At 32.6% G+C, this 144,179-nt stretch overlaps 12 protein-coding genes, 1 long non-coding RNA gene and 2 pseudogenes across 17 annotated transcripts in view; 7 read left to right on the top strand and 8 right to left on the bottom strand.

The window, feature by feature from the left end:
- Window positions 1-367, bottom strand: part of LOC122602007 (auxin-responsive protein IAA31-like) — a 2,096-nt gene extending 1,729 nt beyond the window's left edge. The window contains exon 1 of the mRNA XM_043774744.1: window positions 1-367. This exon is cut by the window's left edge and continues 36 nt beyond it. Within this exon, the coding sequence (XP_043630679.1) occupies window positions 1-305 (305 nt within the window). The 5' untranslated portion in view covers window positions 306-367.
- A 27,469-nt stretch (window positions 368-27,836) lies between these two features.
- On the top strand, window positions 27,837-38,823 carry LOC122599864 (topless-related protein 4-like). Its single transcript, XM_043772459.1, has 26 exons — window positions 27,837-27,873; window positions 28,923-29,020; window positions 29,129-29,308; window positions 29,495-29,608; window positions 29,747-29,905; window positions 30,329-30,512; window positions 30,619-30,742; window positions 30,849-30,961; window positions 31,167-31,335; window positions 31,476-31,585; window positions 31,704-31,773; window positions 31,885-31,958; window positions 32,057-32,152; window positions 32,238-32,333; window positions 32,509-32,636; window positions 33,063-33,297; window positions 34,046-34,210; window positions 34,316-34,408; window positions 34,653-34,802; window positions 35,030-35,140; window positions 35,222-35,401; window positions 36,226-36,354; window positions 36,439-36,534; window positions 36,884-37,072; window positions 37,827-37,990; window positions 38,450-38,823. The coding sequence occupies exons 2-26, from the start codon at window positions 28,941-28,943 to the stop codon at window positions 38,652-38,654; spliced, it is 3,414 nt and encodes a 1,137-aa protein (XP_043628394.1). The 5' UTR covers window positions 27,837-27,873; window positions 28,923-28,940; the 3' UTR covers window positions 38,655-38,823.
- Window positions 38,824-40,245: 1,422 nt separating this feature from the next.
- LOC122599548 (F-box protein At5g03100-like) lies at window positions 40,246-43,747 on the top strand. Its single transcript, XM_043772072.1, has 3 exons — window positions 40,246-40,372; window positions 40,695-41,698; window positions 43,331-43,747. Exons 1-3 carry the CDS (start codon window positions 40,246-40,248, stop codon window positions 43,562-43,564), a joined length of 1,365 nt encoding a protein of 454 aa, XP_043628007.1. The 3' UTR covers window positions 43,565-43,747.
- Window positions 43,748-47,420: 3,673 nt separating this feature from the next.
- Window positions 47,421-56,043, top strand: LOC122599544 (methyl-CpG-binding domain-containing protein 10-like). Its single transcript, XM_043772068.1, has 3 exons — window positions 47,421-47,451; window positions 49,965-50,197; window positions 55,008-56,043. Exons 1-3 carry the CDS (start codon window positions 47,421-47,423, stop codon window positions 55,974-55,976), a joined length of 1,233 nt encoding a protein of 410 aa, XP_043628003.1. The 3' UTR covers window positions 55,977-56,043.
- A 755-nt stretch (window positions 56,044-56,798) lies between these two features.
- On the top strand, window positions 56,799-66,236 carry LOC122599543 (annotated as a pseudogene).
- On the bottom strand, window positions 60,264-61,594 carry LOC122599439. Of its 2 annotated transcripts, none has more exons than XM_043771952.1 (3): window positions 61,525-61,594; window positions 61,344-61,394; window positions 60,264-60,745 (listed from the first exon to the last, which is right to left on the bottom strand). In XM_043771952.1, exons 1-3 carry the CDS (start codon window positions 61,586-61,588, stop codon window positions 60,408-60,410), a joined length of 453 nt encoding a protein of 150 aa, XP_043627887.1. In that variant the 5' UTR covers window positions 61,589-61,594; the 3' UTR covers window positions 60,264-60,407. The 2 variants fall into 2 exon arrangements, with proteins under 2 accessions (XP_043627887.1, XP_043627886.1); XM_043771951.1 differs by having other exon boundaries at window positions 61,344-61,436; window positions 61,529-61,574.
- A 1,296-nt stretch (window positions 66,237-67,532) lies between the features above and the next one.
- LOC122599438 (WD repeat-containing protein 11-like) lies at window positions 67,533-81,169 on the bottom strand. 2 transcript variants are annotated; one of them, XM_043771948.1, is made up of 20 exons: window positions 80,023-81,169; window positions 78,590-79,085; window positions 77,543-77,630; window positions 77,253-77,449; window positions 76,579-76,715; window positions 75,758-75,824; window positions 74,547-74,682; window positions 73,601-73,715; window positions 73,199-73,274; window positions 72,933-73,115; window positions 72,620-72,780; window positions 72,325-72,427; window positions 71,774-71,978; window positions 71,387-71,673; window positions 70,484-70,605; window positions 70,183-70,327; window positions 69,973-70,065; window positions 69,342-69,415; window positions 69,023-69,076; window positions 67,533-68,136 (listed from the first exon to the last, which is right to left on the bottom strand). In XM_043771948.1, exons 1-20 carry the CDS (start codon window positions 81,066-81,068, stop codon window positions 67,839-67,841), a joined length of 4,083 nt encoding a protein of 1,360 aa, XP_043627883.1. In that variant the 5' UTR covers window positions 81,069-81,169; the 3' UTR covers window positions 67,533-67,838. The 2 variants fall into 2 exon arrangements, with proteins under 2 accessions (XP_043627883.1, XP_043627885.1); XM_043771950.1 differs by having other exon boundaries at window positions 77,253-77,434.
- Window positions 81,170-85,152: 3,983 nt separating this feature from the next.
- LOC122602176 lies at window positions 85,153-87,266 on the top strand. Of its 3 annotated transcripts, XR_006324172.1 has the most exons (4): window positions 85,153-85,558; window positions 85,645-85,707; window positions 85,817-86,232; window positions 86,577-87,266. It is a non-coding gene; the product is annotated as an uncharacterized LOC122602176 (long non-coding RNA). The 3 variants fall into 3 exon arrangements; XR_006324171.1 differs by having other exon boundaries at window positions 85,645-86,232; XR_006324173.1 differs by having other exon boundaries at window positions 85,153-85,563; window positions 85,645-86,232.
- A 7,784-nt stretch (window positions 87,267-95,050) lies between these two features.
- On the bottom strand, window positions 95,051-96,059 carry LOC122600858 (mavicyanin-like). The gene is made up of 2 exons (XM_043773632.1): window positions 95,859-96,059; window positions 95,051-95,648 (listed from the first exon to the last, which is right to left on the bottom strand). Exons 1-2 carry the CDS (start codon window positions 95,942-95,944, stop codon window positions 95,171-95,173), a joined length of 564 nt encoding a protein of 187 aa, XP_043629567.1. The 5' UTR covers window positions 95,945-96,059; the 3' UTR covers window positions 95,051-95,170.
- Window positions 96,060-105,889: 9,830 nt separating this feature from the next.
- On the bottom strand, window positions 105,890-107,033 carry LOC122600925 (mavicyanin-like). The gene is made up of 2 exons (XM_043773704.1): window positions 106,806-107,033; window positions 105,890-106,530 (listed from the first exon to the last, which is right to left on the bottom strand). The coding sequence occupies exons 1-2, from the start codon at window positions 106,889-106,891 to the stop codon at window positions 106,191-106,193; spliced, it is 426 nt and encodes a 141-aa protein (XP_043629639.1). The 5' UTR covers window positions 106,892-107,033; the 3' UTR covers window positions 105,890-106,190.
- Window positions 107,034-110,728: 3,695 nt separating this feature from the next.
- Window positions 110,729-113,249, top strand: LOC122599542 (annotated as a pseudogene).
- A 1,158-nt stretch (window positions 113,250-114,407) lies between these two features.
- Window positions 114,408-115,451, bottom strand: LOC122600474 (umecyanin-like). Its single transcript, XM_043773193.1, has 2 exons — window positions 115,249-115,451; window positions 114,408-114,973 (listed from the first exon to the last, which is right to left on the bottom strand). Exons 1-2 carry the CDS (start codon window positions 115,332-115,334, stop codon window positions 114,493-114,495), a joined length of 567 nt encoding a protein of 188 aa, XP_043629128.1. The 5' UTR covers window positions 115,335-115,451; the 3' UTR covers window positions 114,408-114,492.
- Window positions 115,452-128,493: 13,042 nt separating this feature from the next.
- LOC122600934 (cucumber peeling cupredoxin-like) lies at window positions 128,494-129,479 on the top strand. The gene has a single exon (XM_043773713.1). It carries the CDS (start codon window positions 128,565-128,567, stop codon window positions 129,231-129,233), a length of 669 nt encoding a protein of 222 aa, XP_043629648.1. The 5' UTR covers window positions 128,494-128,564; the 3' UTR covers window positions 129,234-129,479.
- A 454-nt stretch (window positions 129,480-129,933) lies between these two features.
- LOC122602178 lies at window positions 129,934-130,828 on the bottom strand. The gene is made up of 2 exons (XM_043774896.1): window positions 130,658-130,828; window positions 129,934-130,407 (listed from the first exon to the last, which is right to left on the bottom strand). The coding sequence occupies exons 1-2, from the start codon at window positions 130,789-130,791 to the stop codon at window positions 130,020-130,022; spliced, it is 522 nt and encodes a 173-aa protein (XP_043630831.1). The 5' UTR covers window positions 130,792-130,828; the 3' UTR covers window positions 129,934-130,019.
- Window positions 130,829-133,390: 2,562 nt separating this feature from the next.
- Window positions 133,391-135,543, bottom strand: LOC122599541 (calmodulin-binding receptor-like cytoplasmic kinase 3). Its single transcript, XM_043772067.1, has 3 exons — window positions 135,472-135,543; window positions 133,455-134,228; window positions 133,391-133,399 (listed from the first exon to the last, which is right to left on the bottom strand). The coding sequence occupies exons 1-3, from the start codon at window positions 135,541-135,543 to the stop codon at window positions 133,391-133,393; spliced, it is 855 nt and encodes a 284-aa protein (XP_043628002.1).
- Between the last annotated feature and the right edge of the window lie 8,636 nt (window positions 135,544-144,179).

Here is a 144,179-nt window from a genome sequence, read left to right as displayed (position 1 = left end):
TTATTCACATCTTCTTCTTCTTCTTCTTCTTTTTCATGATTGTTACTTTTGTTGCTAAACAATAGAGGAAGTGTTTCAAGTCTATGCATGCCATCTTCTTCTTCTTGATGATCACCTTCAACACAAAGCTTCCTCTTGTTCAAATAATCTTGCATTTTGATGTACTCAAACAATTTGTTTTCATGTACATTATTGTTATTATTATTATTATCATCATGGTTGTTTTTGTTAAGATCAAACTTTGTAAAACATGAAGAAGAAGAAGAAGATGATGAAGAGAGAGATAATGCTAGTTGGAGATCCATTTTTTTTTTCTTTGCAGACTTCAAATGAAAAGTGACAATAGCAACATTACTTTAAAAGGATTATTAATTTCAGCATGTTCTGTCATAAACCATTTTGTCTGTCTGAATATATGCATAGATTGTATGTGTGTGTGAGAGAGTTGAAACAAGTGTATCTTGGAGTTGGATTATGTCTCACACACATATAATGAATAATGTGAATATGTGTGAGAGATAAAGTGGTGGGAGATGAGGGAAGGCATTTGGTTATTTCACGGATATCATGCAATGTACCAACATTTTTTAAGTGAGTTCCAAGTAATTATTAATTTTATAGATTTTATTAACTTTGTCTATGGGAGTCAAATTAAAAGAGCTACCAAGTCAAGTACTCATCTAGTAGTTGCTAGCAAATTAAGAGACCATACATATAGTACATTGCATATATATCAACTATCAATAATAACATCGGCATAAGTTAGGTATGAGAAGCTCAAATGTAGACATTTTTACTTCTACCATAGGATATATAACAAGATCATTTCTGGAATGGATTGGGCTAAAACTAAGAGAGATATAATGAACATGTGTGAAATGTGTTTGTATTTTTATTTTTATATATACATTCAAAACATATATGAAGCTATTATATCTAATGAAGTGTTTTATCTATTACTCGTAATTTTTTCGCCATTCACAATAAAAATGTTTTTATTTTTTATATTTAAATAATGTCTCTTACTACTTACAATCAACCACAGGGTCCAACAACCATAAAAACTAGTCGTCTATGTCAAGCTTTTATACTACTATATATTGAAGATCTTAAAACGATAACCCTATCATATATAGTCGATGATGTACCATAAGATTGAGGCTTCTTAAGTATATACAAACATACTCTGCAGAGCCGACTTAACCTTTTTAGTGGTATTAGGGGCAAGGGTGTAGTGCCAAATCTTTGGCAAATTGGCAAATTTTCAATCAATCACACGACGCCACGTGGTTTTGCCAAATCCTTGCCAATGCTTGCCAAAGTAGGTGGTGTAGTGCAATAAAACTAGCCAATTCTTGCCACAAAAAAAAGACAAAGAAGAAAAAAACAAAAAAAGGAGTATATTTGTACTAGCCAAAACTTGTCAATCCTTGGTTACCATCGGCCATAATCTGCCGATGTCACTTGTCAAACTTGCCAATTAAACTTGTCAAATCACATGCTATAGGCTTGCCAAACTTGCCAATTAAACTTGTCAAACTTGCCAATTAAACTTGTCAACCTTACCAAAACTTGCCAAAAAAACTTGCCGATGACTACACCTTTGCCCCTTAATCAATATAATTTTGGAGGCCATACATAATAAAATTATATTTAAAACTGTGAATTTTCACTACATCATATAAATAATAATAATAAAAATAAAAAGTCATACACAAATACACAATGGGTAAAGAATAAAAACATCTTCTATTTACAAAGGGTCTAAATTGATAAAATCAATAACATACTGGCGTGAATGAAATTTAGATATTACATTAGGACATTAAATAATAACTAGACTTATACTCGCACAATGTGTCAGTGGTGAAAGTAGTGATGGCGGAGGTGGTGGTGGTGACGGTGGTGAGGGCGGCAACGGGGACGACGATGGAATAGCGGTGGGGCGACGATGATGGTGAATGTAAAAGTAATTGATGCTAAAGGTGGCAGTGTAGTTATTTTAAATATTGAAAGACCTATATTGTAAATTATTTTATTAAGGGTATTATAGGTATATTAGACTGGGATGTTTAAATGAGTGAATAAAAGAAAAAGGTATTTTTAATTTTTCAAAGATAGAAAGTTTAAGAAAAAAAAAAAGTTTTTTGTCTTATTAGATATAGATAAAGTACAACTTTACATTTTTGGTCGTCTTCAACACTTCTTCGTTCCTTCACTAAAACAAGATCTGAGTTTATTAATTTTCTTCTATTTTGACTTCAATAATCAACCTATAAATATAAGATACTTAGTTTATTAATCAAAAACATAGTGTACTCTAACAAAATCGTCAAAAAGTAAAATACCCAAGCTTGAAAAGATAGAAAATTTAAACGATCGTCTAATCTATGTATATTGTAAAGCCGACCTTGCACCCATGCTTCTGAATATGCGTAAAACAAATTGGATCACCAAATGCAAATATTTTAGTTGATATAAAACAATTTAGTTTTTGGCCCAAAGAAAATTTGAGAGAAAATGATTTCGATAAGATCCGTTAAAATTGATTCAGCTTAACTATGAGTTATAGTCAAGTTGGATCAGTTTTAGAAAATACCTATCCATATAAATATATAATACCGTGTTCCAAAAAGGGCGTACATAAGTTCAATGAATTTGACCACTCTCTAGTTATTAAGGCCCATTAATTAGCTAGTATCATAGATTTTAATTTTTTATGTTAAATTATGTTCTCTAATTTGTTTTGTGAGCAGGTTAATCTCAAAATACGAGTTATTTTTGTAGCCTCGAAATGAATACTGCATGTCTGAATAGAATGATATTGTTTACCTTTTAGCACTGATGTAAAATGATGTAAAATGAAAGCCTTGTTTGGTGACAAGATATTATTGGTGACAAGATAAATAATTAAATTGTGTGCATTTAGCACTGATGTAAAATGAAAGCCTTGTTTGGTGGAATCACTTGAATTCATAATTTTGTGAACTTACAATTGTAGGTGCTCAAAGCTATATGTCTAGCTACTATCTGAAATGATCTCATTTATTTTACACAGTCACAACATCAGATAGAAATGACCAAAGTTTGGTTCGAGTAAGAAAGGGTCGTTAGATTAGTCAGGGGTAAAATAATTAAACTATTTGATTTAATAACTAAAATAAAATATATACATGAATGAATGCAATTAACTTTGCTAACTAAAAACTTGGTGAACAAATAAATGAAAAAATAAATGTATAACAACCACCAAGTTTGCAATTTATAATTAATGATTAATCCTTCTAACCAAATAGCTTAATAATCCTCCTAACTATGAGATGATAACATGTGGAAAAATCAGGGGGCAAGATTAAAAAAGAGAATTAGTGGATACCACATGTCACTTTCTTAATGTATTGAGAGGATTATTAGGATATTTGGTTAGAAGGATTTATCATTTTTCATTATTAATTTGGTAACTTTTATTTATGTAGATGCAAGTTCAATTAACAAGCTTTACGCACTCTTCTACATCAGCATGTTTTTAAACTTCACTTTCCTTTTATGTGTTTTATCTATATATCTTTAGTAATATTAAGTAGCACATAACCGCGCTATGCGGCGTTGGTCGTACAGGCGACAATGTGGTAATGAGGCAACCGTTGGTGGTATATGAGATGTCGAGTGCGTATATAATTGATTTAAAAGATTAATGATTGATAGTGTAACTCAATCACGCATCGATGTTAAGAGGGTAGTGTAGGTAAAAATATTTTAAGGGGTGTTAAGTGAAACTATTACAGATTTTTACACTTTCAAAAATAAAATGTTATTCTTTTTATAATATAGTATAGATTTGTACTCATTTAGTCTTTTATAAAACAAATCACCCTTCTCCTATTTTTTAACTTTCAGCCTTTGAAATACGTAAATTACTATTTCCTTTTTATTCACCAACTATCTCAACGTAATATACTTATCTATATCTATATCTATACTTCTTTATAAAACAAAGCACCCCATCCCTATTTTTTAACTTTTAGCCTTTGAAATACCTAAATTACCTATCTCTTTTAATTTAAATATCTCCACCTAATATAACTATAATACCCTTAATGAAATTAATACTTTATATTACTCTCATTAAACCAATTACTTTTCCACATCGCTACCCCGCCACTGTCACCGCCACCAATGCCATCTGTCGTCGCCGTTGCCATGACTTACCGTTTTCGTCGCATGAAGCGGTTACCTTCTACTCAATTATTAAAGCAGTAGCCTATGTATAACAAGGTGTACATAACTACGTACAGCAAAAGATATTATATGGTACGTGTAATCATGAATGTTTATAAAATCTAAAGGTTAAATTTCCAAGTTTTTTAAAAAAAAATTTCACTTGATTGTAGGGACATCGGTTTGACCTGCATTACAAAATACAAACAATTTTTTGTTTGATTTATAATTAACTTATTCTTCCGACTAGTTTGTATTTTATCAAATGACCACTAATTAGGCATCGTCTATGTGATAAATAACAAGAAATTGTTTTATAAAATTTGGAAGATATTTTAAGTCCCCTTTTTGAGCAAACAAAGGGTGCTATCAGTTGGTCTATTTTGTTAGTCTTTGCCTTTGTTATTTTATTTTCAAATTATTTACATAACAAAACAAAAAAAAAAAAGTGAGAGTTGGCCGGGTCGACAAGAGCTCCTTCTTAATCAATCCCTCGTCCCCAATCCGTACCTTGCTTTGATCCCACATCTTGGACCCACATAAAACCAATGTTTTCTACATTAGATTAAAAGCTTGTTCAGCAGGGCTTTACTCCGCTTGTGAGGTTGGTTTAATTTGATTGTCTGCCATGTATTATTGATGAAGAAAACCAATTGTTACACAAAACTGGTAGGATGTTATTAAATAAAAGAGAAAATAAAAATAAAAAAATACAACAATCATCTCACATTTACAGCATCTAAAAAAGAGTTGAAAGAGGCTAATGCTCACGAGAGTCATTATGTAAGAATAGCAGCAGCACAAGATAGAAAAAAACAAAAAGTACAATCTAGTTTTTAATCAAAATGCTACAAAATTGATAAAAACACTATTTAGTAAATATTATTATTATTATAAAAAACACCATTTTAATAAATATTTTTTAAACTACACCATTTTAATAAATAATTTTTTCAAGTACACCATTTCGGGTAAAGTTAATTCCCAAAGTAGTGTAGTTAAAAAAAAATATTTACCTAAATTGTGTAGTTTTAAAAATATTTACCAAAATGGTGTTTTTTTAAATAATATTTACCGGAGTAAATTACACTTTTCGTCCATGAAGTTGATACGTTTTTCACTTTTCGTCCCTTAACTGAAAAAATTACAATTTTAACCTTAAAGTTTCAGCCGTTAAGTCGGACACGTGCAAAACACGTGAGGGACTGAAACTGCAAAAAATGACAAGTTCAGGGACGAAAACTGAAATTTACTTTTATGTTGTCATCATCTTCATCTTCTCCAGTTGATTTTCGTCGGAAAATTCGCCGGAAAACTTAAAATGCCAATATCTCACTCGTTTTGTCGAATTAGACCACGAAACCACCACCGAACTTCTCAAAATTAATTTTCGCACGAATCCTAACAAAAAAAAAATCTTAAAATGCCGATATTTCATGAAATGTAAATGAAAAGCATCGTAAATGAAATTGGAACCAAGACCCAGTTAACCAAAAAAATCAACAAACTAGCATGGAACTTGTACGAACTGACAACTTTGAGTGCGAATAACTTATACCCGAAACGAGATCCAATGAATCGGTTGTCACACCTGAATTCTTTGTACCTCAATCTACTAATCTAACTATTGTAACAACTTAATAACCTTAACGATTGACCAGTAAACTATATCGAAAACCTTACGATGAAACTAATATCGAACTAAATCGCCAAAAATGAAAGGTAACGAATCGCTATGAAAATTAACACAATACTAGATGAATCAATAGTAAACTTGTAACAACTTTCAGAATGAGATTTCGACGTAAGGATTTCACGAACAACGGATTTAAAGTTTTTATACAAAATATAGAACAAGAGCTATAATCAACCAAATGATGAACTGTAAATTGCTTTGAACTTCTATTACATAAACTAAGAATCAAGTGACGATGATCAGAATTTTTGATCTGAAATATTTGAGTTGCAGGGGCTTGTCAGGCCTCCTGGTCCTTTCGTCCCTCTTTGCTCTTTCTTTATATATATTTCTAATTTTTCGATCTTATGCCTTTGCCTCATTGACAAAAAGCGAACCCACATGAAGGTCTCTCCCCATTTTGTACTTTTCTTTTTTGGTGCAGAGCTTATAGAATATTAAATGAGACACACCATTGGTGTCTTAGTGAGGAGCACGTACACCTAATCCAACATGGACTTATTTGCGAAAACAGAAATATTGCATTAATGGAACAAGCTAAATCGTACAGAAATATTGCTCAAAATCCATGTTATGGGTATTTTGAGTTTTTCGGCAAATGTTGAATCTGAAATCTTTTGATTAAGATTCGTGCGGAAGTTAATTTTGAGAAGTTTGATGGTGGTTTCGTGGTCTAATTCGACAAAACGAGTGAGATATCGGCATTTTAAGTTTTCCGGCGAATTTTCCGACGAAAGTCATCCGGAGAAGATGAAGATGATGACAACAGAGAAGTAAATCTCAGTTTTCGTCCCTGAACTTGTCATTTTTTGCAGTTTCAGTCTCTCACGTGTGTTGCACGTGTCCGACTTAACGGCTGAAACTTAACGACGTTTGGCGAGGGACGATGATTGAAAAAATCTGCCAACTTTAAGGTCAAAATTGTAATTTTTCACTTAAGGGACAAAAAGTGAAAAACGTGTCAACTTTAGGGACGAAAAGTGTAATTTACTCTATTTACTAAAATGGTGTTTTTATCTACTTTGTAACATTTTGACCAAAAACTAAATTGTATTATCAACTCTACTAAACTATTAAAACGTAAAAACTTAAAACCAAACTCTACTAAATTCTTAGTTTTATTCAAATCGTGATATAAAAACACACTAATCCGTATGTGATGTTATTGTATATATCAAAACTATAGTCATTCAAATATTGTAGATTTCTTCTTCCTAGAGTTAAGCTAACAACTCCTTAGTGATGGAAGAATTCCACATGACTGGGAAAATTTCAAATTTGGAGAACACACATTCCTTTTATTTCTTATTTAAGAGTGAATTAATCAATTTATGATAATACAGTTCTCCAATATTCTTCATCTAATTTATATCACAGGTAAGTTCTTTTTCTTAAATCAATGAAATTACTCAATATAATTTATTTGGTCTATCCAAATAGTAATTCTTATTTCATCTTTTGATTTACATCCAACTAAAAATTCTATATCCTAACTCAAGAATATTTCTCGGTTATATGAGAATGTTTTATTTTTGTGTAAAAACTAACTAAATTACAGGTTAAGGTTATAAGGTGGTTGATCTCTTCACCTTTCTTTATCTTTCAGTCAAAATTTTACTTGTTAATGATTTAAATTTCAAGATAGAAAAATATAAGTTAGCAACATCAATGATGAATAGTTTATTTGATGTAAAGAAAAAATAGGATTTATGTATATAATCAATAGGAGTATCATTAGATCGGTAATTACAATTTTATGTTGTTAAAAAGAATTACCATTTTGAGTTTTAATATAAAACAAGTGCAATTTAGTTTTTAGTCAAAATGCTATAAAATTGATAAAAACACTATTTTAGTAAATATTATTATAAAAAACACTATTTTAATAAATATTTTTTAAACTATACCATTTTGATAAATAAAATTTTCATATACACCAATTTGGGTATTACACATTATCACACCCATTCGACCACCTCTAATCAGGGTCATCTCTGACAATGACAAAATAAATTGGGCCGAAGCAAAATTAAACAATAGACCCATAACGTGTTTGATTTTTCTATTACATCTTTATGACTTTATTGATCAAATTTTTACTTCTTGTGCTTTTAAATATTTTGTTTGAGCTTAAAAGAATGAATATCATCTCAGACATACGTGTAATTTAAGAGTAGGAGTAGATTAGAATGTCATTATAAAAGAATAAATAGGGATTTTTTTAGAGTTCTAAGTTTCATCTCAGGCATGCTTGTAATTTAGGAGTAGAAGTAAATTAGAATTTCATTCTAAAAAAAATAAATATCATAAAACCGAAAGCTACAAAAACCTAAGTTTTTTTGGGCCCCTATAAAAATTGTGCTTAGAATTCTGCCCCCTTTAACGCCCTCGTAATTTATCAAAACTAATACTCCGTAGATAGAATATAACTCTAAGTTAAAAGTGACCGATAGATTAAAATATTTAAAAAAAAAAAAATCAATTTTAGTTTTTTTATATTTGATATTTGAAGGAATTTCACAAAAAATTAAACATAACCCGTCCATCACATGAGTCCGAATTCCTATCTAATTACAGTTACTGTTAATCAAATGATAATCATTGATAGGCTTATGGAAGGAGTTTGGTTAAAAATACATATTTGTGAAAGTTATCTCCTCAAACTATAAACACCATAATCATCTCGCATTTTGTGTTTTTTTTAAAGAAAATAAAGACAGAATTGATCACCACCGTCATAGCATCATTTTGTACTAAAATAAATCTTCATCTCAACAATCTTGATATATTGATAAAATAAAAAATAAAAAAAAAAACCCCATAGGATCATGGTCTAAGAATGTTTAAGTTAGTTTAAGAATCTCCTTCTCATTGACAACGAATTCAACGAACGCTGCCATTGAAGTATGTAAAAGCACCATAGTTCATGTTTGTAAAAACATGCATTAAATTGCATAAGGTTGTTGAAAAATCAAATTTCAAGTTTCCTAATTAACAAAGTCCAAAGTCTTCACAAAATGTACTATAGTACTTTGATTACTTCAATCCTTCATCCATTGATTTAATTTCATTTTCGATGAGATTAATAATCTTAAAACTAACTTCAACAATCTTTATCAAAATCAATGGTTATTTGAGTTTTGATCAATATATCAAGATTCTTAACTATGATGATTTATATTTAAAAATAATGATGATATGATGATGGTGGTAAAGTCTAAGGGTATTCAAAATTATTATTTGTATCTGAACACGTTATCCAAAAATCTAGAAATCTGATTTGACTTTTGATCCGAAAAATCAGATAATTCTGATCGAAAAAACCTACTTTTAAAAAAAGTTACAATATGCTTTTTTAGAATCGAAATTATCCAAAAATCAATTTTCAATATCCAAAAATTTCCCTAAGTATCCGAAAATATTTCTTTTTGTTTTAAATTGTAGGAGTTTTCGGACATCCTCATTATACGAAATTTCATATATGTGTTCGGTTAAGGAAATTTGAAATATCCGATTTTAACCACCCTAGTAAATCTTTTTTTTTTTCCTTTTTTTAGGGAATGATTTTTATAGTTTGAGGTGTAAAATTCACAAATATTGTAATTTCAACCAACTCCTTTCACAGGCCCCATCGGCGACTATCAACAATTAGCTAGGATCGGACACGTATGATACATGGGTTATGTTTTTTCTAAAATATGAAAAAACCAAAGTTGAGTTTATTTTTTATATCGATTTTTTTAACTTAAATATAATTCTACTACAGTTTATTTATGAAATAACTCAATTATGAGTAGATTTGATAACAAAGACAACACGATCTTACCAAAACGAACAACCACCACATAATAAAAGTTGCATTAAATGTTTAGTATAGATTATACTGGAGTTTTTCATTTTTTGGTTTTTTTTTAAAGGGTTTTAGGCTCAAATCTTGCAACATGCAAATATGGTGAGTGATCTTAGCAATGCTATGTGTCTGTTTGGCAAGGGACTTTTAAGGGCTTTTAGGAGCTTAAAAGCCCCGAGCTTTTAAATATAAGCTCATTAGCCCTGTTTGGAAACACATTCGAATTTAAAAGCCCCAGCCCCAAAAAGCTCCTAAAAGCCCTGAAAGGTCTTTAAAATAAAAACTCGTAGGAAAAGAGTTGAAAAAAAAGCCCCAGCCCCTAGCCCCAACCTCAAGCTCCAGCCCCAAGCCCTTAACTACAGTCCCAGCTCCAAGCTTTTGTGCCAAACATACCCTATATCTATCTACATATTGGAGAGCAAACCCCTTAGGATATTGTCAAGATTCAAACCCGACGTTGCACATCAAAGTTTAAAATGTTAGTCATTTATCTGTTCTGCCTTTCAAAAACAAATTATGCTTAGATTGTTATTACATGTGTGGAAGGTTGTATTTTGGACTCGATGCATAGATATTAGAAAATGGTTATATTCAATGTGCAAATCATTGATTCATGTAATAATGTATTAAGTGTAGCCCCACGACTATTAAAAAAAAAAACGTAGCCCCAAAAACTATGTTTATCATTTCCCAATATTTATATAATAACTTAATATATTTATCATTTACATACTAATACTAATCCTATATATTAATCATTAATTATTAAGGTTACGTAAAATTAAAGTATTTAAATTTAAACATATATTTGTCATATTTATTGCCTGAACTTATTTTTTTTTATATAGATATAATGTATAGATTAGTTCACGTATAAAAAAAAGTTCATTAGTGACAATTAAAATTTGGTCACTAATAACCTTATTTAGTTACCATTTAGAAAAAGTGGTCACTGAATTTAGTCATTATACAAAGTTAGTGGCCAAAAACTAACATTTTTTGTCTCTAAACAAAATTAGTGACGCACCTTTCATGACAAAAAATGACCACTTAAAATTTGGTAATTAACCACAATAGTAATCAAATTTTGATTGTGAGTGACCAAAATTTGGTCATTATGATAAATTAGTGACCAAATGTTTTTCTTCATTAATAAACATTTTTCTTACGGTGATTTACTAGTCCACCTGATCATCTCCACTTTCCCATAGGAGGAAACCATGATAAGTAAAAAAAAGCTCCGCCAGCATAACATGAAACCCCAATTTTTTTTGTGATATGTGGAACTTGAACCTATAGCATCCTGATTAGTGAAGTCACTAGGTACTTGATGAGCGGCCGAAAACGTGTCATAAAACATTAATTGATTCAAGAATAAAAAAAATGAGGAAAATGAAATGCAATACAAAAAATGAAAGCAAACTGAAAAACATCACACTAAATATTAGGTATGGGTGAAATGTATTCACCCCACCCATGGCAAGTAATAAGTGATGACCGAGGAGGTATAAACGATGAGATTGGAAAATTGAAAACTTTTATGAATTATGTGATTTTTGAAACCGAATTTTGTTGGTTTGAAAAAGGCTTAAAATATCGATTTCAAAAAGGAAAAACTAAAAATATGCAAATGACAATTAAACGAGAAGATAATTACACAAATATCAATATTTAATAAACATGTTTATGTGGGCGTATGTAACTCTTTTGCAATGACAGTGGTTGATTAAGGTATAACGATAAAAACCCAATTTGTAACTCAAAGGTGTTAATATTGAAGGATGGATAAAATGATTGGTGGGTTTTGTTGGATAAAATGATTGAAGATGATGGCAAATTATGATGGATGGAAGTAGGGTTTTTTATAGGTTTATTTTAGAAAGAATTTGTGATTAGGTGAGAAATAAGATATTCATGTGATATGGAATTGGAAAATGATAATTGGGAGGAGATTTCAAGAGGATGAATTTTGTCTCTTTGGGCCGCTTGGCGCTCACAGTACTAAAAGTCACAGGGTCTACCAAAATGAATTGGAATGGGCTCCTGAGCTTTCCCGGGCTCGGTTAAGAAAGAAAAGTAGAAAAGCCATACAAAAATCTATTCTTGCATATGGATCCAATTAACGATAACTAAACTCCATACGGTCAAAGAAAACTAGAAAAGTCAGGCAAAAGGAAAATGGGCATATGGCAAGATAGATTATTACTTAATCAAAAGTGCTAAAAAGTACACTTTTAAAAATATAGTTAACATTCATAAAAAAATTTACAGTCATTAGATGAGGTAGATGTCGCAGTTTTACCTATTTACTTATGAATAGGTAGACAACAATTATTTTCTATCTCAAACGTCAAACTAAACAGTCTATCCGAAGCAATGGGTCGAACGTGTTACGTACAAGTCACCCAAAGTCGACGAATACCTATATGCTTCTAAATCGCCTTTGATTCAAAAGTTTGGTCTATTCGTTGTAGTAACTACATAGGTTTTATTAACAATATCGTAATTTGCTTACATTATTCGAATTTGTCAGGATAGGTCCTATGCATCTAGAGTGATCAAAAACCAAAAATGCTAGATTCGCAGTAAAAGTTACGAAGATTCAGAGATCCATGTATAACGTTTACAGCAATATCAATTACTAAAGTTGTAAGAAGATTTTGCATAAACTAAAAAGTGGCGTCAAAGGGTGAAGAAGGAAATACCATAGTATGCTAAAAATTGTAATTATCATTCAACCATAACCTTTTATATGTATTTAACAGCTACAATTATATTATTTCATTACCTATAGAGTGCATAAAATTAAATAATATTATTTCATACATAAAATGCTTAAATGAAATATGGAAAAAATCTCAATAAATACGCTCATCAAACACTCACATGACCAAAACTCTCAAAATAATCAGAATACTGAAATGGTCAGAACAATCAAAATGGTTAAATCACTCAAATGTTCAAAATTCACAAAATGGTCAACTCGTAAAGTTGGTCAACATTAATCAAACCTCGTAAACCCGGAGACTCAGCTCGTCGACACTTCTGGAACATCTACTTGCTTTATTTGTGTATTTGTGAACTATGGCTATTAGATTTGTTTGACTTATCTGTGTGAGCTTACCTTTGTGATACTCTATGGCTAGTAGACTAAACTACTGTCATTACAAGAAAAATATAGATTAGTGACGACTTTGTTTACTGACGACTAAAATTTGGTCACTAATAACTTTATTTAGTTATCATTAAGAAAAAGTGTTCACTAAATTTGGTTACTAAACAAAATTAGTGGCCGAAAAATAACATTTTTTGGTCTCTAAACAAAATTAGGACAAAAACTGACCACTTAAAATTTGGTCACTAATTTATCATAATGACCAAATTTTCGTCACTAATTTTGTTTAGAGACCAAATTTTGGTCATTATGATAGATTAGTGACCAAAATTTTGAGTGGTCACTTTTCGTCACTAATTTTGTTTAGAGACCAAAAAATGTCATTTTTTTCCACTAATTTTGTTTAGTGGCCAAATTTAGTGAACATTTTTTTTAATGGTAACTAAATAAGATTATTAGTGACCAAATTTTAGTCGTCACTAAATAAAGTCGTCAATAATCAACATTTTTTTTGTAATGTGTATGAAATGTTATTGTTACTTTGATGTTGTGTGATACATCGTGTTCAATTATAGCCAGATTAAGTATAAGTGCCCTCATGTGTGTATGCGGTTCTAGCCAAGTTAACCGTAAGTGCCCTCATTATATGCGATTTTAGCCCGGTTAACCATAAGTACCCTCATTTTGTGAAATCTCGGTATTTATCATAAGTCTACAACTGATCTTTTGGTGTGTTCAACTATACATAGTAACTAAGTTTACAATAAGCTAGTCTTTAGCCAACTATTTTCTATATGGATCTTTTTAGTATTTATTGCAGCACAAACTATTACATGGATATTTTAAATTACTATTTACTGAAATAGTACCTGGACTATCCACTATATTACTGGTTTCATACCTATAACTTTAAAATTACTCTCATCGTACCCCAACTTATCAATTCTCCACTCGGACGATACCTGACCTGACGGGCGTCAGTTTGACCATTAAGTTGGGTATGACTACCGTAAATTTTAAAGTTTTAGGTATGAAACCAGTAACATGGTGGATAGTCCAGATATCATTTATATTATTATTATTATTATTATTATTATTATTATTATTATTATTATTATTATTATTATTATGGTTGTTGTTGTTGTTTTTTTAATTACACAAAGTATATTGATTTTTTTTTGTAAATATTTATATTTATTTTATAAAAGAATACTTTATTTTTATTAAAAAAAATTATTGTAAATATTTAATTTTTTATTAAAAACTATTAATATTTCAAAAACTATTATTTATAAAATTTATTTTTTAATAAAATAAAATTTTCTTTTATAAAAGATCATTTTTAGTACAAAGTTTTTATTTTTATAAAAAATATTTTTCAATCTTCTTTTTTAAAGGGGTGAACCGGAAATCATAATTTCTTGTATTGCATTAGTACATGTACAACTACTATGTAAGGTTTGAATCAACTCAAAACAGATTTAATCAACTCCATGTGGTGGTATCCATTCAAGACTTCACGTTCATTTATCAATGCTTTACATGAAATTAATGTACAGCTTCCGATTTACTTATTTTTTTTAAATAACAAAAAAATAAATATGAAATAAATAAAATCATCATGGATCTATAATTTGATTGATTAATAGTTTTTAATAAAAAAAACTAAATATTTACAATATTTTTTATAAAAATAAAGTATTGTTTTATAAAATAAAAGTAAATATTTACAAAAAAAATATCAATGTACTTTTTAAAATTATTTATTCCTAAATAATACTTTGTGTAATTAAAACAACAACAACCACCATAATAATAATAATAATAATAATAATAATAATAATAATAATAATAATAATAATAATAATAATAATAATGGTTAATTATATAAATAACACCTGGACTATCCACTATATTACTGGTTTCATACCTAAAACTTTAAAATTTACTGTAGTCATACCCCAACTTAACGGCCACACTGACGCCCGTCAGGTCAGGTATCGTCCGTGTGGAGAATTGATAAGTTGGGGTATGATGAGAGTAATTTTAAAGTTATAGGTATGAAATCAGTAATATGGTAGATAGTCTAGGTACCATTTCAATAAATAACCCTAATTAATATGCATGCATCTTTTGAGTAACTATTGCCACACAAACTAGTTACAAAACTACTAACTCATCAACCATTGAGTTAACATTTTTAAGTATTTTTTCACGTAGACGTCACCTGAGTACCATGCTTTAGAGACAGGAAGCTAATTATGGATACGATGTCTTGGATTCTTATCCCATTTCAGGGATTTATATTGTGTAAAGTGATTAATGGCAACACTTTTCTAGTTTTCTCAAATGTATGTGATTCATATAGTTCTCCTATATAAAGTCCATGTGCGATAGCTATATATATATCTTTTCTCTAAATAAAACTGAAGTCCATACAAAAAATATAGCTAAAAAAAATCTGACTTGACACTATAAAGCCCCTTTAATTAATTAATCTGATTAAAAAAATTCATTTAATGATGTCATCCCTTTGACTAATTAAAAAATATTTTAAATTAAATTAATTAAATCTGCTCATATTCACAAAAATGTATCATGTAAAAATCTTAGATTTAAAGAAACCCCATCTTCGTATACACAAACATATATTAAACTAAATCCATCAAACCCCAATTTCAATCCCAGTTTCATAGCATATTAAAAATCCATGTAGCCTAACTTTCAACCTCAATTTAATTAAATCCATGAAACCCCAATTTCATAAATTTGATTCCCCATTTTCACTAACCCACAAAATTTTAGGCGTACGACAACACAAACACATAATATGTTTATGTGATGTTGATGGTTCTCAAAGTTTATACATTGATTGTCCAATATTTTGAATCTAGGTTAGTTTGTTTTTATTTTCTTATATTTTTTTTTGTTAATTACTAACCATTTAAATTGAGAGTCTCATCCGAAAATTGATTATTTGATAATAGTGATCAATATTTTGATTTGTTTATATATATAACAATAAATAATAATCAGAATTTAAATTTGAATGTTTAGGTCAAATAATCACGTCTTCAAAGAAGTTGTGAATTGATGATATTCTGAGGATTATTCAATAAAGTATATATTGGTTTAATATAAGGTTCTTATTGGGGATAATCAAAGAGTTTGAATCAAGGTTATATTCGTTATGTTTTGAAATAATAAATGATCATTGATGTTCATCATGTTGTGTGTTGTCTATTTCTTTTAATTGTGTATTGCTTTCATACAAGAAATGCAGTTCTAGAAAGTAACTAGGACCCTACATATTATACATGCAGTTATATTCGATGAGCCTATTGATTGCTCTTATCTCTTATATGCAAGGTTGTAAAACTTTCCCGAGTCAGCTGAGTTTCTAAAATAAACTCCTGACTCCCCATCTCCCCGAGTCGAGTCCGAGTCACGAGTTCTCCAACTTTGATACGGACAAGATGATGATGAAGCGTGATCTTATCAACTAATCTAACGTTTAATTTTCAAGTTTGAATTATTATGTTGATGTTTTTAAACAATTATGTTTAAATTTGAAGTTTGGAATATATTTTTAAAGTTTTATTACATATAATTTCAAAAATACTTATGTTTCCATATAAAATTCCAATCCGAGTTCTCCCCGAGTTGAGTCCGATTCTCTAAAAACTCCTGACTCCCGCCCTTACCGAGTCGAGTCCGAATCACGAGTTCTCCAACCTTGCTTATATGTATGATATAATTTTGCTTGCCAATCTCATTGGAAAATTAAATAACACATCGGAGTAAAAGTAGCACCATTGCATAAACCATACTCAGACAGTCAGACCAATAAAGTTAACAATGTATGTATTTATTTTTTTTTTAATAATGGGGCCTCTTTAGTTTCAGTATTAGAGAGACACTCCCATGTGTAATGTTCCATTTACTCGGTACTTATTTACTTTGGTTATGCATATGTCTTAGTGGTTTGAAACTACTATTGTGATTGAGCATTATGTCATATTAAAAAGTTGGGCCGTTTTTAAGGATTGTTTGTGTATTGATTGTTTTCAAATTGGATCTATATTATGTAGGAATTATAAGTTTTTTTGTTATTAAATATATTAAATGACTACTTATTATGTAGTTAATTGTGTTGTATCGTTTACATATAATGTTTACATACCATTATCTTTACTATAATTAGTTTTCATAATATATATTACCCGGGTAATCACCCATGTCCTTAAGCTAGTATATATGAGGAAAGTTATTTTTAGTACAAGGGTTTAAAAAAGTACAAAAAGTACAAGGTATTTCTTCCTTCTTCCTTCCATCTCCGACCACCACCACCATGATCATCTCCGACCACCACCATGATCCTCCGATGACGGCGACCATCTCCGACGAGAGTTACACATGTGTAACTAACTTACACATGTGTAAGTACAACTTTTTTTAAGCATTTTAGGGTCTAAAAATTCTAGGTTTTTTCCTTCGCGAGACAACCACCACCAGCTACCATCATCTCCGACCACCCCAACCACGGCGCCGGCGCCGGCATCAAGGGCTTCGCCCGTACCGTAGCAAACCGTCACCATCTCTTGGATCGCCACCCATCAAATCCATACGATTCCCATATGCGTCCCTTGACGGTCAGCTTAGAACGGATGAGGGCCTCTGGCCCGTACCGTATCCACTCGAAAACGAACCTGATTCTCGCCGGAAAATTAACTTACACATGTGTAAGTTGTAGTTACACATGTGTAAGTCTCGCCAGAGATGGTCGCCGTCGCCGGAGAATCATGGTGGTGGTCGGAGATGATCATGGTGGTGGTGGTGGTGGTCGGAGATGGAAGGAACAAACATGTGTAAGTTAACTTAGACATGTACTTTTTGTACTTTTTTAAATGCTTGTACTATAAATAAGCCACCCATATATATATATATATATATATATATAGTGTAATTATTGTGAGAACAAAAAGTATGTCGAGAACTGTAAAAACTAATCTAAACCATTAGATTATCTTAACCAAAGCTAGGTTAACAATAACTATAGTGGCATTTATGTAAATAAATTGATCTATTTAAAGTTTTAAACATGTACATATACGACTGAAAGGGTATTATAGGAACACAAAAATCAGGCCCGTGCCATGAATTTTGGGTGCCCAGCTCGATAATATATTAATGGTGCCTATTAAACGTCAAAATTTGTCATTAACGACTGAAGTATAGTAAGTATATATAAAAAGGTATCAAAACAACCATAAGAATAATATCGTTTGAAAATATAAAATAACTATAGCAAAATTTTCTAACTTATTTTTAAATGCATCAAAATTTAAGTTTTGATAATTAATACCATAAGTTGTTTAAGTCTCACATAAAAAAATTAATCAAAGTATATAAATCAATATATATGTTTGAACAATGAACACTTCCAGTTTGCGTATCTACTCTTTGCGACTATCTGCATATATTAACATAAAAAAATATAGGATGAGATTATTATGTATGGTATAATAATAAAACAATATTATAATTCATAAAATATTGATGGACTAGTGGACTTTAATATATAAGATAACAACAACATCTTTTGTCTATAGATATATCTTTAGCAGCAAAATTAATTTAATATATCAATATATAGAGTGACTAAGTGACGTATTGTATACAAAATTTGGTGCCTCTTACTTTTTGGTACCCTGCTCAATTGAACCTTTCGCACTTGCCCAAGACCAGGCCCGACAAAAACGAGATATACAATACATTTATCTAAAACAAAATATATCATATTTTTGATTCTAGGTACCCATTTCATTAAAACATGCCGTGAAACTTTCAAAAGTTCTTTTCATCAATCCAATTCAAATTAATATAGTAATTAATGAATTCTATTGTATTTCTTTGTGATTGAATAACGCAATCTCATGTTGATATGCCGTCACATGTGTGTGACATAGTGTAGTCGGAATATCGCCACCAAAAGTACACATTATATGAACTTCTAGTGATTGTACGAGGAAAAATAAGATAACATCGGTAGGGTTTTTATTTGTTTTTTTGAGTATTGTGTATAAGTGTTTTAGGTGGCGATAGTATGTTTGGTTTAGTGTACACATGCATGTTATGTCTGCGTGAACTACATGTGTTTGCGAATTTCGTATGTGAGGATGGGATATGGGAGCATGTGTCGTTTGGTGTACACATATGGGTTTGTGTGGTACAAATGTGTATGATTAATTACGTATGAGGTTCGGCATGTATCATGAGTCTTCTAGGTGCATACTAAACATATGTGTTATATGCCTATTTACGCATGAGTTGGAAATTTATCATGTATGTTTTGTTTTAGAATAAACATTGAATCAAGAAAGTTAGAGAACGGACCAAAGTGGGCAAACCGAGTCTGCTGGTTACACCTGTAGGAGAAATTGACGAAAGGGATACACAAAGATAGGTTTAGAAACGGATTTGGACAAATAAGAACTATTAAAATATTTGTCTTAATCGTTCAAGAGGTGATTGAAAACAGTTTCAAGAAATACCCAAAGATAGGTTTAGAAACGGTTAAACGATCGGTCAAATGCACATTGGAAAGTGCAAGAGGAACAAGGGAAATCACCGTTACGCATAAAGAATGTGGTTGAATGGATGAACATAAAACCGAAATTAAAAGAAAGTCATAGTACGTGGAACATAAACATTGGTCTTTTTATCTATATTATATTATAAAGCAAATTCACTTTACAACTCTAAACATTCAATTCAACATATATATATATATATATATATATATATATATATATATATATATATATATTAATGTATAATGTACCATACATCAATGCATACAATTTTCTCTCTCCTCCATAAATCATTTTATTCCTCTAATTCTTTCAAAATCTTTTATCTCAAAAACCGTACATCGATAAATTATAAAAATTATATGGGTGTTCTTACAGTTTCATGCTCTTTCATTAGAGATCTCATTCGATATACTTTTGACGAATTTTTAAATCCGAGTGTGGAGCCCATACGACTAAAGCATTTGACTATGACACTCTATGACATATAACCTCCTATGACCTATCACACTTTATGACCTATCGCCCTTATCATTTTACTGCCGCAACGCGTGGGTACTTGTTCTCATATAACAACATCTGGATGGAAAAAATTAGTGACTAAAATAAAAATTAAGTTAATGTACTCCTATTAGGTGATAACTGCGGGAGAGAATGGGGGAGTAATTCATGGAGTTTTAATTTGCAATTTATAATGAATCTAATCTTATTTATAAAATTAACATACTAACCTTAAATTTTTTAGTTAAATATTAGTTTTCGTTGGTTCTCATTTTATCTTTTGACTATATATATATATATATTTCATTTTTGTATTTTACGTTTTTGTCACTGGCTGGTGGGGTGTGATATATAAATTTATTATCAATCATATCAATAAATTTTATTAAAAATTGTTTTAAACAAAATATTCACATCCAAAAACATTTCACTTGTACATTTAGATCGTAATATGAATGTAAAAGTATAACCATATTCGACTGTTTATTCACAACAATAATATGTTAATGTCTAATATCCCTAACTTCACTGCCATGCATGGCATGAGTATCTTAAATCAAATGAATAGTAACTTAAAATTTGAAATTTTCAACATTTTTTTATTTATATCATTTTTGTATTTAATTAACTTAATTATTTCTACATGAGTAAATTACGTGGATAGTACTTGAAGTATGCCCCATATTCACAACAATAATATGTTAACGTCTATTATCTCTAGCCCCAACTTTTGAAGTTTCAATCGGACTATACTATAAAAATTATCAACTTTTAAAAATTATATCAATCATACCTATGGGGTATGGTGTATGGTCCTAGAGGAAAAGTGCAAGTTTCGGTATCATCATAGTGGAACATAGAGAGTAATCATGGATATACTTCAGGTACTATTATTTTTAATTTACTCTTTCTATATTTATATTTAAATATTTTAAAATAAATAACAAACACATGTTAATTATATACATGTGTTTTAGACAATTCAAAATGGTAGACAAAGCTATCTATGTGTCACCTCTCGTGAAATATCTTAACTAAAAATTACAAATACTTTAAAAATAAATATGTATCGCCGCACATATTGCTGGTGCAATTTCTAAATATAATTCTATTACTATTAGCTTAAAATATAATAGTATTTTTATACATACATAATAATAATGATTATATATATATATATGAAAAAAGTGAATGTGTGAGACAACATCACCTGACTTGGGTGTGATCTCCCATCACATCAACATTTTTTAATCAATTTTACACAAAAAAAACAAAAAAGTATCAAAATAATATTAAAAAAATTTAATGTGTGAGGGATCACACCCGAGTTGGTTGGTGTGGTCTAGGGGTGTTGATGAGTCGGGTTATTTGGATTTCGGGTTATATGGGTCGGGTTATTCGAGTTTGAGCCATACAAAATGTGACCCATAAACCGAACCGAATAAAGATTTGGGTTTTGGGTTTTGGGTTTCGGGTTAAATGGTTCGGGTTAGTTCGGGTTGGGTTTTGGGTTAAACCGAAATTAACCAATTGAAAAGGTTTTGAAACAACTACAAAAACTTTCACTGTGAAAAATAGGGTTCGTTGCCCATTTACATGTACAATACCGTATTTTAGCTACATAACAATTCCAACATATGAGTAGTGAAGTACATCATCATAAGATAGTAATGCATTATAGTCCAAAAGAATGTTTCTTCTTGTATTTCCAAATCCAATTCTTATATATCCTGTTATAGTGAAGAGTCACTCTAAATTTTTATATATCATGTTATAGTGATTAGTCACTCTAAATTTGAAATACAAACAGTTTTTGTTTCCAATTTTTCAATAACAAATAACATAATATTAGACATAATTTATATATATTGAAAGATGTACTGGAGAAACAAAATTACAATTGTCAACTTTCGTTAGTATTCTAGTAACCATGACAAAATTTAATCGGGTTAAACCAAAATAAAGTTTTATCACCTACAACCCAAACCGATTAAGTTTATATGGGTATGGTTAACCAAATAACTAACCCAAAACCCAAATAACCCAACCCGTATAACCCAAACCCATTTGGTTTGGGTCGGGTTAAATGGATTTGGTTATTTTCAACACCCTTAGTGTGGTCCCACACATTCACTTCTCCCTGTATATGCACCAAAGTAAAGCAGAAATGGCAAAACATTTTGAGGCTTTTATTGTTGCATAAGGTGGTTTTGGCACCCTAGATAGGCTGATTGCAGTGATTTCATGTGATTTCATGGGTTTCACTCAGCATTTAAGGTAAGCGGGGTGGTTTGTTGAATGTTGATGGATACTATGACTTCTTCTTTTTATTCCTTCAAAAAGCATCCGAGGAAGGGTTCATCGAAGAGTGTGCTCGTCACATACTTATGCTGGCTCCAACGTTCAAGGCTTTGGTTCAGAAACCGGAGAGACATGGGGAAATAAAGCAACATCTTGGGAACGCTAACTAGATAAGATATGTTTTTTCTTCTTTTGTTTTTCTTTTTTCTGATGAAGGGATTAGAATCTTGATGTGAAAGGGTTAATCTTTTGTACATTATTGAAGATGTAATGACTAGAAAAACAAATTGACTAAGCCCTTCACAAAGGATTTCTAATCCCTTCATCAACAAAAATATAAACGAAAAAAGAAAACACCTATCTCATCTAGTAATTGTTCCCAAACTGTTGCTTCATTTCCCATATCCATCTAATTTCTGAACCAAAGGCTTAGCTGTTGGATCAGAATGTGACAAACACCCTCTCTGATGAACCCTTCCTATGCTTTTTCAAGGAATGAAATGGGGAAGTCGCAGTACCCATCCATATTCATTAAACCAACCGGCTTATCATGAATGCATGAGTTGAACACTTGAACTCACTCCAAGCATCTCGTCAAAGGTGCCAAAACCACAAGATCGATAAAGCAATAAAAGCGTCAGAGTGCTTTTGCCATTTCTACTTTCCTTTGGTGCACGTCTTCCACTACTTTTGCTTCTCCTACCGTATCACCAGTTCAAATCATGATAGACTTTCTAAACTGTTTTGTTTAGAAGGTTCGATTGTCAATATATATGAAAATATAGGTTTACTATTTGTTGAATCTACTTAACACTTAGTGTCCACTACCATCACTAATCTAAATATTGTCTTTTTGCTTCTTGATATAAAAAACTTAACTTCATTTATATAAAAAAAAAAAAAAAAGCCAAGTGTTAGAGGTGGCATGCACATGTTTGGTTTTTATTATTTTAAATTGTTAGATAATCTAACAAACACCAACACTAACTATTTGTTCTTGTTACAACACGATTATGATGTAACAATTAACAAATATTCATAGTCATGATTAAAAGCATATAGATATTTGTTAAGTGCATGCTGAAACAGTAATGAAAGGCAAAACTAAACAATTAAAAGAGTAAAAATTTGTCATTAAAGCCAACAAATTAAGTCTTAATAACCAGCATCGTGAGAGTGTTGGATTTGATAATAACCAGCTGCATGATGTCCCAAATCATCAACTGATGATACATCTTTAGTACCATCAACAAAGTCTTATATGAACTATTAAGAGAGTGAATGATGGCTTTTATAGACCGTAAGGATTTGAGTTTAAGTTTTATTGGCCAAGGTACTTAATCCGACACCGATTAATTAATGTGTGCGTAATTGGAATCCCCGAGTGTTTGGAAGATTAAGGTTTAATTTTTTTCTTTTTAGATTTAATTGTCATGGTTATTAGATTTGCTTCCTAAGATAATGTCTTAATTCTTATCGATCTTTAGAAAGGACATCTCTTAACCATTTAATTAAGCATGCCCTTCGTAGATGCATTTTGTATAAACAGTATACGTTGGTGGTGGGGGGTGGGGGGGGGGGGGGGGGGTGATTGGGGTGTTTAATATTTGACATTTGTTGCAACAAGCTAATCAGTCGCCGTTTGAGCGCTTACTCCAAGAGACGAGTGTCAGCCATCTGGTTCACTAGTGGTGTGGTCCTTGCTAACAAGTGAGCCATTTGTTCTTGCCAAACATGATCGAATTTCTCAGCGTTTTCCTCTAATTGGGTTATCAGCGTTTTCCATCAGCTCCAATAGCCACCAGAACACTACAAGTAGCAGTAGCAATACGGGCGGAGGTTCAATTATCACACTGGTTTAGGTTCATTGCATTAATTGCATCAATGGACTCGGGGAAAAGTCAAAAGAGGTCGTCACAAAATATATACAAGATACTATCAACAGAATTGTAGCAGTCTTGAATAACCTGAAAGAGTAAGGAATGTACAGGAGTCTGCGGTTTAACCAACAAGAGGATGACGCAAGATGGATGACTCCTTATACTGATCAACTGGATGGCAGCTCTCTTGGTTCCAACTACATATGAGTAGCTACTCTTAGTTTCAATAAGTTTTCTGCCTCAGATCACTTTGTTTACAATAACTTTTGGGTCTACCATAAACTAATTAGTCTTATCTTGCAAACTTTTGTTTAACAATGACTCTTGTCTAGTTATGATTTATTTTCTTTCTATTATGGTTGCACTATTGTGCATTTTTATAAAAAAAGTAATCTATTCAACTCCAGATTACATGAACACAAAATACCTAATAAATATAGTGCATATGACTAGTATATATCAAATATATGCTTTATTTATGGTTTGTTAAATTTAAAAAGGTGTCTTAGATGGAAAAGTCTCTATCTTGTCTTGTCTTGAAATAAAGAGAACCAAATAAAATAATTGATGAGAGAAGAATACACTAATAAATAATTCTAATTTATCATGCGATACGAAAATTTGAATGACGATAAATTGGATATTAAATGGTATAGTAGTATTCGATTAACAAGCCAATTACCCCACATATGTTCTGGTTCACCATGGCCCGATGTACTTTTCACTCGTTAGTGTCTTGAAATTAAATACTCCGTATTGTTTTAACCCTTTTTACATTAAGAGTTGGATTTCTTCATGACTGATACTCTATTCGGTACCAAAAATAAAAGGATGTGATTAGATTAGCATAAGGAAGGGTAGAATCTTGGTTGCGGGATAACAGTTTTCAAATCAGTCTCATTTGACATTTCAGAGGGGTTTCCTCTACATTTCATAATTTTCACCAATCATAACTTTATTCTTACTTTTAGTCATTTTAATACTTGGAAGAGAGAAGGGAAGGGAGAGGGGTTTAATAAGCTTTTGGATACTTGGACTTGATTCCGGAAAACCCGGATTGAGATATATATATATATATATATATATATATATATATATAAACATAAGTATTTTTGAAATTATAGGTATTAGAACTTTACAAATTTACTAGAAACTTCAAAGTTAAACATAATTGTTTAAAATCAATAATATAATACTTTAAATCTTGAAAAAAAATCTTGAAAACTAAACATAATATTAGTTGGTAGTAACCTACAAGATTTTCACCAAGATTTCTATCAAGTTTCAATTGAGATTTGTGTGCGTGTGTGGGCGTGGGTGTTGAAATTCCTCATCCAAGTCAAGATTTTCACTAGTCAAGATTTTAACTAGTAACCTTGTAAAAAAAAATCTTGAAAATCTTGAATTCCTCATCCCAAGTCAAGAATTTCACTAGTAACTTACAAGATTTCTATCAAGTTTCAATTGAGATTTAGTGCATGTGTGGGTGTGGGTGTCGAAATTCACAAAATGGGAAAGGAAAGAAAATTGTGATTATAAATTATCTCTAGTTAATATCTTCAATTGAGGTATAAGATTCGTGTATTGTATTAATTTAGTTATTAGAATTAGGGTTCTTCCTATTTAGTAATTGGGGGTTTTTGATTAGATTGACTTTTGGGGTGGTATTATTGTTGCTAATTCCATAGTAAACTCCATTATTATGTTTGACTCATATTTTATTGTTATTTGAATTGGTGGAATTGTTATAACCAATATAATGGTATGAATTGAATTGTGAAAATGATGAGATGATGTGATTGAAATTGGAAATGATGAAAATATGATTCAAGCCAAACATAATAATAGGTTGTGGAATTTGGGATGGGTTAAACTTGATGGACATTGATAATTGGTCTTATGAATCATGAATTGATGATTGATGACTTATTGATAGAAGACATCTTGTGTTTTGAAATTACGAAAATTTGTCTAAGGTGAGTACTATGTGTATTTGTTGTAAGTCGCGGAGTCTTAGGCTCTTTTGCTCGATGTGTGGGCAATAAGTCATGGATGACGATTCATGGGCTTATTGTCATATAAGGATCCTTATATTTGGTTTGTTAATTATGTCATGATATTGTATTGTTGAATGCATATGGTGCTCACTAAGCAAAAGCTTACGTTTCTAGTTATTATTCTTTTTATAGGAAGTTCTAAGGGTGGGAACAAGTGATAAAGTGCTAGAGGTTGAAGTTGAAGTGCTTGTTTTGAAGGTATTGCCCATTTCGTGTAAAATGTCATTTTTTTTTGCTAAAAACCTAGATGAACGTATCCCTTGTTAAACTCATGATTCTTGGTATATGTTTTGTATGTGTTTTGGCATATGGGTTTTATGCATAATTGTACTTTAAAGTTAGTTAGTTGTTTATTGTAAACGAATGTCAAAGTGGTGTTTGAATGGTTTGATAAAATGGGTTAATGACCTATTTCTTTGCAAAACTTACATTTTGAACAAATGGAAGTCCTTGGAATATTTAGTTAACTGTTTATGTTATTATTGAATCAGTATTTGTATTGGGAAAATTTACAACAGAGTCGGAATGTTGAAAAACGTCAAAAGGGGTGTTTTCGGAGTACAACAGAGAGCATAACCTCTGTGTCTCAGAGCACGAACTCTGTGACACAGAGCACTACTCTTGCAGATTGCAAAGGTCGTGCTCTACTGTCTTCAAACCTTAATTTTTCCCGAGTCATTGTTTGACCTTTTTAGGTCCTGAAACTTGTATACTAGTCTATTTACATCATTTTAAGAACATTAAGAGTGTCTTTTCTTGATTTGGAACATTTTAATTTTTCATGAAAAATTTCTGTATTTTTTATAAGTATAGAACATCTAAAAATGTTTTCTCACACTATTGGTCTATTTTGGTTTGGGATGTTTCAAAAAATATACGTTAAAAACAATACTCTACATAAGAAATAATATTCTGTATTTATGTAGTTTTTGAATTTTAACCGGTTCATGTTAATAATATTTCTCTACCGTTAAAGAAAAGAGAAAAAGGCAAGAAACGATACTTTAATACGGAGTATAAGAAAAAACTTTTGCTATTTATAATTTTCGAAAGAAAGGGTTTCAAATGGTTTGAAAAAGTAGGAAATTTTGAGAAAGTGGGTAGGGCCTCCCATAAAATATAAGCCATCAATACATCCACATCCCTGAATTATGAAGTCGTCTACACTACACTCTACCTCCAAAAAATCAAAAGGAAAGATCCTTTTCAAAACTAGCCTCGAAAAGCGTGCCAAATAAAAATACTTATAAATTCAAAAAATAAAAAATAAACTCCAATAACCTGAACAACTTATCAAGTGACCACGAAATTACTTATCAATTGGTCTTTATAAGTAAAAGGCCTTATCAAATCCCGAACATTTCACGTGCTTTCCCTATCATCTCGTACTACACACACACACACACACACTTCCGAGTAGTATTTAATGGTTTTTTCTTGGCTTCACACCAAACACAAACCACCCCCCTCTTCTTTCTTTCTCTAGAAAAATAAAAGTAAAAATAAATAAATTAGGTGAAAAGCTTAAAATTTTTTGATTTCATTTTGATGATATGCAAATTTGATCATCAGTAATAATAATAATAATAATAATAATAATAATAATAATTTTAATTTTACTGTCTCAAGACCCTACCTACGATCTCTTCTTCATTTCTAGAGGTAACTATATATACATATAAATTTATTTATTTAATTTTCTTTTTAACTTTCTTTTAATGAATTATACACATCTAGTTTTGATTATATATATATATGTATATATATAAAAAGTAAGCACCCAATGCCCCACGGGTTTGGGACGTCTTACTCGACGGTATAGAGAGGCTGCTTTCGGGTTCCATCTAAGATAGAAAATGACCTACAATATTGGCATGAGGATAGAAGTCATAGAACCCTTACCTCTCTCTCTCTCTCCTGAGGCTAGGGTGTTAACCAATCCAAATATATAATTATATTTGTATCTAGTGGTTGATATTTTTCTGTTACATGAAGATATTTAGGGGTTTTTAATTTTATGAAATGATCGATCTGTGAGGTTTTTTTTCTTTTGGCTGGTGTTGCCTTTCAATTTTGTGAATTTTTATATTTATGTAATTTAATATATGTATTTTAGTTAGCAAGGGAGCCTTATTTTGAGAACCCATCTTTTTGTAAGAACCGTAAGAACTCCTAATATTTTTATTGGATCATATTTTTTTTTTGTTCATTCACATGTGAAACGTTATAAAAAAATATGTTGCAGAATAAATTTTTTTTCAAAACCTTACATATAGCCGTTTGTCACATGTGAACAAATTCATTCACAAGTTCATAAAAAGCTACTTTGAAGGTTTCATAAAAAGGTTTCTTCTACAACATACCTTTTTATATCATTTCACATGTGAATGAGTAAAAAAAACATGTGAACAAGTATATTATCTAAGAGTTCTTATGGTTCTTAAAAAAAAAATGGTTCTCAAAATAAGGAAACTCTTAGTATATATATATATATGGGAAAAGTGAATATAAGGCTGAACCCCCCACATACAAATTTTTTAATATTTTTTGATTAATGAATAAATGCTTGGGCCCACGAATTTTATGGAGAAAAAACAATATGCGAGTGTTCCACACCTAAGCTTAGGTACCTAACAGCCTTATATTCCCATCCCCTATATATATATATATATATATAAAGATACCATAGCATGGTGTAAATTTGGTTGCAGGATTAATAGGGTGAAGAAATGTCATCTCTAAGCAGAGAGCTAGTGTTTTTAATACTTCAATTTCTAGATGAAGAGAAGTTTAAAGACTCTGTTCATAGGTAACCTTTTTTATATGTTTATTATTTTTTGTAAAATTTTTTTATTTTTTCAGATTTTGACAAAATGGAAAATTTTTGTTTTGATTGATTGTTTATTTTGATGTGGAGGTTGGAGCATGAGTCAGGTTTTTTCTTCAATATGCGTTATTTTGAAGAAATGGTGATGAACGGTAAATGGGATGATGTGGAAAAATATCTCTCTGGATTTACAAAGGTTGAGGACAATCGATACTCAATGAAAATCTTTTTTGAGATACGGAAGCAGAAGTACTTGGAAGCGTTAGACAAGTATGTGATAATATATGTTTTAGTCGTGTAAGCGTGTTCATTTGCACGTGTTTTTATGTTATATCGAATTAATAATGGTGTTAAATGTGTTCATATATACTATTGTATTATAAATTTGAATGATGATGGAATTTGTATGGAATTTGAAGTTTGTATCTAGGATCTTATGTTGTGATAAAATTTTAGGAAGGATCGTGCTAAAGGCGTTGAAATTCTAGTGAAGGACTTGAAAGTGTTTTCCGCTTTTAATGAAGATCTTTTTAAAGAAATAACTCAGCTTTTGACTCTAGAGAACTTCAGGTGTGTAATGTTTTGTCGCCTTTCGTGATGTTTATTACTCAATTTATATGCATTCATTGTTTTTGATGTTTATTATTCAATCTATATATGCATTTATAGTATAAAATTGTATCTCTTGATATATATTTATGCATACAGGGACAATGAACAATTATCAAAATATGGAGACACCAATTCTGCTAGGGGTATAATGTTGGGCGAGCTTAAGAAATTGATTGAGGCAAATCCTTTGTTTCGTGATAAGTTAAATTTTCCGAGCTTGAAGAATTCAAGACTTCGAACACTTGTTAACCAAAGGTTTGTCCCTTGTTGTTATGTAGCTTTGACTTAGACTCTTATATATAGGTCCAAGTTATTCTAGGACCAATGCTTATTTTAGGACCATTAGGACCAAATCTTAATCATTCATTTTTCACCATCTCCGACCACCACCATGATCATCTCTTACCACCACCATGATCCTCCGGCGACGGCGACCACCGCCACCGCGACTTACACATGTGTAAGTTGTATTACACATGTGTAAGTCGCGGTGGCGTTGGTCGCCGTCGCCGGAGGATCATGGTGGTGGTCGGTGATGATGATGATGATGTGTAAGTTACAATTTCTACATGGTCCTAATGGTCCTAAAATAAGGAGTGGTCCTAAAATAACCCACCCCATATATATATATATATATAGTTTCAGCATTTGATTTTGATATTTATTTGTGGATTGTAGTCTGAACTGGCAACACCAGCTTTGTAAAAACCCGAAGCCGAACCCGGACATAAAAACGCTTTTCATTGATCATTCTTGTGGACAGTCACAGTCGAATGGTGCGCGAGCCCCGTCTCTTGTAACTAACCCATTAATGGGTTCTGTACCGAAGCCTCCAGGATTTCCGCTTCTTGGTGCTCATGGTGTAAGTGGGATTAGCCTACTATGTTAAAGTCATTTAAATATGTAATCTTTAAAACTAAGCTCTCTAACTGTTTTTACTTTATTTTTTGTAAAATTTGTATCTGAAGCCTTTTCAGTCTGCACCCCCACCTATGCCATTAACTCTTGCTGGTTGGATGGGAAATCCGACCGCAATGCCTCATCTATCGTCTACTGCTGGTCCTATTGATTTCGCTCAACCTAATAATGCTGGTACATATATTCTGGCTTGATATTAAAGTTAGTATCCTATATAAAAGTACCGAGTACGACCCTTCTGAATATATTTGGTTGTTTCTTGTTTGCATTCACATTAAAGCTTTGCTAAAGCCACCTTGGACTCCTCCAACCAATAATCCAGCTCTAGACTATCAAACAGCTGACTCTGAACATGTGTTGAAGAGAACGAGGACATTTGGCATATCTGATGAAGTATGGCATATTCTGCCGGTTTTTCTCTGTTTTGGATTAAAGTTCACATAACTCATATTCTATTATTACCTGAACATGTTTGTAATCCCATCTGTAAATTTGAATGTTTGATGCTCAAATTAAATCTATTAAATTTGTTTTTTTTTCTTCCAAAAACCTATTCGTAAAACATCAGTTTGTTTTTCTCATTCAATGATTGTTGCAGGTGAATCACATGCCTGTTAATATGTTACCTGTTGGTTATATGGGTCAAAGTCATGGTCAAAGCTCGTACTCATCTGATGATTTGCCTAAGACTGTATGGACGACCGTAAGTCAGGGATCAACAGTCAAAAGTATGGATTTCCACCCACTTCAGCAAGTTCTGCTTCTCGGTCAGTTCACGTGTACTGTGTATTCTGGATATTAATTTATCAAGTTTCTGATCTTCTCTTATTTATGCTTTCCTGAATTTTCATCGCTTGAAATATATAGTTATATGTGATTTGTCTTTACTTGAATTGACCAATGTTAGCTGGATTGAGCAATGGAGATATCATGATATGGGAGCTCGGTAGCAGGGAGAAAATTGCTCACAAGAATTTTAAGGTCTGGGATCTTAGTGCTTGTTCAATGCCTTTGCAGGTTCGTACCTTTGTGGTGTATATATATAATGAACAACATTTCAATCATAAACCATATAGTTTATAGTTATACATGCACTGAAAGTCATCTTCACCTTTTGACTTCATGTTCATAATAGGCATCTTTGGCCAACAACAATACCGCATCAATTAATCGTGTAACATGGAGTCCTGATGGAACATTGTTTGGTAATAAATCTTATTTTCGTGTATTACTTTAATTTTTAGATTAGTAAATATTTTCTTACTGTAACCGATAAAATTGAGCTTGAAACTTGTTTGACACTACCAAATAAATAGGTGTTGCATACTCAAAGCACATTGTGCAGATATACTCTTATCACGGGGGTGATGATCTTCGAAACCACTTAGAGGTTTGTGTATGCTTACCTGTAATTTAAGTGGGGACATCTGATCTTGTTTTACTGAATGTATTTGATTCCTATGAGCCACATTTTTATCAATTGTATAGATTGAGGCTCATGTTGGCAGTGTTAATGACATTGCTTTCTCTTATCCAAACAAACAACTCTGCATTGTGACATGCGGAGAGGATAGATCGATAAAGGTTTGTTTTCTACCAGTGTTGTTTTCGAAAGGATTATACACGTTTGCATTATTTATGCTACGTATAACATAAAACTTTTTTACAGGTGTGGGATGCAGTAACAGGCACAAAACAGTATAGGTTTGAGGGTCATGATGCCCCTGTTTATTCTGTTTGTCCACATTTTAAAGAAAATATCCAGGTAATAATTAATCTCTTGAAGTGACAAACAACAGATTAGTATGAAAGTTCTAGAATACAAGTCATGAATTGAATACTATGCGGGTTTGCTGTCCAAAATCCAAATGTGCTATATTTATTTCGATACATTGAGTACCAGATGCTAATTGGTTTATCTTATTTTTTTGGTCTACCAGTTTATCTTCTCAGCAGCAACTGATGGGAAAATAAAGGCATGGCTGTATGATAACATGGGTTCAAGAGTGGACTATGATGCACCGGGTCATTCACCCACCACTATGGCTTATAGCGCCGATGGAACAAGGTATAACATTCCCTATGCTTTCTTTTCGCTCGCTTGATTTTATGCTTTTTAATCTCTGTATGAGGTTTTTTTAACCCATTTTTCTATGAATGGGTTCATATAGTCTATGTTTTATCTCGAACTAGTTAAATAAAAAAGTTAGTTCAAGAGGAATTGTCAGGCTGAAAGTTAAAAGTGCATTTTAAATGTACTAAATCTGCTAAAAATCATCTTACTATATGTATATAAATATAAATTAGTATTAAAAATCATATTCTTAGCCAATCACAACCGGACCCGAAATAAATGTACCCTATATGCATGCTATCCCATCTTGCCGGTTAAATAAATGTACCCTATATGCATGCTATCCATTTTTTTAGCCAACTTCAAGATATGTTCTGGCCTTTTGACTTTTACTGAAATAACTATCTGCATAATTAATAGGTTGTTCTCATGTGGAACAAATAAAGAAGGAGATTCATACCTTGTTGAATGGAATGAAAGTGAAGGAGCAGTGAAACGCACATATAATGGGCTTGGAAAACGATCTGTTGATTTTGTGCAGTTTGATACTACCAAGAACCGTTTTCTAGCTACAGGTGATGAGTTTTTGATCAAATTTTGGGATGTGGACAATGTTAACTTATTGACAACTACTGATGCTGATGGTGGTTTGCCGGTACTAATCTGATACTATCATCTACATTTATCCTCTCTACTGTATGTTTGTGACTTTACGTAAGGGTCCAAAATGGGTAATTTGTTGGTACGGGTCTAAACAGGCTGATCTGAGACGTCAAGTATTTTCAGTAACTAATTGGTAGGTCAAAGTTTTACAAAAGTATATTATATCATTAAGGATTTCCTATATGAAATACCACCCTACTTTTTTTTTGTGTGTTTTATGTACATTGTACATTTAAAATTTGTCGCTTACATACCATCTTGTAACCCGAAAGATTGTTACGAGGATAATTAGACACATTTCAGCCTCACTAACTATCTATGTTTGGATTTTCTAAACACTATGCAACTGCGCTTTAGAGAATCCTCACATCAATATCGAACGTTTACACTTTACAAGCTAAATAATGTCATATCAGATTCAACTGAACAAGATTTTGCCTTCCTTTTCCAGATTTTGGGTTATAGGATGGTGTAAGTGACAAGTAGGTTGCTACTTTAGAGTAAAAAAAGCCCTTTCAATGATTATCTGATTTCTAGTAAGTAATTATTTAACTATTTAAGAGGTTTTGATGCACTTAAAGTTCACTTTAGATGACTTTGGACCTGTCCCTTTGAAGCAAGTGTTGTTTCTACCTGTTTGACACCTTAGAGATAAAAGGTTACCCTGATTGACTAATTAATAAATGTGTCAAAATTGCCACATATACTTAACTGATTTCTGGTTCCTGATGTGTCTGCAGGCTTCTCCTTGTATAAGATTCAACAAAGAAGGGACTCTGATGGCTGTTTCAACAAATGAAAATGGCATAAAAATTCTTGCTAACCAGGATGGAATTAGGTTACTAAGAACTATGGAGAATCGGCCTTTTGACGCTTCTAGGATTGCATCCGCATCTGCTGTGAAGGTAAATAGTCTATTATGTGCTATTCAAAAAACAAATGGTCTCTTATGCCTTTGTCTGTTATGTAATTTTATTGTGTCTTACTGAATCGGTATACATGTATAATAGACCCCCATGATGTGCATGTTTGGTGCTGCTAATACACCCGTGGGATCAAGTATCATGGATAGAGTTACACCAATGCCCTCTATGGTGGTGATGGTGAGCATTTCTTTTGTATTTGTGGCATTATCACTATGATAGATGTTTAGTTTGGATGGGAGTGCAATGGAACTAGACCTGACAGACTTGAAATGCGAGATATAAAGATTTATGGGGTCAATAACTAAACTTATCTAATAGGCTTAGTTTGGAAATGATTGACGTAGAAACTGATCCGTGATCTTTTTTTTACTACAGTCTTTGTTCATGATTTTAATAGTTTCTTATTGGGGTGTGCCTGTAGAATGCTGAAAATCGGACCCCAATAGATGTAAAACAGAGAATTACAGATGAATCTGTGGAAAAATCTAGAGTATGGGAGTTAACGGAAATCACAAACCCAGCACAGTGCCGCTTCTTAAGGCTTCCTGACAAGACAGCTTCATCAATACGGGTATTCCTACATTTCACTTCTTTTTAGCGGCACTGCTATGATCTTGAAGCATATCTCCGAACATTTGCATTTATCATCATCATAATTATTACTCAGTACATTTTGTCATCCATTGATATTTCTACTTGAATACAATACAACATTGGTAAGATCCATGTAGCTAGTCTTTACCTATTAGGTAAGTTTGGTTATTGACTCCATTCATTTCTCCCCATTTGATGCTACAGATTTCAAGTTTAGTATACACAAATTCTGGATCTGCCATATTAGCGCTAGAGGCCAATGCTGTTCATAAATTATGGAAATGGCAACGAAATGATCTTAATTCAACTGCGAAGGTATTAATCTATGATAACACCTGAATTCTGTCATTATGCTAAACCTTGGTTTGTTCTTGAAGAATTCATGCCTTTTTTTAGGCTACTGCTAAATTTAAACCTCGGCTATGGCAACCAACAAGTGGTATACTAATGACCAATGATATCAGTGATACAAGACCTGAAGATTCCATTTCGTGCTTTGCATTGTCAAAGAATGACTCCTACATTATGTCTGCCTCAGGCGGGAAGATCTCTTTGTTTAATATGATGTCGTTTAAGGTTAGATGGTTTTTGTTTTTATAAAATGAAAACATTTCCAAACTTGCTTATTGGATTAGAAATGGGTCAATTTGGACTCCGTGTGTTAATCCTTTTGTTTTGTTTTGGTGAAACAACATATCCAGATGGGCTAAAACTGAATAGCTTAAGAATTTATGGGTGAAAACCGTCTGGATGGGGTTATGTTGAAATGCTAGGACTTTGGTGTTCTTTTTCTTAAAATCTTATCAATAATTAAATTCCCACATAAGTAAATATGATTATGATAGCTAGACTTTCACAGTAATAATCTATATTTTGGAATCTATTATTTAAGAGAGGTTATAGGCATAAAATAATAATTAATGTAACGATTAACATGAATGTCAAAAGAAAATGAAAAAGTCAGAGGGTCACCTGGCACAACCTCTCGTTGTAAGAGGGATTCCCTTGACCCGTTACTCAACTAGTCAATTGTGCCAATATTAGTATCTTACGTGAATTAAAATGCTATTTGCATCCACTTTCTCATTGACTTGCAGACATATTGAATTCTTTTCGGTCAACATCTAATACAATGTCCATGCTCTAAAATGGAATTTTATTTTCTTATCTTTGTTGGGTTGTGGGACTCTCTAGACACAAAATATAGTAATCAATGATGCAGATTGGCACTAATATCTATTCGCATGAACATATCTCTGATTTCTGATTAATTATATTTATGGTAATCTAATTTGACAAACACTAGATGCTTTTTCCCTTGTTGGCTTAGATATTCCTATCTAATGCCGCTTTCTTGTTTACCTTGATACATCTACTAATTGCTTTCTCTATGCGCACAGACTATGACTACATTCATGTCCCCACCTCCTGCAGCAACCTTTTTGGCATTCCATCCACAAGATAACAACGTTATTGCGATAGGCATGGAGGATTCTTCTATCCAAATATATAATGTTCGAGTAGATAAGGTTGTTCCGTCACTCTTATTTAACTATCACTCTTGAGTTGGTTTCTTTAATTCATGTGGTGATGTTTGTTTTGTATTTGAGCAGCTCAAAACAAAGCTTTTGGGTCATCATAAACGGATTACAGGTCTGGCCTTCTCTAATGTACTGAACGTTCTAGTATCTTCAGGGGCTGATTCTCAGGTAAAAGAAAGGGGATGGCTATTTAATTAGTTTAAGTGGAGGTCAGGAGTGGGTTATATTGATATCTATTATCATCATTTTAAAATGGGAAGTGATTCGTATAAAAGACTAATTGATTTGTACAAAACAATCACTTCTTTTTTGACAACTTTATCTCACTATTTTTTGCTGACCCTTTGGTTGATCTGTTTGACCCGACAATGCATTTGACCTGTTTTTCAAGCTAGTATATTACTTTACTTACCTGTTTGACCGGATAGAGAGATAAACATCAGCTAGATCGATATTCATTCTCATGTAAGTGGGTCCAAGTTGCCACCTCACTATATGACAAAATGTTTGCATGCAGCTCTGTGTTTGGAACACAAATGGATGGGAAAAGCAAACAAGTAAACAGTTGCAAATCCCAGCAGGACGTGTGTCCTCTCTCCTTGCTGATACCCGTGTGCAGTTTCACCAGGATAAGACACATTTGCTTGCCATCCATGAGACTCAGATAGCTGTTTATGAAGCACCTAATCTGGAATCCCCAAAACAGGTCTGTTTATACGTCTTCGGGCACATTACCATCATTGTATTACATTATGGTGTATTTTTTCTAGCTTGAACTTGAAATAGTATAAAAATGCCATTCTTTGAGGTTTTTCCACGAGCATGCAAATTCTAGGTTTTAGGTACCTTGTGATGGATTTATATCTTTTTATAAGATCCTGGGAAATCTGATAACAAATTTTTTCAAGTTAAAGGTGTGTTTGGATTTGCATTTTGAAACTGGTTATCTGATTGCCCCAAGTAGTTGTAACAATTGGTGTAGTTTCAAATGTTTGAATAAACTCTTACACATTTAGCTTTTCATCTAGGGGTCAAATAGGCATTTTTATATCAGCTGCAAAATTCGGATTCTTAGAACGTATTTTCATTTTGATATTATATCTGGTAATTTCTATCTATTAATTTATGAAGTAATCAGAAGTTATTATAACCAGGGTGACAACCTTTTACCAAAGTAATCAAAAGTTTTGAAAAAAAAGTGCCAAGTTCCCCTTTTTCTGATCACCTGATTATTACACTCCAAACAGTTGAAACACATTTTTACCACCCATTTTATTACAGCTTCTTATCTTAGTCTAATAACTGAAAATATCACATATTCATTTTCAAATTGCACTTCCAAACACCTTGTTACTGCAATTTATATTTCAGTCCCTAAATTTTTGGAAGTTTCTTCTGTATTAATTATAATTTAGTCATGATTTATGACCTAAGTTTGTCATCTATGTTTCTATAAATAGTGGTTTCCTCCAGAGGCAAGTGGCTTGATCACCCATGCTACTTATTCGTGTGATGGCCAATTGATATTTGTTGCTTTTAAAGAAGGAAGTGTTGGTATTCTTACTGGATCAACACTCAGGTTACAATGCCGGATCAGTTTATCTGCATATTTGCCAATCACACAGTGAGTATCTCTTTTTGTAGATATCTTGCGATACATATTTATATGTTTGAACCCCTGTACTGCTGAGTATGATAACTTATATTATTCAAAACCATATGGCCAAGCTAATAATCTAATCAAGAGATGAAGAATAATGTCGGGTTGCTTACATGTTAAAATTAATTTTGTATGAGTGGCTGGATTGACCCAAAACACTTTCTGTTGTTATACTTGCATAGATTGCTATGTATGACCAAATTAGTCTAATCTTTTGCACAAATCTATTTACATGTCTGTATACTTATTTGCTTTAGAAGTACACTCTAGGCAACTTTGGTTCCATATGTCCCATTTCATTTTCAGATTTTTTTTTTCTAATTGGCACATTTGACCTGAGTTCAACCAACTTGGAGGTAAACATCCTGAGTTCCACACTATTTACTTCTACTCGTATCTAATAGCATTTGTCAAATTTTGCAGTCCAGGGGTGGAACTATTTGTCATTGCCGCACATCCATTTGAACCTGATCAGTTTGCATTGGGACTTAGTGATGGTGGTGTTTGTGTTTTCGAGCCATCAGAGTCAGAAGGGAAATGGGGCACGTCACCTCCACTAGAAAATGATGCTGGACCAAGCAGTGCAGCTGCTGGTTCGGCAACCACAAATGATCAAGCCCTGAAGTAAACTGATCATGGAAATATGCAAAAGTAGGTACAGTAGTGTAGAGGATAGTCCAGTTTAAGTTAGTGAGGTGCAACGTTAACACAATTATTAAAACGAATATCTAATACATGAAGATTCAGCTGTAGGAAGAGTTTTTCTTCATCTTGTAAATTTTGTGAACCCGCAAAAAAAGGGGTTGTTTATATATATATATATATATATATAATTAGTAACTATTGAAGGCTATTTTAAAGTTTTTTTCTTTTTCTTATTCTTTTATATTCTGGTAGCCTTTCTCCCTTTCAAGTTTCTCCTAGTGTTCATATGAAAAGTAAAAAATGATTTTACAGTATAACCATGTTACTGTAATACTCATTTTTTTTTTCATGGTGCTACAGCCTGTATACTTGTCTCTTTGATGTTGTTAAACTTCTCAAAATCTAAGTCTACCATAGTAAAAATCCACATGATCATCTAAAACTCTTTTGAGCTCAAATAATCTACGAAAGCTACTACCCCACTATCTGCTCATATTCAATCGTATGTTAACTTCAAATTTTACAATAACTTAATTCTCTCTTTTTTGCCATGTGAAATGGATGTCTAAGACGATCATGTATGTGTTATTGTGAATGATATGTTCGTAGTTTGATCGAGGGTTTAAGCACTAGATTAACGTATTTTTACAAATGAACACAATATGTTTGAACTTTTTCTAAATACGTCCCGACTCTGAAATGATATTTTTGGGACTGTAATTTGTTGCATTAAGCTATCCGTATCGATTACAGACTTTTCTTCCCACTAACAGCCTAATTAGCATGCTATGTCAAATGTTCATTTATCCTTCCCACAATTACTTTTTACCAACAACAATCACATATAATCATATATTTATCTTTTTTACAAACAACCATAAATTTTCTCTATTACAAATGACCACGATTTTCTACTCTTTCCAAATCATTTACATATCTCCCCACAAACACGCAACGATAGATGTTCATCACTTCATTGCCCACAACATTACGCTCTCCATTAAAGAAAAAATTGTAAGTAAAGTAAGCACCAAATGGCGTCTTTCACGACTTTGGGTCTTAATATCTCGACGATGTATGAGGGATTTAAAATGTAGACAGTCTTACCCTTAAAACAACGATGTAAAGAGACTGTTTTCAAGTTTATTTAAAAGGAAAATGATCCGTATTGCAGATTTTACCTAAGTTTAGGTACTGCCACATTAAAAAAAGTTTAGGTACTGCCACATTAAAAAAAGTTACAGATTAAACCTTTGAATTTGATAAACATACATAACCTTTGAATTTTACATAACCCCCCCCCCTTCTCTGAATTTTAAATAATCCCTCTGTTTTACTTAAGATAGATCATGTTTTATCTAACCTTTCTCCTTATTTAAACAAAATGACCCAACCTTGTAAAACATGAAAACCAAGCCAAAGATCAAAAGTATTAACCATTTGACCAACTAATGCATGTTTTTGGGAATGGTATGTGTGTACTTTGTGAAGTTTGTATAGAGTTGGTGGATCATTTGTTTTGTGGTTGTGAAGTGGTAAATATGATCTGGAACTTTGTTAGTAGTTGGTGTAAGATGACCTTGTTTTTCATCTTCACAGTCAAGGATTTGGTTGAGATACACGAAAATGTTGGAATTGGAAAGAAGGAAAGGAAGACCCTTAATAGGTATCATTATGGTGACATGTTTGTGTATTTGGAAAGTAAGGAATGAAAAAAGATTCACAGGCTCATCTACAACGATCGAGAAAATTGTGCAAGATATTAGGTCCCTAACTCCCTATCCTTACTATAGTATAAAAATAGAAAATAGAAAGAAAACATTAGTCGGTCAAATTGGTATAATTTTAACATTACGTAAATGTTGTAAGTAAGTTGTAACTTATTGTATCACCGTACATTGCGAATGAAATTTACCGTTAAAAAAAAAAATTAACCATTTATCTAATTTTTTTTTATATATAATTAAAGTAACACTATAGAGATATGTAAAAATAATTGGGAATAGAGTCTTATTTTCACCAGAGAAAAGGAAACCAACGGCTGTTGCCATGGAGAATGTGAAAGTAAAAGAAAAAGGAGACGATCAACCTCCAAAACGGATCAGAACCCAAAAATCAGAAGAAGGAGAAGAAGAGGAAGAAGATCGAATAAGTGCCTTACCTGATTGTTTAATCATTGACATCCTTTCTCGTTTAGACAACACAAAAGAGGCCATACAAACAGGTACTCTTTCCAAACGTTGGCAACATGTTTGGCCTTCTGTTCCTTGTCTTATTTTTGAAGATTTTGATTTTATAAGATACAAACGGTTACCCGATTTCTATCTTGCTGTTGATAAAACCCTAACCCAATGCCAATCAAACAATCTCGATAAATTCGAAGTCTTTGCCACTTATGATAAAAGATTTAAATCCAATGTCAGCAGTTGGATTCATTTTGTTACTAGTCGTAACGTCCAACACCTTGACATTTTTTTAGTGTATGAGGGTTATCCAAAAGATCCATTTGTCTTGAGAGATGACTCGTTTTTCGTCAATTCCCATTTTACCCGTCTTGATTTAGGAGGCTGCTTATTTAGTCCTGTGAAGCCCATTAGTTGGAATAACCTTACCCACTTAACTATTTCAAATGTGGAAATATACCAAGATTCGATTGCAAAGATACTATCCGGGAGTCCGTTATTGGACACTTTGATGTTGAACTTTTGTTATGGTTATTCGTTCCTCGATATTACTTCCAAGAGTGTTAAAAGCTTCCAAGTATCAGGGTACGAAGTTTTTGACGAAAAAGTTGTGGTGGAAATCAATGCTCCTTATATTTCATCACTAAAAATCACGACTGATTTGTACTTGTGGAAGATTTTGTTGCGAGATGTGTCTTCTTTAGTCAAAGCTGACTTAGATTATCACATGTGGAAAAATGATGGGAAACCTGCTCGTAAAAAATATCAAGATGAGATGCTTAATACCCTTATACTAAACCTTCGCCACGTCAAAGAGCTTAACATTGGGATTCCCTGTTATGAGGTAAATGTTTGTTTTCTTTGTGCATAATGTGTGGTTGTAAACATTATTGGTCAATTGTTATTATGCCACTCAAGTGTTTTACCTTTTTCATATATAGTTGATTATTGTCAAATTGGATATTGCTGCTACAAGCACAAAAATGCAGTTGTTCAGGTGTGTGAATATTGCTACTTAGAAGGAATTTTAGATCAAGATAATTAACTGATTGAAGCAACAGATTGTGTACGGGTTTTGCAATAATCTTTTCTGATTTGTTGTGATATTAAAACAATCTAAACAGATCATTGCGACATCTTGTCAAAATAATCCGCTCCCAAGAACTCCTATATAGAGTCAGGCCCCTGATCCCTCTTAAAAGTGTTCACTCTTAAAAATTTTGTTAGTTAATTGTTGATATGACATAGTAGGATGTTCGATTCTTGAGTTGGCGAAGAATGTTTAATTATATATATCTTTTGTTGTCAGTCCTTTGGGTTGTGGTTTTAAGTTTAGGGGAGACCCTTTTCTGTTGCTCTTGTATTATTTTGCTCTTGATATCATTACTTGCTTTTCAAAAGAATCTATATACTTCTTGATTTTATATAATCTGTTCATGTTATGTCCAATTAAGCAGGGGCGGAGCCAGGATTTATGATTGACGGGGGCCGGATGACATAAGATATTGTCGAGATATTGTCATAAACTCATAACATTTTTAACAATTTCAATAACTTATTTATATTTAACTGTAAAATTATATATAATATATTAAAACTTAAAAAGCAAAGGGTGGTATTAGAGATTTTTGAGAAACTAAGAGGTTGTAAAAGGAAATTGTAAATAAAAGCTACTGAAATTAGACATTTGGACCCACCACACCCACCAATCTAAATTCACCTTCGTCTTCAACATCTCACTTTCTGACTTCCGGCCGACACAATGTCTGACTTCCACCCTTTTCTTTTAATAACTCTAGTTTTGATCATTTTTTGATTCCTTAGAAGGGGCTATATAAACATCAAGAAATCTTTGGCTGGAGTATTAGAAATCGATATTATTTGCGGCTATTGGGGGAGGCTAGGCACCCCCTAGCCCCCCCCAATAGGGCTAGGGTGTCTTCAGGTGTGCATCTGTCTTCAGGTGTCCATGTAAACAGGATGAAAATTCATCTGTCTACAACCTTTTCTGTTGCTCTCATATAAGTTTGTTCTTGATATTATTGCTTCGTTTTTAAAAAAAATTATATACTTGATTATAATACTTTATATAATCTGTTCATGTTATGTCCAATTAAGTATTGTATATATGCCTTGACCCCATTGGAAAATTTGTTTGCATAGGTTTAGACCTCCATGTATAAAGGATGGATGTATTTTTTTTCTTCCTCTGTTGTTCTCGGGTGTCTCCTTGTTTAACAACTGATTATTATTATTGTTATTTTTGTTAATGTGGAAATACCTTAATTATTAGGATAACAAAAAGCACGTGTGTCAAACTAAGCCATTCTCACAAATGCTCAACCTGAACTCATTTTAGCGTCTTAATTTCTTATCCAACCCATCCATCTAGCCACAACTTTATTTAATCCATATATGGCATCTGACCTTTCCTTTTTCTTTTACTGTGTTCTCATTGATATTTTCTCATTGGTAGGCTCTCGCTCGTTTGGAAGTTAAAGGTTTCATTTTTCCATCGAACTTGAAGGGTGTGGATACAACTTCACATTTATACAGTTTATCTCATTCAAAGGCGCTAGTTGATTGCCATGATAGTGGCTCATCTGATAGCGATGCATATGATAGTGATGCATCTGATAGCGATGCATATGATAGTGACTCAGTTGAAAGTGGAGATTCAGAGGAACCCCTGCTTGAAGAGGTTAATTGATTGATGGCACTTTGCATTCTTGTTTAAACTTGAAATGGAGCTTTGAATTTTTGTTACTCCCCAATTTCGTTTAGGAAATTATAAATTATGAACTTGGTTGAAATTTTTCTGTTATGTTCTCGTGTGATTCTGTATATCAGCTTTTAGTTATCAAATTCCACTTCCATAACCTGGTCATGGATGCGCTCTTACTGCTATATTTGAATCCTTATACTTTATACACTCGACATTCAGGTGAAACTTTGCTTGAGAATACTGCCACAGTCACCACTTGTTTTTAAAACCATTTGAATGAGATATGCCATTAAATGAGGGAGTGTAAAAAGTGAGTTGTAATTAATGACTAAATAATAAATAATGAACAGATTGTGCACAAGTAATTAAACATATTACATATATGATCGACTTGAATTTCCGCAAATAGGAGATGGAGAATTTAAGTTATTGTAAAAATTGACGATAAGAAAAAGTATCATCTCAAGTTCTCAACTACATGCATTTTCCTAACTGCAACAACAAATCTCACGGAACAAAAAAAATGCCATAAATACTGATGCCTGTTAAGAGAAGACTTTAATCCTATGACAGATTATAAATATGTGATACATTAGATGGACTTGTTTAAAAGAGAGTATACACTAGCTGCTTGACCTCACAGACCCTCCACATGACAGCCATTCTGGATCACCTTCTTGTAAACACCATCAAAAGTAACATTTTTCCCCTCACTGCCACTAATTTTCTGAGTCTTTGGAATTGGTGTTTGCTTTGGATCATGGGCTTCTCGTTGGTTGTCTTCATCGTTTTCATGACCATCAACTGTGTTCCCTTCGTTCATATCTGAGCGGGCTACTTTCGGGATTTCAAACTCCTCCTTGACTTCAACAGGCTTGGCTTCTTTGACATCCGCTCTCATCTCTTTTATCATCAACCGCAACCTTCTCAGTTTTCTCAGGTTCATTTGTTCATTTCTCAGTCTCTTCCGAAAATTTCCATCTTTCTCCTCTCGTTTCTCAATATGTTTCTCAGCCAATTCATCTTCTTTCATTTTGACATCTATGTCAGTGATTGCTTCAGGGAGCCCTTGTTCGCTGTATTATCCTCCTTTAAACTTAAAAGACTTTCTGGCCGTTTCTTTGGGGACTCTGTCTCTGATGGCGGAGGAGGTGATTTCACCTTCTCCCTTATTCTGGTTGACACCCTCGGAATGTCACCCTACCCAAAATTAGCAAGTAAATGGTTATGGAAAAAGTCAATATGATACAAGTGTTTGTACAATGAAATCTTCAGCAACCGCACTTAGCCAGTGTCTAAAGTGTGATTTCAAGTGATTATTGAGATGTTTAAAGTCTTTGAGTAGCATGTTGTGTGGTTCTCAAACTTTGATTGGTTTTACCCAAATTAATCGAAATCAAAATTAGAATCACATGTTGCCAAAAATTTGATACAGATTTTCAGCTTAAACACACATACAAGAAGTAACTTATGTATATAGATTAAACAAAATTTCTTCAAGAAAATTGGATATCTTTCGTGGGGTTCTAAGAATGAGCTTATTTTACTGTAAACAAACAAAAATGTCAATTTAGAAATATCAAAAGTCACTCGCATATATCAAACTTGTATATAAATTAACCAAAATTTCTTCAACGCCGCAACTTTAAAAACTCAACAAAAATCAAACTTTGGTCATACTTAACAACACCAAAACCATATCACAATAATAAACACTTTACTGAAAAAACAAACAATAATAAAAAAGAAATAAAACACACTAAAGTTTGTGCTTAGAAAGTATTGAAATGAATAAATAAAAAGAGGGGAGAGCAAGAACCATTTTCTTCCAGCCAGTATATATATCTAAAAACTATGATGATTATGAAATTAGCTATGAGAAGATCTATTAATAAGATTAAAATTAGAGTTTATACTGTAGAAGCACTAAAGGAAAAACATGAGTATCAAACCAAGGGTACACAGTAAAAACTCTTTTGTACTCAACTACGTTCATATGAACACTTGGAGAACCTTCAAAAGGGAAACAAGCTACCACAATATAGAAGAATAAGAGATAAAATGCACTTAACATAGCCTCCACCTGTTCCCAATTTTACACATAGAAAACAACCCCTTTTTTGCGCGTTCTTAACATGAACACCATGAAGAAAAAGTCTTCCTACGCGTGAATCTAATGCTAACAGCAGCATCATACATAGATATTTGGTTTAATTTTAGTACTGCACTTACACGAACTTATAGCAGACTATCCTCTTTTGCAAATTTCCATAATGAGTTTACAGTTTACTTGACTACTTCAGTGATTGATCATTTGTAATAGCTGCACCAAAGTAAAAAGCCCTCGTTCCTCTGATGAGTCATAAGTATCATGGCAATCAACTAGCGCCTTTGAATGAGCTTCACTGTATAAATGTGAAGTTACATCCACACCCTTCAAGTTTGATGGAAAATTGAAACCTCTAACTTCCAAACGAGCAAGAACCTACCAATGAGAAATATCAATCAGAACACAGCAAAAAAATAAGAAACATAAGATGCCTATATAGATTAAATATAGTTGTGGCAAGATGGTTGGGTTGGGTAAGAATGTAAGATTAAATATCTGCGTCTGTCCAGGACTCCAGGTGTCCATGTAAAGAGGATGAATGTACATTTTTCTTCTCTTTTTTTTTTGGGTGTCTCTTTTGTTTAACATTTGATTATTGTAATTATTGTTAATGTGTAAAGAGCTTAAATCGTCAGGATAAATAAAAAGCTCGTGTGTCAACCTACGCCATTCTGACACACTAGAACTTATATTAATTAACATCTTACATTCTTATTTAACCCAACCATCTTGCCACAATTTATTTTTCTCGGCATATCATTTTACTCCTACTTACATTTTTTTGGAACAGTACTCCGACTTACATTTCTTATTTCTTTTGTTGTAATCTGATTGATAGTTTTCATTGGTAGGTTCTTGCTCGTTTGGAAGTTAGAGGTTTCAATTTACCATAGAACTTGAAGGGTGTGGATGCACCTTTATACCGTTATTTTCATTCAAGGGCGCTAGGTGATTGCAATGATAATGCATGACTCATTTGATAGTGATGCATCTAAAAGTGACTCAACTGTAAGTGGAGATTCAGAGGAACCATTGCTTGAAGAGGTTAATTGATTGATGGCACTTTGAATTCTTGTTTAAACTTGACATCAAACTTTAAATTTTTGTTACTCCCTAATTTCATTTAGGAAATTACAAATTATGAAGTTTTGATATTGTTTGTTATGTTCTTTGTTTGTGTCATTTTTCATATCAGCTTTTAGTTATCAAATTCCACTCTCATAACCTGATCTTCCATGCATTGCCTGTAGTTATATTTGAATCTTTATAGCTTTGTTTGTCATTTTTCATATCAGCTTTTACAACCTTGATGTTTGGTTATAGATTATTTTTTATAGTAATGTTGTCGAAAATCAGATAGGCAACTGACTGAGGGGTGTAAAAAGTGAGTTGTAATGACTAGATAATTAAAAAGCACAGATTGCGCACAAGTAATAGTAACGTAACTCCCAACACTGCATTCCACATGTAACTCTCAACACCGTATTCCATGAGTTTTTGGTTCTACCTAAGGTAGAAAACTACTTTTGCTATACTTATGTAGAGTGATATGTATGATTACAGAACATCTCTTTGAAAATTTTAATCTATTCTTTTGCAGAAAACTATTTGCATGGTTATATACTTGTAACTAAACATGTTGGGTTCCACACTAGTTACTTTCACCAAGCAGTGCAACCGCTGGTGCAGCAAGCACAAATGATCAAGCAATGAAGTAATTGTAAACTGATTATGGAAATATGCAAAAGATCCAGGTACACTGGTACAGTAGTGTAGAGGATATATAGTTCGCTATAAGTTAGTGTAGACGCAACACTAAAATTAAGCCAAATACTTATGCATGATGTTGCTGTTAGCATTAGATTCAGGTGTAGGAAGATTTTTTCTTCGTGGTGTAAATTTTAAGAACCCGCAAAAGGGGCTGTTTTTTATGTATAAAATTGGGAACAATTGAAGGCTATGTCTTTTTTATCTCTTCTATATTCTGGTAGCTGTTTCCCTATTGAAGGTTCTCCAAGTGTTCATATGAACTTAAGTTGTGCATAAATAAGTTTATTTTTACGGTATACCCTTGTTAGATACTCGTATTTTCTTTTAGTGCTTCTACAATATAAACTCTAATTCTAATCTTATTAATAGTTTTTTTTCTTGGCTAATTTCATATTCATCATAGTTTATATTTGAATTTGAATTGTAGGCTTACTAGCTAGTTGCATTAGGATTTTATATTTGCGTAGTTCATCTGTATTGTTTAGACTTTTGTATGTATCATTCAGACTCTTTTTTTTTTTTTTTTTTTATGGAATATCAATTTTGTCACAGTCAACATATTGTTTAACGTATGTGTTGAAAGTTGTCGGAAGTGTATTTAGAATCCTTAATACCTTGTAAATCGTTTTATTTAGGATTAACTAGACTTATGGTCCTTGATTAATAGCTCAATGGTTAAAATACCATCCTCTTATACATGAGGTCTAGAGTTTAAGCTTTAGGGAGTACATAAGGAAGCCCCTCTATGAGGCTTGGCTTTGGTATACCCATGTCAAGTCTGAGGAGGACAAGGTTTACCTTTATTGATCGTCGTGCCTTCAAGCGGATTAGTAGGGGGTTTTCCCCCATCGGGTATTTGAAATAGGCAATTCTATTTCGAGGGAGCTCTCCGGCATGAACCCGATTAAGACAAAGTATGCTAGACCTTCCGTTGTCGAATCGCGCCACGAAGTTTCCAGTAAAATTCACTTTAAAGAAAAAAAAAACAAAAAAAAAAACTAGACTTATGCACTAATGTTCAAATTTTGTGTGTATTTTATCAGTTCTTCACTAATGTTCCAACTAAATTAAACCCCGTAACTCAAAATTAAAAACTATTAATTTATTTTAATGTCAAAAATAAAAAAAAAAGGGTTATTTATTTACCTTAAAATCTTGGGGTGTTAAATTAAAATTTAAATATAGAACACTCACGTACTAACTTTTTGATATTTATTGTATATTAGATAAATGATTGGGCCCCATATCTTTTATGAATTATAAAATTAAAAATCTGTGAGGTTTTATACTCAAACTCTAAGTATCTTATATATACATATGCCTTATCCTCTTAAAATAAGATTCTTTTAAAATGACGACTTTGTTTGGATATGCATTTGAAAAAAAAAACCCTTAAAAACTTCTAAAAGTATTGAAAGGTCTTGGGGTGTCGCTATCCATAAGGTGGAGAAATGGATGACGCCTCTCCTCCTCAATTTTTGTCGGTATATTATCCGCTATTCATTGACGTTTCAACTAATTAACCACGTAACTCGTAATTAAAAATTAAGAAAAAATATTTTAATGTCAAAACTACAAAAAAAGTTTAATTTATTTACCTTAAAATCTTGAGGTTTACATTAAGCTTAATTATAAAACCTCTCACAAACTAAACTTTTAATATCAATTGTATAATTGATAAACGATTAGGCTCCCATTTTTTTTTATGGATTGAAAAATCAAAATGTGTGAGATTTTCTATTCTCTTAAAATGGCTACATTGTTTAAATAGTGAATCTTGACCATTGATTTTAAATCAATGGTTGAGATTATCCAACTTTAACCCTTAAGTTAAGAGTAACTTGAGGAGATCTCAACCCGTTTAAATATGCATTTGACATAGAAACCCACAACCCTAAAAAGCCTTTAAAAATATCAAAAGGTATTAATATGGAATTTTATTCTACTCCTTAATAAAGTAAAAGTTTTTTTTTTTTTTTTTTTTTCTGTCTTTGAATTATTGGAAACACCCTTGACATTTCATAATACCAAAAATACCCTTTTCCCCAAATCCTGTAGAATCCTCACCATCAGCATATCCATCGCAACGCATAAATACCATACTCGTATAATAAATATTGAAATACAAACTCTAGCTCCTAAACCCGTCTCTAAACTTCAACTCTAAACTCCTAATCTCAACGTTTGAGCTCCAAACTTTTGTTTCAAACATATACCAACACCCGTACCGTATTCATGTGTTTTCAACACATAACCCGTATGATTTTTTTTAAAAAAAATTATTTTTTTCTGAAATGTGTTCTTGTTAAAATTCAAAAAATTAAAAATTAAAAACCACATCAAGAAATGAGAGAGAGAGAAAAAAAAAAAAAATACTAATAGTGGTTTTGGGTTTTTAAAGGTACATTTGTAAACAAGGGAAAAGAAATTATACACTACACACCACATAACTCACTTCTACCACTGTCACAATCATTCATATTTATATTTACTAAAAATAAAAAGACACAATAATAAAATGTTTTTCATTCTCCTCGTCTTCATCCTCCTCGTTACTCCTTCCCCCCGCCATTTTCGATTCTGATTTATCCACGGGTAGTACCTTTCCATTTTTTTTATCCGCGTTGCAAGCGATTGAAGATACGGCAACCTCTAGCTCTACCGAAAACCTGCCTTCTAAAAAATCTGCAGAAAATGGGAAAATATCTGCTGATGCACCTTCTGGTTGGAACAAAATGGTTCTTTCTGTCCCCTCTTTTTTTATTTATTGATTTACATTTTACTACTACTTTTTAATCACAAACTTTATTGTGTTTTTTTATTTTATATTTTTTTTCCAGTGAAATGTTTAGTTTTGGTTTTGGGTGCTGTTTATTTTGACTAAAGTTTGATTTTTTTTGGGTTCCATATGTTCGGGTTTTGAAGAATTATTGGTTAAATCTATACAATATTTACATATATTGTATGTATATGTATATACCAGTTTGATATATTTGAGTGACTTTTGATATTTCTAGGTACAGTTTGATATATAAATATATAATTTTGCTAAATTATGAAATTTTTTAGTGATAAATTTGGTCTAATTTTGATAGGGTTTGAAATTAGGGTTCTGGGTGTGTTTCAATTTTGATAAAGTTTGTTTTTTTAGGGATAATCTGTATATTTTAGATGGATTTTGAAAGTTAAGATTTTGAGTATTATTTTATAAAAAAAAAAAAATGGTTTTATCTTGTCTTGTAATGTGGTGCTGTTTTAGCAGACTTGGCATGGCACTCCAGTTTGATTTCAGTGTGTTTCTTTTATCTTCTACTTGCATACTTTGTGAATTGAAGTTCTGTTCGTATATTAATATATTGCTGGAGTTTGAGTTTTTGGGTATAAATTGTAAGGTAGATATAGTGTTTGCTGCCACCGGTTTGGGTGACTGTGAAGATTGTTATATTTCAATCCGCTTTTACAAGCACATAGCTGCATTACATGTGCAACCAGCTTTTATAGCAGAGTAATTATTCTTTGGATCTAAGAATTTTAAGCTTGATAAGGATGTTCATAAAATTTAGGCGTTATTAGTCATAATGGTGGATAATTTGTTGGATGTTAAATGTCCAAAGGTTCCACCTTTGAAACTAGATTAGTTGTTTATATTGATCTGGAACGTGGGTTTAATGAGTTAAGTAAGACATTAAACCAGCATTCTCTTTTTCCATAAGGTTTATAATCAAAGTGTTTGTATATTTGGTCAGTAAGAGTCCTTTATATGGCATTCTTGATGTTTAGCAAGCTTAATTTTGGAGAGGGAGCGATAGCTAGAGAACCATAATTAACTCCCGCAGTAAGACTGGTGCTTGAACTAAAACAAGACCTAAGGTAGTGTTTGTATGTGTCTTTAAACTGGAAATCTGTTTCAAATTTTATGCAGCATGCCATTCTAATTTTCATTTCGATTATTTTGGGTCAAACCAATCAAAGTTTGATAAGCACACAACTAGCTACTGAAGACATTATTAACGAGATAAATGCAAAGTTACCCCGTATTTCCCAACTTCATAACATCTCAATAATCACTTTGAAGACACACATTTAGACACCCGCTAAGTGCACTTTGCTGAAGACTTCATTGTACAAACACTTGTATCATATTGACCTTTTTCTTAATCATTTTACTTGCAATTTTTGGGTATGGTAACGTTATGGTAAGTTTTCCCGAAATGCCCTTACCGAGGGCCAATCTTCTGGTTTAAGATACATTTTCTTATTAACTTCATTAATAATAAGCTGTGTCTAAGCTCTATGAAGTTAGATATTCGAAAGAGTTAAGTTATATGACTTAAGGTAATAACTTAAGTTTTGGTATGTACTATGTAGGGACATTAGACGAGATTAATCAAGGTCAAATCCTAATATGAGGTGAGTAATTTAAAGTTGCATGCATTCCCAATAGGGGATCCTTATCTGAATTTAGCTTGCTACCTCTGATTTTTATTGTTAGAGAAGATTTGAACATTATGGACATGAGATTTAACGTGGTATCTCACACTAAACTGTGCGAAGTAATCCACAGGGGATTGAGGTTTTCTTATTGATTTTCCACACAAATACATGTACAAGAGATAAGAGATATATATAGGCTACAATAAGGGTTTAACAAAACTTGCTCTCCAAGTTTAGATTTAACAGAATCGGGCCTAACAAAAGAGGCCAGCTGCCAGGCCTAAACAAACAAGGCCTCCTGCCTTTAAAATCTGCTGTAGCTTTATGTGGGCCGTAGACAACAATAACCCAACAATCTCCTACTTGGTGTCTTCTGACCTTGAACCGCACCATCTTCAATCTCTTTAGTACATCTATATTGAGAACTAAGTCTTGTTCTTTAATGCGTCCTATTTACCCCCTGGCCTCCTTTTCTAGATAACCTGAAGACCCGTTAAAGCTCCCACTGAGCTTCAACCCATCAGTCACGACAATCTTTGCCCCTGACTCGTTCTCTACCGGCTCCCACCGAAATGAATTGCTGGATTCTGAGAAATCCCGAGAACAAACACTCTCCTTTAAAGCAGATAATAAACTGGAGAGACTCTAGCAGCTTGAATACTGGTTCACTTAAGCACAAAACAATGCTCCCACTGTCATAAAAACCCTGACTGGTTTCTCTGAACCTTTCCTAGCACGTTCAACCTGAATCTGACTTGACCTGACCTGTAGCTCTGGGTTTGCCATCTGCAAAGCACACCTTTTTCTGCCCACGAGATTCTGTGAACCGGATTTTGTTTTCTTCAAGATTGGGATGGTCACTCCCTCAGACGGTATAGACGGTATACTGACCATATAAAGTGAACTTTGCTTACCTCGAGCCACGACTAGATTTCCTTTGAGAACCTGCCCGTTTCCAAACTTACCCTCATGCCCCTGTCCAATTGCATGATAAAACTGACTGCTTTTTCAGACTTGGAAGAACCTCGACATCCTTCAAAGTCCATGAACGGACTGCAGTCTTCAAACCTATGTCACCTTGCTCGTCATATCAAGAACTTCATCATTCGCCAGTCTTACCTTTCCAAAATCCAACTTTCAAATTCCGTATTGCTTCACTGCTGTGGGTAGCGTTAAATGAAGCACTGAAATCCATGACCCAGGAATCCACACTACTCTCTACTCTGCAATTAACACCTTGTCTGAGCTGTAGTCTTCTGTAGTGTTCAGTACTTCAGTTCTTTGTTATTTTCTAGACATTGATTTCTAAAATGGCCCAACCTCTTCTGATCATGCTTGTTCAAAGAAGCATCTCCACCGACCAAGAAAACAAGCATATCATGTTTTCTTTTACCTTGCTAAACAAGACAACCCAAAACCACCTGCTTTGACGGATGCTTACTGCCCGTCTTTCATGCAACAAGGCAGTCCCCCTCTTATCATGAACAAGCCAATCAAGGCCCGCAAAGTGAAAATTTTGATTTGATCCTATCTACCCAGAAATTCTTTCTCAACAACCACCAACCAAATAATAAAGAAACAGCAATTGAGCCTCCTGCTTCTGTCCCTTTCTGTTCTAGCTATGCGTGACCTAGTTCAAAGCCTCTGGCTTGATGAATTCTGCTTATTCTGCTCCGGTTGGATTAACTTATGCCTCAAGAACAAGCTGTCTTGCTTTTCCATTCTTATACTAGGCACAAAAGAAAGAACAAAATGTGGTTTGAAGGTACCTGATCAAAACAGTCCCGCAAAAAACAGCTACAAACAGACTTGAACACCCTCAAAGTCTCCGTTTTTCTGCTGTAAACACACTCCCGAAACTGCCCCTGCTGTCCTGGAACCTAGTACTTCCTTCGGGCTAATTCAAGAACCCCCCAAAAACCCCAATCTGCCAAATTAAGCCCTAATTCGCCCAGTTAAACCCTAATCTGCCAAAATCAGACCTGATCAGACTTAATTCTGCCTAAATTAGACCTAACTGAGGTTGTTCAAGGTGACGGCGACGGCTGTAGTGGCTGGTTTTGGCCGGAACCCTAAACTGGGTGACGGCTGTGGTGGCTGGACTTGCTGCAACCCTAATCTGGGTGACAGCCGGGTGAATGTGTGATCTCTATGCAACCTAGCTCTAGATACCACTTGTTAGGAAAAACACATACACAAGAACCAGATAAAAACAAGGAAGGACACGAGATTTAACATGGTATCTCACACTAAACTGTGTGAAGTAATTCACGGGGAAAGAGGTTTTCTTATTGATTTTCCACACAAACACATGTACAAGAGATAAGAGATATATATTTAACAAAACTTGCTCTCCAAGTTTAGACTTAACAGAATCGGGCCTAATAAAAGAGGCCAGCTGCCAGGCCTAAACAAACAAGGCCTCCTGCCTTTAGAATCTGCTGTAGCTTTATGTGGGCAGTAGACAACAGTACCCCAACAGCCGGGACATCCAATGAGTTGTCTTAAAGAGTTACTGCATTAGAATTGCTCGAGTTTAATTGTTTTCATGATTGTAGCATGGTTTTTGTGTGTTCTGCTATGTTATGTTTCTTTAATAGTGTTATACAATGATGATACTCAATCCCATAAGTATGAGGTGTATGGGGAGAGAATATGTAGACCGTCATACCAAAACCAAAAGATTAATAATTATAGCTTCATGTATATATCCATATTCACAAAGAACCGTATATTCTTACGTTTCTCTAATACCCATACATTAATCTGATGCCCCCAGACCCACAAACTAGACAACGGTCATCTTTTTTACACTACTAACTGAAAAGATCTTGTTATTCTAATTGGATCGTAGGCTTACTAGTTGAATTAGGACTTTATCTTTGCGTGATTCGTTTGTATTAGTTCCTTAACTAATTTGTTGTATGTTTCTTTTGGCTTAATATTTTATGATATTAACCTTCTTACTATTAACACATTTTTTAACATTTGTGTCGAAAGTTGTCAGAAATGTTTTTACAATCTGTAATACCCTATAAATCGGTTTATTTATAAAAATTAGATTATTATCTCTTTTTTTATAACATTTAACAAATTAATAATTTACATGTGTAGTTTCTGCCAAATGAAGAAGGGAACCCAAAAAAGAATGAAATTATGTTCACAGCCCCTACAGGGGAAGAGATCAGGAACCATAGGCAGCTAGAGCAGTATCTAAAAGCACACCCAGGTGGTCCTAAACTCTCAGAATTTGATTGGGGAAGTGGTAAAACCCTGAGACGGTCAACAAGAATCAGTGAGAAAATGAAATCAACTCCACATTCAGAGACAGAGCCCCCAAAAAAAGGGGCAAGAATGTCTTTAAGCTCAAAGAATGGTAATATAGAGAACCAAGAGCTCCCTGAAGCAGTCACCGACATAGATGTCAAAGTGAAGAAAGATGGAAAGGTGCAGAAAGACGATGAGAAACGAGAGGAAAATGAGACTGTGGGGAATGAACCCGGGAGAACTGAGAAGGATATGGTGCATGATAAAAGAGATGAGCCCAAAGCACATGGCAAAGAAGCCAAGCCTGTTGAAGAAGACAAGATGTGTGAGATCCTGAAAGTATCCCACTCAAATATAAATGAAGAGAATACAGCTGATGGTCGCGAAAGCGATGAAGACAACCAAGAATTCAGTGGTTCGAGCAATTCTTCAAAACGGAAGTCGGGAGAGTATGAATCGGCTAGCAACGATATCATTCCCGACATGAATGAAGATCTCATTCCTTCGTTTGAATCTGCTAAAAAAGGGAAAAAGAAGCAAAGGACAACCTTCTCGTCGGTCTCCAGTGTTGCGGCTGCCATTAGTGCCTACAAACAAATGAAAACACAATGGTTGGATGCAAAACGCAAGACGGATAAGTTGGTGGCAACTTTGATGGAGACAAAAATCGAGGCGACAAAGTCCAAAACCCTAAGACGGGATTTGAGGTTTTTTATGGAACCGCATGATCACATCACCAATCCTGCTACGTTGCAATTCATTCTTGGTCGAAAACGTGAACTAGCGATCAAACACGGATGGCCTTGCAATTTTTAAAACTTATAGTTTCACTTGTTTTTTTTAAAACTTATGTTCCCTTACCTTTTTTTCATTTGATTGAGATATTATGTTTTTATTTCTATATTGTTTGAGATTTTATGTATTAAGAATATATTTTTTAAAAAAAAATTGTTTTAGAAATTTGGGTACCACTTCCATTCCATTTGTTTCATCTATTAAGGGTTCTATCTTTATGTTTTAAAATAAAACTAGATCATGGCTGTTAAATTAGGAATTATAGTTGCTAATGAATTTGAAAAACAACTTGAAAAAAGTAATTTTATAAGTGGAAAGAAGAGAATCTAAACGTGAAATGAAATGATAAATCCTGCTAACCAAATAACCTAATAATCTTCTTTAAACATTAAAAAAGTGACATGTGGTATTCACTAATTTTCTTTCCTAATTTTTTTATATGTCATCGTCTTATACTTAGAAGGTATATTAGGCTATTTGGTTTGAAAGAATAATCGTTTCCCGTCCCATTTACATTTTCTTTCTTCCCAGTTATAAAATTACTTTTTTCAACTTCATTTTCAGTTGTTTTTCAAATTCATTAGCAACTATACTTCCTAATGTAACAACCATGATCTAATTGAACAGATGTGTTTGTTTTCATTTGTTGGCATATTTTTTCGGGAAAGGATTTCTTAAAGTTATTTAAGTAAATCTCAACTTTCGATTTAAAATTAAAGGTTAAAATTAAAAGATATATTTAATCATTTTAAATCAAAGGATAAGATCACTCTAACTCTCTAACTTGATACTAGTAACTTTAGGGATCTTTTCCATGTTTTTTCTTACACTTGTCAAATTTATTCATGTCAGAAAAGAAAAAAAAAAAATTTCATTGTTCCAAAAAGTAATTTTACTCCAGACTGCCACTGTGACGAAATCCCGCCATCTTTGATTCTCCTCCTACTTTTGCCATCACCCATCTGACTACCATTACATATCACTGTGACGAAATACTGTTCCTCGATCAGCTGCAGAAAAAGAAGATGATGATGTCTAAGAAGACAACACTTTTATTAGGCTGCTCCTGCTCTTTCATCATCAAAAGTTTCAAAGGTAAATCCATCACCAACCCACTTTTACTCTCCTCCTTTTGCTCCACCCATTCTTCTTCTTCTTCTTCAAGTTATTATCATCATGAGGATGAGCTTTCTCCTCCTAAATCTATATATCAGAAAGTTAACAAATTAGAAGATGCCCTCCACCTGTTTGATGAAATGTCACACAGAAACCCTCTTCCTTCTGTTATTTATTTCACTCAGTTGTTGAATTCTGTCACCAAAATGAAACATTTTTCACATTCCATTAATCTCTTTAATCAAATGTGTGCAATCGGCGTTCCTGTTAATTACTACACTGTGAATATTGCCATCAAGAGTTGTTGTCATATGCGTCGAACCAATGACGGTTTCGCACTTTTAGGCCTTTGCTTTAGACGAGGTATTATACCGACTGTGGTCACATTCAGCACACTCTTAGACGGACTTATCTTAGAAGATAGGATTATTGAGGCCGAGATATTCTTCAAGAAGCTCATCAAACAGAAACTTTGTGAACCTAATGTTTTTACGTATAACACAATGATTAAAGGCCTTTGCAAGTTCGGTGATAATGTTACTTCCCTTTCTTTGCTTAGGCTAATGGATCAAAAAGGTTGCAGACCCGATGTTGTTTCATATAACACCATCATTGATAGTCTTTGCAAGGATCAGATGATCGATGATGCCTTCAAGCTTTTTAAAGAGATGATTTTTGAAAAACGCATCTCACCGACTATCATCACATATAACACTTTGATTTCTGGCCTTTGTAACTTAGGTCGTTGGGAGGAGGTGTATAAGATACTAAAAGAAATGGAGGATTATAGGATCTCTCCAAATGTTAATACCTACACTATATTTGTTGATGCATTATGTAAGGAAGGCAAAACGGAAGAAGCGGAAAGTGTTATCAACATCATGGTTGAGAAACGTAAGAAGCCTGACATAGTAACATACAATTCACTTATCGATGGTTACTGTTTGAGAGGTGAAATGACCAAAGCAAAGACTGTATTTGATGCCATGGTGTTAAAAGGTATACTTCCTAATGTTGTTAGCTACAGCTGTTTGTTAAATGGGTATTGCAAGAAGTCGATGATAGATGAGGCCTTGCATATGTTTAGTGAAATGACGAGACAGGACCTGAAACCTAATGTAGTCACTTACAACACCATGATACAAGGATTGTTTAGGGCCGGACGTTGTGGAGATGCACGCAAATTCTTTGATGAGATGCGAGCACAAGGACAGATCCCAGATGATATCACTTATAGAATAATTTTAGACGGTCTCAGCAACAACCATCTATTAGAAGATGCACTTTCTTTGTTCAAGTTGATGAGTAATAGCAAGCTAAATTCAGATGTTACTGTGTACAACATCCTTATTGATGGTGCAAGCAAATGCGGGAAGCACGGGATTGCAAGAAATCTTTTCAAAGAATTGGTCGTCAAAGGTTTGCAACCTAATGTTAGGACTTATAATGTGATGATTAGTGGTCTATGTTGTGAAGGCTTATTGAATGATGCAAAGCAGTTATTTCTCAAAATGGACGGGAATGGTTGCCCACCGAATGATGTTACTTACCGCCTTCTTATCCAAGGATATCTAAAAAATCAGCACCATGATGATGTCGAAATGCTATTACATGAAATGGATCGAAAAGGTTTCTCACTTGATACTTCAACTATATCACTGTTAATTAATGCGATCGCCACTGGCTCATTACAAAACACTATGCTTATGTTGATACGTAAACTTGTGCCAAAGGAATTGCTGCAGGAGGCCCCCAGTTTTGCCTAGTAGTTTGTTTGCAGAGAAAATGAATAAGTGATTGCGGGTCTTTAGTTTTTGACTTGTTATGTGGATTGAGAATTGCATACGTTGTAAAGTAGTGCCAAAAGCAGTTTTTTTCCCTAGCCCCTAGTTTGTTGCAGTACCAACAAAAAAGTAGGAAATGAATACACTTTTTGAGGATGTGGGATATATGTGTAAGGTCATTAGATTATTTCTGATATTATGTATAATTAATTCACGATTGTAGCGTGTTTGCATTTGTCGTCGTTAAATGTCGATTAATTCTATGGATACCAGTTGTTCCCCCTTGTTTTTTTATTGTTCCATAATGTTTTATATCTTCTCCACTTTATGAGCTGGAATATTTTGATATGTATGTTTCATTGTTCTAAACATAAAGGGGAGTTTGAAGAAGATGGAGTTGCAGACATTCTGCTAAAGTTTTGGCGGCTGAGGAACTGGCCCAGCTACATCTAAGGTAACGTTAGTACCACCACGCCTTGATAAGGTTGAAGAGTGTTCCTCAAACCATGCTGCTTGCATGTATTAAGAAAGATGTTATGAAGTATTTACAAGAAAGAGAGGTTTTTCTTGGAACTATGGCTTGTCTCAAAATATTAGGCACGAACTTATGTTTCGCAATCCATCTTGAAAATGGATTTTGCAAAAACAGCAACTGCATTTTATTCAAAGTTAATTTAATATATATTATAGCCTTCTTTTGCATTTGCAAGAAGGGATCTGAGCATTATGAAAGTTTGATTTTACATTTTAGAGGAGGCAGGCAATGAATAGCTTTGGGCTCAAATCTTCAAATCGACAAATCTACGCCCTTTCTGAACACAAGAGTCAACTTAGAACTTACCATCAAAAAGGGAAAAAAAAAAAAAAATAAAAAGGTTATGACACGAAACATAAATACTCCTGCACTTAAAATATTTATATCGACAATTACAGCAATACAAGGAAATAAATTGGAGACCAGAAACTTACACATAGGTGCTGGATCATCAGCTGATAAACTGATTTCATCATTACCCAATTCTCTAATAAAAAGTCCCAACAATCAAAATTGGTTACAACTTACAAACACCCAAATTTGATCATTTAACAAATGTCCAACATGTAAAACGATACCTATTTCACATCCATACTTCAACCTTCTCTTCACAATATGCATGTCTTCCTTTTACGGAAATTAAGTTAGACGTTCTATTTCATCTTAGCTACAAACATATATAAAAATAGATATTCCATCACTGATAAACTATTATTTTTTCACAGTATGACGATCATTCTATATAATCAATCAGCATTTCATATAAACTAGAAATTGTCTACTGTTAGTCATAGATGATAACAATATGACGTCAGAATAACTACTCGAAAGATATAATAAAATCATTAGAATAACAAATCAAAAAACAAAAAATAATAATTAATAGGATAATGATAAATATGCCTAATAATGTGCCTAATACATTTAAATTTTGACACATGGATTCCACATATTTAACCTAGCCAAACTGCTACAGTATTTAACCTAGCCACTCAGCCGATCAACACACGTCCGAATCTACCTCCTAGATAAAAACGAGTCTAAGCATTTGTACCAAACTAATGTGAAATATATGTCTTCTAGTTTGAAAATGGTTGAGAGTCCATGCACAAGTGGACTAGTTTTTTGGCGGAACTGTCCGTATAATTCACCAACGGCTATTACGTCTTCGTTTTCTGGGTTGAATCCAGGTAAAATAAGCAACTTTTCTTTGATTGAAGGATCAGAATCTTTGTCGGCATCTAGGTTTTCAAGAAATTCAGCATGGATTTCTCGACAGGCAATAATAAACATTGCAGCTGTATCAGGTTGCTGAGCCTCTCGGAGTGCTGCCAGTGCATCTTGTAATGAAACGGCTGCTAAGATCCATGTTAAAAACATATCTCACAAATAGAAAACCAGAGGTGGCAAAATGGCTGATGGGTAAGGGTCCCGGGTAGACATAAACATCTTCTTTTTATGGGTTTCAGCATGTGTTTGCCATAAACCTTTTTTTTTATATAAGCACTAATTACTAAAATTACTCATAAAGCAAAGACTAGACACATAAGTAGAAAGGTGACTCGTATCACAATCAAATGACATGTTCAGCCCATCTATTATCCAAAACCAATTGGTTAAATGAAACTGCAAAAATGTGCACACAAGTAATGCACATAAAGATTCCATGAGAAAAACAAATCGACATATATGGTCATACTATTTTGCTTACTTCTTTAGCCCCCTCTCTTCAAATACTCAAATAAAGAAAATGAATGGAGAAATCCTTTATTTGATAGATTGGTTAACCTCTACTTTGAATTGTTATCTATTATATTTGAAATTCATCGGGGTAACCTTTACCCAAAAAAGAAAAGAAATGGAGATGATATGGAACACAAACACACTGGATTACAGTGTGAAGCTACAAAGAATCAAATAAGTGATTGTTAGAAGTTAAAGGAAGCTGCAAACCTGAGATGCTTCTAACCTTGCAGCATCTGTCCAGTATCCTGCCTCTTGTAGCTGAATAGAAAAAGCAGATTAAATGAATTATTTCATGTTCATCTGCATCATTAAAGTATCAATTTTCAACACCCATGGTATCTCCCATTTTCAATTCAATAAATTCAATATCTTGGTTGATTTCGTTTACCCACAAATCTGAAACATGTCATCATCTTGTGATTTTTGTTTGACCATTGTTGTCCAGCCCCCATCCACAAAAAAAGAACACCTCTTAGTTTACTTCCCTTTTATTTGTTGTGGAAAAGTTTGTGGGTATATTTTTAGCCCCGTTAAGTCCATTATTTGACCGTTATCGACCCAGACCTTTAAATCTACCCTGAAACCCCTTTAACGTAACGGCAGACCCCCGTTACCGTTATAACGGCCGTTAAACCCGTTATTTACAACACTGCTTAGAAGATAGGATTCTTGAGGCAGAAATCTTTTTCAAGAAACTAATCAAACAGAAACTCTGTGAACCCAATGTTGTTATGTACTCCACAATGATCAAAGGCCTTTGCAAATTCGGGGATAATGTTACTGCTCTTTCTTTACTTAGGCTAATGGATCAAAAAGGTTGTAGATATTTAACTACTTTATAACTGTGTTTATTATGACTTTCTGATGTCTCTCAATAAAGGAACATGAATATTATATATAGAAGTAAAAATTACACTTAAGCTATAGAAAATATTAGGAATTAAAATCCTAGCACAATAAGATAATATTAGAATAATGCAGTTCTTTAAGCTACAGATAGTTGACGCTTTTTACAATAATCAGTTTCCTTACTTGAACTTGCCACATGCTCTTCTGATTTGTTTCAATATTGAAACAATCTAAACAGATCATTGCGACTTCTTGTCAAAATAATCGGCTCCCAAGAACTCCTATTTAAAGTCAGGGACAGAGCCATACTTATGTGAGTGGGGCTAGCTGATCCCACTTACAAGTGTTCACCCTTTATTTTGTTAGATGATGTTGATGTGACTTAGTACTTAGTAGGATGTTCGGTTCTTGAGTTGGCAAAGAATGTCTAATTTTATATACTCTACTCTTTGTCGTTAGTCCTAAGTCCTTTGGGTTGTGGTTGTTTCTTTAGCTTGCAGAAGCTTAGGGGAGACCCTATCTGTTGCTCTGATATAATTTTGTTCTTGAAATTATTACTTGCTTTTCAAAAGAATCTATATACTTCATTTTCTATAATCGTGTCCAATGAAGCATTGTATATATGTCATGACCCTTTAGAAAGCTTGTCTGCACCTGTCGAGTTGTCCATGTATAGAGGATGGATGTTTTTTTCTTTTTTTCTTTTTAACTTTTGTTCTTGGGTGCCCCTTTTGGTTTAACAATTGATTATTATTGTTGTAAATTTGTAATTATTGTTAATGTCTATATAGCTTATATTATTAGGATAGAAAAAGCACGCGTCGCATTCTAAGCATCTCACATTCTTACCCAACCCACCCATCTTGCAACAAATTTATTTAATCCATATAGGCATCTTACAATTCTTATTTCTTTTGCTGTGTTTTGATTGATATTTTTCATTGGCAGGTTTTCTCTCGTTTGGAAGTTAAAGGTTTCATTTTTCCATCGAACTTGAAGGGTGTAGATGTTACTTCACATTATTACAGTTTTTGTCATTCATGGGCGCTTGATTATTGCTATGACAATGAGTCATCTGATGGTAACTCATCTGATAGTGATACATCTGATGGTGGCTCAACTGAAAGTGGAGATTTGGAGGAACTAGTTCTTGAAGAGGTTAATTGATTGACGGTACTTCGAATTCTTGTTTAAACTTGAGATGGAACTCTAAAATTTTGTTACTCACCAATTTCATTTCGGAAATCACAAATTCTGAAGCTGTTTAATATTTTTGCTATGTTCTTTTGTTTGTGTCATATTTTATATCAGCTTTTAGTTATCAAATTCCACTTTCATAACATGATCATCCATGCACTCCTACTTCTATATATGAATCGTTGTAGCCTCATTGACTTGACATTGCCGCACATCCATCTGAACCTGGTCGGTTTGCTTGGGACTTAGTGATTGCTGTGTTTTGTGTTTGTGTTCTTGATCCATTAGAGTCCTCTATAACTTAGTGTAGGCACGACACTAATATTAAAGCGAATATTTATACATGATGTTTCTGTTAGCGTTAGATTCAGGTGTAAGAAGAGTTTTTCTTCATCGTGTAATTTATATGGACCTGCAAAAGGGTTACCATTGAAGGCTATGTTGGGTTTCTTCTTTTTATATCTTATTCTTCAAATCTTCTGTTAGTTTGTTTCCCTTTCAAGTTTCTCTTAAGTGTTTATATATACTTGCTTGAGTAAAAAATATTGTTTACCATATAACCTTGTTACTTTGATCTCATTTTTTTTCTGTGATTCTACAAACATATTAAATGTGATTTGGTAACCAGTTGATTGTGGGATCTCGTGGTTATCGGTTGGATTCGTTCTTTGAAAGTAAGATGTATGTTTGAATACATGTGACGGATACATCCACGGATACAAATTTGATAACCAATATCTATGATGTTCAGTGAATGATATGTTCGTAGTTCAATAAGTGTTTAAGCAATAGAAAGACGTACTTTTAGAAATGTACACATTTGCTTACTTTTTTTTATTGATAAACATCCCTATCAAACTTTTTTATTGACAAACACACTTGGGTAAGATAAATACGGGTCACAACAAGTCATGTCGAGTCCAAAAGGTCCAAAATAAAAACACATGACACCCAACTACCACCAACTAGATAAAAACACATCTGCTGCTGGTTTCTGTTTCTTCTTTATTTACTTTACAAAAATAAAGTGAGGAAATTTGGGCAATGATGTATATAAAGCACTTTTAAACTCTTCCATCAAAAAGTTCAAAGGTAAGCCCATGACAAACACTTATTTATACCTATAAGGATGACCTTTCTCCTCCCTCTACTAAATCTATATATCAAAAAGTTACAAATTAGAAGATGCCCTCCACCTGTTCGATGAAATGTCACACAGACACCCTTTCCCATCTGTTATTTATTTTAATCAGCTGTTAAATTCCATCACCAGAATGAAACATTTTTCACATTCTATTCATCTCTTTAATCAAATGTGTGCAATTGGTGTTCCTGTTAGTGTCTATACCATCAATATTTCTATCAAGTGTTGTTGTGAGTTGCGTCGAACCAATGACGGTTTTGCACTCTTGGGATGTTGCTTTAGACGAGGTATTGTACCTGATGTGTACACTTTTAATACACTCCTAGATGGACTCGTTTTAGAAGATAGGATTCTTGAGGCTGAGAGCTTTTTCAAGAAACTAATCAAACAGAAACTCTGTGAACCTGATGTTGTTATGTACACCACAATGATTAAGGGCCTTTGCAAATTCAGGGATAATGTTACTGCTCTTTCTTTACTTAGGCTATTGTTGTTTCATATAACACCATCATTGATGGTCTTTGCAAGGATCAAATGATTGATGATGCCTTTAAGCTATTTAAAGAGATGGTCCTTCAAAAACGCATCCCGCCAACTGTCATCACATATAACACTTTGATTTCTGGTCTATGTAAATTAAGTCAGTAGGATGAGGTGTATAAGTTACTGAAAGAGTTGGAGGAATATAGAATCTCTCCAGATGTGCAAACCTTTAACATATTAGTTGATGCATTATGCAAAGAAGGTAATGCGAAAGAAGCCTATCAATGTCATGGTTGAGAAAGGTAAGGAGCCGAACATAGTAACTTACAGCTCACTTATCGACGGTTATTGTTTGCGAGGTGAAATGACTAAAGCAAAGGCTGTGTTTGATGCCATGGTATTTAAAGGTATCCTCCCGGATGTTATTACTTACAACAATTTGTTAAATGGGTATTGCAAGAAGTTGATGATAGATGAGGAAGGCTCTGAAACCCGATGTAGTAACTTACAGCACCATGATACAAGGACTGTTTAAGGTTGGTCGTTGTGGAGATGCACGCAAACTCTTTGATGAGATGGGAGCACAGGGTCAAACTCCAGATGAATTGACTTATGGAATAATTCTAGAGGGTCTCAGCAACAACCATCTATTTGAAGACGCACTTTCTTTGTTCAAGTTGATGGGCAATAGCAAGCTAAATTCAGATGTTGTTGTGTACAATATCCTTATTGATGGTGCAAGCAAATGCGGCAAGCATGAAATTGCAAAAGAACTTTTCCAAAACTTGGCAATGAAAGGTTTGCAACCTAATGTTCAGACATATAATGTGATGATTAGTGGCTTATGTCGCGCAGGCTTATTGGAGGATGCAAAGCAGTTGTTTCATAAAATGGACGGGAGTGGTTGCCCACCGGATAATGTTACTTACTGCCTTCTTATCCAAGGATATCTGAAAAATCAGCACCATGATGATGTCGAAATGCTATTACATGTAATGGATGAAAAAGGTTTCTCACTTGATACTTCGACTATATCACTGTTAATTAATGTGATCGCCATTGGCTCATTACATAACACTATGCTTATGTTGATACGTAAACTAGTGCCAAAGGAATTGCTGTAGGAGGCCCCCCAGTTTTGCCTAGCCTAGTAGTTTGTTTGCATTGCCTAGCCTAGTAGTTTGTTTGCAGAGAATAAATAAGTGATTGAGGGGCTTGAGTTTTTGACTTTTTATGTGGATTCAGAGTTGTTTACGTTGTATGTAAACTAGTGCCAAAAACAATTATTTTGTCTAGCCCCTAGTTTGTTGCGGTACCAACAAAAAGTAGAAGATGAGTACACCTTTTGAGGGTGGGATATATGTGTAAGGTCATTGGACTATTTCTGATATTATGTATAATGAATTCATGACTGTAGCGTGTTTGCATTTGTCGTTGTTAAAAGTTGATAAATTCCATGGATACCAGTCCCCCCTTTTTTTTTGTTCCATGATGTTTATATGTTCTCCACTATATGACTGCAAATATTTGGATGTGTATGATGTCATTGTTCTAAACATAAAGGGGAGTTTGAAGAAGATGAATTTGCAGACATTCTTAAAGTTTTGGCAGCTGAGAAACTGGCACGGCTGTGTGTAAGTTAAGGTTAGTACCACCATGCCTCGAAGAGGCTGGAGTGTTCCACAAACTTTATAAACTGATACATCTCTGTGCCTGCTAAATGTGCATGGCATATAGGTGCCGCTATATTATATACAACAGAAACAAAAACACCAGTTAATAACAAAAGGGGACAGGAAAAAGCAGGTTTGCCTAACTTGAATTACAACTGATCACTTTAAATAATATTATCGTAAATGACATTACATCGACATAAAATAGAGTGGACCAGAAAAGACGTTATGAATTATTTACATGAAAGAGAGGTTGTTCTTGGAACTAATATGGCTTGTCTCAAAATATTAGGCACAAAGTTTATGTTTTGCAATAAATCTTAAAAATGGATTTGCAAAGACAGCAACTGCATTTTGTTCAAAAATCAATTTACAAAATATATTTTAACCATCTTTTACATCTTAGAGGCAGTCAGGCAGGCAATGAATGGCTTTGGGCTCAAATCTTCAAATCGACAACGCCCATTTTGAACACGAGTAAACTTAGAACTTACCAACAGAAAGGAAAATAAAAATGGTTATGGCACGAAACATAAATACTAAAATATTTATATTGACAATTACAGCATATACAAGGAAATAAATTGGAGACTAAAAACTTACACATAGGAGTTTAGGACTAAGAGCGCACAAGCTCCTGGCGATCATCAGCTGATAAACCGATTTCATCATACCCATTACCCAATTCTCTAATATGAAGTCCGAACAATCAAAATTGGTTACAAACACCCCAAATTTCATCATTTAACAAATGTCAAACGTGTAGAAAGAAAATACCTATTTCACATCTATACTTCAACCTTCTCTTCACAATATGCACGTCTTCCTTTTACGGACATTAAGTTAGATGTTCTATTTCAGCTAAGCTAAAAACATATATAAAAATAGATATTCCATCACTGATAAACTATCATCTTTTCACAACATGACAATCATTCCATATAATCAATCAGCATTTCATATAAACTAGAAAAGGTCTACTGTTAGTCGTAGATGATAACAATATGACGTCAGAATAACTACTAGAAAGACTTTTATATACTAAAATCATTAGAATAAAATATAATATTAAGATATCACAAGCTCAAACTGCCACAGTATTTAACCTAGACAAAAACGAGTCTAAGCATTTGTACGATACAAGTTCCCAAAATCTTTAACTTACATTATCCAATATGACCAAAATTGGTTCCTCTAACCCTTATACAGACCACAACAATGGTCAATTATAAAGTAATCCCAGATATACATATAACAAGTTCAACTACGCCTTTTTCCCACTTCAATATCAACTTGTACCTAGCCTTAATTACAGTAAGTTCAGATTTTGAGTCAACTAATTTGAATATATGTCTTCTAGTCTGAAAATGGTTGAGAATCCATGCACAAGTGGACAAGTTTTTGTTGGAACTGTCCGTATAATTCACCAACGGCTATTACGTCTTCGTTTTCTGGGTTCAATCCAGGTAAAATAAGCAACTTTTCTTTGATTGAAAGATCAGAATCTTTGTCGGCATCTAGGTTTTCAAGAAATTCAGCATGGATTTCCCGACAGGCAATAATGAACATTGCAGCTGTATCAGGTTGCTGAGCCTCTCGGAGTGCTGCCAGTGCATCTTGTAATGAACCGGCTGCTATGTACAAAACCAGGGCTCTGCATTGAAAATCATGTCCCAGATCCATGTTACAAACATATCTAACAAATAGAAAACCAGAGGTGGCAAAATGGTAGATGGGTAAGGGCCATGTGTAGATTTGTAAAAAAGATTTATTGGGGTTCAAGTGTTCAACAAGTTCTGCTATAAAGCTTATCTTTTATGAATAACGAGAGTAAGTACCCGCGCGTTGCGGCGGTGAGATGGTGGGGGTGATAGCTTGGTCAGAGAGTGTGATAGTCAAATGCCTACGGCCTCCGCCCTCAGATTTAAAAATTCGTCGAAAGTATATCGAATGACATCTCTAATGAAAGAGCATGATATTTTAAGAACACCCATACAATTTTTATAATTTATCGACGTATGATTTTTGAGATAAAAGATTTTGAATGAATTGGAGGAATAAATGATTTATGGGGGTGAGAGAAAAAAGATGGTTGGTTGAGATTTGAGGAGAGAGAAAGGGTATTATGGTTATTTTAGATAAATATAGAATAGATGAGAAGGGTAATTTGGGGATGTACTTAAAATCAATATTGAAAATTTCAATTCAATGTTGAAAATCTGGAAGGAATCTGCATTATAATATAGTATAGATAATTAGTGTAAAGTATGATGAATGAACTAAACTATTGTTTTTTTTAGAAGATGATTTTACAGGTTATAAGCACTAATTACTAAAATTTCATTGTGGTTGACTTTCTATGGTTGGATACATTGATTTTTAAGATAACATTTTGTCACCTTTTATTGATTCCAGATAAAGCAAAACCTGAATCAATTCATTTCCTTAATAAATGGATGGAATTATAACTCACAAAGCAAAGACTAGGCAAGTAGAAATGGTGACTCGTATCACAATCAAATGAAAAGAATTGACGATACCTCCAGATGTTATGTTCAGCACGAAGGACATGTTCAGCCCATCTATGTAATACCCTGAAAAACAACAATGCGTAAGAGAACATCTATTATCTAAAACCTTTGGTTAAGAAAGTTCGAACCACCAAACAGGTCAATTCACTAAATGAAACACAAAAATGTGCATGCAATTTGTACAGCTCGACGAAAGTGTGAACATAAAGATTCCATGAGAAAATGAAAGTAAAAGAACTACATATATTGTGCTTCTTTATCCTCCTCTCTTCAAATACTCGAATAAAGAAAATGAATTGAGATGATATGGTTAAAGGCAGCTGCAAACCTTGCATAATCAGTTCCTTTTAAATGAGTTGCTGCCAACGTTGCAGCATCTGTCCAGTATCCTGCATCTTGTAGCTGAATTGAAAAAGTGGATTAAGTAAATTATTTCATGTTCTTGTGCACCATAAAAGTATCAATTTTCAATAAGCAAAAACCAGACCTATGTACAGATTCTATGATTGTTCACGTAAGGTCCTTTGATACATTAATTTATGGAGACTCAAAGTCAAAACTCAAGGGCAATGAAGCTCGCTCGGTACTGTCCTATTCATATATGACGGGTAGAGGTGGCAATATCGGCAGATTGGGTAATGGGCAATATTCAAAATAGCATTGTTGCAACTATAATTTAAATTTTAAAGCACTTTGGATGACTTTCAACGCATTTGACCTGTTACCCATCTAGCCTTTTATCTTTGTTTGACCCATTTCAGATCAAACACAACCCAGATTAACCCTTTCATAAGTCAGCCAGTCAATATTGCCAACTCTAAAAACAGTTACATCAGTGAATCCTGTGAAATTGCAATTACTTGTAGAGGTGTAGGGTTCTGAGAAATCTATAATTAGCAGAAAGTCAGAACAAAATCTTGTTTTATACTAGTTAAATTTCGCGAGTGACAGAACACCACCTGCGAACAAGCTTCTTGATACCTCCCAACAGCGCATAGGAGATGGGTACCAGACAATGACCTATCGGTCTCTACCATATTTGCTGCAACCACCTGTAACAAAAAAAAAAAATCCAGACAAAAAATTTTAATAAAAAATTTTAATAATTAGAGTGTAGCACAAAATGATGTTTTAACGTGAATAGGAAAAATATGTTGAAACATGATCACCTTTACTGCTAGTTCATTAAGGGATTTTGACACTGCAGATGAAAGAGCAACGGCACGCAAAGCATTTGGATAGAAGTACGGGCTCTCTGGAGGAGTAGAAAGCATTAAACTGACAGCAGCTTCCAGGTTACCAATTGACACAAGCCTGATTATCATCGACATAAAAATAAGAAGCAGATTATCTTACAACTTATGAAAAATATGTAAATATGAATCAGAGGAATTGACAACACAGCAAAAGCAAAGCAGGAACATAGGCCTGCGAACATGGTGACAAGTAGATTGAGGGAATTACACTTACTCATGCACACGGTTCTGAATAGCCTCTTCATCCTCCAACTTTTCATGCCAGGTTATACGTTCACTAGCACCCTCCCACAACTCTTCTTGTTCAAAAGCCATCAACTTTAGTTCACCATCACTCTGGTGAAATAGAAGCTATTATTAATTTCGCGTATTATCTATTTCCGTTTTTTATTATTTCACATTATCAGAGTTTACACTTATAGGAGTAAAAACCTAAGTAAGAAATATCCAATGGGGATTTCTTAAGTTGATAGTTAAAGATATTGATCCTCATTGCGAATATTAAGAATCAAATAATCAGTATTATACCAGCAACAACATAACCAATTAAATTTACTTACCATTCTTTTTAGTATATTCTAGAAAGATAAAGTAAGTAAAAATCAACCAAAATATTCTGTAAATTCTGTCAGAAAAAAGAAACATAAAAGAAAAAAATAATAGAATGTCATTTTTTTTCTCATTCAATCTATTAGCTTTAAGAAAAGATGGACATATCATACACTCAAGTAGTTGATTATCTGCTCATAACAACTTCAAACAACATAAGCATATCCAAAGTTCCTAACACTATCTCTTACAACACTTTTTCTAACAACTGATAATTGCATATCACACAATCAAACTCAAATTCAAACACCACCTAATGGGAATGAAATCAAATATAAGTATTCTATAACTAATCATAAATATTGTCAGGGAAAACCTAGGTTATATTTAGAAATACGTGTCAAATCATCCACAGAACCCATGAGTACAATAGAGAAACAACTAAAAAATGAATTATAACTCATTGTGAGAAACAGAGCATACAAAAATTCATACGAGTATATCACATTATTTTCTCTTAGTGGCAATTACTTTGCTGGTCATAATAAAAAAGAAACAAAAAGCTTACCACCGTGTTCTTTTTACTTGAGCCAGTCCCTGATTTTCCTTTAGAGGATATCCTACTAAGCAATGACACGTCATCAGTTTCTGAAGAAGATGATTTTATTGTGGGTTTTTGCTGAGACTTGTTAGCCAGATTGTTCATTAAATGCTTAAGTGCGCGAGGCAATTGCAGCCAAAAGTAAGCCTCTGACGTTTCACCAAATATTGCAGCAGCGAAAGAGAATCTTGCAAATGAACCTTTATCAAGTATAGCGGCATACTGTCGCACCCTCTCATCATCAAGTATGCAACCTGATTTAACCAGATATAAAATATGGAAATGAAAAGATATTAACCACATTTATCCACACATATACCAAAATAGACTTCATGCCATAAACCAAGAACCTACCTTCTCTCTGGTAAGGCTCTAATACCTTAAGAAGCAACTCTGGCACAACGGAGTCACCAATAGTTGGTATATCGATTAAATAACTACGAAGATCTCCTACAGATGATGCACTTTTTGATAGCTGAGAATTATCTTTATTGGTAATCATACTGTATGTGTTAAACCATGAAGACTTAACACCACATTGCAAGATCAGCCGCAGTGCCTGTAGATCAGACAATGGATGAAAAGGTTCATTTAAGTGGAAATGCCAAATAAATCTTCTAACTTTGAACTGCTATAGAGTAACAAATGTGTATTGACTCGGAAAATTCATTTTCCATTCTATACATAGTGTTTTTGACATGTCAGAAGAACCTAACACACAGGGTGTCTAAGTAGCATTCAAAATCGTTGTACTTGTCCCTATAAAAGAAGAAAAAAATCAAAAAGTATTTGTCTGCTTTATATCTGGAAACAATTTTAGTCAAGCATCGTGGCATTATCAATTGCTTCAAGGCTGGAGTAAAAAAGTGAAGTTCATTTACAGAATATATTGAAGTCAACATTACCAAGGCATGTGCTGTAGGAAGTAATATAGGAGAGCACAAAGGCATTGGCCGAAATCGTTCTTTCATAGGTCCAGACTGGGCTTCGTAACCAATTCTTTTGTCACTGTAGAGAAGGATTAGATATTTAATTGATCATGAACGATAGCAAATTGTAAAAGTCAGCAACCAATCAATACAAGCTTATTATCAGTACTTTTTGTTTTTATCTTATATAAATAGAACTTATAAATTTAAGCATTGTTTTACGAGTTGAATAAAGTTGTCGAAAAAGCTAAAAAATATTTATCACACATACATGTTAACCTCAATAAGTCGAAAGCTACTATCGGCTCCAGTAATACACAATACTAATGGATCACTTTTATCAGTTCGCACAGGCAACCAATCGAGTTCAAGAACAAGGGTTCCGGGAAACTGAGGCTGTAGTAGGGAGTTGGCTAATGGATCTGGTGAATCCTGGACACACAAAATTATAGTTAAATTAATCTTCTTTTTCAGTTTATATTTACTTTTTTCCCTTTTTGTCCTCTCCATGCAAATATACAATCATATTTTGACCAAATTAATAATTATAGACATAAAAGAATCAAGTCATGCCACTCGCTTACAAGATCAAATACCGAAAATGTATTGTCATTAAACAATACAGCAATACGTCCACGGCTACGATCTCCAGGAACAACAGGTGAAAACTTAATTCTGCGAATGCCTTCCCGGTGAGTGTTGAAAGAGGAGGATTGTCCAGTTGTAACATCCCACCACCGTATATTCCCTGACCTGTCCCCCATGACCTGACATGTAAATCAATCAAGGTAGAGTTGATGAGACGGAAAGCAGAAAACTCAATAAACAAGAGAATGTAGAATGTACTCACCACATGAGGCAAACGATAAGCCATAGCTCTGACTGGTCCATCAGAAGAAACAAGTGAAGAAGTAGGCCACTTTGGTCTGCAGAGAAATAAATATCTCTCATGAACTTATGTAAACTCAGTTCGCATTTTGTAATCCAATAAAACTCCACAAAACTAGAAATGCCATGAAAATGATAGAAAAAAAAAGATTGAAAAGAGAAAATCAAATTGTGTTATGGTTTCAGATAGAAAAGGAACAATAATGGCCAAGAAAACTAAATCTAAACTGGAAAAAGTTAAATTGCTTGTGTTTTTGGACAAAGACTTTGAAGATTCCAGTAATCGCCAACCACCAGAAAATCATAGAAATAATTCAAGATGACATCAGATAATGAGTGTGTTGTTTTTGGTAAAGATTAGTACTTGAAGTCTCGAATCCTTCGCCCGTGAACTTCAAACACCCCTAGAGCACCATTTACCAAGGCAAATGCAAAACTCTCAGAAAATTCTTCTTGCGATCCATCTGGACTCACTGTCTCTGCAAAAAAAATGATAGATAATGCTCTTGAGAATAACTAGCATACAAGAATGATAGTAGGAGCAGGAATAATTTGTAAAACCTTACAACTTGAAAAGGCTAATAGCTGGGTAGTCATATGATACATGACATTTTGATGAGCCTCTGACCGTCTATAATACAAAATAATAGCTTAATGATATTTTAGGGGCCAAAAGTGAGATACGGCTTGATGCCATTACACCAAAGTATGTAAGTGTTTTTGGAAGTAAAGAATGATAATCATTTAAAGATTCAGAAATGTGGAATCATGTAGGCTGAGATCATTATGTTACATCTTTATGGAACTAGAAGTAAAGCACATGTCAAGGGGTGAATATAAGACGATGGAGCCCACCATAACTTTGGAATCAGATTCGATGTCATCCACTTGGATGCCCTTATCAGAACATAGGTTGAACCCATCTCTGAGAGCTCCGCTGAATCTAGCTGGGGTTTGCGGTGGTAGAGGGACTGGATCGGAAAAAAGAGTGATTCAAGTTTCATGAATTCTTTGGTTACATAATCTCAACTCTCAAGGCTAAGAAACCCATGTTCATTGAATTAAGTAAAATGTAATAACAAAGTGTGATATTGTGATGCTTGTAGCCTAATCAGTCAACTAAGTTAATAAACATATTTTTCTTATACATTATACCATAAATCTTTCAACAGGTGAGGCTTAACTGTGGAAACCTCATTGATAGTATTTTGGCATAAATCTAGGCTAATGGGTTGTGTCTAGAATGCTGTAAGTGAGAAGTGTCATGGTAATGGTAAAGATAAAGATAGTGCCAATGCTATTAAACTCACTAGAGTCTGCCTGGGATACCATCCCATCTGGTGGCACAGAAGCATCAGTTTGCTTGGATGTTCCTGTCTGTGATGGGCGTGGAACAGTAGGAAGAGTCCATTCCAGTACTGTAAACGGAAGAGCTAAAGACCTAAGCTGCAGAAAAGAAAACATTATGATTGTTGTCTATATACGTATGTATTGATGTATATGTACGTATGTATGTGTATATGTTATGAATAAGTGTGTGTCATGAAATTATTTAGATTGGGTCGCATTTTCAGGCATGCAGAAACCACCAAACTTGCATTTGATGGATTGGTGCATATACTGCATAGAATCCACATCGACTAGTGGAGTTCAAAGGTGTGAAAAAGAAAATCATGATAGATTGCAACATATATGTGTTGGCGTTATGTTGTCTTAGGCCCACTAAAGGCTATTAATTTATAGACTTCCAGGATAATCTAAAGGCAGCAGGCCTTAGTTAATTAGGGCAGCAGGCCAGGTTCTGTTTTGAGCTGACTTGGGGAGCAAGTTTAGCAACCCTAATTGTAGCCTATATAGCATATAATCTCTTATCTCTTTTACATGTAATTTGGGTTGAGGGATTCAATAAAGAAAAACCAGTTGCCCCCCGTGGATATGCTCACACAGTTTAGTGTGAGATACCACATTAAATCTTGGTGTTACTTGTCTTTTCTTTTCTGTTTAAATTCCAGATTCATGTGTGTGTTTTATATCAGAACCTGTAACTTTGTTCCTAACAATATGGTGAGCTATGGAAGGCATAACAGAAGTAAATGTATAGTAGGCATACCGCATATCCGAGTAACTATGAAGCTTCTTTGAAACATTAGTAGCATGCACTTGATAAACATACATAATTCAGAAAACAAATATGGCAAACCTGATTACCTAATCTCTTATGGCAAACATACATAAATGAAGTATCCGTTCAAACAAAATCAGCTAAAGACCCTTTCTTCACTTTAATTAGAATGTACCAACTTATATGAGTATTTTTATATGCTCTATCAATATACAAAGGACTTTAGCATCATATTAGCATGCAATCATTCGGCAAACCTAGTACAAGCAGCTCTATTGTAATGGTAAGCTAGCAAAGAAATATACAACCCACAACGAACAACACCCCCAAACATACTGATAACATGATACTGCTAAAAAGTACTAGATATAATGAAAGCCTGAAATCCATTTCGTTTACCATGATTGGAGTCTTTGTCATCGCCCAAACCTCAACAGGTGCATCACGAAACAATATCAATAGATACCTACAAAATACATCAAGAATGTATCATTTCAACTTTTCACAAGAATGCAGTTACTAATTGTATACACCGCTTTCTTACATTGTATTTACAAATGGAGCTGATATAAGGCCATCTTACTACGGAAAATGGTAATTAAGTTCTATAGGCAGGGCAAAGTGCAAAGATAAAAGAAACCTAAATGAAATGATCTTGATATAAGTCATATAACAATGTCATATGGTGAAGGACAGGACATCAATGATACAGCCTATTTAGAATAAAGACCTCGAGATGTCTATACAAAACTTCTCTTACCAAACAAAAAAATCTGTTTCTGTTCTAAATATTTGTTTCTGTTTGTTGTGTGATAGTCCTCAAAAAAATCATATATGGGCACAAACTGACAATGCACCTTATGAGATGAAGGTATTCTGAGAACTAGGGTATGAGTATCTGCAAGTGTGCACACTCAAACAACAAGACCACAATCATCAGAGGTATATATTCTACATTGCAATTAAGTGATGAAGGTATTCTGAGAACTAGGGTATGAGTATCTGCAAGTGTGCACACTCACACAACAAGACCACAATCATCAGAGGAATATATTCTACATTGCAATTAAGTCTAATGAGGAGAGAGGAGAAACATCATCTAAATGTTTTGGCAGTCCAGCTAGATTCACGATATACCTAACAAAATGAACTTTATTTGTGGCATGCTGTGTATTGAGAATCCATATAAAAAAATAAGCAAAGTAGTCAGCTTAATGAACCTTCCGGAAGACGAAGCCCGCAGAGCTCTTATGGGTGTTCGCTCTGGTTTCTGTAAGACCCTAAATGTTCGATTAAGGCCAGTCCGGAGATTAGTCACGACAAGCCTATTAGTATATCCACCAGTCTTCTCATTTCCCTGGGTTTGCAAAGCGACAGTTATGTGTTATTCCAGTTTGAGAAGGCAAATGAGTGTGGTCAGTGTTAGATGCATACTAGCTAAGCAATCATAAAAACAGCAAACAATGTGTAAATACTAGGAGGAAAAGGAATCTTCAAATGCTTAAATAAAGGAATTTTATAAAAAATAAAAATCTATTGACCAATAGGAGCCTTCAATTTTACCTAAAAACCTCCCACCCATAATTAATAGCTCTTATTTCTATCTGCATAACCAATGTACATACCTGATATTCAAAATTTTCACCAACACCTTAAAATCATGAAAAGAAATCAACGATATTTTTAAATTTTCCACCAACATCGTCAAACTCATGAGGAGAAATTACAGTAGTTCAAAATTATCACCAACGGTAAACTCATGCAAAAAACTTAACGATCTTTACTTCATAAATAACAATTTAAAATACAACACTACTTAAACTTACTGATACCAAAAGCTATTGGTATAAAAGCAAACAATGACAAATTTTGATACATTTAGTTTGTTCCTCACCTGATTGTATGAGAATGAGACCAGTCTTGAATTTCCTAGCCACCTTAATCCTCTTACAACACTATCATGGATAGAAAAACTTGCAGCAACAGCATTTGCAGAAACATCAACAATTTCAACTGACCCACTCTGAGTTCCCAGAGCAACTAGTGGAACAGCTGCAGCAGGATGGTTTCCTCCTCCTTCACATGTAATACCTTAATATTTAGTTAATGAACTTATCATTTAGAATCATCAAGAACTCTGATGTGGTGATATGGATATAGATGAGTCACAGAGACAGAACTCACGTGCCAAAGTAGCAGTTAAAGAAGGGGATGGTACAGCTAACATAGTCACCGCTGAGGAAAGAAGATGCAGCTGGCCAACTAGACTGAACTGCATGAAGAAATTACTGGTAAGAAAGCATTGATACAGAATTTGATCAATGAACGGCAAGAAATAAAGTGGAAGCTAGAGATTTTTCTAGTCACATTTTACAAGCTGACTAAAGATTATTATAGTATATCTCTGCAATAGGACACAAACTTAGAATCAATGGATAGGCCAGTCTAACTAGGTACACTCTGAGCACAATCATGAATAAGATGTAAAATATCTAGTAAGTAGACTATCAAAATCAATGGATAGGCCAGCCTAAATGGTCTTTTCTTTTCTCTAAGCATTATATGAACACAATTGAAATCCACCAACTTCATTTATGATCTACAATGCCCTTGAACCTTCTCACCCCTCGGGGGTATGTGGGCTAATCAAACATATAAATGGATGTGTCATATAGAATAGAACCATAAAATTAGTAAAATCAACCATAATTTTATCCTCCACATGAAAGTTATATTTAGGGTGCTTTTATATCACCCAACCACAAACTGTGGTCATTAAAGATAGACGCCTCCAAATTATGATGTCTTCTAAGTCAATAACCAGCCTAATATGAAACACCCAAGTGTGGATATGAGGACACACAACAAGGCACCATGATCTCTTTCTTTGAACCAGAGTTAATGAGCATAGAAGCTCCAAATTGATCATGACTATTATTTAAAAATTTCAATAACTGCCCAGTCATCAACAGGTGTATTTAATCCAATGTAGCTTCAAAATTGAAATTTATAATCCCGTATCATAGCATGTCAGATTTAGAACTAATGTGGTTTACAAGGTGCACTGATGCGCTTATAGTATTTTGATCCTCGTACTAACACAGGGAAAGGAAGAACCCTAGATTTGACCTTACTATGGAAATAACCTCCTTGAACCATAATATTGAGCTTATAATGAGAGAAAGCAATATAATATATGAATTTGCTTGTCAGGAATGTTTGAGTATCAACCTTAAGTACAAGATCATCCTGGTTCCATTTGGAGGCTGATGAACGACCCTTTTTTATATTCTCCTTATCGGTTTGTTTAACCACATCCTTCACAGGATCAAGGGAAGAATCCACTCCATCAGCAGTTGTATCTAGAGCTGGAACATTACTGCTATCTGCAACAACGCCAACATCTGCTGCATCTTTTTGATTCTCTGTTGGGCCCTCAGCAGTCAGAAGCCAATTCCATATTTTTCCATCATCAGTAATGGATAACACATGTGTTTTAGAAATTACTTGAAATTCATCACAAAAGTCAAAAGGATTGTCAAAGTCCATATCAACTTCCGTGTCAGGCGTTGAAGAATGATGTCCATCAGAAAGAAGCTTACGAACATTTTGAAGGGTGGAATCTGATCGAGAGATGACAACTGCAAGAACTGAGGGAGAAGGGACAGGCGTACCAAGTGAAGGCATCAATTCTTCCATCATGCACATTACGTGGACCTGCTCTCCTCTATGGTAATATGCAAATAAGTATATCTCATCATATTGAATATATAACTTAGATATCTAACTATAAACACACACAAGCAATTACTGATAAGACCTCCATTATAGTAGAGAACAAACATTATTCTACAAATCAGGAACGCAGAATATCCGAGTAAAAATAAGGCAGCATGCATCCACATCTATAGCATACCTAATCTTTTGTGTTAGTGGTTTAAGTAGGCAGATCAATTGACTACTTCTAGTGAAAACAAATTCAATTCAAGTATCTTAAAAAAATAAGAAAAAGACATAGATGAGAGAATATATCTGACTGCACCGACAACATCAAATTTTCTCAAGATTTTCTCATCTTTAGCCATTTAATAACTTCCTTCAAACTTCAGGGAAGTTCAATTCAACTTTATAAAGAGAGTTCAAGGGGAGTAGATGCACATTAGTTTATCTTCTATTCTGAACATTGTAAATGGAATGTAGTAATAACTTCTAAAGTTTTAAAAGCTAATGGACATCAATATAAGATAAAAGCAGTTCAAAAGTCCTAACGAGGGTCTCATCTAAAGTATAACGAGATACAATATGGATACTGAATTACTAGGGCTTTTAATCAATTGTGTGTGGTTCACCTAAAAAGTTAGGGCTTTTCTATGTTTGTTGCATATTTTAAAACCCTGCGCATATCCTAAATCCGTTATATGATCACAAAAAATAAACATCCTGAGCCCACTACGCAGCAAAGTCTAATGTGATAAAATATGCCTTCCAAATATCTTGCAGGTTCCACATATGTGGTGACAATTCATATAAACATATTCTAATTCACGATGCAATAATGAAACTTATAGCAGTTATAACAAACCATGTGCATATAATAAAAGGCGAGAAAGAAACAATTATACATACATAAATACATTTTGAATTAAGAAAAGAATTTCACTCACTCCTTTCGCCGCCAAGCGCTAAGCCGTCCATCAAAATGAGCACAATAAACAGCCTCCAAGCTCGGATCCGGCAACACATCCATAAACTTTCCACAACCTCTCGGCAAACCTCCTCGCCACAGCACCTTCCCATATTGCAAGTCAAACACAACCAATTCCCTAGGAAATGTCACATACAATATATTTTTCCAATGCGGCGAGAACGCTACTTTCGCCACGTAATTCGGATACAACGCAGCCGCAGGCGTATCGCCAGAACTCACAGCACCGTCTCGTTCAAGCTTACTCAATTCCGACGAATCCGTCGGAATCTGAAGCTCGCGCAAAACGACGTCGGATTCGGAACTATCGCCGTGTACTTTAACCGATAACAAAAATCCTTTCAAACCTACAACAACAAAATGACGCGAATCAAACGGATCACGTTGTACGGACGAGAAAACCTCCGGAGCGACGTCGTATTTGAAGAAACAACGGCCAGTAACAGAAGTTTGAAAAAGCGAAAGCAAAGAGGATCCGGTAATCGCGGCAATGATCCACGAATCGGATCCGGATCCAGATCCGGTTCGGATCCAGCTCAAATCCTGAACACCTAATTTAGAAACCGGATCCGTATGAAGGAAAATAACAGGTGAAATTAAAACCGATTTTGTAGCGATGACACGTGGATCAATTATACAAATCCGGCCTTGACGATCGCCAGCAGCTAAAAGCAAATGAGAGTGAGAAGAAGTTGGATCATGTGAGAGAAGGTCCATACGAAGAGAAGTAGGGCACCATCGTACGGATGTAATGTAAGGAGAAAGAGATGATGAAGGAGGAGAAGGAATAGGATGTACGGAAATCAGTTGCATTGACCGTGAGTCAACGATGGCGACGGAACTGCCGGCGGCGTAAGCGAGGAGATTAGTGGTGGATAGAAGGTCGGCGGAACCGAAGTTGTTGCGAGAAGGTGGGCCCGGGAGCATGAAGTTGTTGTTGGAGATTGTTGTGGTGGTGGTTGTGGTGGTTTGTGGCGGTGGTGATTGGAGTGATGATGATGACATTGTTCGCCGGTGAAGTGATTTTGGATTGGACTGTAGTCTAAGTTAACATTTGTATTTTTTTTGTGTGTGTTTTTTTACAGGTTTATGTCAAAATGATGATGATGCTGATGATGGCAAGTGACTGAAAAGTTGTCTGTTACCACTATCTTTTTGTAATAAGTGAAACGAGTTGATAACCACTCCTTTGTAAAAAAAAGAATTAAGGCTTCACTATTCACACATTTTTTATTTCATTTCACATTAGTTAACAACACATATAATCCCTCACATTAATTTTAATCATTCAAATTTTTTTGATAATATTTTGTATAATATAAATATTAATTCATATAATTATTATTTATCATATAATTTGAATGATAATAATTTTTTCATGTTATATATCGGTAACTTCCAACTACTCTACATTAGTAATATTTAATTCTTGTAATTTTTTTTTTACTATAGGTGTTCTACGTCTAAATACACCAAATAATCTTGAACTACTACATTGCCAAAGATAAAACCTTTGGTCTTTACTGACATGAATTTGTGTAACTTATCTTCATTTCACATATTGGTAATGTCCAACTATTGTACGTGATGATATTAAATTTTTGAAAAAATGTCACAAATGATCCCTGTAGTTTGTCATATTCGCATTTTGTCTCTTGTGTTATTTTGTTGCCAGAAGCCCCTGGCACTAACATTGGTTAGTTTTAGCTGTTAAATGCCTCATGTGCAATGCACGTGAGGGTATATTGGTCTTTTGGAGTCTATCATTTCTCACATCTCTATCAATCTTCAAGCAACATCATCAATAATCCAGATAATCATCATAATCTCATATCCCATCACCCAAAATTTTAACTTTTAATAATCCAAATACAATCTAATAATTCTATACAAAACAATAATTAGAAAATCACTAGATTGGTTATATGCATACCACAAGCCTAACAAATTCTATACCAATCACCATTGGAAAAATCTGTCCTGTTCACCACATATAATACTCGCTACAAATTTGTAGATTCCCAAATATAACACAAAAAAACTCATTTCATCCAATGATCCAAAGCATGTAACTAACACATAAAACCTCTATCTTTCTTAATCCCATCATCAACCCGTCATCACATCCATCAAAGGAAAAAGGAAAGAAAATGTGTCGCTGCCAGCCTGCCACCAATGGTCGGACCTGGTAACCCGGATCCACCACAATCGCTAGAATGAAACATCGATTTATTGTGATTGAGTATGATGAAACGAATGAATCAAGAAGATTCACTCACTTCTGTTTGCTGAAGAAACACAAATCTACAAAAATAAAACCACAATATATACTAGCCGGTGACTCTTTGATCTATATACGAAAGAAAAAGAGAGAAAGAAGAAAAAGAGAGAAAGAACAGAAAAGGCTTTTTCCGGCGGATGGGTTTTGGCAGAAACAAGTTGGGGGTGTAACATAAAAAGTTGTTTAAAAGATTTCACAAAGTGCGAATATAATAATTACTATATGAAATATGAAGGGGGTGTATTGGCAGAAACAAGTGTAATGTGGGAAATGGGTTTGTGAATATAACATCACCGAAGGCAACATGGAGGCTGTATAAGGCGTTTCACCATCAAAATTGGGAGGTTTTAACTCTCAAAAATATACGAAAAGTTTCTAATGCTAGATTGTAGGTTTGTTTGCTTTCTTCAATTCACAACATTATTATTATTATTATTGTTATTATTATTATTATTATTATTATTATTATTATTATTATTATTATTATTATTTAGGATGTATGATTATGAAGATGATGATGATGGAAGATTGATAGAGATGAGTGAAAGGTTATACTCCAAAAGACCAATATACCCTCATGTGCAATAGCATTGCACATGAGACATTTAACGGCTAAATTTAACAGAAGTTAATGTCAGGGGTTTTCTAGCAACGAAAACGAAAAGGACAGGAACCAGTTACAACGAAAAAAAAATAGAGAAGGCAAAATGCGAATATGACTAACCACATGGATTATTTGTAACATTTTCTCTAAGTTTTTTGAACTATCTTCTCATCACATATTTGGTGATGTCTAACTATTTTATATTAATGATATTAAATTTTTGTAACTATCTTGACATCACAATTCACATATTAGTAATGTCTAACTACTCTACACTAACAGATTAAGTTTCTATAAGTATCTTCATATCACGTATTAATGATGTCCAGCTATTCCACATTATATCTTTGTCTCTACATAAGATCACCAATTCACTTCTTTCAATTTCTTATCACCGTACATAAACATCACACCACCACCAAGACCACCACCAACTACCATTACCACCACATATAGTTGAAAACGTCTACCCGATCATCATCATCATCATCCAAGACATTGCTCGTATTCTTCTTCATCCTTATATCTTTTTTTAGATATAGGATATTGTTCATGATAATGATAAAGAATGTTTATACTTTTATTATTTAACAAAGTCTATGTTTGTTTTGTAGGTTTTTCTCCTCTGAAATACAGAAAAGTTGTTTTGTTCAAGTCTTTTTTAGATATGTGACTTTGAAAAAAATTATGTTCACTATTACCTTTAAAAAGTTAATTTTAAGTTAAATTGTAATTTACTTTTTATTTTAGTAAACAAATTATAAGTTATTAATGAAAACGTATATTCTCGATAATAGTTAGTTAAAGTGTGTCAAATAAATGTCTTTCTATTAAATTGATGTGTTTGCCTACTAATTTAATGAAAATATATATACTTTGTATAAGTAATTACTAATTGGGATGTTGGACAATTTGACTGTATCTATTTCCTTTAAGTTAACTAGTAGTATATACGCATACAAAGTCATTGAATCCATCTAGTCTATCTCATTCCAATTTCACTAATCGTCTCTTTAATTTCATTATTTTACTTTTGTGTTTGTTTTAACAAAATTCTCATTTTCTCCAACTCAGTTTAATAATAATCTAGTTGGTTATATTAAGCCAATAATATCATCTATTCAACCATAGAACTAACAAAACATAGAAATAAATTTAACACTAATTTATAGGGTTAACTAAGATAGGGACCATTTTGTATTTTACTTCATTATAGAATATACCTTAAATATGGTAGAACTTCTAAAGTAAAATGTATTATATATTTTTTATAACCTTTTAAAAATGGTGTATGAGCTTTTTAACGAGCATATAAATAAAAGATATCTATTCATTTTGTGACATTCGATTTTGTTGGAAAAATTATGAAAAGTGAGATAAAGCAAAAGAACGTTGAAAAATGAAATGGTTAAGATATTGTCACGGAATTTCATATTTCAGACTCCACATATAACGCGGGGATACAATTATCGTTTTTACATGTGCTTTTTAAAGGCAATAGCATAAACACAAAAGAGTAAATGTTTTTACTTTCGTATTAATAATTTCATAAACCATATTGTTTTAACACTCCCCCCAACCATGTTTTAATGTTGCCACTCCAAAGTATATGTCTTTTTTCGGGTTGTTTATAGTTCATATGCAGGTTATTCAAGCCCCCAAAGAAACAAAAAAATGCAACAAAACGAATTTAAAAAAATTATCAAATATATGGGAAACAACGTTTTACAAATATATTGCTAAAAAGATACATCAAAACAAAATAAAAAAACATTATTGAAAAAGAGAGGTTAGAAAACTAAAAAAGTACAAAAGATATCTATAAGAACACAAAATGTTATTAAGAAAAAACAATAGGAAAAACAAAATATCATATCTAAACCAAAAGTAAAACAAAAGGTTATAAAAAAAAAAAAAATTTAAACTCAAAAAGTTTTATATAAGAACAAAGAAAAGAAAAGTGACCAAGATTTATATATACATTTCATCAAATATAAAATTGTAAAGTATATAAATTGTGGAGGAGGCAATATGTAGATTCTAGAAATTTTCGATACTTCTATACTATCTATATCTATACTACATATATAAGCAAAGTGCCCCATCCCCTTTCAACTATTCTATCTTTAAATTATCTAAATTACCCTCAATAATTACACTACCTCTACACATCTTATCACTGATGTTCCAAATTTACCCTTCAAACAAAATGCGTACACACAAAACCTAAAACACACATAATGAATCAACAAAAACACACACATGTATTATTTTTCTCTCGGTGACTCCAGCCGCCAACTACCACCGGATTTGTATCCGGTGTCATAGCCACAACCATCGCCGCCGGTTTCACCACAGTCAATATGGGGTCTCTGGATCCAGCGGCTTCATCACCACCAAATACCACCGCCGGATTCATCACAACTATCAAGATCACCACCGACTGTTTCCGGCCATCATCTCACTCATATCCGATGGTTCAGATCAATAGCTTGTCGTATCACTTCCGTTTCTAAGGATCTGGAAATTGGCAGTTACCACCACTTGCCACCATCATTTTATCAGGGAGATCCAAATCAATTTCAATTGCCACCACCATGCATCTTTTAGGTCTGGTAAATTATCACGTAAGACTTTTTTAGGCATATATAGATTTCTTTAATTGATTTATTTACTTCGTTTTGTTTAAATTATAGATCTGGGGTAACCACTAGTAATCGCCAAAACCACCGCCTCCTTTAACCGCCCTCCGTGAATAAGTAAGTTATAGTTATTATATGAAAAAAGATTTAATTCACCCAACAATCTTTATATGGTTATTGATATTACAGTTTTTCCTTTGGATATTATCATCGTTTGTGAAAGCAGATGTTATCATCTGTTGTTATTGGCAGTGTTTAGCATATATTGGATTTCAAAGCGGATATCATCAGCGCTTGTAGTTTTAGCATTATTGACGTATGCTTTATAATAATTTTCTAACCCTAACAAATCACACTAAGGTGCATATTCTTTCAAACACACTACTCTATCACATAAAATACACACACACACACACACCACCATTTCCACCTCTGTGTCCCACCAGCAATCACCTCGATTGGAAAAATGGTGGAAGCAGTCGTCGCCGCCATCACCACTCCCCTTACCGCCATTCAACGCCATCCACTAACACCGCAAGTTACCTCCCGCACAAACACCTATGTCAGTAATGAAAGGGGCACCAACACATCTAATCAAGAGAACTCATCATCAGAAACTATAATGTGTAAAAAATTTATTCGGTAATTCCCCTTTTTTATTTCAAATACTTTTACTATTATATTTATGAATGAACATAAACAGTTATAGTTTTCTTTTCTGGGTAGCATAAAGTCTGACTGGGAGTTTAAATGGATGGATTTGGGACACTACTTTGACTGGTTTTTTTTAATCAAATTTGGTAGAAAAACAAAAGCAACAGTTTGCTAAAATCGAATAAAGATCACGATGTATGTTCTTTACTGTATATCCGGGTTAAGTATTTGTTGGATCAGGTTTAATCCAATATTGTAAATTAATCTGTTTTACATGAATACCATCAACTTTAATCAACAACTTTGGTAATGATTTTTTCCTAATATTACAGCCTTCAATTGAGATAGCTTATGATATCAAGAAATTCTTATGGACACAAGCTATGGAGCTACACCAGTTTGTCTTGATGACTTGCTCATAAAGAATTCTTGGTATTTATTTGTTTTATTAATTGTGTTTGTATTTATCGGTTATTATTCATGACTGAGTTGTAGTTTAAGTAATATCGTTTTAGACTCTTGGACCCATGCTCCATGAAGGACTTATAATTTAACTTTGATATACTTTCATGTGTACCAAAGTTAGTGTTGTCATCCCATTTTCATGGACCACACTTAGTTACCAAGTGTATGTTATTAGTAGTTTTACATTCATATGGAGGACTCTTCATTATATAAGAGCTTTTACATATTGTTTTTAACTTCTATTATTTCAATATACATGGTAATGAGCAAGACTATGGTCGTGTAGTGGATGCTTATATGCTCTCAAAATCATGCTCAGGAAAAGTTTAACTTGGGATACAAGCATGGGCAGGCCAAGGATTTCCTTTGGATCTTCATCTTGCCAAACTTTGCTTAACTACTACTCATTTGCAAATTTGGAAATAATTTTTTTATATCATAACAATTGTTTTATTTTGCATATCCATCCCGTATTTGTAGCAATCTATTTAAATGCTAATGCATGTGTCCCAAGTTAGCATGTGTCAAATGGTTGTTAACAGCAGTCGCATGACATATGACAAATGGTTGTTTGTTAGTCGTAAAAATTTCATTTTATAAAAGGTTATGTATCTTAGTATTTATCATTGATTGTTTTAAATGTTTGTGTGATTAGTTACTTTACAATTGGTGACAGAGGTAGTGTCGTCAACCTATATATGGTATGTTGAATTGTTGATGGTGAACAACTATGCTTTGACAATGCATTTAAAATAAAGCTCAATCAAGCAGCTCGACGAAAGTTTTTTTTTATTTTATTATAATCTTTAAACATATTGATAAGGGATGGTTAATGTAGAGGACAATGATTTCAGTTTAATTTTTACAATCGATTAAAGTTATTAGGCACATTGCATGGGTATTTCTATTCTATACGACCCTTATGTTTTGTTCATGATTCACGCAACCAAGTTGGCCATATTTAACTACCCTTTCTACTAAAGATACCGCTGTAATGCGCGGGTACCCTTCTAGTAAAGAGAAAAAAAAACATTTCATCAAATATAAATTGCAAAGTATATAAATTATGGAGGAGGAAATATGTAGATTCAAGAAATTTAAAAGGAAAAAAAAATTCAAACAAAAGGAGAAGTAAGAGTAGAACCAAAGACCTTTCCAAATGAAAGTAAGGTCTTGACCACTAAACCAATTTTGATTTAATGTTTGTATTTGCTATATGTTATATTTATATTACAAAAACATGTAAAGATAAATATTCACATCCATATGTCTTAATAAAGGAAACAATACTTAGAAAATTTATAAACATGATTAATAAGGCCTCCTCCACACTCTTTCTCACTTATTCCTCGCCGTTAGATCACTTATTTCTTACATCTCAATCTCATGACACATTATTTTCAACGATACATTTTCTTCATTTTTCCTTATATTTTCATCAATGTTTTATTATTTTTAATTAAATAAAACATACAAATATAAATTACACATTATATATATACACTAAAAACTAAAGTTGGAATGTGAGGGGGAGTTACTGTAGCTAAAAGTATTCCCCCTTTAGCATAAGGTACAAGCCTTTAAAGCATCCAACATAATTAACGGACTTAATGACGGTTAGGTAACAGACTTAACGATTGTTAGGTGACGGACTTAACGACCCTTATTTTCTTTTTTTACTACATAACTTTTACTTTTTAAACTTTCCACCAATTTTTTTTTTTTACATTTCCCTTTTTACCTTTCGTCACATAGCTCTTGCTTTTTAAATTTTCAACATACTAACTTTGTTTTTAGATATAAAGTTTATTAACTTTTGTACTTTTTTTCACTTTGTTTTTAAACTTTGCTCAGAAAGTTTTCTTTTATTTTCTTTTACGATATAACTTTTGATTTCTAAATTTTATTACCAAAGTTTTATTTTCTTTACTTTGAACCACAACTTTTATTTTCTTAACTTTTGTCACGCAAATTTTATTTTTCGGCTTAATGTTTTTGTAACTTTTATCACCAAAGTTATGTTTTTCTCCTAGGCCAACGCCCGGGTAGAAATACTAGTTTTTATTAAGAAACAATTCATTAACAAATAAACAACATTACATTTATTTTTTTTAAAAAAGCATTGCAAATGAGCACCGGAAAACCACTTGACGACGGGTACTAGTTTGCGATGCAGATGAAGAATTAGCAAGTGATAGAAACGGAGTTTAGAATAGGTTTTTCCACATATTGTTAGTGGGTGATCGAGTTTCTTTGCTTTTTTTTTAGACATTGTATTAAATTTTGTATTGAAAATGAAATAACGTACCAGAGCTCGTTAAAAAAAACTAAACTAAAGTAAATAATCACATAATCTATATGGACATATATATGCATGAGAATCCACAATCTATCTATCTATATATAGATTCATATGCATAGAAAATAGTTTACACGTATGAGATAATATTGCTAATAGTGGCGAATCTAGGTTTTTGAACTAGGTAGGTCCTGGTTCTTCGGTCATATAAATCGAAAAAATGAGTGTTTCAATTGATCAGGTCAGGTCGGGTTGATTTATGTTGAAAGTTTTAAATAAGTGATTTATATATAATCAAAATTTAACGATAAACGAATCTAATTTTACAATAAATAAGCTCTCACATAAGAAAAAACTTTAACTATGTCAAAATTTTCATAAAGAATTAAAGTATACTAATTTTAGTCTAATAATGTCATTCTAAAAATATTACTCGTATTTATTAAAGATTACACAACTTTTATTTATTTAGTTTAACTATAAATTAAGAAAATTTAACTTTTTCAAACTAGTAAAAAGGGTATTTTATTATACTAATTAATTAACCCGGGTTTAACCCGGGCATATCAATCAAAGTTTTATAAAAACGCATTTTCGCCATCGAAGTTCCGATAGTCTAAGAGCACTCGTCTCCTCAAAATAATATATCTTTATAAGTTATAATTAGTTTATTAACTCGTATAATATGTGAATAATTAAAAATATGTTATGATAAAATTATTTAGACGATGAAACTTATAACACAATGCATAACTTATTAGAGTTTTTCTCTAAAAAAAATTAAAAAATATATATCTTTAAAATTTTTTTTATAAAATAACAAAAACAAAAATGCAATAAATTTTAAGAATAAGAGTGTTTATGACACATAAGTAAATTAAAAAAAAAACAAACTTAATATTAAGAAATAATTTGGATGTGACAAATAAACAATATTTATGAAATGATGATGTCACAACAATCATTTTTTATTTAATATAAAGATTAAATTGCACATATATTACGGGTTATGTAATGCTTAATGTAGCCTTAATCCTCATAACTTATTTGAAAACAAACTGATCAAAATTAAAATTATAGCTTCTAAATAATATTGTTGTACATACTTTGTATTAATATATAGGGTTAAGTGCATGGTAATGTAATTAACTATGGACAAAAAGTTATTGTGTGCATGAACTTACAAAACCTCTATTGTACGCATGAACTTAGTAAAAATGTTTATGTAATGTAACTAAATATGATTGACCAATCAAAAATTTGCACGTGGCAGCTCATATGAGGTGCCACGTACACATTTTACATGACTTGAACATTTTTACAAAGTTCATGCATACAATAGAGGTTGTGTAAGTTAATGTATACAATAACTTTTTGACCATAGTTAATTACATTTGCATGCACTTAACCCTAATATATTCCTTAAGGGACGTAAAGTGAAATAATTACAAAGTGGTAATTTAATAAGCTAAAAATAATAAGGGTGTAAAGTAAAGTTTTATAAAATAAGAAGACAACTTCTGAAAGTTCGGTCCATCTTCTTCATTGAATAGATTTGTGAGACTCCATTAATATATAGTCATTTTTTTCCCTTTTTCCACGAATTCAGTTATAAATCTCAGAATTTCCTCTTCATCTCATCTGTTCAAACATTATATATTCTCTGATCACTAGCAATTTGCTAGTGGTCGTAGTTATTAATATATACTTTTGTTGCCGTTCAAAAAAATATATATATTCTCTGATAAATCTACAAATTTTAGGTAAGCTAAATCCGTCCCTGATTGAAAACAATACAAACTTCCAATTTATACCTTTGAATTGCACAAAGCTAAAACATTATCATGATATAATGTTAAAACACCTTGGACCATTCAAATCGTGACCAATTCGACTATGAAAGTGCGGAATCCATTCATAATCGACTTTGAGGTTTCTGTATAATTAATGGACATAAAAAAACGAATTATATGAATAATAAGAGATAAGAACAGATGTAAAACTCGTGAATATCATTAATCATATGGATATTACACCAAATCAGTATACATCTGACTGGCACGGGGATAGATCTCTACCCCGTGCACTATGGACGATTTCTGTCTAGACTCAAACCCTCAAACGTAAATTGTAACCTAATTCTAGTATATATAGGCTGCTACATGGGTTGGGCTTCTATCTCGTTCGTAGGCCTTGAACTCCCTTACACGAACTACTAGCCTCGTGCTGACATCATCACGAAGTGATGATGACATCATCACGACCTTGAAGACATCTTTTCTTTTTCATAATCAGCCCATAGAATTGTATTGCAACGGACAACAAAAGCCTATCAGAAATTGCTTCTACATATAAAAATAAATGTTAAATAAATAAAATAAAAAACAGGCGCTCAAAATAAATATAAATACGAGTGATATTATAACGCAAACTTCTTCGTCATAGCATATTCCCCACGAAGACATGATTTTTGGTGACACGATGGAAACACTACATAAGTAACGGTGTCACGTCGTGACACACCGGTGACCAGTCGTGACGCGCCGTTGGAAGCGGTCTAAGGAATCTCGTATATAAATAAAAGAAGTTCATGATGACATAAGTATTTCTCTAAAACTATTTGTTCAAATATGTTGATGTCATATATTTTTTTATTTATTTTTTATATTCAATTTTAATTTAATAAATTCAAATACGGTCATTAATTATGGAAAATAATTTAGTAGATTTTATAATTATAGAAATAATTAATTTAATGATATGATTATGGAAAATAACTTCTAAACTTTATATTATCTTTTTTAAAATCAGATTTTTATTTTTATTTTGTTAGTTATTTCAAATTTTAACTTTATATATCTTTTTATTATATAAAATGGTTATAGTTATAACTCTTATAAGTATGTAGTCTTACATCATCAATATCTTATGATATTTAAATAAAAGATATTTCTAATATGGATATGGTGTATAGAATAATCAAAAGATAAAAAGTTATAAAAATAATAGTATTACCGTTTTTCTACATCTTTTATTTATGTTTGTTAAATTAATAAAATGATACAAATATAAAATAAAATAAACAATATATAATTTTGTTCGGGTTGGTTGGTTCAGTTTTTCGTATAAACCGAAAACTGAATTATAACTTTCGGTTTTTAGAAAATCAAACCAAAAAAAAATTGGTTTTTTAGCTTTTGTTTTTTTCGATCTGAATTGTTCGGTTTTCATAATTTTTTGATTTTTTTGGTGGAAACTATTAAATACAAAGAAAGCTATTAATAGACAAGTAATTTAATTACAAATTTTACTTATATGATCTTTCACCATCTTCAAAACTTGAGACTCCTACATTTATTACATATGAAAATTAGGTATGTGGAGAATTGGTCACTAAAATCTCCCTTAATCTATATTATATTATAAAAAGAATAGCCCTCTTTATTTTTGGTAATGTTTAAAATATCTTAGCACTCCTTAAAATGCTTTCATATACACAATCCCCTTAGCATTAATGATTAAATTACACTATCAATCCTTTTATCACTTAAAATATGTTCATTAACCTTTACATCAATTATATACACAACTCAACACCGCTCCACCACCAAAAGTCGCCCAACCATCACACCATCGCAGTTACGGCCGCCGCCGCATCGTGCGGGCACCGTGCTAATTATTTTTAATCTGCATCGCCCCAATTCTTTTTACGTATACACTTATTATACTTATTTTATTATAACTATACACATCAAACATTATTTCAATACCTTTGATTTACAATTTGTCAATATACAATATCAAAACATTACTATTTTATTAGTTATATATATCTATCTACGTATTATGCGGATATAATTTAATATCATTATATATATAAGACTTTATTAAAGGTGTGGTTAATTAACACTCATAAAAAAAATTGTATATCAAATACAAATGAGCTGCGATGTAGTGAAAGTTTTCGCATTTTATCAATACAGTACATTTTAAATTGTCCTAGCTTCTTTAAATTTATAATAATTATGAAACAAAAAGTGTATGACCAATATCACAACTTAATGAATACGAAGTAAAATGTTCATTTGAAAACTAAATTTTTTGTGAAAACTAAAAAACTGTCAAAACACATTGTAATATGAATTTAACACAATGTGTTTTAATTGTGTTTTTATAAAACGCAATGTGTTTTTATTGTATAATCTAAAATACGTTGTGTTAAGTTTTAAATCACGGTGTGTTTTTGATAGCGTCGTAAATCAGAAAATTGTTCAAACACACTATGATATGAACTTAACACAATGTGTTTTTGAAAAACATATTCAAAACACATTGTGTTAAATTCAGAACACAATGTGTTTTGACAGTTTTCTAGTTTTCACGAAAAATTTAGTTTTCAAATAATCAAAACCTTGAATACGAAAGCTAAAGAAGAAATATATGCAAATTAACTCAATATAAATATTGATTCCAGTTTACCATTTTTTTCCAACTTTAGTAAAATAAAAAAAAAAGAAACAAAAAGTGTATGAAACAATATCACAACTTAATCAATACGAAAGGTAAAGAAGAAACATATGAAAATTAACTCCATATCAATATTGATTCCAATTTACCCATTTTTTTTTCCATGTTTAGTTAAATAAAAAGAGAAACAAAGAGTGTAGAGTATATAATTTGAAAAACACATACCAATTCATCAACAAAGACTATCTCGAACATTTTGATTTTCTTCGGGTTGTTCCACTCCGAAACAGTCCATACATGCACAATACGGAGTCGTAGATGATGGTTAACATGTGTTGGCTTAAAATCTTCAAGATAAACTAATGTGGTTTTATTTTATGTTGTTGAAGAAGAAGACATAATGAACCTATAATGGACAACAAACTAAATTAAAAGAGATAATACTAACAATAACATAAGAATTCAATGTTAAATAATAATAATAATGATTAAATACGAACAAAGTATATAAATAAAAAAAAACCTTTTTGGTAGTCGATCGTAGCTTTTTTTTTTGCCGTAAGATTTTTCTTAGGGTTGAGAATATGTCAGGGTTTTTTTATGTGGTATGTATATAGATAATAACAATAATAATAAAGATTTTTTTTTATTAAAGGTCGGCCATTTCTTATTAAATAAATATTAAAATAATAGATGATTAATAAGTAGGGAGTATTAGGCTAAAGTAGAGGGATTAGGGGTGTCAAAAGTATCCCCTACATCTTATTTTAGTTATATTATAGATTACCGATATATATCTTTATAAAATTTCTAGGCCACTCATTTTATAAATAGGTACAAAAAGATCACATTTAAAATTACTCAATTGCCTTTAAAAAACCATTTTAATGGAGAGAGTTATTAAAATTTACCCAATATTTGGGTAAATTAATTTACCTTTAATAAACTAATATATATAAACTATAAATCTTTATCTCTAATTATATTTTAATACTTATCTATTTAAATATTTCGACATACACCACTTGATACTGTTACAACCACCAATAGTCACCACCATCAACACTTGTCGCCCTCTTCCTTACATCCATTGCGTGCGGGGACCGTGCAGTGTTAGTAAATCTCGAAATTAAAGATGGTTAAGATGCTAAAAGTCACAAGTGGTTCGAGATTTTTGGATTGGACCAACAGGCAACGGCTTATGTCAATTTCTCATACTCGTAATTCATAACAAACCAAAGCCAATAAATTTTGAAATACACTAGCACATTACCCACGCAATGTGACGGTTGTTATGGCGGCGAGGGTGTGGTGGTGGTCTGGTGGAGGCGACTGTTGGTGGTAGAGGTGACATCGAGTAGTGTAGATAATTGATGATGTAAAGGATTACTAGATATATTTTAAAAGACAAAGGACTCATAGCGTAGTTAAACCATTAAAGGTATTTTAGACAATTTCCGTCATATAACTTTCAACAATGAGGGTTATTTTTTTATACGATCGAGTAATATAGTATAGAAGTATAGATAGAAGATACACAATGTGGACTTTTATTTAATATATTGACAGTACAAACGAGACAATAGAAAACTTTATTTATCATGGAATAATAAATACAACCATAAAAACTATGGCAAATTAAGAATAAACATATACGCTTAAAAAAAGCGCTCCATGCATATTATTAAAAATGAACTAATATAAGAAAGCGAAAACAGCAGCCAAGAAAGTAACGGCGGGTATCATCGTGGTAAAAGATTGAGCTGTACCCGAGAATGATGGAATTGGGCTACCGATGGGCGAATATTGGTCGAATGGCGATGGAGAAGCAGCATACGGAGATCGTGGTCTAGTAGTGCTCGTCGAAGAGGTGACGTTGATAGTTATTTTCTGACCAAGTTGACAATGACCCAAAACAGTGCAGATATAGTAGTGGTTACCGGGCCGGGTCAAGGTAATGGTTGCAGGACCATTTGGGTAGTTTGAGAGAGTGTTGGTGTAGTTGCATGGGCCATAAGCTGCCTTTGGAACTTCTGCAACGGTATGTAATCCAGTCGGGAAGTTAAAAACAAGAGTGTCGCCCACAGTAAAATTTCGTCTGGAAGCCCATGTGGCGTAGATGACTTCGCCACCTGGAGGAATAGTCCATCCCAAGACGTCTCCCACGACGTGGCTATTAATTTGGTGAAATAAATCCATCAATAATATATACGAGTTACATTTATATTAGGATGAGCCTCATTTTAACAAATAGAATATCTTTTGCATTGTGTCTTCAAAAATTTAGAAATGACTTAATTTGTACGTTAGTTAATTACTCATTATATACAGGAATACCAAAGTTTTTAAAAAACAAATGGTCATACAAATTAAATGACTTTACCTAGTTTTTGCAACTGTGAACTGCAATTGGAAAGATGCAGCCATCATCATCACTAACACAACCATTGTTGACTTCAATCCTGCCATTTTTACTATGTGTGTTGAATTCTCAGGTCGCCCACTTTTGATCGCTAAAAAGCTAATTTTACGGGCGCCTTAGCTTTTATTTGAGACGATTAGGTGTTATTTATTTGTTAGTTATTTATGAGCATGCATGTATTTATAAATAGTTGTGGAAACTGAGAAGGTTCGAATTTAACCAATTTTTTGAATTCAATTGTAGCTTTTTTTACTTATTGTGAGCTGTAAAGTTAAAGTGTTGTAGTCGGGTATATATACATAAAGAATGTGCCATGTTCTTTTATGGTATTAGGTATCGATCGGGGTCATAATATAGAGAGTTTACCATATAATTAAGAAACAACCATTTCCAGGTATTGTATTGGAGTATATAAATGAAATGATCGATATATATGTTTTCCTCTTAACCCATTACTTATCATTAATCACGAATTTATAATCTACAATTCAAGAATAAGTTAGCGTGTCGTGCCCTAAACATGCATGTTAAGCCAATGGGTTAAATGATAATAACTAATCCAGGCTAATTAATTATGTCGGCTATCAAATTATCATCCCTCGTGTTATAATTATAAACTAGATTATTGTCCCGCGTAATACGCGGGTAAATATATTTTTATATTTATATATATCTAAACTACTATTTTCTTAATTAATAATTAACAAATTAAAATATTCAATTTCACTTTATTAACATTTGTTTTTTTTTTACTTTGATAATTTCACAAACACTTATTGTGAAATAGAAATAATCAAAATAGAAAAAAATAATATATCTTAAATACTTTAAATTGTCGAGTTAGAATTCATCATTAACAACGCATTAGTATTGTGTTTAGATTTTTTTTCTATAATAACTTTGCAAAATTTATGAAATATAATTTCGATAATGTTTAAATAATTTTTTTCTATAATTTCGATAATTTATTTTTTTTGTTTAATAAAGCGCAACTTTTCCGTCATCACATGCTACAAAATTGCAGATTAATGTTAAAGGTTGGCATTCCCAAAGTTGTCACCCACCTAAGCTAAACTTCGCCTTCTCAACACTATCGTTGATAATTTTATAAACCCGACATTATTATTATTATTATTATTATTATTATTATTATTATTATTATTATTATTATTATTATTATTATTATTATTATATATTGTAGATACAGAGTGTTACAACATTACTAATATTTAATTTTATTTTATTATGGTTTAAAATATAGCTTACTATCTCTTCTATAAATAAATGAAAATTATTTCTAGAATTTTTTTAAAATAAAAATCTTATGTGTCAAATTCATATTATTTCGTACAAGTATTTTAAAAAATCATGACATCATAATTCATTTTGATTTTTTTTTCATTTGATTTTTTATAATTTAATTTAATTTGGAAGCTAAATACTTTTCAAACTAATATAGCTCTCATAAATGACAAATCTAGCAAATTTTCGTATTTATAGTTGTTTTGTACTTATTAAGTCAATAACAAACATATTTGATTGACTTAATGAATTAAGTGAATCAAAATTAAGTCATAACTTTTTAATTAAGACATTATCAAACACTACCTATCATAACAAATTGTTTCCAAAGCCGGGTGATATAAAAGTAGGCTATCGACATCTTTTATGGCCGACTTGTCAAATTTGGAATGGAGATTTAAGTAAAAATGTCCGTACTCTTGGGAAATGATAATGACGGTGGGTGTCACGTACTAATAGGTCATTACACGTATAAATGTTACTACTTCATACATATAAAACCCACTTTCTCAAATTTCATATAACAAAATACATATTTTAATGCACTTAAATAACTTAGGCCTCCACTACAACAAAAATTTCATTAGTTCATACTTACATTAAAAAAATATCAAGAAATTTCTTAATATATTCACACTTTTTAAAAAATATATACATGTAAAAGTGTAAAAAATTTGAAAAATTATAACTTTTTCACACTTACATGTACGGAAAGAAAAATTCACACCTAGAAGTGTGAACACATGCCAAAGATATTCACACTTAAAAGTATGAAAGTCAAATTGTAACACCTAATTTTTTTCTTCACACCTATTTTGTGTCAAGAAATTTGGTGTTACAAATTAATCCTAACACTTTTAAGTGTGAACAATTGATATAGTTTTACACACTTGAAAGTGTGAAATTTTTTTCCCCACATATATAAGTGTAAAAAAGTTATAATTTTTTAAAGGGATAGATATCTTGAAATGTAACAAACTTTGAACGAATGTCTATATTAGGAAATAACTAAAGTTGTGTATATTGTATGTAAACAACTTGAAAATAATGTTTATTGTATGTAAGAAAATGTATTCAACCAATTAAAATCAGCCAAGTGGCACCTCTATATGGTTGCCACATATGTTTTCTTACATACAATAAACATTTTTTAAAGTTGTTTACATACAATACACAAAACTTTTGTTATTTCCTATTATAGACATTCGTCTAAAGTTTGTTACCTTTTTTTAAATTTCTTCACATTTTTAAATATGAACACTTTTTAAACATTTTTGAGTGTAAACAAATTAAGAAATTTATTAACACTTCTTATAAGTAAGTGTAAATAAATGACATTTTTGTTGTAGTGTTGGTAACATATGTTTTTAATTTAACACATATTTTAGTGTATGGTCGTTACAAATGTTTGAAGATTTGTTAAGTAATTTTTTTTTATTACATACACATTTAAGTCTATTTTTTTTTCAAATTGAATTTGAACTAATTATAAACTCTTAGGAGGCGTTTGGTTCTCATAATGTTTTTGATGGAATTGGAATCTGTCAAAGGAATTGGAATTTGAAGAAATTGGAATTGAAAAGTTTTAAAATTTGTCATCTGTTTGATTGACAGAATTCAACTACAGAATCTGAATCGAAATTATAACAAATGTCAAAATTATCCATTATTTAATTCTATAATATCTTACTAAAATATAAACAATAACAATTGTCAATATAATAAAATTATAAATTAAAGTAATAAAAGTTATATTAAATTAAAAATATTATAATAAGTTAATAATTATAATAACAACTATTATGATATTAAATAAAAGTAAAAGTAAAAAAATAATAAATAAAAATGTTAATAATAAAAAATAAAATAATAATAATAATGATAAATAAATAAAATTAATAAATATTAATAATGATATGATATAATCAATAAATTTAAATAATAATAAATATTAAGATTTAAATTAATAAATAAAATTAAATAAATAATACCATTATAAAATTAATAAATATTATTAATAATAATTACAACAAAAATAAGAATATATTTATTAAAATATTAATAAAATAATAATTAAAAAATAGTTAAAAATAATATTTTATTAATATAAATGAAATTATAAATAATTAAAAAGTTATAAAATAAAAATAATATAACTGACAATAATATAAATAATTAAATAGTATAAAAATAATAATATAAATAATTATTATATAAATAATTAAAATAATAATAACTTAAATGATAAAAAAAATCATAAATAATAATATAACAATTATTTAAATAATTACTATAAATAATAATATTAAAAATTAAAAAATATGATAAATATAATTTATATAATAAATAATAAGTTAATAACTAATAAATTAATTAAGATTATATATAAATATAAATAAATAATATAAAAAAGTAATATAAATAATTATTATTTAATAAATTTAATTTTAGAAAATAATATCAATTATTATAAGTATATTTTGATAAAATAATATAAGATTATATATAAATATAATTTAGTAAAAAATTAATAATAATAATAAATTAAAATAATATTAAAAAACAAATTCTGTTATAATAATAATAATGATAATAATAATAATAACAAAAGTAATAATATATATTATTTGTTTTAAGGTTTTTTGGTAAATTTGTAAATATTCCATTGAAATGTTAAACATTCCATCCATTTTATGATGGAATCTTGAATTGCATGATATAAAGAATTTAATGGAAAATTTGTAATTCCAATTCTATCAATTTTTCCAACCAAACATGGTAAAGCGTAGAATTCAAATTCTAATTCCTATGAATTCTTGAGAAATTCGCGAACCATACAGCCCCTAAGGGATGTTTGGTTCGCGGAAATCTTTGAAATTATAAAGAATCGGAATTTAAATTCCATGAATTACTATGTTTGGTTGAGATGAGACATAGAATTGGAATTTAAAATGAATTTGTAATTCTATCAATATACCACAAGAATGTTAAGGAATTTAACATTTGACCAAAAAAAAAAACCCATCCTTCTATCTCCCTCTTTTTTATTTTCTTCTTATCATTTTCTTTGTATAAGATCTTCCTCTCTTTTTTTTTTCTCTCCATATCATCTTCTTCACAACCTATATAGAGTATAAATAGTAATCTCTTTTTTCTGCTATCTACAAAAACATTCCCTCATATCAATTTATTTTTCTTCTGATTTAAATGTTATTTAAACAAATCGCCATCATACCATCATGAGATCCTTCTCGCGTGGAGCTTCAGTCACATGATTTTGTTTAATTAGTTTTATTGGGGGGAAGGGTATACGGGTAGGGTTTGGTTTGATTAATTAAAGAACAGAGTCATGGTACATTTTGCCAGAAAAAAAGCTAGCTAACATCAAACTTTAAGTTCCCATCTAGTATTGAAAATACCTAATAGATAAAATGTTAACGTTTTAGAACAAACAAAGTATCTAGAAAAGTGTGGTTGGCAATTTTTTTTAAAAATTTAGACAAGGTATCGATTAGAACTATCTTTTTATCAACAACCCGTTTTTAATTTGATATTTTCATTACCAATAAAATTGTGGTTACACTAATGTAGAACGTTGGGAGCGAGGTGTCGTGTTTTTGACCATTATTTTTTACGAGACGTGCGGTGTTGTCTTTTGTATTTCTTTTAAAAACTAATTGGCCGGTATTATTGAGGCACCCTTATTTTCCGTGTGCTTTAGATTTGGGAATGCTAAGACACTTGAAAGCTTCTTATCGGTGGAGTTCTTACCAATTCCCCTTCTATTGGTGAGGAGTGAACCTTATAAACATATAAGTGCGTCGGAATGGAGTTAACTAATCACCAAAAGTTATTGTATACACGAACTTTAGGTCGGGTTTATTGTATTCAAAAAACTTGAAATTATATTTATTGTGAACATAAAATGAATGTGGGACCGGTTACTTCACATAAAACTTGTTTATTTTCATATAATTTTTTTATTTGTGCACAAACTAATCACAAAAAGTTATTGTGTGCATGTCACGTAAGCAGTCAACAGGTCAACGTGAAAGTGGTGAGCGACTAACTTCTTATCCGGTAACTTTTGTTTACTATGAGACTCTTGAACAAGTTTCCCGAATACGATAAAGCCGACCTAGAGTTCGTGCACACAATAACTTTTCAGGATTAGTTGACTGCATTCCGGCGCACTTAATATAATAAACAAAAGATGCAGATATATAAAAGGTTAAAATTTTAAAATAGGATTGTATCATTTGAGTGTCTAAGCAACGTGGTTTAGATCAGTGGTAAACATCTTGACCTTGAAAGATAAAGGTCATAGGTTCGATCATATCCCATGCAAAGGTCGGATGTCTTTTTCTACCATTTAGGTAAAAATTGGAAGCAACCTTTCTACCTTGGTATGGGTAAAGTCTGACTACATATTAACCTCTACCATACACCGTCGAAATATTGAGACTTAAAACCCGTAAAAAACAGTAATGAACAGTTTTTCTCTTTCTTTCCTTTTATGTTTTGAGTGTTCTAGAATCCAGAAAGTAAGCATATATATTTGTAAAAGTATCTCAATTTTCATTTGTATGCAACACTGCATTAAAGCAAAAAAGATGAATGACAAGATTGTATACGCATGACAATAAATCAATGGAAACCCACATGGTCGTTATATAAGAAATCACAACAGCCCGAGCCCGAGTTTATTGAAACTCTTTAAAGTGTGGAGTTTTTGAAATTAAAAAAAAAAAGTTTTAATAATAAGCATCTGTAAAAGAATCCTTCCAAAACATTTTATATACCAGCAAAAGCTACAAAAAAAAACCTTCCAAATATTGACTCTCGTTGAATGTTCAAATTTAACTTGTTACATCTTCTTTTATAATTTTGCTCGTAAGTATATTTTTATGATATAATATCTAATGAAAGTGATAACAAAAAAAATACATATAAAATTCAGTCTAATAATATATTTTACATCAAGTATTGTTAAAAAAAATAGAACAAATTTACGGTCAATATTGCGAATAAAAAACTTTAAAAATCAAATTAATACATTTAAAAATGAGATAAAAGGTGTAGTATATTTATTCATTTTAATACTCAATTTTGCAATAAGCAGTTGCATTTAGTGGGTCATTGTAATATGAACAATAATTCTTCATTCCTAGCAAGCAGTTAGGCGCTAACCGAGCAGCATAGCCGAATGACTGTTTAAGGTTTTTTTTAGGGTTTAGTATCTAAAAGTGTAAGAAATTTTTACATTTTTTTTATTGTATGAATATAACTTAGATTTGGTGCATTAGGAAGAAACTTTATAAAACTATTCAAATAATGTAAAAGTGTATACGTGACAAATTATGAGCTAGCACGTGTAATTTATCGATTGGTGCATCTCAAAATGTTACATTATTTGAACAGTTTTACAAATTTTTTTTTTCTACAATGCACTAAATATAAGTTACATTTATACAATAGAAAAAGTGTATAAGTTCATTACACTTTAAATACTAAACCCTTTTTTTTTATGGCTAGTGATTCTTACACGGATCATTTTGATCCATACACGGAATATGAAGATGAAATTACCAGGCTACCCTCAATTTTGTTTACCCAATACGACAGTCAACACCACCATGATCTTTTTTTTTTTTTTACTCATGAGTTCTTTCATTTCATCGCTTAAATTTACAGCATGCATGATATATAGAAAATAAGTATAACAATAAACAATATGAACTTGTTCTTTTTAACTGCCAAATTCTTCAATGGTAATAAAATCTGATGATTATACAAGTAAAATACAAAATTGATGCAAATTTTCATACATCTTTTTCCATTGCTGGACCATTTGCAATGGACCTTTTGTTCATTTGTTGTCTAGTTTCAATCTTTCCACCTCCATTTCAGAAGCCCCAGAAGAAAATTTTTGATGAAGTTCATCAACTTAAATAACGATACGATAAAACCTCTTATTTTGCATAATCAACACAAGTTTATCAAGGCACTACATCAAATTTGGCATAGTTTTTCGGTAAGACAACCACTCAGTGGCGGCTTAAGGTTTTTTGAGGCCTCAAACGGTATCAATTTTTGAGGTCTAATTCATTACTATATAAATTAGAGTAAAAGAGAAAAGCCAAAAAAAAAAAAAAACTTGATTTTTATTATAAACTACTAGTAATAAAAAAGATATGGATGTTGATACCAAAACCAATAAGAGCGTTACTATAATGCAAATTATATATCCTAGTTAGTCCAAAATCCAAACATTAAGTCGAATATACAAAATATTGAGGCCTCGAAAATTTGGGGGCCTAAAGCGACCGCCTAGTTCCATAGTACTGTTGAGTCACCTCTGCAACCACTAAACCTTGTATTCCGCAATTACGTTTTTAGGTTTTGTAGATTGTTATGGTTTCTGAATGTTTTGATACTTGCGTTTATTAAGGCTTGTGGAGATGATCCTTGAATGAATAGCGAATTTCCGAACCTCTCTAAAGCTTATGAAACGTATTTGGTGTTGTGATGATCATTGATATGTGGGACTAATTGATGATGACGATGATGATTATGAAGCCGTGAGAAATTTTAATTGATCTAATTAAACTGGGTGGGTTGTCAGTGGATCTAAAAGAAATTCGATGATTGAAAGCAGAAAAGATAGATGCCATGGTAGAATGGGATTTAACTTTGTTTGTCTGATGAAATTGACTAATAGAGGGTATTATAGGAATTAGACTAAAGTTTCTGTAAAACTATAAAAACCTTCCGTGTTAATATCACTTCCTTTATTTTATATGAGAGTAAATACCCGTGCGTTGCGGCGGTGAGATATGAGATGATAGCTAGATCATAGGGTGTGATATGTCATAGAGTGAGATAGGTCATAGGTATTGATATGTCATAGAGTATAATAGTCAAATGCCTTAGCCATATGGGCTCCGCCTCGGATTTAAAAATTCGTCAAAAGTATATCAAATGACATCTCTAATGAAAGAACATGAAATTTTAAGAACACCCATATAAATTTTATAATTTATCGATGTACGATTTATGAGATAAAAGATTTTGAATGAATTGGAGGAATAAATGATTTATGGAGGAGAGAAAAAAAATGATTGGTTGAGATTTGAGGAGAGAGAAAGGGTATTATAGTTATTTTAGGTAAATATAGAATAGATAAGATGATAATTTTGGGGAACTACTAAAAATGAATATTGAAAATTTAAGTTCAATGTTAAAAATCTAGAAGTTTTTTGCTTTATAATATAGTATAGATAAGTAAATATAGAATAGATAAGAGAGACATTTCGGGAAATTATTTAAAATCAATATTGAAAATTTAAGTTCAATGTTGAAAATATAAAGACCTTTTGTTTTATAATATAGTATAGATATTTAATGTTATATATTTTTTTAATGAAAAATTACTTAGATTACTAGAATGCTCTATATCCTTTTTTTAACACATACAAATAAATTTACCAAAATCGTCATGGAATCGTAACCATCTACCTATTGCTAGTGAGAAATAGAATCAACCCTTTCAATAATGACATGTGTCCATGAGAGGCTCATCACTTTTACTAAACGATATTGGTGTGAAGCGGTTTAGTTCATACAAACAAATATAAGTACATAAGAAAATAGTGACATATCATACTCGAGTATTGACTATTCAGCCATATTTTTCTATCTTGGTTTTGAAAAATCATGAAATATCGAAATCTAAATAATCACCCATCTAAATATTACTCTGCGCAAGAAATAAGGCTACTATATTATGTACCAATAACTTTTTCAGAAATCATTAATATAATGATAAAAGCACCAATTATCTTTTTTCATTGCTTAACTAAAATAAGTACTTATAAACATGATACTTTTATATGAATTTAATCATCTCATGACAAAAAAAACAAAACATCACCTATCTGTCACTATAAATTACTATTATTCTTCAAACTTTAGATGAAAAATTACATCACTCATTAGCACATATTCAAAGTTTCAAACTTTCCATAGAAAAAAAAAATAAAACAAAAAAAAACCCTGATATGAAAAATAAGGATAGAATAATATTTTATAAAAGAAAAAAACAAAAAACTTACAGGCGGGATATAGGTCTGTAATAGAGAAGAAATCAATGAGTAACGGTACAAAAGTTAGAAAGGCTGCTTAATTAGTACATTAATAGGCGGGATTTTTTATTTTGACGCCCAATTAGTAGCGGGGTATAATTGTCAGATCCATGCTCAAGTATAAAATTGGGTATATTTGTTATTTAGGTTTTTAGTTAGGGATATTTATAATATTTAATGTATAATTGAGGTATATAATTGTCAGATCCATGCTTAAGTATAAAATTTGGTATATTTGACACTTAACGGACGTCGTCTGTTTAAAACTAACGAGATACCCTTTATTAAATTTTTTTTGGAAATAAAGTCCTTTAAATAAACGAATACAAAATAGGTTACCTTTAATAGAAAATTTGTATAAACAAATTACCATTTTTATGGATTTTTCTCATTATTAAATACGTTTCGTTATTAGAATAGATTATTTCGGGATGCAATCATTTGGTGTTTTGAGGACTCCTTCAGGTATGAACACAACAATGCCAAAAACAATGTCTTTTTAAGTACAGACTTCCTAAACACAGTCAATAAAAGATTCACAGTAAGTTAAATCCCATGACTATAACAATTCATCATTTTACAGCGGATAAACATATTTTTACAGTAACGTTTTTATTTCCCATCTAACACTTGCTAACCACATATTTTAGCCCATACTAAAACTTTACATACTCACCCAATTATATATAATCAGGCTCACCGATAAAATAACAACCATTGACAGATTATAACAACCCCAAAATAAAGGAAAGATAACAACAAACCAATAAGTAACACAACAGGAATTAATAGACAAAGAAAGGAAAGACCATAGAAAATTTTCTTAAGCAACTCTCAAAAGTGGAGATCATGGTCTTGATTTGGGAGTACTTCTCTTCGAAGGGGAAACATTAATAGTTAATTTCTGACCAACTTGGCAATGACCCAAAACGGCACAGATGTAGTAGTGCTTACCGGGCCGGGTCAAGGTAATGGTTGCAGGACCAGTTGGATGGATTGAGAGAGTGTTGATGTAGTTGCATGGGCCATAAGCTGCCCGTGGAACTTCTGCAACATTATGTAATCCAGTCGGAAACTTAAAAATAAGAGTGTCGCCCACGGTGAAATTACGTCTAGAAGCCCATTTGGTGTAAGTGGCGTCTCCACCTGGAGGTATAGTCCAGCCCAATGAGTCTCCCACAACGTGGCTGTTATATTGGTGAAATCCACTTACAAATTGTTAGTGAATAGTGATCATATAATATATACGAGTTACATATATATATTAGGAGCCTCATTTTGACAAATAGAGTATCTTTTGCATTGTGTCTTCAAAAACTTAGAAATGACTTTGTAAATTAAAACAAAAATAATTTGAAAGTAAAACTAAGATATTTAAAATAGACAGAGGGAATAGAGGAAATATTATATACAGGACTACCAAAATTTTTGAAAAAACAAATGGTCATCCAAATGACTTTACCTTGTTTTTGCAACTGTGAACTGCAGTTGGAGTGAGGCAGCCATGATCATCACTAACACAACCATTGTTGACTTCAATCCTGCCATTTTTTTTTATTTTGTGTGCTGAATTAATTCTCAGGTTGCCCACTTTTTATTTCTAAAAGGTTTTCGCGTTAGAATTTCTTTGAGATAATTGGGTGCTACTTGTTTGTTACTCTTTAATTACGAGCATGCATGTATTTATAAGTAGTTGTGAATTAAGGTTCGAATTTAACCAATTTGTTGAATTATATATAGGTTTTTTTTTTTTACTTATTGTGAGCTGTAAAGTTAAAGTTGTAGTCGGTATATACATATAATAAAGAATGTGCCATGTTCACTTATGGTTATTAGGTAATTAATAGTTATCGGTGGCTTAGTATATAAAATTTACGAGTACCATTTAGGAAACAAGTCTTTTCGTAGCTTGTCAAATTTGAAATGAAGATAAAAAAAAAAAAATCACAAAATTTTGAATGTGGCGTTTTTATTGAGTTTTTCACATTGACTACGAAGTTTTTATTGAGTTATTTCACACCAACTGATTATAAATTATTTAGTTCGCTTAATAATAATAATAATAATAATAATAATAATAATAATAATAATAATAATAATAATAATAACAATAACAATATGATACGTGACACCCTTGTTGACATTTATTTTCGGTATGGGGTTTCAGCTCGTAAAGAAGTTGATATCGGACTTATCAGAGAAAAAGACAACCATTTGCGTCCGACTGATATGTTGCTTTAATCGTGGGACGGAGGGCTTGACGTATGTGTCGACTTGACTGTGTCATCGCCCTTGACACAGACGGGTTTTGTTGACTTTTCGCCTGGCCGTGTGGTGATTGAGGTTGCACAACGTAAACGTGTCAAATACGAGGCTAGGTGTGCGGATATTGGATATGGGTTTCTCCCATTCTCATTCTCTTCTTTTGGGGAACTCGAGAAGGATGCGGTGACCTTACTAAAGCGAATTCGAAGGTTCTCTATGGCTCAAGACATTGGTGCATGTGCCGCTACTCATATTTTTAGTAGGATTAGTTTTGCTATTGCTAAAGAGGTGGGAGCCCAAATAGTATCTCGGCTTTCCACCAATTTCTTGTCAACCCTTATTTCTAATGAAAGTGTTTTTATTAAAAAACAAAATAAAATAAAATAATAATAATAATAATAATAATAATAATAATAATAATAATAATAATAATAATAATAATAATAATAAAGAACCGGACATAAAATATAAACCTAACAGATTTTTACAACTTAATTTAGACGTATCAAGGTGAGGTAAACTTATCATTCACAAGGATCTAATAATTGTGTTTAATGAAGTTGGAAAGTGGAAAACAACTTAAAGGGAAAAACATAAAGTACTATATGGTTAGCAACTTAGCATAATACAAAAGATGCAGTTATATAAAAGGTTAATTTTTAAAATAGGATTATATAATTTGAGTGATCTAGAAATCTAGAATCCAGAAAGAAAGCATATTTGTCAAGTCAATAGTCATATTTCTTGTGTGTGTGTACGCAACACTACATAGAACCAAAAATATATCCATAATAAATCATTGAAGCCCATCACATGGTGGTTAATGGTTCTTATATATAAGGAAATCACATCAGCCGGAGTTTATTGAAACTTTGTAATGTGTCGAGTTTTGAAACATTCAATTATGATTATGTATTTTTTTAACAGTAAATAAAAATATGCCTAAATATATATCTAATATATTCAATTGTTGACAACTTGACATATGATTACACATTTTCTGTTTGTTAATTTTTACAATTGATTTTTCCATGTGTTGATCATTCCTTGTTAGGAATTGAATACCTTTTAGAAACATTAAATATGTATTTTTTTTTTAAGGGAATGATTGATATTTCTAATTCATAAACATAAAAATCTTCTTAATTCATAAGATGTGGAAATTTAAAAGGTAAGATTAGGATATAGATTAAGTGAAATTCATTTGTTACATTCATATAGTTTTAGAAGAATTTTTAAACTAATGTTTATAAGTATTAATCATTTTCCATTTTTTAATTAACATGAAAACTTTTAGATTTAGCACAAACTCTATCATGATGGGCTTTGAGTGTTTCACTTATATATAACCGTAATATTCATATTGGACTTTATTATGGGCTTTTAGTGTTTCATGGGCTTCACATAACTAGTTAGGGTCAGGGATAGTCAATTAGATATTGAGGACGTGTTTGGTTCACAGAATGTTTTTGAAAGGAATGAAATTTTTCGAAGGAATTGAAATCTAAAGGAATAAAATTTGATGGAATATTTTTGATTTTTTGAGAATTCAAGTGACGGGAAGGAATGAAATTCCTTCCTTCATGCCCAAGGAATGGAGATTCCATCAAATGATGGAATGTTTACATTCATATGGAATGAGATTCCTCCTTCTTTGAACAACCAAACGCATTAAGGAATGGAATCTAATTCTAATTTCATCAAATTCTACGCGACCTGAAAGTTTTTCAATATTTTTTCTTCCTTTTCCTTCTTTCCTTTACTTAGTTCATTTATGCTCTCTAACCGTGATAACTGGTGAGTAATTAAAAAGAGTTTATCTATGACTATTTCTTTTTTCTTTTCTTTTCTTTTTTTTTTTTTTTTTTTTTTCGTATCTAAGTTATAAAAGTTTTCTGCAAATTTCTTAACACACAAATTAAATATAAATTAAACCAAAAGTAACCAATCAAAATGGTAAATAAACCTGAGAGTTATTTTCTTAGTGAAACACGAATTATCGACATAGGTGATTAAGTGAGAACATTAACTGAATTAGGGTCAAAAGCTTCCAAATAGAAAGAGACGTAGAACAAGGGATATATATATGACTATTTGGAGCCAGGGCCGTCGTCACTACTCACTAGTGAACTGTTCAAGCATACTAGAGCCTACTTATAGATACTCATTACTCGGCTCGATAATCTCATGCTTTTTACGTATAATCTTATATATATATATAATATATATAGTTATTATATTATATTTCATTTAATTATTTTTTTTAACGTTCGAATGGTCTGTTCGTCTTACTTATAAGCCCCTACGTCCTTTGGGCAGGATGCTATTCGAATTTCAGGGAATCACGGAGAGAGAAAAACTTTATAATAATCCGTCAAATTGCACGATGATAAATAGAAGTAAACCTTGTCCCCTCAGAATTCGAACCTGGGTCTCTCAGGCCCAAAACCTTCATGAAGGACTAGGACACCATTGAAGTTTAATTTAACTAGTTATATACAATCAAATTATATATACTTATTAGTTTATTTAATTAAATTACTTTCTGTTATATACTCTATAAAGTAACTGAAAAATAGAATTAACCTTCATAAAAGTAATAATTATATTATAATAACATATGTAACGATTAAAGATTATTTGTTTTAGTATGTTAATAGACAGATATGGAAAACTTTAAGATAAAGATTTAATATTTAGTATTTAATAAATATCAGTGGCAGAGCCAGGATTTTTATCTTGGGGTCGTCAAACAGTTTTCATACGTATAAAATTAAATTACTCTAGTCTAGGGTTGTCAATTACTTTAAACTTGATTAAAAAATTTAGAAATAGTATTAGAAATATAAAGTTTTAAAGAAATTATGGGTTACCATGGCCACCACATAGCTCCTCCAATAAATATAAAATTCATTATGGAATGTTTGTAAAATATATATTAAAAACATGATTTATTTTTCCTGCTTTAATAATATACTGTAGCTTTTTTTTTTTTTTATGAACGGGCTTAATAACATATCTAACTTGTTTCTATATATTTGTCATTTACTTGCCTATTTCTCTTCCTTAAATATCACTCTATAACCCCCCCAAAATTCTATCGTAAAACCAATAACAAGAATGTCGTCAAGCATGTTCACTGCAATGCCAACCCCTTCTTCCCTATTATCGGCGTATGCCTCAATAACAACCTCAATCATGCTCTTCCGTACAATGTTCGACCAGCTATTTCCACCACAAATTCGACGCTACATTGTCAACTTCTTTCGTTTCTACTGGAAACCAAAATTGTCAAAACTTACTCTTGTTTTCGAAGAGGACAATGGCATGACCATCGATCATATGTTTGCAGCCTCCGAAGCCTATCTTTGCTCTAAAATCGGCCCTGATTCCAAACGTCTCAGGTAACTAAACTATTTGTGTACCTAAATGTATTTTTATATGTGACAATTATAAAGGTTATTCATTGGGCGAAAGCATACAACCGCACAGGACCCGGCCAATGATAAGTTCTATGGAAAACTTATGTTAAATTGGTTTTTTTTGGACCTAGCTTAAAGCTTATAAAGTGAACAAACAACAAACTTGGAGTACGATTATATGAAGATTTTAGGTTGCACAAGTATGCTTTCTAACGACTAGATAAATCATTAAAGCTAAATCTCATCGTTAACGGAGTTTACTTGTTGGAAAATTAATTAATTAATTAATGAATAAGGAGATTATATTGTTAACTTTTCTTAATTAGTTATTGGCCTTTGCTCCTAAGAAAAACTTAAAACTTCAGTTTGGCCCATATCTATAAAGCAATTTAACTTAAGCCTATTTTAATCCCCTGCTTTTAAACGTGAAAAATCGGACCTTGGATGGCCGTCTATGCCTAAGCCATTCGTGCTAGCCGATTTATATAGATGTAGGCATGTAGCTAGGTTTTGGTCAAGATTCAATAGATTGTGCGTTCTCATGGCTGACAACTTAATATGTGGATATTGTGGATTTTGTGTCAATTATGTGGATGGTTCACTTCACTATCTAAAAACAATTAGGGACATATTAAAGCAAACATGTAAGATCTGCATACATCATAACCTCCCCGGCTCAAAAGCCGGCAGTGACCAGTTTCTTTCTTTCGAACTGGAAAGTTTTGAAAGAAAGGAAGAAATTTATGTGATAGATTTGGTACTAATATATAGCATGTTACAATGATCCCTGATGCAGGGTTACTAAAGACTTCAAAGGAAAGGACATAAACATCAAGTTTGCTGAAACAGAGGAAGTAGCCGATTCCTTCGAAGGAATCCCAGTGATGTAGAAGTTTGTTCGTATGAAGATACCGGTGGCGCAATTTATGATTCCGATGATGATTCTGATTATGAGATCGACTCAAAGTCCGGTGGCACTTTTAATGAGATTGACACAAAGTCCGGTGGCCCTTTTAATGAGCAAAAATACATTGAGCTAATATTTGACAAACAATACAAAGAGAAAATTATAGGTAGTTACTTGCCATGGATACTAAAATATCATGAAGAACTCCAAAACAAGAAGAAAGTTGTCAAGCTTTACAAGTTCGGAAAAGGAATTGGCGCTTCCAAGTATTCGGTGAATCTTGACCATCCATCAACGTTTGACACATTGGCGATGGATCCAGAGACAAAGAAGGGGATAGTTGATGATTTGGATCGGTTTTTGAGTAGAAAGGACTATTATAAAAGAGTTGGGAAGGCGTGGAAGAGAGGATACTTGCTCTACGGTCCACCTGGGACAGGAAAATCTAGTTTGATTGCGGCTATAGCGAATTATTTGAAGTTTGATATATATGACTTACAGTTGTCAAATGTGGATAATGATTCCAGGTTGATAGAAACGTTGTTGAAAACGTCGAACCGGTCCATATTGGTTATTGAAGATATTGATTGTAGCACACAGTTGCCTGATCAGAATGGAAAAGTTCCGTCTAAATATCAAGGATCAGATGGTCCCCAGGTCTGCTTAATTTTTCATTTGCTCTTGTTTTCTATTATCCTGTCTTTAGTATATGATATGCATACAAACTTACATTGGTTTTATTATTATCTGATTTGCACAAGGCGACCCTAAGGATTTAAGTGTCCAGGTCGAGCTGAAAAAAAGAAACCCATGACCCCTCAACGAATTTAAATATATAAACAAAGTTTTTGACTCGTTAAACTTACATTTGTTGTGCAAGTATTTCCTTTTTGATTTATGTCTCGATATATTGTTGCGTGCAGTTCTCTTTGGCGGGGCTTTTGAATTTCATCGACAGGTTGTGGTCAAGTTGTGGGGACGAGAGAATCATAATCTTCACCACAAAGATAAACTTGACCCGGCTTTGCTTCGACCAGGAAGGATGGATAAGCACATTCACATGTCGTACTTGACGGTTGGGGGGTTCACAACACTTGCCGCCTACTACCTCAACATTCATGGCGATCATTGGCGATTTAAGGAAATCAACGAGTTGATCAGTTGTAAAAAAGTTACTCCGGCTGAGGTGGCGGAGCAACTTATGACGTCTGATGATGTGGAGGTTGCGTTGAAAGGATTGGTGACATTTTTGAAACTTAAAAAGATGGAAGAAGATGAAACTACTATACTGCCACACGAAACAGAGGAATGATGATTAGTCTTTCTATATTCACAAGTTCAAGTCATTAGTAACCCATTAATTTTTTTTTTTCTATCTCGTTACTTGATTTTATCTTATCATATATATTTGAAGGATTAATCTTGTTAATATTGTAGTAAGAAGGATTAATATGTTATTATTAGACAACACTTGGATGGTTTCTGTATGGTACTCGTATCAAAACCAAATTTACCAAAAAGCAGATCCCGACACTGAACTGAATCTATTATTTCGGTATGGGTTTCGGTACTGATATTTTAGGATGTACGTGTTGCTTCAAAATCTAGTTATAGTATACTTTACACTTAATTGGGCATGACAATATCACAACTTTTATAAAACTCTATATTTCTAGTATTATTTCTAAGTATTTAATCAGTTTTAAGGTAATTGGCAACCCCAGACTAGATTAATTAAAATTTGTAGTTTAATTTTACACTTATTAGTATCATGAAAACTGTTCGACGACCACAGGATAAAAATCCTGACTCCGCCACTGGATGTACATGTTGCTTCAAAAATCTATACTATATTATAAAGAGATTCCTTCAAGATTTTCAACATTGAATTGAAATTTTCAATATTGATTTTAAGTACATCCCCAAAATACCCCTCTCATCTATTCTATATTTATCTAAAATAACCAAAATACCCTTTCTTTCTTCTCAAATCTCAACCAATCATTTTTTTTTTCTCTCCTCCATAAATCATTTATTCCTCCAATTCATTCAAAATCTTTTATCTCAAAAATCATACGTCGATAAATTATAAAAAATGTATGGGTGTTCTTAAAATTTCATGCTTTTTCATTAGAAATGTTATTCGATATACTTTCGACGAATTTTTAAATCTGAGGGCAGAGGGCGGAGGCCGTAGGCATTTGACTATCACACTCTCTGACCTAGCTATCACCCCTACCATCTCACCTCCGCAACACGCGGGTACTTACTCTAGTAAGTTATAGTATACTTTTACACTAATTGGCCCACATTGACCTGGAGCCGATGCTATTCATACCATCCACACAACTCCGCCCATGAATTAATCAAAATACCCGAAAGTTATTACATACAGCTAAACACTACATAATAAAACTAAATTTCATATATAGTGAATTCCTTTTATTAAATCATATATATATCAACATATAAATCAAAACATTTTATTATACCACAAAAAATTAAAAATGGACCACAAAAATATCCAAAAGAAACATGAACCAACCAAAAATGATCTAGTAAAACAAAGCCATAACAGCTGCCAAGAAAGTGACTGGTACCATTGCAGTGAAAACTGATGCACTGCTAGGTGATGGTGGTGGTGGTGACATAGGCATACCGTCAGGTGACATAGGCATGGGCCCAGAGGGAGCCGGGCTGGTGGCAGAAGGAGGACTAGTGGAAGTCGATGCAGCGACGTTGATGGTTAATTTTTGACCAATTTGACAATGAGTTCCGAAAGTGCAAATATAGTAGTGGTTGCCTGCTGTGGCAAGTCTGAGGGTGGCTGGGCCGGTTGTGGTTGTTGAGATTGGGTTAGTTATGGTGCATGGACCGTATGCGGTTTGTGAAACTTCTGCGACGTCATGAAATCCTGTGGTGAAGTTGAATAGAAGAGAATCTCCGACCCTGAATGTTTGTCCAGATGCCCATGTGGTGTAAGCGCTGGCGCCGCTGGATGGAATCATCCAGCCAATGGTGCCTCCAACTACATGCCTGTTACGAGTTATGTTAATAATTGTTATCCACATACATATAAACATATGGTTATAATTGTAAATTTTTAGCTACTCGATCGGTAGCCTTATGTTATAAGAATATGTTAACAAGAGAAGTTTATCTGAATCAGAATCTACAATAAACTCTTGCATTATGTACAACAACAACACCAATATCCAAATACTGGCAAGAGTTTATGTAGTTTCTAATTCAGATAAGCGGGATATGAAGAAGGTGAAATGTAGACATATAGATGAAAATACAAGACTTACGTGGTTTGTGCAGCGGCGAATTGTGGCTGGAAAGAAGCAACCATCATGACTACCAATACAATAACCATTGATTTCAATCCTGCCATTTTAGTGTTCTGTGTTAGAGATCTCAGGTCGCCCACTAATGTAATAACTTACTATGTTTAGAGTTTTTTCTTTTTTTTCTCTAGGTTGGTTATTGTGATTGGTAAGTATGAAGCTGATTTTGTGGTTGTATTTATAAAGAAATCAAAAGTTTGACCTTTTTGTTGAAATAGGTTAGGTTGACTAGGTGAGGTGTAAAAGTCAAAGTTGTACGTAGCAGTTGTAGATTTTTGGCCCGGTTTGAATGGCCTTGTTTTCCCACTAAACCCATGACCCATGTTAGACTATTTCCTCTTTAAACGCTAATTAAAAATTATCATTTTGTTTTAATCTGAAACTATTGTTATATTATAATAGTAACATATAAGCTTCTAATGTTTTGTTTAGCAAAAAGTTTATACTACTTTCCCAATTTAAAATGTCCCATTTTGACTATTTTAGTTTTTATTTAACAAATTTTAATTGTAAATAATTTTGTTTATATTACATAATTTTTAATGAAAATTATATTAATAATTAAAATATATTTAAAATTATTCTATTCATATATTTAATTTGACAAGCGTTAGCATAACAAAAACAAAAATATTATAGTCAATGTCTAAACAAAACGACTTAAATTGTTAAACTATAACGTTTAAAACGAGACGAAGATAGTATTAAAATAGTCACTAGCAAGTTGTTGAAATAAATGGTTCTACATACTAAGATCACATATCAGCTAAAATAAGTTTCCAATGTTAGTAGTAATTTTCATGAAATATTCAAGGGTTAAATTTGGACAGACAACTTTCTTTTAACATCGGTTAGGTAAAACCTTTAAAATTCAAAAATTTAAGTAACGATTGGAACAACGGAACAAGTAAACTACCCAAAAGGTCTTGACTCTTGAGCTAACCTTAACCTTATGGGAACAACGGAACAAGTAAACTACCCAAAAGGTCTTGAGCTAACCTTAACCTTATTGCATCTTTTCTCTATTAAACAAATACTCTATACAATAGTGTATACTTTGATGACACATTCTAACATTTTCTCATTGGATGATATTTTCCAAATTGACATAGTCGTTAAAGGCAAATCATTACAAGATAATTGTAAAACAGTAAAAGTGATTATGCTAGCTCCTTGCTCCATGTACGTGCTGCTTCAATTTTCTTGACTATATTCTAATATATTTCTAAGATATTTGGTCGTTAGTTTAATAGTAGTTTATAAGTTATTGTACAAAAAGTTACAATCTTTTGTCTTTTGAACATGATAATAAATAAATAGAGAAGGACATTGTTTAGATTCTCCAATAAATTTGAGCTTTTGGATATGATGTTCCATTGGGAATTTGTTAGAATTTTTTACCTAACAATATATCCTTCAAGACACTTAGCAATAAGCTACTTTGGGAATAGTCACAATCTCCTGAACATAAAGAATAAACTTAAATGGTTATTGATAGCTAGATGAATTTAATGCAGTAATACTTATTGGGCTAACTTTCAAAAAAAAAAACTTATTGGGTTGATCCAAGTAGGCTTAGTATTCCTAAGTACTTTCCGTATTGGCCGATTTGACTCAGTACTCACAACTGCTCCGTAGTCCGAGCTGGTAGCGCATAACGAGTTATGCAAAGATGATATAATGAAAAATCATTTATTAAACTTAAACCTAAACAACCGATCAAATATTATAATCAGGTTAGTTTATAACAATTTTTAGGATGGTCGAATATAATAGAGAAAATGTCACAAATGGTCCCTGTGGTTTGTCACATTCACATTTTTTCCCCTGCGTTTTTTTTTGTTGCAAATGGTTCTAACTTTTTCATTTTCGTTGTCAGAAGCCCCTGGCACTAACATTCGTTAGATTATGACCGTTAATGAGGGTATAATCGTCCATTTAGCTAAAATATCATTCTTCTTTTCATTATTCTTCACCACCACTAAAACCCGACCAAACATGGTTTTTCTAAATTTCCTTCACTAGTAATGATAATAATAAAATCAATAACCAAAAAACCACAACAAGATTTAATTCACCATATCTTTTAAATTACCATATTTTAAAACCGGTATACACACAAATAATTATGAATATATGTATATTATATGCAGGGTCCACCTCATACATTTTTAGTCTACACTTTTTGGTTTACAATATTAAAACTAAAACTACCCTTAAAATTTAAAACCATTAAACACTTGCAAAGATCGATCCATCCATCAATCTATCAAAATTCTTGAACACAAAACCAAGATTTTTCATGGTTTTCACGATCACCTGTTCATTTTCATTTAGAAAAACCCATTTTCTAATTGTTTATGAGCGACAAAATCACTACTTGGTTCCGATTCAAAAAAATCCAAATTTATGAGAAAAAAAAAATACAGTTTCAAGAAAATCACACGAATCTTTAATAGCCACAATCTTTGATTTGGTGTTCATATTTTGAAGCTTTAATAGCCACACGCGATCGAGGTCCATATTGTCACTAAAATACTTGACCGTCACTTCGTTGCCGCCACCAAACCACCATGGATATGCTTTTCGTTTTTCTACGTAATCCTTTATAGATATAGAGTTTGGAAGTTGAGTTACAAATCACAAATCTAATATTTGAATGATTATTGTTTCATGGATAAGATTTTTTTTTTAGAAAAAATAAAATTTTTTTTGTTTGGGGAATAATAATAGATCTAAACATATATCTATATACATATTGCGTGTGTATGTCAGTATGTGTATGAATTTTTTCTGGGAAGAGATTGTGAATTGAAGAGCTAGAGATATAGAAATGTATGATGATTGATGGATCGTTTTTATATTTTTACATATAAATAAGTTACAGAGATATAGATAGTAGGTTAGTTTGACTTGATGTTATTATTGTTTTATCACATTTAGTCCTTGTGGTTGGTTAAATGACGATTATACCCTCGCGTGATATGCACGTGAAGGGTTTTAACGGCGATATTTAACAGAAGTTAATGACAGAGGCTTCTAGCAAAGAAAATGAAAAAGTTAAGGACCAGTTGCAACGAAAAAAAAGCACCTGAGGCAAAATGCGAATGTAACAAACCATAGAGACCTTTTGTAACATTTTCTCAAAATAAGAATAATCCATTGTTTTCTTTTCTGGTGTTATTTTAAATATAAAAAATATCATTTTTTATTCATATAAGATAAGTAGATTGATATACACGCGATAGAATGATAATGGTGTAACGGTGATGTACGTGGTGGTGATAACAATGGGTGGCGACAAGATTGAACGTATATGATACTTTTACTAATTTATGTATTTCCTATAATTCATATCGATAAATATAACTTTAATTCTTTGGTAACATCTACCAATATATATAACAAGGTCCTAAATTCATTTATGGATAAACAAGGACCGTTAGATGAGTTTAAACTTTTAATCACAACCCTTAGATCAAAATAATTGTAACCTTACTAAATTTATTATTAAGTAAACACAACATTAGTCCTTCTACTTTATATATTTAGACAAACTATAACCTTTTATAATTAAATATATTAATATTACTATTTAATAATAAGAATTATCTACATCGTATTTGTATCCTATTCAAGTTTTACAAAATTATTTAACAAACAATAAGATGTTAATATTTTATTGCTAAATCATTATCATTATATTGAAGATTTATTTACTCCTTCCGTAAAACAATCAAGAATCAATTGGTAATTAGTGTAACTACTTATTTATTTACGTAAATGTTTTATATCGTTTGAACAAAATATATAGTTCTTATATTGATTGAACGTCCGAGTAGGTCACTATATAACATAACAATCTATCAATTTGTTAAGACTTTGATAATTAAAATTTTGAGGAACAATATTTGAAGTTCTTAATAGAATGAAAGAATAATTTTAATGTGAGTAAAGGGAAAAAATATGTGTTGTTTTAAATTAAAAGCTATCTTGATTAGGAAAATAATCCTAATGTCTATTAATAGATTTTAATTTGGTTATCGTAAGGTTAAAATTAGATATAGATCATCAAGTTGTTAGTGATTTTAATTATGAATGAAATTTCAAAACTATATATTATTTCTAAGTCTATATCAGTATATGATCAACCAAAAATAGTGAAATTAAGTTTTTTTTATAAAATATACCAACATCTAGATTTAATAGGAAAAGGATATAGTTAACTGGTTATATAATTAAAAAATTCCAAATAATAAGGTTTTTTTTTAATTTGATACAATTGGCGACATAAAAAATATTAATTAAGTGAAATTAAGCGTATTAATTGGTTAATAATTAGTTAGAAAAATTATATTTTAACATATATAAAAATAAAATAAAAATGATATCTACTCGCGTATTACGCGGGAGAATAATCTATCATTGCTAGTGGACATCAATTTGAAATATGCTACCCAAACTTTACAGATAAACTAATAATAGCTATTTTTTAAGGGAAAATAATCCGTACTGCACCGCTTTATCTATCTTATGTACTGTCATGTTTAATAAAAATTACAAATTAAACCTTTGAATTTGATAAACATACAACCCCCCCCCCCCCCGAATTTTACATAATTTCCGCCCCCCTAAATTTTACATAATTCCCCTTGTTTTACCTAAGATAGGTACTGCATACTTTACCTAACCTTTCTCCATTTTTTAAATATATATTTATGCACTAATTCTTTTCAATCTATTATGCATTATTTCTTTTCAAACTATTACTATCATTTTTATTTTATTTTATTTCTATACATATATTGTTCAAACTGTAAAGTTTTAATAAAATAAATTTATCTAAATATAAGTTTACATAAAGTATGTTTTGCAATTTATACTAAAATAATACAAAAAGACCAAATATACCAAAAAGAAGTTGATGAAAATAAACAAACCTATGGCTTAGTAAGATATCAATACAAATAAACATTTATGGCTAGGAACCATAATCAAAATTGTATTGAGTTGAGACTAATGAATTATAATCTATCAAAAATAAAGAGTTAAAAAAAACAGTAGAATGAGCTTTTAAGAGATATTTTAAAATTTAAAGTTAAATAAACTTTACAAAAATCATTATAAACTTTCCATACAAATTTTGAATGTTGATAAGAAAGGGTTTGAATAAGATCATTGATATAATTCATAATATAAAGAGCTTAAAATCAACTTAACTCAAACTTAAATTGGAAGATAACATAATATATATATATATATGTGAAAAAAAATGAATATGTGGCTGTTATGCACCCAATTTGGGTGAAAAACCCCTCACATACCAACATTTTAATATTTTGAATAAATGATTGGCCCTCATGATATTTATGGTTTAAAAAAAGGTACTTGAGGGGTTTTTCACCCAACTTAGGTGCCTAACAACATCATATTCCCTTCCCCCTATATATATATATATATATATATATATAGGGATGAGAATATAAGGCTGTTAGATACCTACACTTAGGTGTGGAATACTCACATATTTTTTTTTAATTCATAAAATTCATGGGGGCCATGCGATTTATTTAAAATTTAACAAGTATTAAAAAATTAGTATGTGAGGGGTTTCACACCTAAGATTAGGTGTCGGACAACCTTATATTCACTTTTTCCATATATATATATATATATATTTATATAAAAGAGTTTTAAATTATATAATGGAGAAACAATGACTAATAGATGAGTTTCAAATTTTAATTACAACACTTAGATCAAAATGATGATGTCATTGACTTTATAATTAGTCAAACACAACATTTGCTCTTCTACTTTATATTTTAAACAAAATAAAAATTCAAATTTATGGTTAAACTAATAATAATTGCTATTTTTAAATGTATATTCTTGCATTATTTCTTTTCAATCTATTACTATCATTACCATGCATTATTTCTTTTCAATATATTACTATCATTTATATTTTATTTTATTTTATCTTTATACATTTATTGTTTAAATGCTAAAGTTTTTCAAAATAGTAACTAATAAAATGAATTTATGGTATATAAATTCACATGAATTATGTGCTGTAATTTATACTAAGATAATATAAAAGGACCAAATATATCAATAAAAAATTGAAGCAAACTAGAAAAGAAACATATGATTATGGCTAGGAATTACAATTACAATGAAAACTATATTGGGCTTAATGTAATGAATTATGATCAATCGAGAATAAAGATTTAAAAAAATTATAGAATGAACTTTTAAAAATTATTTTAAAATTTAAAGTTTAAATATTTTTTAGAAATCATAATAAACATTACATACAAAGTTTTGAATGATAGATTAAGAAAAGGATTGAATAAAATAATTCATATAATTCATAATTGAAGGATATCGATTTAACTCAAAATTAAGTGAAAAATGCATCATATATATATATATATACATACACACACACATATATACATATATATATATATTATATGGTGTTGTTACACACTTAAGTTGGGTGCAATCTCTCTCAAATATTAATTTTTTAATGTTTAATTTCTAATGAATAAATAATTAGCACCATGTTTTATACAGTATATATATATCTCTCTATATATATATATATATGGGAAATGAGTATGAGGTTGTCCCTCATCTAAGCTTAAATGTGGAATCCCTCACATTTGATTTTTATAACCATGAAAATTATGGGGGGGGGGGGGTATGTATATATTTAAAATTCAAACAAATAATAAAATATTTGTATGTGAGGGGTTCCTCATCTAAGCTTAGATGAGGAACAAGCTCATACTCACTTTTCCTATATATATATATATATATATATATATATAATCCTTTATAAAGCAAAATGGTTTTCCCTATATAAAGAAATTCGACAAATTTTTATACCCAAAATACTCTTAACCTTAAACAACCTTAATATCTTTACTAATCTACCCCTTTTTTTCACATTAATAATCACACCTCTATCGCTACTGCCACTTCCGTTGTTACTGCCGCCACCCGTCACCACCACCAAATAAAATACAATATAAAATCAAGTATTTAGAAATTTTACATTTATATCAAATGATAACATGTCAATAATTTATACGTCTGTTCGCGTATTATGCGGGACAATAATCTTAATATATACTATAAGACAGTTGAACTAATGACTTATTAACCAATCAAATCGCCTAATTTCATCAAATTGACTTTCGCTTATGTCATCATTTAGATTAGCTATAAATTAAAAACACTAATAATCATTATCCAAATATATTATTATATTATTATGTTAATTTGTAGAAAAAATCTCATTAATTTACACTTTTTTGTTTTCCATCAATAATTTACACTTTTTACCCCTGAATGCTTAAATTATACTTATTCTTAGCCATCAACTTGAGAAGTTTTTCTTTAAGTTTTTTTTAAAAAAGTTACAAAAAGTATTCATATTTAATTTTTTAAAGTTACAATTGTCACTCAAATCAAGAGTCCTAATTGTTATCAAAGAAGATGAAAACAATCCTAATTGTTATCTAATTATCATAAGACAGTGATTAAAATAAAACATATTCATGTTATGGGCCGCATCATAATCAAAGCACATATACTTGAATGTCAACTATTAGATCACAAGTATGTTTATATTTTAATTCTTAATAACCTTTCATAATAATATCAAATTATAAGTACAATTGCCTTCAAACAATTATATAATAGAGAAATTATTGTAGCATACGCCTTGTGGAGTGACTACGACAAATAATTTCATCAATATGCCTCAGCTAATCATGGCAGTGACGGACCTGTGCTTATTGTACTACAACTCGCAAAGTATAACACTTACAACCGTATATCTTTAAATTTATAACCTTTTATGAATTGAATGTATGAAAATTTAATACTGATAATATCGTAAATCACGTGTCCAGTGTCGGACACGGGTCTAAAATCTAGTTTAGTTCTATTATATAATTATCAATATATACTTTATAAACTACGTATATAAAATTCCAAAATCGAAACGACAAACCAAAAGTAAAAGGTGAATAAAAAATCCATAATAAAATTCGATGGATATTACTTTTGATTAAAAAATTCTAGTAATATAAAATAACATTTTTGAAATTTTCCAAGAAAATTGCCGTGTGAAGAATCTCTTTATATAGACGACTTCTGTATGTATGTATTAATCGCATTCCACTTTAATTAGTCAAACGTGCTCCTTTTTTCTAATATTGTACTCGTAATAGGCGTTGACTCATTCTTTTATTAGAAAAGAACGTAGATCATCGAGGTGTCGAATTAACCTTCTCCCGGGGCATATTTTTTTTTAGGGTAAATTACACAAATCATACCAGAGTTTTGTTCGAAACTATATTGTTCATACCTACAATTTAAAATAATAATTATCAAAAACTTACACTAACCATACCTATCGCTGACGGCCGTTTATTTGATCGTTAAATCAAGCCAAGTGTCGTGCACGAGGTATTAAACCCGTAATTTCGTGTATAATTCAGGTAGAAATTGATAGAATTCTTGTATTAGAAATTGATAGAAAATGAGAAGAAAAAGGGGGAGGAAGAAACTAGGGTGAATCATCAGGAGATGGCTCATCCTTTGGGCCACGTTTTATTTCAAAAATAGGGGTATTATACCTACTAGCTACTAAAGTTCCAACTAATTTAATCCTGTAATTACAAATAAAATGTTAGGAAACTTTTTTAATTTCAAAATTATAATTAAGGTTACTTTTCATTGGTCTTAAAAATTTGGGATGTTACAGTTAACCTATAACCGGTTAATCACATATTATATACATATTATCTATATATATATATATCATGTTATATACATACATTGATATATAACCGGAAAGATCGCACTATCAGATGATTTCGTAACCTTTCAATATATATATATATATCATGTTAATGTTTCATTCATCAGGTATAACATCGATTTTTGGTTGTTTTTGAGATTTGGGATGATAAATTCTTTTTTTTAGTATATGATGTTTATTTGGAATATGGGTTCGTCGATCAGACTTGTCGGAAATGATTGTTTTTCCCCATTTTTACCACTTTTTCAATATTAAAATGAGCGGTTAAAAAACCAAATAAGTTAATCGATATCGATTAACTGATTATTATTAATCGAAATCGGTTAGATAGGTTTCAGTTTTAAAACCTAAAAACCAGCTATAACCGGTACAAGTTAACAGTAACTTATTAAAACTATTTCAAAAAGTAACCGAAACCGGTTATTAAAATTAATAACCGAAATCGGTTAACTGCTTCATATAGCATATGGTAACATGATTAACCAAAAATACACGTTTTGAAAAACGAATCATATATTAGTTAAGATCAATGATTAGTTACAATATTCTAACACAATATGTTTACTGATTTTTTTGCATTATACGAGCATCATGCTATATATATACTAGTGCCGAGGCCCATGCGTTGGACGAGTCTTTTCAAGATATCTAAATCTTATAATAATTGTGAAACAAAAAGTGTACGACCAATATCACAGATTAATGAATACGAAAGCTAAAGAAAAAACATATGAAAATTAACTGCATATAAATATTGATTCTAGTTTATTTTTATTTTTTTTCCAACTTTAGTCAAATAAAAAGAGAAACAAAAAGTTTATGACCAATATCACAACTTAATCAATACGAAAACTAAAGAAGAAACATATGAAAATTAACTTCATATAAATATTGATTTCAATTTACCCTTTTCTTTTTCTTCAATTTTAGTTAAATAAAAAGAGAAACAAAAAGTGTATAGTATATAACTTGCAAACTAAATTAAAAGAGATAATAATAACAATAACATAAGAATTCAATGTTAAATAATAATGATAATGATTAAATATGAACAAAGTATATAAATAAAAAAACCTTTTTAATAATCAATCGTAGCTTTTTTTTTTTGCCGTAGATTTTTTCTTAGGTTTGAGAATATGTGAGAGTTTTTTTCTAGGTGATATATATATAGATAATTATAATAATAATTTTTTTATAAGATTTTTTTGTTAAAGGTCGGCCATTTTTTATTAAATAAAATTTAAAAAAATAGATGATTAATAAGGAGAGAGTATTAGGCTAAAAGAGGAGGATTAGGGGTGCCAAATGTACCCCAACCTCCTTTTTGAGTTATATTATATATATTTGAACAACGAGTTGGTAGCTGTTAGCATTCGAGACACCACATTTACATCCAATTGGAAAGTATGCGGAACTTAAACCACCCATTCCTAGAATGAAACTCAGGACTCTCGACCCCCCCCCCCCCCCCCCAGTAAACCACTTCTAATGAAAGAAGTGAGTTTCGAACCCCGGTAGATTTCTCTAACCAATCTATCTATTATATAAATAAAAAAGAATTCTGATGACATAAGATTTTTAAAAATTGTGTACTCTCATGTATCTTTTTAATTAATTATAACATCATCATATTAATTTTAAAATGTCCTTCCTTTTATAAATATATCTCATTAATAGAAATTTTTATTAAATGTTCATACTATTATATAAGTTTTTAATCACCTTAATTTTTTGTTATAATAGGCAGAAAACTATAGTGTTTTTTTGATTAGATTTTACTTTTTTGTTTCTACCACCCGTATGTGTTTCAACATGTGTCAACAGCTGTACATTTTCTGTTTCCCTTTAGTTTTGTTATCTACATAATAAGTTATCATAACCTTTCAATTTATTTAACGTTGTTATTATACATTTTCATGATAATATATTTTAAAACTACCCGAGTATAATTCAGTTAATTTGTAAAGCGTTTATAAATTAACCCGAGTTGATTAGCTAGTATTTAAAAAGAAATGAATATCCTGTATATTATGACATTAGAAAATGTCAAAGCCGAAAGTCTAAACATTTGGACCATAACGTACACGTACGTTAGGAAGTTTTTGCCAAATGCTTAAATTGTCAATTGAATAACACGACGGGCAAGACAGGTTTACATAGCTGCATAGAATAAGTTTTGAACTTAGGGTGTTTGAGATTGCTTATCTCATTTGTTGTTAGATTTTTCAAATACTTAATCAAGAATTAATAATTTTTTTTTTTAAAAAAAAAAAACCCACTTAGCTAGTATCTATTTAGTTTTTCAAGGAATAACACCTATCTTTATAATAAAAAAGAATTGTCTTCTAAAGTTATTTTTAGAAAAAGTATTATGTGACATGTTTATATTTCTTTTCAAAAGGTTTTATTTTATTTATGATGTCATATTCAGTATTGAACATTTTTAAAGATAAATAACCCATTAAATACTTATTTTAAATTTCTATTTTTGATTGAAAATGTCTTACTCCAATAAGTATTTATATATAAATATTTTAAATTTCTATTTTTGATTGGAAATGTCTTATTATGTTTTATTAATGCAATAAGTATTTATATATAAATATTATATTAGTCAGTTTAATATCTCCAAACTAAGTTATAAACTTATAATGTATTAAATAACAAAAATTACATATATTTTTCTTTACATCTTATTTTCGTTTAAAATATTATTTAAAACGCCCGGGTTGATTACCTAGTAAAGTTATAAAAACGCTATCTCAAGATATCCCTTGAACTAGAAATTGATTTCTTAATAGATAGCTCACTTGCTAAGCTTAAATCAAAAATTTTATCGTTCGTCTATTATGGAAGATTTGTAAGATATTGATAATTTAATATTATGTTGACCAATATTTAGAGGATTTTTTTTAGAGCAGGATTTTTTAAATTTTGTGCTTTATAACATATTTACGATATTATTATTATTATTATTATTATTATTATTATTATTATTTGTCATTTTCTTTTCATCATCCTTGTATATTAGTTAGATATATATAAATACTTATACTTAATCTCCAATAAAATATAATCAACACGATAGTTAATATTACCATGTTAATTCGTCAATTGAAAAATTCAAGTAGGTATAAAACTTTAAACAATTTATGATATGAATAATCATTCCATAAACAAACGAATTAAATTTATATTTTAATATTACAATGATTTCTAAAAATATAAAAATTATGTAATTATTTTTCAAGATTACAATGGTCATTAAAAAAACTTTAAACTTTCAATTAAAAGACTTTTGACTTGGTCTAAATATTTTCAATGTTAGAGTATACATGACATCAAATATTATTCTTAAAACCAATGAGATTTCAACATGTGACACCTCCTACACTTGTTAAAAAAGGACCAAAAGAGTCAAGTTTGTGAAGTGTAAGGGAAGCAATACACCCAAAAGGCTAAAACTTATCAAAACACAAAAGACAAAAAATAAAAGGTACGGAAAACAATGTGTCACAATTGGCTCCATTAGACTAATAGAAGCCTTGGCACTTTGTGCCAAATGAAAAGGTGTAAGGAAACCGATGAACCAAAAGTGTCAATGTCTTTTGCCGATGAAATGAACCGATTACATGAGAGATTGTGGATGTGATAATTAAGTTTCACATTAACATAAAGCATGTGACTGTCTAAAAGATTAAAATGTTCAAATATGTACATTTCTTCGCATTTTATTTGTTGTTACATTGGCGTCTAGTCAAATCTTCCCGTGACAGAATTATGTCAAAAACACATTTTCCTTACTAATTAATATGTCTAATTAAATAAACATAAAAAAAAACAAAAAGATACACAAACGGATCAGTGAGACCACCATTGCTCGTCCTTTTCTCTTCCCCTTGGCCCTTGGTGCAGCCAATGGTGTCCTTCGGTAAACACATCGGTGACACTCCCATTGGGAAGGGGCCTAAATGCCTAATTAATAGCATAAGTATGACCATAGCAAGTTGATTTTGCGTTTATTGTGTCAAAAGCTTTAGGATTATTTCAATGAAAATCTACTTGAATGTTAAAAAAAAAAAAAAAGCTTTAGGATCACGATATATGTTTTTAGTGGTTATAATTTCTTAACCATTATTATCAAGTCCCTTTGTGTTTGTTTCTTTATGCTAATAACATCGATAAGCATTCAGCTATTTTCTTGATTAGAGCTCATATATAAGTCTCCTTATACCATTCAACTTGCATCAACATCACATTTATATCCTTTGAAGTTTGAATTCAATAAATAAAGAGTAAACAATAGTTTAGAGATCGAATGCATTTAATTCCGTTCCTATATATATCAATCACATATACACCAAAAATTCACAACCAATTTCACAAAATTAATTAATAGTTTGAAAAAACCGCAACTCTTTGAAATTGTTCAAAAATGGCAAGAGTTAATGTGAGTTTAGTTTTGTTTCTGACCATGATGGTTGCATCGATGCAGTATCATGGCACGATGGCCCAAACCAGGCATGTCGTTGGCGATGCTTTGGGATGGACCATACCACCTGGTGGTGCTGCGGCTTACACAACTTGGGCATCCCTTCAGACATTCACCGTTGGTGACATTCTTGTTTTTGACTTCACCAACGGTGTACATGATGTTGCAGAAGTTTCTTCTGCAGCATATGGCCCGTGCACGGCCACCAATCCAATCTCTCTTGAAACCACTAGCCCTGCATCACTAACCTTGACCACTGCTGGTCCACACTATTACATATGCACCTTTTCAGGTCATTGCCAAGCTGGTCAGCAGTTAGCCATTAACGTCTCTGCCTCTTCAACCACCATGCCTCCATCAACAACGCCTACAACACCCATGTCTCCACCAGTAACCACCACCCCAACTCCTCCATCTGCAGCCACACCTATGACACCCCCGGTTGAACCCTGTCCTCCCACGTCGTCTCCAAGCTCTAGCCCATCATTGCCACCAACTATCAGCACCACTAGCATGCCTCCTCCACCAATGGTTATTAGCGGAGCTTCTTCTTTCCCTGCCGTGATACGTGCCACTCTTTTGACCATTGGCTTAGCGTTCATGAACCTTTAGTTAAATTTGTGAACTGAGAGATTACACTTTACAGTTTTATATATTATGTTCATTTGCGTGGTTTTTTCATGTAATGTTTTTGTTTTTCTTCCATATTTGATTATTTGCATCTAGTATTACTGGATGTGTATCTGTAATTTATTTTTTATTGTGTGTCTATTTTTGAGATGTATTTTCGTGATCACATAGTTCATATTTAGTTACATATTTGTTATGATTGAATTTATATTTACATACTTTATGGCATGTAACTAATCATTAGCGTGATGAGTTTCAAATTCATAAAAAGACAATTTGTGTTGAATTAATATGACTGCTGGTAGAATGCTCAAACAGTCGAACCACATAAATACAGTTAAAAGATAACAATTGGCTTATGATATGAAATTAACACTAAAAGTCGATCGAAATAGTCCCAAATATTACCAAATTTTTACAAAGTTATAATAGATCATGGTTAGCAATCAGTCACCAAACCATTTGTACCTACGACATTTAGAATTCCCAATGTTATGTTTCATTTTTTCTTAAGGGTCAAACCAACAGTGAATTAGAGTATGTGAGCAGAAGGTGGCAAATTTCATTTGGGCATTTCATCAAACACGTTCTGTGCGTCTAATTAAAATCACTATATATGGAATGTTGATGCTGATACACTGCCTACCATAGCCACCAATTATGCCAACAATTCTTCCGCTGATTCTTATCTTTACAAAAGATTTTTTAATAAGAAAACTTGTTTACAACGAGTGCCACTAGCACATACAACAGATGATAGCGGTATCCTTACGATGGTCGAAACTCAAGGTTACGAATAATAAGGCCAGACATAGTTCCTTCATAAGCGATGAGTTTCAAGTTCAGAAAACGACAATCTGAGTTGAATATCGCCACTATAACCTCCATCCATCCATCTCCCCTCTCTGTTGGAACTCGGTCAGTAGCAACTAAATTCCATGGGCTTGGAGGTCTAAAATATAGAATTCCAGTCTCTTTACTTCTCCTGTTGGATTGATCTCGAATTATTATTGGGCAATGCAACCCGCTACAACTTTCTGAAAGCTTGAACACAAGGTAACACACTCCCTTTTTATATGTGGACCCCATTTGACTTTCAATATTGCACTTGATGCGACATACTTGTTGCTTTAGAAGCTTAATCCCCTCGCCATATCTGTATATATGCTATATAATCTAATTACATGCTTCTTAAAAACAAACTAGTGTTACGTTTAGGAAATTAAATGGGTATAAAACTTATTATTAGATACCGTCACTCACTGCGGTATCTAATAAGTTCTACCTACTGTTGGTTTTGCAAGCTTCTGACGGAATAATATTTGAGGACATGACACAACAGAAATGTACAGGAAAAAATGAAGACTAAGATAAGAAAAAGTATGAAACGGGTTCATAAGGCAAACCTGGATTGAAATGAGGGATTTGACAATGAAAACTTCTCATTTGAAGTGTCATAATAAAGCACCTGCTGTACAGGAACCTCAATCCTCATGCTTGATGAATACTGTTCGTCAGTGGAGTGATAAGAAAACTTCATCAAAACCAAAAGAAAAATTAAAATTTCTAATTGATATTGCTTTAGAAATATTTTATAATTCTCTCATTGTTTATAAAAATCTTAAGGGAAGTGATATACTGATATTTGTGTGGGATCCTATGATTTTTATGGTTTAAAAAATTAATATATATATTAATCATTCACATATATGCTTCCTTAACCGGCTTGTATAGTATGTTCTAAAACTTGTATTGTGCGATATATTTATCAATATTTATGGTACGATAATTCGTAGCTCTAAGGGTTGTAGTTATGATGCATTAATTAGTTTACACTTACCATATAATTAGACTTTAGGCTAAGGGTTATATTTAGCATTTTGCAAATCTTAAATATATCTAAATGGGGATGTTAATGCACCTTATCTATTTCTGAGTTTGAAACTTGCTCAATTTTTTCTGAATTCCTGAATTCTTCTTGTTTCACCTGCATTACAGTTTTAAGATTTACCTGAGTGATTCCTTTGTTTTGAAAACTAATAACATAGTACTTGCGTAATGTGGCGGTGACATTGTGGTGGTGGGACGATTTTGGTGGTAGAGACGGTGTCGAGTGATGTAAATAATTGATGTAAAAGGTTAGTGGAGAAATTGAAAAAAAAAATAGAGAATTGATAGTATAATTTAATATTTTAAACAATTTCTATTAAGTAAATTTCAACAAGGGACTATTTTTCTATAATATAGTATAAATACTAAAAAAATGCATAGAATAAGAATTAGAAGTATCTTCAAACTCACATTGTCAAGCGTTCGAAACTCAATGCCTTCAATATAGATGGCGCGACTGTCACAATAGCATCGTGAAAAACTTTCCAATAAAACATCAACGTTTTTTTCCTCCTTTCGATTTGAGAATCGACACAATTCAATCATCATCCATCCGTCTTTTCTCATTGTCGCAAAATATGCACTTAAATTTTGATTACCCATTTTGTACTTTAGGTTCACATACCTCCGGTAAGCATGATGTTTTCTAGGATAACAAAATTTGAACACAAGATGAACGCTGTAATTAATGCCTGGATGTAAAAGCTGGGTACTTTTCTTGATTTGGATATTTAGATTTGCAACTTCTAACATCTCTACTACTTGTCTAAATCTGCACATATTATAAGACATCAAAAAAATATTCATTAGGCTTTATGTTTGCTGACATACAGACTTCTATGTTCTATTTGTAGAATTTGTTTTATTTAACCAAATTAAATGAAAATATATTTTAACTTATATGTATATAATATGAAGGAGTGAATATAGTGTTGCTATACACACAAAAGGGTAAACAAACCTTGTTAATACATAAAAAGCATGGAGCACTCATCATTTATTAATTATAAAAAAAATAATATTGAGAAAATTAGTATGTGAGGAGTTTTTACTCAAGAACTACACGAATAGACTTAAAGTCTTAAAAGGTAGGCATAATGATACATGCCTCAACTTTTAAAACTCAATATTCTTTTAAGGTAAATTTCTATTCTTATTCCTCGTGTAAGGTTTTGAGCTTAGTATATTTCATTCATTCGAATTTGAGGCTCACTTATTAAAGATAGATAATTAATCTAAAGTCTAAACTATCTATTATCCTTGTCACTAAAAAATATACTAAAAGTTTTTCCACTACAACAAACAAATAAGTTGATTCTTCACACTCTTTTTAGCATATCTACGCAATTTACAAAGTACTATTTTTTAGCCGTACAATTACACACTAATGTTACGATAAAAAGGAAAATTAACCTTGATATTTCAATAGATTGCCACCTACGTGACCAACGATTTTTATATAAAAATGTTCTCGCTGAAATCATCTCAATCCTTTCTCCATTACTTCCGATTGAAAACCACTGTCATACACAACAACATAAATCAAACCCATGTTCCATTCAGCTGTGGGTATACGTTGATACTACCCTTCAGCACAATTGTTTTTCCTTTGAAAATACTTTGCAGACTTGCAGTTAACAAGCTCATTACACTGAAAGAATGAGAATAAGTGGTATATATGTTTACTTTGCCTAGGCACACTAATGTTTTCAATCTTGAGCTCTAGAGTAGAAAATCTGTCGATAAATCATGATGATCGATCTTTTTGGATTCTATACTATTAAAAAGTACCAAAAGATCCCCAAAACACAAAATAACATATGAACTGAATGAATGAGCGTACCAGTTTGCCATCTTGAAGGGATATTTCGTCGCAGAGCATGTTATAGATATCCTTTTCCCCCATGCTGGAATATATGTCAGGAGATTTTGAAAGCTTTAGTATTTCTATGTAATTTATAGGCAATTTGTTCTTCCAGGTTTCAAAACCCTCCTACAAGTTAATTGAACAATTGAAGTTAATATTTCAATGCACATCTAAATTTCATAAACCTGTTTCCATATTCAATTTAATTTGATATGTTTTAGGTTTTTAAAACTAGTATAAACTAATGAGATTGTAAAATGGGTATGGGAAATGGAGTGTTGTTCATTTGTAATAAATACTTTTTTCAAGACATGAAATTAACTTACTTGAAATTCCAATGCTTTTTGAAGTTGTTCCGATACTTCACCAGCTCTTGGTCGTTCTAATCTATCTTCATGTAAGCATTTAATGGCAATCTTTTGAAAGATAACCAATGATTTCTGTACAATTTGTTTCTTTATGCCATCAAACACTATATCTTCAAGTGATCCTTCTCTATGATGATCCTTGACCAAACGGTCTAAATGCTGAGTGGGATGCGTACGATTCCAATGACATGCCGATTTCCCGCATAATACCTCAAACAATATCACACCAAATGAGTAAATATCACATTCTTTGGTTAAGTAAGGATTATCCTTGTACAGTGGGTAAAGGTAGCCAGGTGAGCATTGGTTAAGAGGGTTGACGACATAGCTAATCTCCTGATTCGTTGGAAATGCTAGAGAAACCTCAAAACCGCTGATTTTTGCCTTCCAATCGTCTGTTAGTAAAATATTAGAACTTTTCATGTCTCTGTGTATCACCACCTCTTGTCCTACATCACATCTGTGAAGGAAATCTAACCCATTCGCAATATCAACGCATATCTTAAGTCGTTTGGTCCATGAAAAATCAGCATCGTTTAAATACAAGTCGAGACTTTGGTTAGAGGCATGTTCATAAACAATGAATTTTTCATCCATTTTCTTAAAATAGCCAACAAGACCAATGATATTCTCATGTCTATGCTTGAAAGGAATTTCAAATTCTCTCCAAATACCAGGTTCTAGACCAGATCTTCTTAACCGCTTTATATCAACCGCCTTGCAACCATTTTCGTATTGAACTTCTCCGTTGTATACCATACCGAGGTCTTTATTTATATTGCAGTTACCGAAGGTTTCTCCATAAAATCTTATGTCTTCCAGTGAAATTTCTAACGTATCCTTACGTTTTTCCTATGAATCATGAAACACTTGATCAGCTTAATAGTTAATTATTAGAAGGACAAAATTCTTATCTAACATTCCATTAAATTGTACTTTGCACTATTAGTCCTCAAAGGTTCTGCTCAATATTTAGATTATATATGGGTTGTTTATGTTAATTTCTGTTGAAGTATATATAATTATGTTGACCACCAAGGTGATGGTTTGGTGGTTGGACATGTGTCTTTAATAAAACGTAAAACTTTTTAAAAGTGACAGGTTCAATCCTTGGCTCTTAAAAAAAAAAAAAGCAGCCCCTAGTGGCAATGGAGGTTAATGTTAAATTTGGTGTAGATAAATGTATCTTCGGGATCGATAATTAAGGGACATTAATTTAGTAAATTTGGTGTTATTAAAAACTCAAACTTTAAGACAATGAACAAAGGCTATATTACAATCCACGAATGCAAAACTTGTATTATAATTAATTAGGCAAAAAGTAAAGAACATAAAGTAAATAACAAGAACAATAACAAGTTCAACTGTAAAGAATCTAGGCAAGTCAAATCATATGTATCATTGATTAAACGATGAAGACATGGTCGATATTACAACTTGACTTACAAGAATACAATGAACAAAGTAATTGTTAAGTCTGGACAAACTAAAAACTTGAGTAATCATAACCAAAGTGACACACACTTTTTATGGTGACAAACACAAAGTATATGTTGCGGTTGTGTTGCCTTTTATAGAGAAGAATTAGAGCAACACAACCTTACAACGGATAGTGACTTGATAGCGGTTGTCGACGTCCTATTGGCTCGAAGTACTTGCATGGAAGAGCCTTTGTCTTCTTTACCAAAACGAGTATGAGAGAGAAAACCCTAGTTTTGGTCCCAACTGTACCTTTGCCATATAAGGTAAATTACAGTTGGAGAAACCACCATGTGATTTTTGTCTTCATCTGGTTTGAATTCTTCCCGCCTTGACCAACAAATTGGGCAGCATACAACCCGCTGAAGAGAGTCATTGGACTCGCTGACGACACACGTTAGCGAGCAAGTCTTGTCAGCGAATCCAAGACTCAACAATCTCCCTTATTCGCTGAGAAGACTTGCTGAGTAGATAAGACTTAGAAAAGAATGAAGTATGGTAGAAAGATGTCTTTTATATCATGAAAGAACATTACAAACTAATACTATTACAAAGACATCTACAGATTTGCTGCTTCTATTTCCCAATCATCCTCTTGCTTGGCAATCCTCAGTACTGGGTCTTCTCTTCTGTGAGGCTTCATCAGCTCTTCATGGATCCTGCTGATTACCATTCTGGTACTTGCCATTTTTACAAATCTTCTTTTGATGCTGATAAGAAAACCAGTAGAGGCTTTTTCAATCTCTGCCAGTCTAAAGAAGAGCTGATCGTTTTGAAAGTTAAGGAAGAATATGCCAGCTAGTGTCTCTAGGATTCTCCCTTATTCAAAGAAACTTCTGGGAGGAAGTCTTAGATTTAGGGCAGCATCACCAGAAATGGGAGGAAGGTCAGCAGACAAGGGTTGATAGGCTTTTCTTTTTCTTTGGATCCTCGTGCCTGCTGCTGAGGTGAAAACTGCTGGAGTACCAAACACTTCCCTCAGCATGGGAAGGTTTGCTTTGAACTTTGTCTCATACTCCCTTGCTTTCTCAAAGTAATCTTTAAGCATCTGCTGGAGTTGAGCATAGCTGGCAGTCTTCTTATCCTTCACCAACACGTATACTTCAAACCACTCAGAAGCACCCAGAGTGGTGGGTTTTACCCCTCTCGCCAGCAAGGGGGACTACACCTACATTTTCCTCACTGACAGCCACGATTGCAAGTTCATTATCATTTTAGTTTCGGTGGCTGCAGTGGCATCATCTTCATTCAACACAGTCTCAAACACATTCCTCATAAATGTCTTTTACTGCCTTATTAACTGCTGTAGTGACAGATTTAAAAATTTCAGCATCCAGTTTCTCCCCCTTGGAAGCTGTATTATTTATTACAACTTCCACAGTGGCTACTGGTGCTAATTGCGGCTGAACAAGTTGAGACAGCAGTTGCTTGATTTCACCAACTTCAATCTCCAATTTCTGTTGCCTCTGTCGTTCTTCCTCAATGAAGGAGGCTTGAGGATTGGGAAGATCAACCACTTGTTTTTCCAAGGTTTGGATAGCCTCTGTATTCTTTTCGATTTGAGTGGCGAGAGGGGAGATAAGTTCGACAAGCTTCTTTAATTCAATAGCTGGTTGAATTGCAAAGCTTTAGTAGTGAACGTGTAGAACACTTGATGGCATGCTGATCCTTTTTGATGGTATTTGTAGATAATGCGAATTTTTTCTTGATCAGCAGCCATGGAGAGAGATTTTTCTTTGAGCCTTTGAATATTAGAATTGTTCTCTTGTTGCTTGGTGTACCAGCTGGTTAAAGTTTGCACCAGACTATCCGATTCAACATCTCTTAATGCAACATCAAGGTTGGCAACCTTGGTGAGATCATTTAGTTGATGCTCCACCCTTGCCAACCGATCAGCAGAATAAGTAGAATGAGAGATGCCCAAAGTTTTAGCTGTTTGAGGCTCAAGATCAGGTTTGGTAGTAGAAGAGCAACTAGGAACACCGGAGAAGGACGGGGGCATGCTAAGGGATATCATTGTGCTCACTGGCCGCATAGGTGGTTTCCAAGGCCTTGCAGTAAGAGTAACTGCCTCAGTTTCTTCATTGTCACCAGTAGCAGCATTAACATTTTCATTTATGGCTGCTACATTTTCACCAGCGATAGCTACCTCAATAACATTCTCACCAACAGCAACTTCGGCCTCATCAACCTCCATATCACTTGCTTCAAGTTCATTAGCCTGGTTGGAGGAATCTAGTTGGAATGCATCCGCCATAAAATCACCTAACTCCAAATCACTATCCTCATCAACCAACGCAACATCAGCATCATCGATAGTTGCTTCACCAGCACCTTCAAGATTTACAACATCACCAACAACATCAACATTCACACGCTCACCAACTTCAACATCTTCCTGCCTTTCTTCAACAGAAAAATTTAAGGGGGTAGGGGAACCTGGTGCCTCAGCTTCAGTGTGTTGTGTCACCAAAGCATCATCGGTCGTAGAATGTGTTGTCTTTAGCATCACCTGTGATCTGGCTGCTGACAACGACTCAGAGGGTTGAGAAGAAGAAGAGGGAATTATTTGGTTGGTTGACTCAACTCTAATGGGCTGGGGTGTCCCTTGTACTTCACCAAGCTCTCCTACAGAAGATTGAGGTGGCTGCTTGCGGTGACCCTTTTTGTCGTCAGCGGCCTTTTTTGAGACTACTGATGGGCTGGCTGGGTTTCTAATGTCCTTGGGCAGGGAGGACTTCTTAACCTTAGTAGTTATGCCCTTTGGTACTCACTGCTGCTGTTTTGGGACAACAGCAAGAGGTGAAGTGGAAGAAGATGTAGCAGGTGTTTTATTGGTCCTTTTAGGAGCTTTGGAGGCTGCTGGGGGGTGGGGGAGGATTATCAGCATACCAGCTCCAGATGGGTTTTGCTTATAAACATCAGGGTACACAGTATATAGTACCTGTTTCATCGATGGAGTGAGCTCAGCGTACTTGGAGTCAAACTGCTCAGGGTCACAAGCGGGGACTTTATATACGGTGCTGGCAACCCTTGGAGAAAGAATATAGTGAGCTCCAGCAGGAAGATACATTTCCTTCAACTCTCGCCTGAAGATTAGCGAGAGAAATCTAGCAAAGGGCACTGAGCTTGACCTGTTACGAACAGTGACCTTTGCCTTTATCTTCAAAAATGACACTGGCAAAGTCAATAAACCGACCATTTGCTAGTGCATATATAATCTGCATTTGGGCAGCAATGGCCTGATCGAAGGACCCATGGTTCCCACTGAGGCACTGAATAACATGTGTAAACAACAACCTCCACTGAGGGTTGCTGTGAACCGGTTGGGCTGGTTCCACATTCGTTCCATACCCTATTGACAACAGCCATTGCTTCCACACGTCAGCAGATACTAAATCAGAATATTGTCTTTCCTCAGATTGTGAAGGCAGACGAAGAACATCTCGTAGCAAATGAACAGAGATGGAAATAGTGTGCTGACCCTTCATAACAGTACCAGTAATGGTACTGTTGGCAATATTATAATCGCATGTCCACTAGAATTCCCTCAGAAGATGAACACACATCTCCTTGGGATCCCTTTATACTGCCTTTCTTACAGGGCATCCCATGATAAGTCGAGCATAGAAAAATAGCCCTTAACCTTTGAAGGGATTTCCTTAGATCCCAGATAGTTGTTTGGTTTGATAACCAGTTTCTGGGCTTGGAAAGAAACGTGGTCAGAAGGACGAATGCCTTCAGGATCAAAAACTTTTGAAGAGAGATAATAGGGAATATTTTCTTGAGTTTGTTGATTTTCTGGGTTTTCATTTTTGTGTGGTGATTGCTGTTGTTGTTCGGATTGAGAATCCATTGATGAGATTTAGAAGATGAAGATGAACAATAATATTGAAGGAAAATGGAAAAGATTTGAGAGAATTTTGAGAAGATTTAGAGAAGTATGAGAGATTTGAAAGAATTTGGAAACTATGGAGATAAAAATGAACGTAAAAGACGGAGAGGAGAAAAGATTTGCATATATATGGCATGGATATGAGCCTCATAACTGCAAAAAGTGAACCGTCACGTATTTTCCTCTCATACGCAATAAGTTTTTAAACTTATTTGTTTATAATATAAAGTAATTAAAATCATTTTTTTTATACCAATGAAGGTACAGAGAAAGTATTTTAAAATTTAGAAAATACTTTTGGATATACGTATGTGAGTAACGTATAAAGGGAGTATGATGTGACAACTTGTACATCGATTTCAAATATACTCGAGTGTTTACGACGTGTACAATGTACAACTTACCCATTTGGGAGAGAATCAAGGTAAGCGTTTGAAATTTTTTAATAAAATAATAATAAAAATACGTAGTGGAATACACTCAAATAAATGAGTGGATGAGAGAGAAAGTATCCACTGAAGAGTTTTTGAAGAAGAAATTTGGTTACCATGTTAGGAGGGTATTGATCAGCGACTTCATAAAGAATGAAGGTCACTTACCAATTTTGTACAATTTTTGGCAAATTGTCAGCCATCAACGGATTTTAGATGTCTTTACCAACAGCCGTTTGCTGCTGGACTAGATAGGGACTTTCAGCACCCTATTACTTTTGTTTTGCTTTTTCCCAAAGCAACAGGGATCAAATGGATTTTAGATGTCTTTACCATCAGCCGTTTGCTGCTGAACTAGATAAGGACTTTCAGCACCCTATTACTTTTGTTTTGCTTTTTCTCAAAGCAACAGGGATCAAACGGATTTTAGATGTCTTTACCAGCAGCCGTTTGCTGCTGGACTAGATAGGGACTTTCAGCACCCTATTACTTTTGTTTTGCTTTTTCCCAAAGCAACAGGGATCAACGGATTTTGGATGTCTTTACTAGCAGCCGTTTGCAGCTGGACTAGATGAAGACATGGCTCTTCATTGCCTTATTGTTCAGTAAGCAAGACTCTTGAACTCGCTGAAGGGTCTTGACCAGAAGGTCAATTATTTAACTTATAAGAGTAATATAAGTTAAGTTGCAGATTCACCGTTCAACATACCTAACCTACTGACGAGATCCTTAAATCTCTTTTCATCTAAGGGTTTAGTGAAAATGTCAGCGAGCTGATCATCAGTGGGAATGAAGTAGATTTCGACATCCCCTTCATGACATGGTCATGAATGAAGTGATACATAATATCTATGTGTTTGGTCTTGGAATGCTAAACAGGATTATGTGTGATGGCAATAGCACTTGTATTGTCACACATAATGGGGACCTTAGAGAAGTCTAAGTCATAGTCAGCGAGTTGATTTTTCATCCAGAGGACTTGTGCACAACAACTCGCTGTAGATACATACTCTGCTTCCGCAGTAGAGATGGAAACTGTATGCTGTTTCTTACTAGATCAACTAGTCAGCCTCCCCCCCAACAGTTGACATCCACCACTGGTGCTTTCCTGTCTAACATGCATCCAGCATAGTTAGAGTCAGAGTATGCGACTAGATGAAAATTAGAGTCCTTGGGATACCAGAGACCTAAGGAGGAAGTCCCTTTAAGGTATTTAAAGATTCGCTTGACAGCGAGAAGATGAGACTCTCTGGGAGAAGCTTGATATCTTGCACAGAGGCAAGTAGCAAACATGATATCAAGACGACTCGCTGTGAGATACATCAGCGAGCCAATCATTCCCCGATAGTGAGTAGGGTTCACATGCTTACCATCAGGATCAACATGGAGATTATTTGGAGGAGACATAGGAGTGGGCTTAGGTGTGATATTGGTCATATCAAACTTAGCCAGCATGTCTCTGATATATTTTTCCTGATTGATAAAGATGCCATTAGGAAGTTGGCGAATTTGCAAGCCAAGAAAGAAGGTTAACTCATCCATCATGCTCATTTCAAAATGAGAAGACATGAGTGAGCTAAACTTTTTGCAAAGTTTCTTGCTGGAGGATCCAAAGATAATGTCATCTACATATATTTGAACATATAGGACATGAGTACCCTTTCTAAAGATGAAAAGGGTGCTGTCGATGGATCCTCGCTGAAAGTTATTAGAAAGAAGAAATTCAGACAGTATGTCGTACCAAGCTCTGGGAGCTTGTTTCAGGCCATATAGATCCTTATACAGACGATAAACATGGTGTAGCTTGGCTGGGTCTTCAAAACCAGGTGGCTGCTCAAGATAAACTTCCTCTTCGAGTTTTTCATTTAGGAAAGCACTCTTTACATCCATTTGATAGACAGTGAAGTTTCTGTAAGCAGCATGTGACAGGAATAAGCATATAGCTTCCAATCGGGCCACTGGAGCAAAGGTTTCATCACAATCAACACCTTCTTCCTGAAGGTAACCTTGTGCAACCAGCCTAGCCTTGTTATGAATAACAACACCATCTTCGTCCATTTTATTCATATAAACCCATTTAGTTCCAATGGGTTCCTTGCCAAGAGGTAGAGGAACTAAAAACCAGACATGCTGTCTTTGAAATTGTGTAAGTCCCTCTTGCATGGCAGCAACCCATGAAGGGTCAACCATGGCTTCTCCAATGTTTTTAGGAGTGATCATTGACAAGAAATTAACATAAAGGCATGTATTTTGAGTCGTTGATCGAGTAATAATTCCCTGCTGAGGATCACCAATTACTTGGTGAGCAGGATGACTAAATGTCCATTTAAGTGCAGGGACACTTGATGAACCTAGTAAAGGGACGGCAGAATTATTAGAAGAAAAATCAATGGTCATAGAGGGTTCGAGAGTACTATGATCAGTGGAGCCATTCGACTAAATTGAGTTATCATTGATGATGGGGTCATCAGCAGACTCCATGTCTTCAGCATTTGCTGAAGCATCATGAAACTCTTCTTTAGCAGAGTCATCAACATGCACATCATCAGCCAGTGATCTAGGTTTGGCTGATGCAACATGGATTGGTCTTAAGATAGGCTCAACTGGCTCAATCGTGTAGATATGAGCAGCAACTTGCTCCGGTTCGGCATCTGCTGAACAGTCCTGTGTATGCTGCTGATTACTTGTAGGCAGCAAGCAAGATGCATCAACAAATGAGTCAGCATCCTCGATTGAAGGATCAGCGAGCTCATTGAGTATTACCTCAGATGAGGAGGATTGGATGTCTTTTAGTACTGATGAACTTTCATGGAAAGTAACATGAATAGATTCATCAACTTTCTGAAGGCGAGTATTGATTACTTTGAAAGCCTTGCTGATGGCTGAGTATCCAAGAAAATATCCATCATCAGCTTTAGGACCAAATTTACCTAAGTGATCCTTATTGTTAAGAATGAAGACAAGACATCCAAAGATATGAAAGTATTTTATTTGAGGTTTCTTACCTCTTAGAACTTCATATGCTGTTTTGTCATGTCTTTTGACAATCACACAACGATTCTGAGTATGACAAGCAGTGTTTACAGCCTCTGCCCAAAACCTGCTGGGCAGAGATGATTCACTAAGCATGGTACGTGCTGCCTCAATGAGAGTTCTGTTTCTCCTTGCAGCAACACTATTTTGCTCAGGAGTTCTAGTAGAAGAGAAAATTTGTGAGATACCCTGATCAGCACAAAATGTTTCAAGAGTGGTTTCTGAACTCAGTGCCATGGTCGCTTCTGAGTTCTTTAACCCGTATGCTGTTGAGAGTTTCCATTTTCTCGATAAATTTGATAATCTCATTAGCAGCATCACTCTTGGAATGAAGAAAGATAGTCTAAGTATATCGTGAATATTCATCCACAATTGCTAAAGTGTATCTGCTACCCTTTAGACATTCACTGGACCAAAAAGGTCCATGTGAAGGAGATGAAAGCAACCCTTGACAGAATTGGCTTGCTTTGTTTTGAAAGTAGACCTATGGCTTTTGCCTTTTTCACAAGCACCATAGAGTTTATCTTTTTCAAAGGAGAGATGGGGAAGGCCTCGAACAAGGTTCTTTTTGGCCAGAGAGTTGATGGTTTTGAAATTCACATGCGACATACGCTTGTGCCATAACCAATTAAGTTCTGCTGTTGACTTGGCAAAGAAACAAGTCTCACTGTCGGTTTTAACAGGAGTGAAGTCAACAAGATACACATCTCGTTTTCTTGGAGCAACCAAGATAACTTCCTTTTTAACATTTACAATGGTGACTTGATGTTTATCAAGGATCACTTTGTAGTCAGCATCACAAAGTTGACTTATGCTGATGAGATTATGTTTCAACCCATTTACATAAACAACTTTGGTGAACTTAATAAGACCATTTGGAGTTGTCACCAAACACTACAGTGGGGCCAAGAGCCTCTATGTAGTTATCCAGCAGGGACTTAGAGCTAGTCATATGTTTTGAACATCCGCTGTCCAAATACCACACTCCTTTTCCCAGCGAGCCTTGCAGGACACAATAGAAGGATTTAGAGAGGTTCACTGTTAATCTCACTAACAGCCATGTCAGCAAGATTAAGAGTGGATAAATTAGAATTTGGTGCACCGGATTCAGAGTTTTCCACTGTAGAAAGAGCATATTCAAGTGTGGGATGGATCTCATATCCACATAACCATGAGTTATGTCATTTTCATCAAGGGGCATGATATTTCCATCATTGCTGTGAAGAAAGGGAAAGTTGTTGACCACGTCAATATCACTGTATTCTACCAGCATAGCAGGTTCACCAAAACCATTGGTAATTACCCTTTGAGAATGAGGAAGAAAGATGTGCTGAGAAGAGATATACTCATCATTTTCTTCAGTGATAGCAGTGGCATCACTAGACTCATGTTCTGAAGAGGGGTTATCATTGATCTTGGTGGAGGAGGAAGATTCTTCAGCAGCGAGAGAAGAATTTTGTTGAATGACAACCTCAGCAGTTTCTCTGGAGCTAATGCTTTCACATTCAGAGGCAATATGTCCTCTGCTGCTACACAAGTAGCACTTTTTGTCAGAGGAGTTACCCTTTTGATTTTGAATGAGAAACTCTATTAGCTGGGAAGAGAGATCGTTAACTCGCTGAATTAGCTCATTAATTTGAGGGTCAGTGGATGATGATGCCTTACCCTTTTGTGTAGATTTTGACTTATTTCTTTGCTTAGGTCTGGGTGGAGGCATCTGAGGAATAGGACCAAGAATGGACTCTCCATTTGGTTCATTAGGAGGATTTTGAGGAATTTGTGATCCCCTGATTATTGACCAAGCGTGTCTTCCAGCAGGGTGAGAAGAAGAGAGACCCCGCTGATAGGATTGATGCACTCTGCTAGGAGTGATAGGCCTAGATTGGCAATGAAGAGTTGCTGACCTCACTTGCCTATGAGGCAGATACTCTCTATTTGGGATAGAGGATTGTACTTGCTGATTTG

Source organism: Erigeron canadensis, chromosome 5 (assembly GCF_010389155.1).
Source record: "Erigeron canadensis isolate Cc75 chromosome 5, C_canadensis_v1, whole genome shotgun sequence".
Lineage (NCBI taxonomy): Eukaryota > Viridiplantae > Streptophyta > Magnoliopsida > Asterales > Asteraceae > Erigeron > Erigeron canadensis.
The sequence above is the reverse complement of the archived record's forward strand: the minus strand, read 5'-3'. Positions and strand labels throughout refer to the sequence as shown.

Bases quoted from the DNA above. Each gene is read 5' to 3' on its own strand.
- LOC122599864 (XM_043772459.1), top strand. From the start codon at position 28,941: ATGTCATCTCTAAGCAGAGAGCTAGTGTTTTTAATACTTCAATTTCTA. The intron at 29,609-29,746 runs GTGTGTAATGTT...TTATGCATACAG, and splicing joins TTGACTCTAGAGAACTTCAG to GGACAATGAACAATTATCAA. The intron at 34,803-35,029 runs GTATTCCTACAT...TTGATGCTACAG, and splicing joins AGACAGCTTCATCAATACGG to ATTTCAAGTTTAGTATACAC.
- LOC122599548 (XM_043772072.1), top strand. From the start codon at position 40,246: ATGACCTTGTTTTTCATCTTCACAGTCAAGGATTTGGTTGAGATACAC. The intron at 40,373-40,694 runs GTAAGGAATGAA...TATTTTCACCAG, and splicing joins CATGTTTGTGTATTTGGAAA to AGAAAAGGAAACCAACGGCT. The intron at 41,699-43,330 runs GTAAATGTTTGT...TCTCATTGGTAG, and splicing joins TTGGGATTCCCTGTTATGAG to GCTCTCGCTCGTTTGGAAGT.
- LOC122599544 (XM_043772068.1), top strand. From the start codon at position 47,421: ATGGAAATATGCAAAAGATCCAGGTACACTG. The intron at 47,452-49,964 runs GTACAGTAGTGT...AAAAATAAAAAG, and splicing joins CAAAAGATCCAGGTACACTG to ACACAATAATAAAATGTTTT. The intron at 50,198-55,007 runs GTTCTTTCTGTC...TTACATGTGTAG, and splicing joins CTTCTGGTTGGAACAAAATG to TTTCTGCCAAATGAAGAAGG.
- LOC122599439 (XM_043771951.1), bottom strand. From the start codon at position 61,571: ATGGTCAAACAAAAATCACAAGATGATGACATGTTTCAGATTT. The intron at 61,437-61,528 runs GTGGGTAAACGA...TTAATGATGCAG, and splicing joins TGATGACATGTTTCAGATTT to ATGAACATGAAATAATTCAT. The intron at 60,746-61,343 runs GTTTGCAGCTTC...GGATCTTAGCAG, and splicing joins CAAGGTTAGAAGCATCTCAG to CCGTTTCATTACAAGATGCA.
- LOC122599438 (XM_043771948.1), bottom strand. From the start codon at position 81,068: ATGTCATCATCATCACTCCAATCACCACCGCCACAAACCACCACAACC. The intron at 76,716-77,252 runs GTGAGGAACAAA...TTGCAAACCCAG, and splicing joins TCTCATTCTCATACAATCAG to GGAAATGAGAAGACTGGTGG. The intron at 68,137-69,022 runs GTATCGTCAATT...TTTTCAATGCAG, and splicing joins GCTGAACATAACATCTGGAG to AGCCCTGGTTTTGTACATAG.
- LOC122600858 (XM_043773632.1), bottom strand. From the start codon at position 95,944: ATGGCAGGATTGAAGTCAACAATGGTTGTGTTAGTGATGATGATGGCT. The intron at 95,649-95,858 runs GTAAAGTCATTT...CCAAATTAATAG, and splicing joins TTCACAGTTGCAAAAACTAG to CCACGTCGTGGGAGACGTCT.
- LOC122600925 (XM_043773704.1), bottom strand. From the start codon at position 106,891: ATGGCAGGATTGAAGTCAACAATGGTTGTGTTAGTGATGATCATGGCT. The intron at 106,531-106,805 runs GTAAAGTCATTT...CCAATATAACAG, and splicing joins TTCACAGTTGCAAAAACAAG to CCACGTTGTGGGAGACTCAT.
- LOC122600474 (XM_043773193.1), bottom strand. From the start codon at position 115,334: ATGGCAGGATTGAAATCAATGGTTATTGTATTGGTAGTCATGATGGTT. The intron at 114,974-115,248 runs GTAAGTCTTGTA...AACTCGTAACAG, and splicing joins TTCGCCGCTGCACAAACCAC to GCATGTAGTTGGAGGCACCA.
- LOC122600934 (XM_043773713.1), top strand. From the start codon at position 128,565: ATGGCAAGAGTTAATGTGAGTTTAGTTTTGTTTCTGACCATGATGGTT.
- LOC122602178 (XM_043774896.1), bottom strand. From the start codon at position 130,791: ATGAAGTTTTCTTATCACTCCACTGACGAACAGTATTCATCAAGCATG. The intron at 130,408-130,657 runs GTTTGCCTTATG...GCATATATACAG, and splicing joins AATCCCTCATTTCAATCCAG to ATATGGCGAGGGGATTAAGC.
- LOC122599541 (XM_043772067.1), bottom strand. From the start codon at position 135,543: ATGGCAAGTACCAGAATGGTAATCAGCAGGATCCATGAAGAGCTGATG. The intron at 134,229-135,471 runs GTACTGAGGATT...CATGATTCATAG, and splicing joins CTCACAGAAGAGAAGACCCA to GAAAAACGTAAGGATACGTT.